This window comes from Oncorhynchus mykiss, chromosome 7 (assembly GCF_013265735.2).
Source record: "Oncorhynchus mykiss isolate Arlee chromosome 7, USDA_OmykA_1.1, whole genome shotgun sequence".
Classification (NCBI taxonomy): Eukaryota; Metazoa; Chordata; class Actinopteri; order Salmoniformes; family Salmonidae; genus Oncorhynchus; species Oncorhynchus mykiss.
The window spans coordinates 75,130,685-75,274,863 of NC_048571.1; the positions used below are offsets into that span (position 1 = coordinate 75,130,685).

The following is a 144,179-nucleotide window of genomic DNA, read 5'->3' on the forward strand; positions in this document are numbered from 1 at the left end:
TAGATATACTAGCCATGACAGACAATTCATTCTTTTGGTAACTGACTTGGCCAAAACATCCCTTCAAAATGTCAAAACATATATGTATTTTTCAGATACATTAAGTAGGCTACAATCAGCCATCTTTCTTTCCTAATATGGACACCATACTCTCCATTTGTCCCAAACTCATTTCCTTCTTAGTGGCTTTGGAGGGTTTGAGGGTTCCCTGGATGGAAAGCCTTTAAGCTTGGCACAAACACAGGCAGACAGGTGTGTCAGCAGAACCTCATAGGACACACACACTCTGGCACACACAGGCCCTCATAGAGTTGAACCTACCAGCTCTCACAGTCTGATGTCAGACTTAGACGTTTAGCCATGTTTCTCAAATGTCAGATTTCGAAGTTGTTCCAAAAGTCATTTTTTGTTTGTTTTTGAGGTCATTTTTAAGGTTAGGGTTAAGTTTAGGCATTAACTCAGAATTCTTAAGGTTAGGCATTAACTATGAATGGTTAAGGTAAGGGTTGAGAATTGTTTGTTATAGGCTTAAAACAAAAATATCAAAAACAACTTTCTAGAGCTGGATTTGTACATGCAACCTTTGGAAACAAAGGCAGATGTGCTCACTGTTGCCCCTAGTGGCTGGATTTATCATCATCACACAACCTCCTTAGACATGGATGGATGTCAAATACTGACTTGTATCACAGGTGACCTGCCTGGTTTAACAGACAACAGTAGATAGTGTTGTCGTTTTGTAGACTAAAGGTAAACACACACACAGACACACACACACGCACGCACACATGCTGTTAAATCGGAGACAACAGTTGAAAGTTGACTAATGGTAAACACACATGAACGCACACACACAGAAACACACACACACAGACAAATGCAGGCCTGGATATGGTCTTTAGAAGCCTACTGCTGCAGTAGATAATGGCTTCAAGTAATGGCAGCTATGTCATTCTATGCCTTTCAGAAATACATTGTTGCCGCTTACTGTCCAGTAGATGGTAGTTAAGAGTAAATGTGTCAAACACAGTAGGTCAAACCAACAATATACGTGACATGTTGGGGTATTTCATTGATCAACCTGTGTCATTTCTTGCAGTTATTTTCATGTAACTGAAAGATAAGCACATCCCGCTCTTGCCTGCTTCTCTCTGCAGATGTCTTGAGCTTGTTAAGAACACAATAGACCCTGGAGTGTGTTTGTGTGCGACAAGTGTGTAAACAGTCCTGCAGGCTCTTTGCTACCAGGATCCCTTTGTGGTCTCCACAGCTGCAGACGGGTCGGCCACACACACGCACGCACGCACGCACGTTGAACAGCCCTATGGGACACTTTGCAAAAGGCTTACAATAGTAGGCCTTAACTCTGTAAACACAATTTTTGTTGTTTTTTTCTTGTAGGCTGCATCACAACTATGATGGGGATTATTAATGGACATTTATAGTTAATTACCTGTATGCTAATGGCTAATTACTCCTAACTCAAAATGATCCAAAATTATGAATTGATTAAAAATATTGCTTTGAAATTACACTTCTTGTAGTCATTATTACCATGTTTTCTTTATCATGCCAGAGAATTTGTAACTGTTTTACATGTTCATTAATTGCACACATAATCACTGTTATTAATTGAAGTATATTGCTGTATTGGTTTTTATAAAGAGACAAACACAGTAATAAGAAAAGGCCATTTAGCGGGCCTATTTTTTTCTATCCATCCATTTGAGTAAATGTGACCCCAGCAGAAACCCTTACGTTGCTGGTGCCATGCTCTTACCAAGTGAGCCACACAGAATCTGGTAAATCTACGAAGGAACACAGATATAATGCACTGGGTGTCAAAACCTACCTCTTGTCTTTGGCACTCAACATGGTGCTGTGAGTACGTAGAACCTCCCAGTGAAGAACAGACAATGTCTTGGGGAAAAACTCTCTTTCCACCTCAGCATTGCAAAATAGAGATCACAGAAAGTTTAATGCAAGTCTGTTTTCCAAGGTATATGCATCTGCAATTCCAAGTCGGCCGTACAACCTGTCAGTAAACCATTGTTTCAAAGTTGTTTTTCGTAGCTTCCCAGTTGCTTTTACAGTCAGAGGGGAAGATAATGTATGAGGTTGGCGACCTGAATAAAGGTTACTTCTTCATTACAATACTTTTGTGACCCGATTGAGGAAACCAGGCGTATGTCGCAAGTCACGACTTCACAGGAAGTCGTGGAAGTTTGAACTAAAAAAATATTGATTTATCAAAATGCGCTTTTTTTGGCAGAAATGCCTTCTCGAACATGTGAACTTTCATGTGCCTTAATATCAAACTTGTATGCCATCTGGAAATATGAATAACATTGTTAATTAAATTACAAGCCTAGTTGGTTTAGCCACAGAAAAAGTAAGCAAACTTCCCGCTAGCCATGATTGCCTGAGATAATGAGTGGGCTGGACATGCCGGGAGATGAGTTTGGATTGGTCTACCATATATTGGAGCTGGTCAGTATGTCTAGGTAATCGTGTCAAACGCGGCATTTAAAAAAAATGATTAGTGTAGTAAAACTGCATAAGCCTAATGTCAAGTTAAAGTTAAAGTGTACTGTTAGCTAGCTAACGTTATGTGTATGCTCTCCACTTTCTGGAGGACTGAGTTTTGAAATCAGTGGAATTCGAGTAGGATAGCTAAGGAGAAAACACCAGTCTGGAGTACATCGTCAAACTAAGGGCAACCATGCATGCAGACAGGAGACTCGTCCAACAATATCATGGTGGTATGGCCATATCATGGTAGTATGGTAGTATGGCAGTATGACAGTATGGTAGTATGGCAATATAGCAGTATGGTAGTATACCAGTATGGTAGTATGGCAGTATGGTAGCAAGGTTGTATGGCAGTATGCTAGTATGACAGCAAGGCAGTATGTTAGCATGGTAGTGTGGCAGTATGGTAGTATGGCCGTATGGCAATATAGCAGTATGGTAGTATGTTAGTATGACAGTAAGGCAGTATGTTAGTATGGCATTATGATAGCATGCAGTATTGTAGTATGGCAGTATGGCAGTAAGTTAGGATGATAGTATGGCAGTATGGCATTATAGTAGTATGGTGGTATGGCAATATGGCAGTATTGAAGTATGGCAGTAAGGTAGGATGATAGTATAACATGGCATTATGGTAGTATGGTGGTATGGCAATATGGCAGTATGGCAGTAAGGTAGGATGATAGTATGGCAGTGGCAGTATGTTAGTATGGTAGTATGTTAGTATGGTAGTATGGCAGTATGTTAGTATGGTAATATGGCAGTATGTTTGTATGGCATTATGGTATAATGGCAGTATGACAGTATGACAGTATGTTAGTATGGGAATATGGTAGTATGTTAGTATGGCAGTATGGTAGTATGGTAGTATGTTAGTATGGGTATATGGTAGTATGTTAGTATGGCTGTATGGTAGTATGGCAGTATGTTAGTATGGGAATATGGTAGTATGGCAGTATGGTAGTATGTTTGTATGGCATTATGGTATAATGGCAGTGTGGTAGTATGGTAGTATTGTAGTATGGCAGTATGGTATACTGGTAGTATGGCAGTATGTTTGTATGGCATTATAGTATAATGGCAGTGTGGTAGTATAGTAGTATTGTAGTATGGCAGTCGAGTATCCTGGTAGTATGGCAGTATGGTATCCTGGTAGTATGGTAGTATGGCAGTATGGTAGTATGAGTGTGTCGTGTGTACAGTACTGCAGTATGTGCTGTGCCTGAGTTTACCCATGTCATGCTTGTGTGTGTGTGTGTGTGAGTGTCTAGTTGTGTGATTTATAATCTATGTTATTGCAGGATGTGTGTGTGTGGGTGGGCAGCTTTTGTATACCGAATCTGTAATCCTGTGTCTGCAGGCTACCTGGCAGTGTGAGGGGTGCTTAGTTTAGTGTGTGTGCGTGCGTGCGCGTGCGTGCGCTTGTGTGTGTGTGTGTGTGTGTGTGTGTGTGTACGTGCACGTGCACATTCAGTGTGCATCTGCCAGTGGGTGTGTGTTCAGTGTTTAGTTTGGGTGGGCCAGGGAGACTGGGCTCTCAACTGTTTTTGCAGTCAGAGGGGAAGATAATGTAAGAGGTAGGAATCTAAGGGTTCTAGTCTCTTAGGATAGGGTTTGGAATAATGCAGACAGGCGACCTGAACAAAGGGTACTTCTTATTTACAATAATATTGGTCCTCAACAGCAACTACTCTGTAGAGTAGTGCCATCAATGAACAATGACTGCAGCAAGGCTGCCATTCACAGAGTAGATCAAATCTGCCCCCTAGTGGTTTAATGGTATACGTCTTAGAGAGTTGAAACTAAACTGCTTTGAATATGTTGGTGTATAGCAGTATGGTGGTATGGCAGTATGGTAGTATGGTAGTATGGCAGTATGAAAGTATGGCAGTTTGTAGTATGGCAGTATGGGTGTGTCATGTGTGTACAGTACTGCAGTATGTGTTGCGCCTGAATTTACCAATGTCAGGCTTGTGTGAGTATGTGTGTGTCTGTGTGTGTGTTTGTGAGTGTCCAGTTGTGTGATTTATAATCTATTTTATAGTAGAATGTGTGTGTGTGTGGGTGTACAGCTTTTGTATACCGAATCTGTAATCCTGTGTCTGCAGGCTACCTGGCAGTGTGAGGGGGTCTGGTGCTTAGTTTAGTGTGTGTGTGTGCACATGCACGTGTGTATTCAGTGTGCATCTGCCAGTTGGTGTATGTTCAGTGTTTAGTGGGCCAGGGTGACTGGGCTCTCTCTTCCAGACACAAACAGTTGTGTTATTGATGTTGTTTTGAGGCCCCTGCCATGGTGGCCAGTAAATCTTGTCCATGTTTGTTGCGTCTGGACTGGACTGTTGCCTCACCCACTGAGGCTCTGGCTCTGGGTTCAGCCAAAACATCTGCTGCCTGCATCCATAGACCACAAACCACAGAGAAAGGGGGGTTGAGAGGTTGTAGAGCGAAAGAGAAAGTGTGTGTGTGTGTGTGTGTTCGTGTATATTGTGTGTGTGTGAGATAGAAAGACCGAGACAGACAGACCCAAAGAGAGTGAGAGACAGGGTAGGTGGGGGATCAAAAAGTGAGTGAATGAAAGTAATAGGGTCTGCAAGCTTTGGTTTGGCTGGCACCTAGCCGAGTCGAACGAGTGTACTTGCTTAAAAGACCATCACTTGAAAATCAAGAAAAAATAGGTAATAGTAGTTTGTTCGTATAGAGACTTAAATCAAGAAATCGGTCATACATTTTAAAGTTTTTGCCGAGGAGATCTTAGTCACGCAATTTTACATCTAAGATGTTTGGTGATATATTTCTCAAGTGAAAAAATGTACAGGAAAATGAGTCATCTCTCGTTGAATGACAACAAGCGCTTCATTGAAGAATCACTACTGTTGACCAATAACTGACGAAGGGGCGTAGACTTCGCAGCGGTCTAAGGCACTGCATCTCAGAGCTAGGGGCGTCACTACAGACCCTGCTTCGAACCCGAGCTGTATCACACCCGGCCGTGAACGGGAGTCCCATAAGGTGGCGTACAATTGGCCCAGCATCGTACGGTTAGGGTAGGGTTTGGCCGGGGTAGGCCGTCAAATAAAGGTTAAATAGGTACTGACTTGCCTAGTTAAATAAAGGTTATAGAAAAACATTTCTAAAACATGCTTTGTGAACACGAACAGCTGAAAAAAACAAACATTTTACAAGATCCATGCAGAGTGAGAGAAAATTATTGAGAGAAGAACTGAGATGGAAATGGTTGAACAAAGAGAGAGAAGAGAGGAGAGAGAGAGAAAAACAGGGAACCAGAGAGAGCAAGTACCATAGAGGAGACAAATAAAAATAATGTAACCGAGAGAGAGAGGGAGAGAGAGAAATTAAGAACTAAAGCAGGAAGTACCAGTGACTCGCTCAATAAGGAAGTGGTCAGATGATGCGGATGCTATGCTACACGACTGTTTTTCTAGCACAGACTGAAATATGTTCTGGGATTCATCAATAAGAGCATTGACGATGTAGTCCCCACAGTGACTGTACGTCCATACCCCAACCAGAAGCCATGGATTACAGGCAACATATGCACTGAGCTAAACTCTAGAGCTACTTCTTTCAAGGAGCAGGACACTAATCCGGACGCTTATAAGAAATCCTGCTATGCCCTCAGAGGAACCATCAAATTGGCAAAGCCTCAATACAGGAATAAGATTGAATCCTACTACACCGGCTCTGACGGTTGTCGGATGTGGCAGGGCTTGAAAAATATTTACGGACTACAAAGGGAAACCCAGCCGCATGCTGCCCAGTGATGCGAGCCTACCAGACGAGCTAAATGCCTTTTATGCTCCCTTTGAGGCAAGCAACGCTGAAGCATGTGTGATCATGCTCTCCAGAGCCGATGTGAGCAAGACCGTTAAACAGGTCAACATTCACAAAGCCGCGCGTCCAGATGGATTACCAGGACGTGTACTCAAAGCATACGTGGACCAACTGGCAAGTGTCTTCACTGACATTTTCAACTTGTCCCTGACTGAGTCTGTAATACCTACATGTTTCAAACAGACCACAATAGTCCCTGTTTCCAAGAAAGTGATGGTAACCTGTCTAAATGATTACCACCCGTAGCACTCACGTCAGTAGCAATGAAGTGCTTTGAAAGGCTGGTCATGGCTCACATCAACGCCATCATGCCGGAAATCCTAGACCCACTCCAATTTGCATACCGTCCCAACAGATCCACAGATGATGCAACTCCACACTTCCCTTTCCCACCTGGACAAAAGGAACAAAAAGGTTCTACAGCTGCACCATCGGGACCAGTACATCACTAATACCAAGCTTCCTGACATCCAGGACCTATATACTAGGCGGTGTCAGAGGAAGGCCCAACAAATTGTCAGACTCCAGTCACCCAAGTCATAGACAGTTCTCTCTACTACCGTACGGCAAGGGGTACCTGATTACCAAGTCTAGGACCAAAAGGCACCTTAACAGCTTCTACCCCCAAGCCGTAAGAATGCTGAACAAATAATCAAATGGCTACCGGACTATTTACATTGACCCCCCCCCCCCCCCCCCCCCCCCTCTGTTTTTACACTGCTGCTACTCGCTGTTTATTATCTATGCATAGTCACTTTACAAATTATCTCTACTAACCTGATTTGCGTGACAATGTTTTATTTTTTTTATTTGATATGAGAGAGATAGAGAGCGAGGGAGACAGAGAGCGAGAGAGAGAGAGAAAGAGCTAGAGAGAGAGAGATACAGAGCGAGAGAGAGACTTGAGAACGTCTCTCTGTCAGGGATTAGCTGCTTCTCTCAGTCCTTAGAGGTGATAAATCATCAGGAGATTAGCAACTTCTTGCCGTGCTGTGTTCCTTCCCTCCTTCCCCTTCGTTCCCCTCTCTCCTACTGTCCTTCTTCCTTCCTCCCTCTCTCCTACTGCCCTCCTACCCCTCCCTCCCCCCTTCGAACAATAGCTGGCCTGGCCATGCACAAAGCCCACAACATACTACACTGGGGGAGGGAAGGGGAGGGGGATAGGAGGGAGATAGGAGGGAGAGGGGGGAACAGGATTATGGTCGTTGTATTTAATTACCATGTTTTCTGCGCTAAACTATGTAGAATATTGGCATGTTGGAAACTACAACCCCTTACTACATCAAACATTTTGGGCTTGATCTGATTTATCTCTAGAGAAACCCACAGTGAGGTGCTGTGGGTGAAGAGTCGGGCTGCAGAGATTTGAACCATTTACAGCTTATGAAGGGAGCTTAAGTTGATGCCATAGAGTAGTGAGTTGCGTGATGAGATGAATGCATGTATGAGGTTTTCAGCAGCAGGACGAGAGATGGAGGACCTGACTTTGGCAATGTTGCAGCGGTGGAAGAATGAGGATTTGACACTCTCTCTTTTGTGGTGGTCAAAGGAGAGGGTGGAGTCCCAGGATGACGCCAAGGTTGCGTGGTTGGGGAGGGAGAGACAGTGGTGTCGTCAATGGTGAGGTTGCCAGGGGAGGATGTAGATGATGAAGATGTGACCCACCACAGAGTCCTGGGGGACACCCTATATAACTGCAGCTGAGTCTGAGCTGTGGCCATGGAAGGAGATGTAGTGGGTCCGGTTGGTGAGGTATGATCGTAGCCAGGAGAGTATGGTGCCCTCAACACCCAGACCCTCAAGCCTGGTGAGGAGGACCTGAAGGCTCCTCACTCTGTCAAAGTAGAACTCCGGTCGAGGAGAATTGTGGATGTGGAGGGCTACAGCATCTGCAGGGGTGAGGAGCTAATTTACAACTTTGAGGATTGCGGTTTCAGTACTGTGGAGGGGCGGAAACCAGACTGGAGGGGCTTAAATAGGTTGTTGATTAGCAGGTGGGTTAGTAATTGGGAGGCAACTGTCTGTTCCAGAGTCTTGGCAAGAAATGGGAGGTTGGCAATGTGGTGTAAGTTAGTGAGGATGGAGGTGTCCAGTCCTGGCTTTTTTAAGATGGGGGTGACTGCAGCTGTTTTGTAGTTCCCTGAGTGGGGGAGAGGTTGACGATGTGTGTGATATATAGACAGAAAGTAGGCAGGCAGGCGTTGATGAGAACAGTGAGGAGAGGACCCATGGAGCAAGTTGTAGTCTTGGATGACATGCTGAGTTTTGAGATATAGGGAGAGTTCATTTGGGGCAAATTCAGAAACCTGGGTTTCAGTGGTCACGTTTGGGAGGTAGACAGGGGGAGGGTACGCTGAAGGAGATTGATCATTCAGTGATGAGTTTATTATGGTGATCATGTCCAAACTTCAAAAACTGAAGGAAGGAGTTGCAGAGTTCTGTGGAGGGAGTAGAGTTATCCAGACAGACAGACAGAAAGCCAAAGTGTGAGTGATGGCGAGCGGGAGAGAGAGAGCAGTGACAAGTGTCTGATCTGCAAGATGTCTTGCATACTTGTAGTGACTCAGTGGAATTTTTATAAGGCTGCTATTGTTTGTGATTTCCCCAGTAAACAAACACTCAGATTACTCATGCATCTAAGTTTCAATGTAATGAGATGATATGGCCATAAATGAATAAATATTATGTTCTTATATCAGTCAGTTACCTCCGTTTATGCATATTCTGTATCCAATTTAATTATTGTGATGGTATCATTCACTTTGTGTGTGTGTATGTGCAGGCTTGTGTGTGCTTGAGATTAGACAATGAAGATATTTTTCTATTCTGTTTTACTCCTCCAATTCCTTAGCCATCTTCTGTCTCATAGTGATTGACCAATAAAATAAAGTCTTGGTGCATCTTCAGATTGTTTGTCCAGTAACATTATTTGTTTGGTTTGAAAAGGTTGAGGAGAAGCACTGAGGCTGCAGCCCCTACAAACCTTCACACCTGTTGCCTTCTAAATGAACTGAAAACATGTCCGTCACTGACTAAGGTCTGTGTTTGAGCCCTGACTTTCCCAGAAGAGACGTTGTAAAATGTTTTCACATGCTGCTTTCCCAAACACCATAGTGTCCCCAGCTTTGCTTATTCAACAACAGTGAAGCTAGCGCCTTCTAAGGTTAAAAGCTGACCATCCTCTTAGCTAACTTATTGGGTGTTCCAGTCTTGAAGTTTTCTTCAGTTCAGTGACTGCAGTGACTGCCCAAAAGTCATTGTATAAGGCTTGTTAATGCTGGTTAAAAAGCTGTCTGTCAAAATGAGCAGTAGCTTAGCAACCTGCTTAGGCGATGGGATGTGTAGCATCTGTCCATGGAGCGATACATGACTCAGAATTGAGCTGTTTTCCTGTGCCTCCACTACACTTCTTTTGGAGCAACGACAAAGGGTTTGCTTGTGCGTTTACAGTATACACACATGCTTTCTCTGTTTCTCTGTTCTTTTTAAGTCTTCTTGTTCACGTTTGGTGTTTTTTCACTTGTGATACAATATTGTGCAGTATGTTACTCAAGTACATTAATGTAAACATGTAAAAGGTAAGGGAATAGTGTCCACTGATTTCAACTCAGTGTATGACATTGGTTTTACAAGACTGTTGCTCTACTTAGTCCTGTGGTGTCCAAGCACCGGCCTCACAACTGGACCTCTAGACAGCTGTGTCCAAGCTGTCTATCTCTGAGAAAATACCAGGGAAAGAGCTGAACATAGCTCATATTAATATATGTAGCCTCAGAAATAAGGTTAATGAAATCAGTCATTTGCTAACATCAGGTAACATTCATACATTAGCCATTTTTGAGACTTACTTAGATAATTCCTTTGATGATATAGCAATACAAGTATATAACATCTATAGAATAGAAATTAATGCTTATGGGGGAGGTGTTGTTATATGTATTCAGAGCCATGTCCCTGTAATGCTTAGGGAAGATCTCATCTCAAGTGTTATTGAAGTAAAGTATTGTGGATGCAGGTTCACCTGCCTCATCTAAAGCCTATTATTTGGGGGAGTTGCTATAGGCTACCAAGTGCTAACAGTAAGTATGTAAATAATGTGTGTGAAATGTGTGACGCTCAAGGTCCTAAACGATATCTTAACCGCCATCGATAAGAAACAATACTGTGCAGCCGTATTCATTGACCTGGCCAAGGCTTTCAACTCTGTCAGTCGCCACATCCTCATTGGCAGACTCGATAGCCTTGGTTTCTCAAATGATTGCCTCGCCTGGTTCACCAACTACTTCTCTGATAGAGTTCAGTGTGTCAAATCGGAGGGCCTGTTGTCCGGGTCTCTGTCAGTCTCTATGGGGGTGCCGCAGGGTTCAATTATTGGACCAGACCAACTCTCTTCTCTTTATACATTAATGATGTCGCTCTTGCTGCTGGTGAGTCTCTGATCCACCTCTACGCAGACAAACTCATTATGTATTCTTCTGGCCCTTCTTTGGACACTGTGTTAACAACCCTCCAGACGAGCTTCAATGCCATACAACTCTCCTTCCGTGGCCTCCAACTGCTCTTAAATACAAGTAAAACTAAATGCATGCTCTTCAACCGATCGCTGCCCGCACCCTCCCGCCCGTCCAACATCACTATTCTGGGCGGTTCTGACTTAGAATATGTGGACAACTACAAATACCTTCATAATAGCGTGTTGTTGTTCCCTTCATACTAGTATGTTGTTGTTCCCTTCATACTAGTATGTTGTTGTTCCCTTCATAATAGTGTGTTGTTGTTCCCTTCATAATAGTATGTTGTTGTTCCTTTCATACTAGTATGTTGTTGTTCCCTTCATAATAGTGTGTTGTTGTTCCCTTCATAATAGTGTGTTGTTGTTCCTTTCATACTAGTATGTTGTTGTTCCCTTCATAATAGTGTGTTGTTGTTCCCTTCATAATAGTGTGTTGTTGTTCCTTTCATACTAGTATGTTGTTGTTCCCTTCATAATAGTGTGTTGTTGTTCCCTTCATACTAGTATGTTGTTGTTCCCTTCATAATAGTATGTTGTTGTTCCCTTCATAATAGTGTGTTGTTGTTCCCTTCATACTAGTATGTTGTTGTTCCCTTCATAATAGTATGTTGTTGTTCCCTTCATAATAGTATGTTGTTGTTCCTTTCATAATAGTATGTTGTTGTTCCCTTCATACTAGTATGTTGTTGTTCCCTTCATAATAGTGTGTTGTTGTTCCCTTCATAACAGTATGTTGTTGTTCCCTTCATAATAGTATGTTGTTGTTCCTTTCATACTAGTATGTTGTTGTTCCCTTCATACTAGTATGTTGTTGTTCCCTTCATACTAGTATGTTGTTGTTCCCTTCATAATAGTATGTTGTTGTTCCCTTCATAATAGTATGTTGTTGTTCCTTTCATAATAGTATGTTGTTGTTCCCTTCATACTAGTATGTTGTTGTTCCCTTCATAATAGTATGTTGTTGTTCCCTTCATAATAGTATGTTGTTGTTCCCTTCATAATAGTATGTTGTTGTTCCCTTCATAATAGTATGTTGTTGTTCCTTTCATAACAGTGTGTTGTTGTTCCCTTCATAATAGTGTGTTGTTGTTCCCTTCATAACAGTATGTTGTTGTTCCCTTCATAATAGTGTGTTGTTGTTCCCTTCATAGTATGTTGTTGTTCCCTTCATAATAGTATGTTGTTGTTCCCTTCATAATAGTGTGTTGTTGTTCCCTTCATAATAGTATGTTGTTGTTCCCTTCATACTAGTATGTTGTTGTTCCTTTCATAATAGTATGTTGTTGTTCCCTTCATAATAGTATGTTGTTGTTCCCTTCATAATAGTATGTTGTTGTTCCCTTCATAATAGTATGTTGTTGTTCCCTTCATAATAGTGTGTTGTTGTTCCCTTAATAATAGTATGTTGTTGTTCCCTTCATAATAGTATGTTGTTGTTCCCTTCATAATAGTATGTTGTTGTTCCCTTCATAATAGTATGTTGGTGTTCCCTTCATAATAGTATGTTGTTGTTCCCTTCATAATAGTGTGTTGCTGTTCCCTTCATAATAGTGTGTTGTTGTTCCCTTCATACTAGTATGTTGTTGTTCCCCTCATACTAGTATGTTGTTGTTCCCTTCATACTAGTATGTTGTTGTTCCCTTCATAATAGTATGTTGTTGTTCCCTTCATAACAGTGTGTTGTTGTTCCCTTCATAATAGTATGTTGTTGTTCCTTTCATAATAGTATGTTGTTGTTCCTTTCATACTAGTATGTTGTTGTTCCCTGCATAATAGTATGTTGTTGTTCCCTTCAAACTAGTATGTTGTTGTTCCCTTCATAATAGTATGTTGTTGTTCCCTTCATAATAGTGGGTTGTTGTTCCCTTCATACTAGTATGTTGTTGTTCCCTTCATACCAGTATGTTGTTGTTCCTTTCATACTAGTATGTTGTTGTTCCTTTCATAATAGTATGTTGTTGTTCCTTTCATACTAGTATGTTGTTGTTCCCTTCATACTAGTGTGTTGTTGTTCCCTTCATAATAGTATGTTGTTGTTCCTTTCATAATAGTATGTTGTTGTTCCTTTCATACTAGTATGTTGTTGTTCCCTTCATAATAGTATGTTGTTGTTCCCTTCAAACTAGTATGTTGTTGTTCCCTTCATAATAGTATGTTGTTGTTCCCTTCATAATAGTGTGTTGTTGTTCCCTTCATACTAGTATGTTGTTGTTCCCTTCATACTAGTATGTTGTTGTTCCTTTCATAATAGTATGTTGTTGTTCCTTTCATAATAGTATGTTGTTGTTCCTTTCATACTAGTATGTTGTTGTTCCCTTCATACTAGTGTGTTGTTGTTCCCTTCATAATAGTGTGTTGTTGTTCCCTTCATAATAGTATGTTGTTGTTCCCTTCATAATAGTATGTTGTTGTTCCTTTCATAATAGTATGTTGTTGCTCCTTTCATACTAGTATGTTGTTGTTCCCTTCATACTAGTGTGTTGTTGTTCCCTTCATAATAGTGTGTTGTTGTTCCCTTCATACTAGTATGTTGTTGTTCCCCTCATACTAGTATGTTGTTTTTCCCTTCATACTAGTATGTTGTTGTTCCCTTCATAATAGTATGTTGTTGTTCCCTTCATAACAGTGTGTTGTTGTTCCCTTCATAATAGTATGTTGTTGTTCCTTTCATAATAGTATGTTGTTGTTCCTTTCATACTAGTATGTTGTTGTTCCCTTCATAATAGTATGTTGTTGTTCCCTTCAAACTAGTATGTTGTTGTTCCCTTCATAATAGTATGTTGTTGTTCCCTTCATAATAGTGTGTTGTTGTTCCCTTCATACTAGTATGTTGTTGTTCCCTTCATACTAGTATGTTGTTGTTCCTTTCATACTAGTATGTTGTTGTTCCTTTCATAATAGTATGTTGTTGTTCCTTTCATACTAGTATGTTGTTGTTCCCTTCATACTAGTGTGTTGTTGTTCCCTTCATAATAGTGTGTTGTTGTTCCCTTCATAATAGTATGTTGTTGTTCCCTTCATAATAGTATGTTGTTGTTCCTTTCTTACTAGTATGTTGTTGTTCCCTTCATAATAGTATTTTGTTGTTCCTTTCATACTAGTATGTTGTTGTTCCTTTCATACTAGTATGTTGTTGTTCCTTTCATAATAGTATGTTGTTGTTCCTTTCATACTAGTATGTTGTTGTTCCTTTCATACTAGTATGTTGTTGTTCCTTTCATAATAGTATGTTGTTGTTCCTTTCATACTAGTATGTTGTTGTTCCCTTCATAATAGTGTGTTGTTGTTCCCTTCTTAATAGTGTGTTGTTGTTCCCTTCATAATAGTATGTTGTTGTTCCCTTCATAATAGTATGTTGTTGTTCCTTTCATACTAGTATGTTGTTGTTCCTTTCATAATAGTATGTTGTTGTTCCCTTCATACTAGTGTGTTGTTGTTCCCTTCATAATAGTGTGTTGTTGTTCCCTTCATAATAGTATGTTGTTGTTCCTTTCATAATAGTATGTTGTTGTTCCTTTCAAAATAGTGTGTTGTTGTTCCCTTCATAATAGTATGTTGTTGTTCCTTTCATACTAGTATGTTGTTGTTCCTTTCATAATAGTATGTTGTTGTTCCCTTCATACTAGTGTGTTGTTGTTCCCTTCATAATAGTGTGTTGTTGTTCCCTTCATAATAGTGTGTTGTTGTTCCCTTCATAATAGTATGTTGTTGTTCCCTTCATAATAGTATGTTGTTGTTCCTTTCATAATAGTATGTTGTTGCTCCTTTCATACTAGTATGTTGTTGTTCCCTTCATACTAGTGTGTTGTTGTTCCCTTCATAATAGTGTGTTGTTGTTCCCTTCATACTAGTATGTTGTTGTTCCCCTCATACTAGTATGTTGTTTTTCCCTTCATACTAGTATGTTGTTGTTCCCTTCATAATAGTATGTTGTTGTTCCCTTCATAACAGTGTGTTGTTGTTCCCTTCATAATAGTATGTTGTTGTTCCTTTCATAATAGTATGTTGTTGTTCCTTTCATACTAGTATGTTGTTGTTCCCTTCATAATAGTATGTTGTTGTTCCCTTCAAACTAGTATGTTGTTGTTCCCTTCATAATAGTATGTTGTTGTTCCCTTCATAATAGTGTGTTGTTGTTCCCTTCATACTAGTATGTTGTTGTTCCCTTCATACTAGTATGTTGTTGTTCCTTTCATACTAGTATGTTGTTGTTCCTTTCATAATAGTATGTTGTTGTTCCTTTCATACTAGTATGTTGTTGTTCCCTTCATACTAGTGTGTTGTTGTTCCCTTCATAATAGTGTGTTGTTGTTCCCTTCATAATAGTATGTTGTTGTTCCCTTCATAATAGTATGTTGTTGTTCCTTTCTTACTAGTATGTTGTTGTTCCCTTCATAATAGTATTTTGTTGTTCCTTTCATACTAGTATGTTGTTGTTCCTTTCATACTAGTATGTTGTTGTTCCTTTCATAATAGTATGTTGTTGTTCCTTTCATACTAGTATGTTGTTGTTCCTTTCATACTAGTATGTTGTTGTTCCTTTCATAATAGTATGTTGTTGTTCCTTTCATACTAGTATGTTGTTGTTCCCTTCATAATAGTGTGTTGTTGTTCCCTTCTTAATAGTGTGTTGTTGTTCCCTTCATAATAGTATGTTGTTGTTCCCTTCATAATAGTATGTTGTTGTTCCTTTCATACTAGTATGTTGTTGTTCCTTTCATAATAGTATGTTGTTGTTCCCTTCATACTAGTGTGTTGTTGTTCCCTTCATAATAGTGTGTTGTTGTTCCCTTCATAATAGTATGTTGTTGTTCCTTTCATAATAGTATGTTGTTGTTCCTTTCAAAATAGTGTGTTGTTGTTCCCTTCATACTAGTATGTTGTTGTTCCCTTCATAATAGTATGTTGTTGTTCCTTTCATACTAGTATGTTGTTGTTCCTTTCATACTAGTATGTTGTTGTTCCTTTCATAATAGTATGTTGTTGTTCCTTTCATACTAGTATGTTGTTGTTCCCTTCATAATAGTGTGTTGTTGTTCCCTTCATAATAGTGTGTTGTTGTTCCCTTCATAATAGTATGTTGTTGTTCCCTTCATAATAGTATGTTGTTGTTCCTTTCATAATAGTATGTTGTTGTTCCTTTCATACTAGTATGTTGTTGTTCCCTTCATACTAGTATGTTGTTGTTCCCTTCATAATAGTATGTTGTTGTTCCTTTCATAATAGTATGTTGTTGTTCCTTTCATAATAGTGCGTTGTTGTTCCCTTCATAATAGTATGTTGTTGTTCCTTTCATACTAGTATGTTGTTGTTCCTTTCATAATAGTATGTTGTTGTTCCCTTCATAATAGTATGTTGTTGTTCCCTTCATAATAGTATGTTGTTGTTCCCTTCATAATAGTATGTTGTTGTTCCCTTCATAATAGTGTGTTGTTGTTCCCTTAATAATAGTATGTTGTTGTTCCCTTCATAATAGTATGTTGTTGTTCCCTTCATAATAGTATGTTGTTGTTCCCTTCATAATAGTATGTTGTTGTTCCCTTCATAATAGTATGTTGTTGTTCCCTTCATAATAGTATGTTGTTGTTCCCTTCATAATAGTGTGTTGTTGTTCCCTTAATAATAGTATGTTGTTGTTCCCTTCATAATAGTATGTTGTTGTTCCCTTCATAATAGTATGTTGTTGTTCCCTTCATAATAGTATGTTGGTGTTCCCTTCATAATAGTATGTTGTTGTTCCCTTCATAATAGTGTGTTGATGTTCCCTTCATAATAGTGTGTTGTTGTTCCCTTCATACTAGTATGTTGTTGTTCCCCTCATACTAGTATGTTGTTGTTCCCTTCATACTAGTATGTTGTTGTTCCCTTCATAATAGTATGTTGTTGTTCCCTTCATAACAGTGTGTTGTTGTTCCCTTCATAATAGTATGTTGTTGTTCCTTTCATAATAGTATGTTGTTGTTCCTTTCATACTAGTATGTTGTTGTTCCCTGCATAATAGTATGTTGTTGTTCCCTTCAAACTAGTATGTTGTTGTTCCCTTCATAATAGTATGTTGTTGTTCCCTTCATAATAGTGGGTTGTTGTTCCCTTCATACTAGTATGTTGTTGTTCCCTTCATACCAGTATGTTGTTGTTCCTTTCATACTAGTATGTTGTTGTTCCTTTCATAATAGTATGTTGTTGTTCCTTTCATACTAGTATGTTGTTGTTCCTTTCATAATAGTATGTTGTTGTTCCTTTCATACTAGTATGTTGTTGTTCCTTTCATACTAGTATGTTGTTGTTCCTTTCATAATAGTATGTTGTTGTTCCTTTCATACTAGTATGTTGTTGTTCCCTTCATAATAGTGTGTTGTTGTTCCCTTCTTAATAGTGTGTTGTTGTTCCCTTCATAATAGTATGTTGTTGTTCCCTTCATACTAGTGTGTTTTTGTTCCCTTCATAATAGTGTGTTGTTGTTCCCTTCATAATAGTATGTTGTTGTTCCTTTCATAATAGTATGTTGTTGTTCCTTTCAAAATAGTGTGTTGTTGTTCCCTTCATAATAGTATGTTGTTGTTCCTTTCATACTAGTATGTTGTTGTTCCTTTCATACTAGTATGTTGTTGTTCCTTTCATAATAGTATGTTGTTGTTCCTTTCATACTAGTATGTTGTTGTTCCCTTCATAATAGTGTGTTGTTGTTCCCTTCATAATAGTGTGTTGTTGTTCCCTTCATAATAGTATGTTGTTGTTCCCTTCATAATAGTATGTTGTTGTTCCTTTCATAATAGTATGTTGTTGTTCCTTTCATACTAGTATGTTGTTGTTCCCTTCATACTAGTATGTTGTTGTTCCCTTCATAATAGTATGTTGTTGTTCCTTTCATAATAGTATGTTGTTGTTCCTTTCATAATAGTGCGTTGTTGTTCCTTTCATACTAGTATGTTGTTGTTCCTTTCATACTAGTATGTTGTTGTTCCTTTCATAATAGTATGTTGTTGTACCTTTCATACTAGTATGTTGTTGTTCCCTTCATAATAGTGTGTTGTTGTTCCCTTCATAATAGTGTGTTGTTGTTCCCTTCATACTAGTATTTTGTTGTTCCCTATATTCCTTCTTACTAGTAATTATTGGATCCTTATATGTTTTCAATTTGATATGTTGTTGTTTCCTTCATTCTAGTATGTTGTTTTTCCCTCGTAGAAGGAGGAGAACCCTACATACCTCAATTTATTTTGCCAATTGTAAAGGATGAGTAATGGTCTTTTTTTCATGGTTCTGGATAGGCCCGTTAGTCATCTTAATACTACAAAATACAATGACATCCGAGATGATTCTGTGCTTCCTACTTTGTGGCAACAGTTTGGGGAAGGCCCTTTCCTGTTTCAGCATGACGACGCCCCATTGCACAAAGCGAGGTCCATAGAGAAATGGTTTGTCGAGATCTGTTTGGAATAACTTGACTGGCCTGCACAGGGCCCTGACCTCAACCCCATCGAACATTTTTGGGATCAATTGGAACGAAGACTGTGAGCCAGGCCAAATTGCCCAATATCAGTGCCCAACCTCACTAATGCTCTTGTGACTGAATTAATTAAGTCCCCACAGCAATGTTCGAACATCTACCAGACGAGTGGAGGCTGTTGTAGCAGCAAAGTGAGGACCAACTCCATATTAATGCCCATGATTTTGGAATGAGATGTTCAATGAGCAGGTGTCCAGTGAACAAAAATAGAATACTGTGTTTCTCAAATCCAATCCCTGCAAAACCTATCCGGCCTACTTTAACACAAAATACCAATAGGGTAATGTTCTAAATCTGTCTCTTCCCAGCTGTAGGAACCCGTTTTGCAGGCTCGGGAAAAGTCTGTCATGTTTTTAGTCTTGTCCAGCCAGAGCACGCATGGTGCATTAATCTTAGTGTCGGATTCACCAAGCTCACGCATATTTCAGAAATTGTTGTATCTGTATTCTTTTCCACAGGATCGTAGATTGTCTTCGACCAGAGAATCGCTCCAAAATCAGTCTTAGGTATGTAACTGTGTGATGCTAATGTAGCCATCCTCTAAATGTTGCGTTCTCTTATACTTCCTAGCATATAATGACTTTCAGATACATTGGCATTGGAGTCTGTGTCCATAACATTACAAAAACATATTCAGGGATAAACCAGAGTTGTACATAAATGATGTGTCATTATGGAATCACAGATGGGACTGAGCAGATAAACCAGATGGAAAGCAATTTAGAGTGTTGTATAACTCTCAGTGGTCTCGTTTAGCACCTATAAAGATGTAACATAACTTCTGGAACTTGATAGATTTATGGATTTACAATTACAGACAGCATACATTTGGGAAACTTTAATGTCATGGTATATCATTCAAGTCTGGTTTTTAGATAGTTGACAGTCTACTTTACCATACTGCATAACTTAGTACATGCACACAAGAGCGAGCAGGCACACGCGCACACAGGCACACATGCGCGCACACTCAGAGGCACGCACACACAGAGGCGCGCACACCCACGCACACAGAGGGACACACACCCACACACACAGGGGTGTGCACACACAGAGGCACACAAGCAAACTGACACACACACACAGAGATACACACGGACAGTGGTGTAAAGTACTTAAGTAGAACTTAAAAGTATTTTTACTTAAGTCTTTTTTGGGGTATCTGTGCTTTACTTTACTATTTATATTTTGGACAACTTTTACTTCACTACATTCCTAAAGAAAACAATTTACTTTTTACTCCTTACATTTTCCCTGACACCCAAAAATACTCATACATTTTGAATGCTTAGCAGGACAGGAAAATCTAATTCATGCACTTATCAAGAGAACATCCCTGGTCATTCCTACTGCCTCTGATCTGGCAGACTCACTAAACACAAATGCTTCGTCTGTAAATGATGTCTGAGTGTTGGTGTGCCACTGGCTATCCAAAAAACAAGAATTGTGTTGTCTGGTTTACTTAATATAAGACATTTAAAATTATTTTTACTTTTGATACTTAAGTACATTTAAAACCAAATACTTTTAGATTTTTACTCAAGTAGTATTTTACTGGGTGACTTTTACTTGAGTCATTTTCTTTTAAGGTAGATTTACTTTTACTCAGTTATGAAAATTGGGTACTTTTTCCACCACTGCACAGGCACACAAGCACACGCACATACACAGAGACACACACAGTTGCACAGGCACACAAGCACACACACAGATGCACGCACACCCACACACAGAGACACACACACAGCTTTGTTTTCGTGACATTTCCGGACTTTTTGGAGTGTAAAAATGTTTGACCATTAAAAAACAGATTTTCCTTAACCACAAAATCCTTCAACTTAAAATAGCAGTTGACAAATTCAGGACCTGAAAAAATCCTGACTTTTCAAAAAAGTTGTTTTCTTATCTTTTCAGGACATTGGGATGAATTGTTAGGACATTAAGGTCCTGATTATGTAGGAAAAGTAGTACACACGCAGTTCCAGGATGTTTCACTCACCCTTCTGGAATGCACTTTTTAGTGTTTCCCAATACGAGCTGTATTAGCTAAAGGAACACAAGTAATGACACACTAGGAGTCAAAATTGATCATTTAGTCCCCATAAAAGAGAAATGCCCCATGTGAATATCTCACACAAACACACTCAGGGTGAGGACAGATGGTGGACGATGGTCTGCTATACTGCCTGCTGTCTGTTGAGAGAGAATGTAGGGACGTATTCATTAGGCACCAAACGGAAGATAACAGACTGAAACAGGGAGGGACTACTGGAACTTATCCAATGAGAAGCGCCTGTTTTCGTATCCGTATGGCTACAGTGTGCCCTAATAAATTTGACCGTAGAAAGTCTGTCTAAATCACCACGGCGACAACCCAGGCCAGGCAGGATATGATGTCGTAGTCTATATATCTGGAGATCTCCAGACAGAGATAACAAGGCACTCTGCCTGGTGAAGGGAGGAGAGGAAACAGATAACACGGTTGTCCTCAGTTTCCTCCTTTCATCCTCCCTGTGCCCAGATGAAACACTTCAAACATCAAGACTGGGATCGTTGTCATATAGACACATTTAATGACATCTATGTTCTATGAAATGTTATGATCATTGCTATATTTGAGATAGTGTCTATACACACGCACGCACGCGCGCACGCACACACACACACACACGCACACACACAAGGAAATGGAAAAGGGAAGTGGGAGGTTTTCATTCTTAACCCTAGGGGTCTCCCACTCATTGAGAAGGAATGACCAACAGGAGGGTTGGGGGATTAGGGGTCTCATCCTGCTGTGTATGTGTATGTGTGTGTGTGTGTGTGTGTGTGTGTGTGTGTGTGTGTGTGTGTCATCTGTATCTGGCTGCCATTATCTGTGTTCTTTTACATCTCTGTTTGTCTACATTACGTCTGTGTTTATGGTTGTATGTCTTGTCTATTTCCATGAGTGTCTGTGTGTAAAATGACTGGCCCAGATCTGCCTCATCCCTCGCTGCCATGACCATCCAACTAGCCCCCAGTCTTAGTGGAGATGGACACCACATCTGGTTTTAATGAATGGAGGGGGGTTGAGATTAATGTCAGCCGCTGTGGCCTCTATGATCCAGCACAGCCTCACCAGACAAGCATGTTTCATATGGAGCGACAGCACCAGGGATTGTCACAATAACGAATGAAACCCAAACCAGACTCCACATGCACATTGACCAGAGGAAAATGAAGGCATATTTAGCGAGTTAGGGAAGTGTAGAGGAATGTTTCTTATAGAACTAGAATATATGTAATGAAATTGAAAATTATTATCTGCCAAATGGGAGGTTATGTACAGTATGCTAAATATATAAACATTATTTTCAATATTCCCCCTGGTCCTTTTACATATGCAGAAAGCTGACAAAGAGAGAGAGGAAGAAAAGGGAGCGTGAGAGAGTATTGTCAAATGTGTGTACTTCAGAGAAAGAACCTTTTAATAGAGGTAGAGAGAGAGCTATATTGTGAAAGAGAAGAATGGGAGTCTGAGTAACTGCTGCTTCTCTTAATGCCATCCCCCTGCCAAACACATCTTCCCCCAGTGACACACATACAGTGGGGCAAAAAAGTATTTAGTCAGCCACCAATTGTGCAAGTTCTCCCACTTAAAAAGATGAGAGAGGCCTGTAATTTTCATCATAAGTACACTTCAACTATGACAGACATTAAAAATCCTACAATGTGATTTTCTGGATTTTTTTTTCTCATTTTGTCTGTCATAGTTGAAGTGTACCTATGATGAAAATTACAGGCCTCTCTCATCTTCTTAAGTAGGAGTACTTGCACAATTGGTGACTGACTAAATACTTTTTTGCCCCACTGTATGTCCATTTAAAGGCCCCCTCTCCCCGAGTGACACACATCTGTCCATTTAAAGGCCCCCTCTCCCCCAGTGACACACATCTGTCAATTTAAAGGCCCCCTCTCCCCCAGAGACAGACATATGTACATTTAAAGGCCCCCTCTCCCCCAGTGACACACATCTGTCCATTTAAAGGCCCCCTCTCCCCCAGTGACACACATCTGTCCATCTGTGGCTCTTGAGAGAGAGAGAGTATAGGGAGAAAGAGAGAGAGAGAGGTAGAGAGAGAGGGAAGGGAGAAAGAGAGAGAGAGAGAGGGTAGGGAGAGAGAGAGGGAAGGGAGAAAGAGAGAGAGAGGGTAGGGAGAAAGACAGAAAGAGAGGGTATGAAGAGAGAGAGAGAGAGAGAGAGGGTAGGGAGAGAGTGTGAGTATAGGGAGAGAGAGAGAGAGAGAGGGTATGGAGAGAGGGTATGGAGAGAGAGAGCGAGAGGGTATGGAGAGAGAGAGTGGGTATGGAGAGAGAGAGTGGGCATGGAGTGAGAGAGAGGGTTTTGAGAGAGATAGGGTTTTGAGAGAGAGAGGGTTTTGAGAGAGAGAGGGTTTTGAGAGAGAGAGGGTTTTGAGAGAGAGAGGGTAGGGAGAGAGAGAGTGGGTATGGAGTGAGAGAGAAGGTTTTGAGAGAGAGAGAGAGTGGGTATGGAGAGAGAGAGTGGGCATGGAGTGAGAGAGAGGGTTTTGAGAGAGAGAGGGTTTTGAGAGAGAGAGGGTAGGGAGAGAGAGAGTGGGTATGGAGTGAGAGAGAGGGTTTTGAGAGAGAGAGAGTGGGTATAGAGAGAGAGAGAGAGAGGGGGGGGGGGGTATGGAGAGAGAGAGGGGGTAGGGAGAGAGAAAGAGGGTATGGAGAGAGAGAGAGTGGGGGGTAGGGAGAGAGAGAGAGAGAGGGTATGGAGAGAGAGAGAGAGGGTATGGAGAGAGAGGGTATGGAGAGAGAGAAAGAGAGGGTATGGAGAGAGAGAGAGATAGATAGATAGAGGGGTATGGAGAGAGTGCTTCCCTATCAAATCTAAAAATCTCAAATTGAAAACTGAAGAAAATGAACAACAATGACAAATGGTTTGATGAAGAAAGCAAACATCTAAGAAAGAAATTGAGAAACCTAGAGACCCGGAAAACCTGAGTCTACGCCTTCACTATGGTGAATCACTAAAACAATACAGAAAACCTGAGTCTACGCCTTCACTATGGTGAATCACCAAAATAACACAGAAATACACTACGGAAAAGAAGGAACATCATGTCAGAAATCAGCTCAATGGAATTGAAGAATCCATAAACTCTAACCACTTCTGGGAAAATTGGAAAACACTAAACAAACAACAACACGAAGAATTATCTTTCCAAAATGGAGATATGGGTAAACCACTTCTCCAATCTTTTTGGCTCTATAACAAAGAATAAAGAGCAAAAACATATACATGATCAAATACAAATCTTAGAATCAACTGTTAAAGACTACCAGAACCCACTGGACAAAATAAAAAACCTCCAACCCAAAAAGGCCTGTGGTGTTGATGGTATCCTTAATGAAATGATCAAATATACAGGCAAGAAATTCCAATTGGCTATAATAAAACTCTTTAACATAATTCTTAGCTCTGGCATCTTCCCCAATATTTGGAACCAAGGACTGATCACCCCAATCCACAAAAGTGGAGACAAATTTGACCCCAATAACTACCGTGGAATATGCGTCAACAGTAACCTTGGGAAAATTCTCTGCATTATCATTAACAGCAGACTCGTATATTTCCTCAATGAAAACAATGTACTGAGCAAATGTCAAATAGGCTTTTTACCAAATTACCGTACAACAGACCATGTATTCACCCTACACACCCTAATTGACAACCAAACAAACCAAAACAAAGGCAAAGTCTTCCCATGCTTTGTTGATTTAAAAAAAAGCCTTCGACTCAATTTGGCATGAGGTCTGCTATACAAATTGATGGAAAGTGGTGTTGGGGCGTAGAACATACAACATTATAAAATCCATGTACACAAACAACAAGTGTGCGGTTAAAATTGGCAAAAAACACACATTTCTTCACACAGGGTCGTGGGGTGAGACAGGGATGCAGCTTAAGCCCCACCCTCTTCAACATATATATTAACGAATTGGCACGGGCACTAGAAAAGTCTGCAGCACCTGGCCTCACCCTACTAGAATCCGAAGTCAAATGTCTACTGTTTGCTGATGATCTGGTGCGTCTGTCACCAACCAAGGAGGGCCTACAGCAGCACCTATATCTTCTGCACAGATTCTGTCAGACCTGGGCCCTGACAGTAAATCTCAGTAAGACCAAAATAATGGTGTTCCAAAAAAGGTCCAGTTGCCAGGACCACAAATACAAATTCCATCTAGACACTGTTGCCCTAGAGCACACAAAAAACTATACATACCTTGGCCTAAACATCAGCGCCACAGGTAACTTCCACAAAGCTGTGAACGATCTGAGAGACTGTCACGAATCCCGTTTCCTGAGTCTGTTTTTTGCCTATGTTCTGTCCTGGAGAGTTTTTCCGGCGTCCTGGAACGCACCCTGTCTGGTTGCCGGGCAATGTAGCCAGTTGGGGTTTCTGATTATCTGCACCTGTATCCCATCAGCTATATGCACACCTGGTCCTGATCATCATCTCTCCTCTTCATAAGCCCGGACCTGACATCCATTCCCTGCCGGATCGTTAGCCATGAACCGTATGTTGTGCCAGAGTATCAGCCTCAAGTTGGATAGAAGTTGTTTTGTTGTTTGTTACGTATTGCTTGCCTTGAACTTACCTCTGTTTGTTCTGTCTTCAGTTACTCACCCGGATCATTTACCCCATTCCCGCCTGGTCGTCAGAAGATTCCGCTTCCCCATTGGATCCACCTATTTACTCCCATCAACTCATCACCGCTACCCGCTACACCACCTGGATATATCTACCCATTCACTTGTAAATAAATACTCACCTTTTTCCTACTCTCCTTGTCCTGGTCTGCTTCTGGGTTCGACTTTGAAGAATCGTGACAGAGACAAGGCAAGAAGGGCATTCTATGCCATCAAAAGGAACATAAATTTCAACATACCAATTAGGATCTGGCTAAAAATATTTGAATCAGTCATAGAGCCCATTGCCCTTTATGGTTGTGAGGTCTGGGGTTCGCTCACCAACCAAGACTTGACAAAATGGGACAAACACCAAATTGAGACATGCAGAATTCTGCAAAAATATCCTCCGTGTACAACGTAGAACACCAAATAATGCATGCAGAGCAGAATTAGGCCGATACCCACTAATTATCAAAATCCAGAAAAGAGCCGTTAAATTCTACAACCACCTAAAAGGAAGCGATTCCCAAACCTTCCATAACAAAGCCATCACCTACAGAGAGATGAACCTGGAGAAGAGTCACCTAAGAAAGCTGGTCCTGGGGCTCTGTTCACAAACACAAACACACCCCACAGATCCCCAGGACAACAGCACAATTAGACCCAACCAAATCATAAGAAAACAAAAAGATAATTACTTGACACATTGGAAAGAATTAACAAAAAAAACAGAGCAAACTAGAATGCAATTTGGCCTTAAACAGAGAGTACACAGTGGCAGAATACCTGACCACTGTGACTGACCCAAACTTAAGGAAAGCTTTGACTATGTACAGACTCAGTGAGCATAGCCTTGCTATTGAGAAAGGCCGCCATAGGCAGACATGGCTCTCAAGACACAGATCCACAAAGAATTCGAAAAACAAATCCAATTTTGATAAACTCCCATATTTACTGGGGGAAATTCCACAGTGTGCCATAACAGCAGCAAGTTTTGTGACCTGTTGCCACAGGAAAAGGGCAACCCGTGAAGAACAAACACAATTGTAAATACAACCCATATTTATGCTTTTTTATTTTCACTTGTGTTCTTTAACCATTTGTACATTGTTACAACACTGTGTGTGTATATATATATATGTATTATATGGCATTTGTAATGTCTTTATTGTTTTGGGCATTTTTTATTTTACCTTAATTTAACTACGCAAGTCATTTCTTATTTTCAATGACGGCCTAGGAACAGTGGGTTAACTGCCTTGTTCAGGGTTAGAACAACAGATTTTTACCTTATCAGCTCAGGGATTCAATCTTGCAACCTTTCTGTTACTAGTCCAACACTCTAACCACTAGGCTACCTGCCTCACCATGCCCCCTAAGTATGGTTACATGCACACAACAGTACGATTATTGTGAATAGTCAGATTAATATAATAGTTAGATTTAAACGTTTACATGCTTTGCAAGAAGTACGATTTCCTTAATAATAATTATAATAATAAGAGAACAGCTGAAACGCTCTCCATTCCAGTTACTTAATCTACATTATTCTTGTGCGTTTGGCTCAGAGAAGTAAAATCTTCTCTCTCCTTCTTAATGAAAATGTTTAAAGGCTAAGTGCAGTCAAAAGCGTGATTTTCCTGTGTGTCATATATACAGTGCATTTAGAAACTGTTCAGACCCTTTACTCAGTACTTTGTTGAAGCACCTTGGCAGCGATTACAACCTTGAGTCTTCTTGGGTATGACGCTACAAGCTTGGCACACCTATATTTGGGGGTTTCTCACATTCTTCTTCTATGCAGATCCTCTCAAGCTCTGTCAGGTTGGAAGGACAGCATCGCTAAACAGTGATTTTCAGGTCTTCCAGAGATATTAGATAGGGTTCAAGTCTGGGCTCTGGCTGGGCCACTCAAGGACATTCAGAGACTTGCCTGAAGCCACCCCTGCATTGTTGTGCTTAGGGTCATTGTCCTGTTGGAAGATGAACCTACACCCCAGTCTGAGAACCTGAGAGCTTTGGAGCAGGTTTTCATCAAGGATCTCTCTGTACTTTGCCACGTTCATCTTTCCCTTGATCCTGACTGGTCTCCCAGTGGTTTTCATCAATGATCTCTCTGTACTTTGCATTATTCATCTTTCCCTCGATCCTGACTAGTCTCCCAGTACCTGCCGCTGAAAAACTTCCCCAAAGCATGCTGCCACCACCACGCTTCACCATAGGGATGGTGCCAGGTTTCCTCCAGTCGTGAGACTTGGCATTCAGGCCAAATAGTTCAATCTTTTTTTTCAGACCAGAGAATCTTTTATGTCATGGTCTGAGTCCTTTAGGTGCCTTTTGGCAAAGTCCAAGCGGGCTGTCATATGACTTTTATTGAAGAGTGGATTCCGTTTCCTTCTGGAAGGTTCTCCCATCTCCACAGAGGAACTCTGGAGCTCTGTCAGAGTGAGCATCGAGTTATTGGTCACCTCCCTGACCAAGGCCCTTCTCTCCCGATTGCTCAGTTTGGCCAGGCAGCCAGATCTAAGAAGAGTCTTGATGGTTCCAAACTTCTTCCATTTAAGAATTATGGAGGCCACTGTGTTCTTGGGGACCTTCAATGCTGCAGAACATTTTTGGTACCCTTCCCCAGATCTGTGCCTCGAACACAATCCTGTCCCAGAGCTCTACATACAATTTCTTCAATCTGATTGTTTGGTTTTTGCTCTGACATGCACTGTCAACTGTGGGACCTTATATAAACAGGTGTGTGCCTTTCCAAATCATGTCCAATCAAGTTGTAGAAACATCTCCAGGATGATCAATGGAAACAGGATACACCTGAGCTCAATTTCTAGTCTCATAGCAAAGGGTCCGAATACTTACGTAAATAATGTATTTCTGTTTTAGTTTTTTTAAATAAATTTGCTAAAAATGTCTAACAACCTGTTTTTGCTTTTTCATTACATGTTATTGTGTGTGGATTGATGAGGAAGAAAGATAATTTAATCAATTTTAGAATAAGCCTGTAACGTAACAAAATGTGGAAAAAGGGAAGTGGTCTGAAAACTTTCTGAATGCACTGTATTTCCACACTTTGAGGTTGGAATAATACTTTGAAATTGGGAAAACTATCATAATGCCCTTTTAGTGTAAGAGCTGTTTGAAAAGACTACCTGACATTTTTGCCTGTTTTGCTGGAATTTAAGTTCTGGTCTGCCTGGTGACATCACTATTTTTATTGAAAACAATCACAGTGAGGTACTTCATTGTTACCCAGATTTGATTTGACATTGAGATAAAAATGGCTGCATTGGTCCATTGAGGAATGTTTAGTCAGTCCTGATGTTCATCGCTCTCGACGACTGGAGAGAGAGAGCAGCCATATTCAAAGCACTTCACTTCCATTCCTTGTAGCTTTAAGCTGCGAGAAATAAACACTATTCTCTTTCTCTGTCTGTCTCTCAACGAAAACACTCAAGGAATGTTCAAGCAACCGCCGCTCACACACTAGCTCTTGAGTTTCATTCACCATACCAGCAACCCCTCAGAAGTAGGCTACAGACCAGAGAGGGTGTAACCTTACATTCCATCATTCTGCTGTGGAAGCAGCTAGCTATAGCTAGCCAATTACTCTGCTAATGCCCTGCTGGTGCACTGGGCCATTTTCATTCGGCACTAAACATAAGAAAAAAGGTTGGAAACACGGAGGTACTACCTGGTCCATAAACGTTTTGCTAAGGTGTGTTTCATAATGAACTGGACCCTGGACGTATCCTCTATGTCTTCTCTTCCAAGTGTTGTAACACTGGACAGTCTCATAGCGCAGAGGCTCTGTGCAGAGGAAATTAAAGAGGGTGCGTCCTAAAAATCACCCTATTTAGTGCACTACTTTTGTCTCTAGCCCTATAGACCCTGGTAAAAAGTTATACATTATTTAGGGAATAGGGTGCCATTTGGCAGGCAGTTTAAGCCTGCAGCAGCCAATATCCAGTAAAAAGAGGAGACTCTAAAGGGGACTAAGCTATGAAGCTACCCTCCCAAAGCCTTAATGATTAAAATAGACAGAAGGGGGCCGCTATAGAAGGAGGCGATATCAACGGTAGTGTGTGTTGTTATTGAGTGTGGGGAAGAGTGTATGGAAGGGTTTGTGTATGTATGTGTAAGTCGATATTTGAATACTCATTTCACTTTAGATCTCAATACAGACACACACTCATTTTAATACTTTATTGAGATCCAAAATGGAAAAAAGCTTTCAAGTGTGTGTCTGAGCACCTGTGCGTGTGTGTGTGCGTGTGCGTGTGTGCGTGCGTGTGTGGGCCTGTGTTTGTGTGTAAGAAAGAGAGAGAGAGCGAGAGCGAAAGAGAATCCCACACTGGTCTGAAGCTACTGCTTCCTCTGAGAAAAAGCCTGAAAAGCCTAGAGGGATTTTCTTCTGAAAGAGAAAGCTTTTCTCCTCCCCCTTCTCAGGCATTTTCTCCTCCCCCTTCTCAGGCATTTTCTCTTGCTCCCTCTTTCTCCTGCGCTCCCACTTGCTCCAAAACACAGTGCTGCCAGAGAAGCTGAAACGTTGAGCCAGTGAAGCAATAGGCAGCTAGACACTTCACAGCTCTGAGCTCAACTCACTGAAACGGGAAAGCCACTAACGAATGGGAGTTTTCCTTCTTATTCTGGGTCGCAGACCACTAACTGTGATGTGGACCTTCCTTTATTGATGGCAGGAACTTAGCTATTGAGAAACATGGCAAGAAGACCCCTCTCTCTCTGGAGTCAAATGGAATTTATCTGGACTGGATTATAAAGAAAAATGTGAAGAAAAATTCAGCGGGATAGAAGAGATACTGTCAGAAAGATGGTAATGAAAGGCACTTTTTCTATTGGGCTGTCATGTGCTTTTGTTTCAGTTGTCTCATGTTACAGTACTTCTCCAGGTCTATGAGTTGTGGTGCTCCACTGACCTAATGAGTCAATAACATGTGGCTTTGAACGAGTCCGTGTTGTCTTTCTCATTGGCTTCTTCTCTAATGCATGAATGGAGAGTGTTCTGTATGCATTTTATTATTCAAAGCATACTGTTGGCAAACTAAGATATAGAGTACAGTATGGATTTCATAGATGAATAGCAAAGCAAGTTAGCCTACTACCGCAGCAGGTGCTATCGCCTTGATAATGTTGATTAAAATCGTATCATCTGAAAGACATAAGTGAACGCTCACTACAAGTATTTACCAATTTCGGTCTCCTAAAACAGTTACACATATTACATGTATTGTCTCAAAAGCACAATGTACTGTATGTTGTTAGGGACACTATTTCATGCAGCTAACTGAACACATCATCTCAAGCCCCTCAGGTGTCCTCCACTACTTAAGAGAGAGAAAAGAAGCTGCAGTACCGTGTCTTTGTTATGTGGCGACGGCAAAACTTAAGCCCTTTGATTCGAATTGAATTGATATGAATTGCACTCATCAACGGGATAACCAATGACAGTATAGGGGCTAAGCAGGAGTATTTCTCACACTGGGCAGTATACAAGGCAGAGTGCTTTGCATTTTGGAATAATGTGATTCTTCAGTTCAGTGAGCTGCTTCTATAAACTCTGTCAAAGTCCGGCCCAGAACTCCACAGAGTCCTTTCTGTCTGTTGGGGACTAATCCTGGTAACAATGAGGACTAATTAATGACAGCGGTTCAACCACATGAAGAAGCCGAAAGTGGTGCGACCACTGAGACATGAATGGGGTTTTGGAAGGATGTGGCCTTTTTAAACTTTTCTGGAGATGTTTTTGGCTCTATAATGTTGGAAGGAGGAAGACATAGCGGATAGCTTTAGTGGACCAGCGCTGAGATTGGAGTCAATCAAACATGTGCCAAAATCCTGGAATCTGAGTAAACAAAAGCTGCAGACGATGATTGTTTTCAACGCATTCTCAAAGCAAAAACTATGACGTCTGAATTTGTCTGATCATTTGCATAGCTTATAACGTGCATTGTTCTGCAGTGCATGTTCATTTGATCCGCCTCCAGTGTTTGGCACTGCAGGGTTGATTGTATCCCAAGCCAAGTGATACCATACATGAAATATCTGTTCCACTTTCAGTTTGCATCGTTGAATGTTACAGTAACTTCCCTGCAACCTTGAGTGGGAGGTAGCAGCTCTAGACATACCCCTGTATCTTCCTTTCCATGGTTTGTCCCTTAGTTACACATCTAATGTAGGCTTCACTCACAGGTGCTACAGCTCAAAACGTTCCTTGGGAAATTGTGTGACTGTATGGCTGCAATGTTCTTAGAACGTCCTACACTGTGACTGACGCTATCGTCACGTTCGGCCCACCTGATTTACATCTGTTATCCTATCAGTTGAAATTATTCGATTACCATCCTGTGCCTGTTCTGGTTTTCCATTTTCCATTTTTTTTAAAGCTCAATGCTGTTATACATTCACTACTTACTTGTCTGTTTGTTCAATACATGACAAATCACCATGTCAAGTAAACGATTGACTAAGAAAATATAAAAATTCCTATCAAACTTCCTTGGGTCTAGATGCCACATCAGCATGTGTGCACCAGTCAAACACAACTTGGTGTCTGATGCCGAACATATTGGATTTGGGATGCCACGCCAAAAGGGTTTGTCATGGGATTCAAACTTTATTCAAACTTCATGTAAATGATCAACCCCAGGGCCTGAGCAGCTCTTTTGGACCAATTCTCAACAGTTCAAAGTCAAAAAAATTTTATTGACAGCTGAACACGTCTCTCCACGTCTCATCCAAGATTTCCTGGGATCTCTTTTATTAAGAGGTATTGGAATTACTTCTTTAAAACTTTCACTGAATATTTCAATAAAAACACTATTAATAACACTGCTAGTTTATTTTGGATTCACTTTTTTATTTTATTTTTTTACTTCAAGCACATATAGGACACATTGAAATTCAGTTCCTTAGGCATTAATCCAGCCTGGTCAATAGAAACAGTCTTCTATTTCGGATGTTTGAAAAGGTCTTGAGGACGTCGATATATGCCTTCCTTGGTGCTCAACCCCCCCAAAAACAAACAAAAACAAGAAAACAATGACACAACACTGGGCACCAACTCTTGACACTTGGCACTAGAGCATGCTGCTTGGCACTAGAGCATGCTGCTTGGCACTAGAGCATGCTGCTTTGACCATTGCGCCACAGCAGTTCACAAGGCTCTAGGCAAGCAGGAAGAGTACATGATGATACATGATGGAGACAGCGCATTGTTTTAAATAATTTGTTTTAAGCCTTCCCCAAACCATAGCCCTAACCTTAAACTTGAAATAAATGCCTAAATTTAACCCTTTGAGTTGTTTCTATTTTAAACCTGCAACCACACGGAATTAACACTATAACCACGTGGAATTAATGCACCCAAAAATCGACTTTCATCCATAATAAAGCAAATTGCCTTGGTTTTTCTAATGACTGCCTCGCCTGGTTCACCAACTACTTTACAGACAGAGTTCATTGTGTCATATCGGAGGACGTATTGTCTGGGTGTCTGGCAGTCTCTATGGGGCTACCACAGGGTTAAATTCTCGGGCCGACTCTTTTCTCTGTATATATCAATGATGTCGCTCTTGCTGCAGGCGATTCCCTGATCCACCTCTACGCAGACGACACCATTCTGTAAACTTCTGGCCCTTCCTTGGACACTGTGCTAACTAACCACCAAATGAGCTTCAATGCCATACAACACTCCTTCCGTGGCCTCCAACTTCTCTTAAACGCTATGCATGTTTTTCAACCGTTCGCTGCCCACACCCGCCCGCCCGACTAGCATCACCACCCTGGATGGACTATCCTACCGATCCTCGACTTCGGCGATGTCATCTACAAAATAGCTTCCAATACTCTACTCAGCAAACTGGATGCAGTCTATCACAGTGCCATCCGTTTTGTTACCAAATCACCGTATTCAACCCACCACTGCGACCTGTATGCTCTAGTCGGCTGGCCCTCGCTACATATTCGTCGTCAGACCCACTGGCTCCAGGTCATCTACAAGTCCATGCTAGGTAAAGCTCCGCCTTATCTCTGTTCACTGGTCACGATGGCAACACCCACCCGTAGCACGCGCTCCAGCAGGTATATCTCACTGATCATCCCCAAAGCCAACACCTCATTTGGTCGCCTTTCCTTCCAGTTCTCTGCTGCAAGTGACTGGAACTAATTACAAAAATCACTGTTGGGACTTTTATTTCCCTCACTAACTTTACACATCAACTATCTGAGCAGCTAACCGATCGCTGCAGCTGTGCATAGTCCATCGGTAAATAGCCCACCTAATCTATCTACCTCATCCCCATACTCTTTTTATTTGATTTACTTTTCTTCTCTTTTGCACACCAGTATCTCTACCTGCACATCATCACCTGCTCATTTATCACTCCAGTGTTAATCTGCTAAATTGTAACTATTCGCTCATATGGCCTATTTATTCCCTACCTCATGCCTTTTGCACAAACTGTATATAGACTTTATTTTTTCTACTGTGTCATTGACTTGTTTATTGTGTTATTGGCTTGTTTATTGTGTACTCCATGTATAACTCTGTGTTGTTGTCTGTGTCACACTGCTTTGCTTTATCCTAGCCAGGTCGCAGTTGCAAATGAGAACTTGTTCTCAATTAGCCTACCTGGTTAATTAAAGGTGAAAAAAATTAAAAATAAATAAATCCGAAGTGAAACGATGAGACCAACACATGTATTGTGACTCAAGGTCTTCATAGATCAACTTTTCTGTTGGGTCCGGGTCATGCCCTGTTTTGAGTGTCATCTGGTCTCGGATCTTCAGTATGTAACTACAGCTAATAGACTTGAGTGGACCTAAACACGTCTCTGCATAGCCTACAGCATATTTATTTTACAATAATAAGGTGAATTTATTGGCTTTTATAAGTCCTATTCAACATACAGTACCAGTCAAAAGTTTGGACACACCTACTCATTCAAGGGTTTTTCTTTATTTGTACTATTTTCTACATTGTAGAATAATAGTGAAGACATCAAAACTATGAAATAACACATATGGAATCATTAAGTAACCATAAAAGTGATAAACAAATCAAAATATATTTTATATTTTTTGAGTCTTCAAAGTAGCCACCCTTTGCCTTGATGACAGCTTTGCACACTCTTGGCATTCTCTCAACCAGCTTCTTGAGGTAGTCACCTGGAATGCATTTAAAATAAGAGTGCCTAAATAAATGCTTTACAAGAGTTCAAGTAACAGACACATGTCAATGTCAACTGTTCAGAGGAGACTTAGTGAATCAGGCCTTCATGGTCAAATTGCTGCAAAGAAACCACTACTAAAGGACACAAATTAGAAGAAGAGACTGGATTGAGGCCAAGAAACACCAAAAATTGACATTAGACTGGTGGATATCTGTCCTTTGGTCTAATGAGTCAAAATGTATGATTTTTGGTTACAACCGCCATGTCTCTGTGAGATGCAGAGTGGGTGAACGGATGATCTCCACATGTGTGGTTCTCACTGTGAAGCATGGAGGGGAAGGTGTGATGGTGTGGGGGTGCTTTGCTGGTGGCACTGTCTGGGATTTATTTAGAATTCAAGGCACACTTAACCAACATGGCTACCACAGCATTCTGCAGCAATAAGCCGTCCCATCTGGTTTGCGCTTAGTGGTACTATAATTTGTTTTTCAATAGGACAATGACCCAACACACCTCCAGGCTGTGTAAGGGCTATTTGACCAAGAAGGAGGATGATGGAGTGCTGTATCAGATGACCTGGCCTCCACAATCACCCGACCTCAACCCAATTGAGATTGTTTGGGATGAGTTGGACCACAGAGTGAAGGGAAAGCAGCCAACTAGTGCTCAGCATATGTGGGAACTCCTTCAAGACTGTTGGAAAAGCATTCCTCGTGAATCTGTTTGAGAGAATGCCAAGAGTGTGAAAAGCTGTTATTGGTATACTTTCAGAGATTGTTGAATTATTGCTGTCTATCCCAGTTTTAAGTTAATGTGGTGTAATGGATCCCCATGAATCCTGTGCTCTCCGTCTTGTGATAATAGAACTGTTGTAGCCAGCCAAATGCACTTCACAGCTCGCCCACCTTTTAGCCGCAGAGAGATCTTGGCATTAGCAGAGAACAAGAAAAAAACACAGCAACTGTCAGTGCCGTTCACCCACATAAACATACACACATACCACCCACCAGTATCTCCACACTCAGTGTTTACTGAAGGCAAAATCATTCACTGTGATACCTGGAGTGCAAAGAGTAAATGGGATGCCTTACGGGCTAAGACTACCCCTATTAGCGCTGTGTCCAACGCTTTGGCCTATTTAACTAGGTGAAGGGTACTCTGGGAACCATTACTTACAACTCCCCAAAAACAAAAAAAACAAGTATTTTTCCTGATGTTTTTCTCAGAAAGAAAGCTCAGAGAATAGCTTGGAGATGAAAAAAATACAGCGTTTTTTTCATGATAAGTGGGTCGTCAGTATTCAGCTGTCGAAAAAATGCCCGGAAAAAAAACACATGAACAATTTCGTGGTAAAGGAATCGGAGTCTCAGAGTAATTCTGTAAGCGTGGAATTGCCCAGATATGAAAAACATATATATTTTTAAAAGCTGCCTGCTGTTCCTCTAACAATAGGATATGTTTATTTGGGTTGGGTTGCCAGAATTGGCATGTGAACCAGTTCCACAGGTGTGCAACTTCACCAGGCATTGGTGAAGGGGTTGAGGCGTAAGGATGCAGGGGCTCACTTTCAAAACTTTAAATAATCCTTCCTTCTTTCAAATTATAAATCAATATGATTCGATAGATGAAAGCTAGGTTAAACTTGAACTTTTACCTAGCAAAGCATTTCAAGATATTCAAGGAAAGGAGGAATTAACAATGCAATGTCAAACTATTAAGGATTTTTCATTTAAATCATAAGCATTGTTGCTGTTGGCCATTGTCCTCAGAGGCATGGCACAATACAGTATAGGGCTTAATGTATTTTATTCATCTGTAACTCAAGATTCAGATCATTTGTATTTTCCCTTGAATCACAGCACACCCACAGGCACCTGTTTTTAATAGTGGCCCTTCCGAGGACAAAGACAAACAAAACATCAGACACCCCTAACACTGCCGGAGAGTCTTAGAGGCTTGTTAATTAAAACTAGTGCTGTATACAGTAGGCCAAATCCATTTGCTAGCAACACAACATACAAGACTTCGGTAAAGCTAGATAGATGGATGGATGAATGGGTGGATGCATGCAGGGACTTGTCTTGTTGGGGGCCTTCTTTATTAGGCGGGTTCAGCTTTAAAATAATTTAAAATGGCTTAGTTCAATTGTGTGCCCCTTTGCCAAAGCCCTGAGCCGTGGTTTTACAACAGGGCCTCAGACAAAGACAGTACTGTCCCATCAACCAACGAGAGTAGCCCTCTCCTGAAGAAATAGAGGAAAAAGAGAAAGAGAGGAGGGGGTGGGGGAACATGCTGGGAACAGGGAGCATGCTGGGAACAGGGAAAGAGTTGTTGCACATTGAAAGCTTGAAATACAGACCTTCTTATACCTTAAAGCAGTTTGTTCTTAGTTTATTTGCAAATGTGCTGCCCACGTATTATACAGGTCTTCGCTAAAACAAGTATCTTGCCCTCTTTACAGCCTATTTACTGTATATCGTACTGTCCTAAGTTGCTCTAAATGCTGATACATGAGGGATACGGCACAAGTGACACAAAGTGCATAACTCGAAAATGAGCCATACACCCCGAGTAGGGCTCCCGAGTTGCGCAGCAGTCTAAAGCAAAGCATCTCTGTGCTAGAGGTGTCACTACAGACCCTGGTTCAATTCCAGGCTGTATCACAACTGGCTATGATTGGGAGTCCCATAGGGCAGTGCACAATTGGCCCAGCATCGGCCGGGGTAGGCCATCATTGTAAATAAGAATTTGTTTTTAACCGACTTGCCTAGTTAAAGAAATTAAATACATTGAAACTGAAATTGCGTTTCAGTTATATGATCTGTCTAACGGTTATTTTATCTATCGCTTGTTTTGGGAACAATGTGGAATTGTCCTGCCCACCACCTTGTGTCCACACAGACACAATAATGTGGTTTTGGGTAGATGTGTCATCTGGGATTTGCTGTCTACCTGTCTGTCTGGCCAGACAAGCATGTTGAGTCACTAGAGATTACAAATGGTTCACTGCTCTTTCTCTAAAACCACAAACCATCACTTCTAATCAAAAGTGACATTCCTTGGAGCATTGGAGAGTTTATAGCCTACTTTCCCTGCGTAGTGGTTAGGGTTGTGGTCTTTACCCCAGAGGGGCTATGGACTTGCCTGTCCATCCCTCACGAGGGTTTGTGGAAAAATGTTATGATTAGTTCTTGAAATCATGAGCCCATGGCATGTTGCACAAAGGGATAGGGGGTAATTTGGTTGGAGGTCAGAGATGATCTTTACACTACGGACATTTGCATTTGTTTTACATGCCTTTAAGCTTTTGACCTTGCTGCTGATTACAGGGTTAAACACTGCCAGTCTACACATGGCGTGACACACACCTTGACAGGTTGTTTACATAGCCGATGAAATCCAAGAGCAGTCCTGCCTTCGTTGACCAGTGCCCAAGGCAGTAGAAGGAGGGAGGGAGGTAGAGAGAGAGAGAGAGGTAGTCAGTGAGAGGGGGGGTATGTAGAGAGAAAGAAAGAGTAGGTAGAGTGAGGGGGGCTAGGTAGAGCAAGAGAGAGGGGCGTAGGTAGAGAGAGAAAGAAAGAGGACTATAAACGAATGTCAAAGCTGACGTGCATACCTATATAACATAATATGACGTAAAGACGCCATGAAAAATATAGCGCTACACGTGCAACACAGCATTCCTAACCTAGCCCACAATGTCTGCTGTGTGGATCGAGCAGTCAACAAGTCGAGCAGTCATTTGAAAGAGTAAGACAATTTCAGCTAGACAACTCAAAAGTGAAACCCATTAACGCCAAGATAATGGCATTCATTGCCGTTGACAATCAACCGTTCTCTGTCGTGGATGATGTTGGCTTTCACTGACTGGTCGAGCACTGGTACACACTACCAAGTAGGGAACATTTTTCAGATGTTGCCCTACCGGAGTTACACAGTATTGTTGAAACTCACATCCATGAGAGTCACTGCTATTAGCTTCACGACTGACATTTGGACCAGCGATATCAGCCCCATGAGCATTATGAGTCTGACAGCACAGTGGGTCGATGAGGATTTCACACTGAGGAAAGCCGTATTGCATGCTCAAGAATGTGCTGGTTCTCATACCACTGCTGCCATTTCAATGGCATTTGAGAACATATTTGAAACTTGGAAACATAAACAATCCTAGCTCCATTCAAACAACTGTCTCGAGAAATAAGCTCAACTGCATCTGTCATGGCTTTGAAATGCCTGCTCAACAAAAATGCCAACACAGACTATCAGGTTAACTTTGAACAAGCGATTCGGTGGCATTCTCACTGTGGCGCCACCATGCTCGATGCTAGGTACAAGGACCGCTACATAGATGCAGAGAAGAAACAGGGTTTACGTTAAATGTTATAGACATAGCTGGACAAGATGGAAACGGACACAGTGACAATGCGCACCGAGGAAGAGAGGCCACAGACAGCTAAAACGTCACTGCTTAACATGTACGATGAAATCCTGGTTGAAACTGAACAAATGAACAACGAAACAGCACAGCAAGTAAGTGAAAGAAATAGGTTTTGATTATGTTTCACTGGAAATGGGGACATACGTAAATGCAAACCAAATAACTTGGTCAGTGTGTGTGTGTTTCAACTATTTAACTGTACTAGAAAAATGTAATGGTTGCAAGAATGTTATATATCGGTTATCAGTATCAGTATTGTGTTTTTTTTGGCAAGGAAAATATTGGATCATATTGGTCATATCAGTGCATCCCTACTACATCATTTCAGTTGAGCGTACCAGAGCTTCGCCTGCCTATCGGAAGTTGATGCTGTTGCTTTGCAACCTACCAAGTAGCTTGTTAGCATAACAAATGACTAGCTAAACATTTTACGATTTCAGATGTGTTCGTAAATTCAATCTGTAGTGCCAGAGTGTGCTCTGTGCCTTCATAAATTTGGAGCATTGTCTGATTGAGTGTGTTTAGCTCTCGAAGCGTTCAGTGCGCACACTGGATGCTCTGGCTGAGGAGTAGGGTTGATCCGAGCGTTCAATGGCAATCAAGCACCCAAGCTAACTGGCTAACGTTGGCTAGCTACTTCCAGACACAAATGAGAGAACACCTCACTCTGACCATTTTACTCTCCCTAGCAGAGCATGTTAGGCTGTTTTCTTGTTATCCAGAGCATTGGACTAACTGTGCTGCTGGCAACAATTTAATTATGCTTTTTTTGCCAATGTTTACTGACACCGGCCATATTCAACGGGTGTTGTCGAGTGTTCGTAAATTCATTAGTTATTCTGCACGAGAGTGCTCTGAAATCGGAGTAGATTGATAGAATTAACAGTGTTCCTTGATACTCACAATGACAATACCACTTAGCTAAGAATGATGTGAATAATCAAGTCAAAAAAGTTGGGTAGTTAGTTAGATATCAGATAGTTAATATACTGCTAACTAAAGTTAGCTACCATGCCAGTAAAGTACATACTGTTGTAATGCTATGCGGTTCGTAATTTGTATCCGCTCTCGTCCGACATCGGTTGCCTATTTCTTTTTCTTAAAATCGGAAAAGTTATGAAGCCACGCCCATTTTCTGAAGAATTGCATTGTGGGCCCTAAAATAACGGAAATAGTGTCCACTGCATGTATACTTAGTATTTTGGCGAACTTAGTATGACATCCGGGAACTTTTGGCATACTAACCATTTCCATACTATGACCAATAAGCATACTATATACTAAATTCACATCATAAATCACACAGTTAGTGGGGTTAGTATGAGTATTCAGCTTAACTATTCAGTGCTTACCTCAGTGAAATACCCAGGGGACATCCCTCTGATAGACAGGACAAAGACCCACCCATCACGACAGATGCCACAGCAGAGAACAGACAATCCATGACAAACAATGACCTTTGATTGAAAGGCTTCAAGAGTGTGTTGAATAGGGTTAAACCTCTGGATACACAGGACAATAGATGCCAGATGGAAAACCCCAGGATGTCTCACACACACACACACACACACACACACACACACACACACACACACACACACACAGACAGACACACACAGCAGGGCTTACTTGAGTGGGCGGCAGGGTAGGCGGTACTGGAATGTTGCTGTCAGCTGGATTCAGAAGTAGTCTACTGTCTGTGTGGACCAGGGGGAATCCCAATAGTGTAATGTGCTTTCCTCTCCCGTCTCCTCTCCTTCGTTTGCACTGATCTGAAAGCATTAGATAGGTGAAAGTGATGTGGTAGATGCCCAACAAGGATTTGCTTACACCAGCTCAGTAACATCAGTGCAGGTAAAGGAGCCGAGAAGAGGAGGCTAATAATTCCTATTGAGATACATCCTCCGTTATAATGCTTGTGGATTCAAGCTTGATTAAATATTTTGCTCTGAGTCTGTGATTCAAAAGCCTTTCAGGAAGGAGAGGTAACCCTATTCATTTTAGTTTTTTTTTTACATATGGAAATAGAGCTAGATACAGCAATATACTGTAAAGCTGTTATGTGTTGTCACAAGGATGTGGGGCAGTGATAGTGCAAGGGTGTAAATGGGAGTTTCCAAATTGCTAAAAGCCAGAAGTCATGAGAAAGAGAAAGCGCTGAAATACAAAGCAATAGCATCAATAATATTGAAAACAATGCAACAAACGAATTCATCCTCACCCCCCTTTCCCCTATGCTATGGTATGGGGGTCATTGTTGTCAAACGGGTTTCCTATTTTCATAATCTGTTTTTGTTGCTGAGTTGCTTATACCATCACATTTCATTTAATCACAAATCATCAGATATTAGAGTAAGAGGGCTGACAAGTTGCTATGAGCCTGGCCAATGCTTAGCATGTAGTCGGAGGCCAATAGCCCCATCTGAGACACGGCTTCTATATGCATATACCGGACCCATCAGCCATCAAAGACAGTGTTTTCCCTGGGAAGAAGTCATGCTGAACTGCGCACGGCTCCAGCCTGTTTGGCATGTCATGCTGGCAGTTGGTCAAGTGTAATGGGATACAAAAGAACTCATAACACCAAGCTCCCTTCCTCCACTCAATGCACTTGGCTTAAAGAGGCATTCTGAACTGGATCCAGCTGCGGAGCTATGTTTACTGTAGCTCAATGGGGTCTCACTCACCAGAATATATCACCAGCCAAGCCACCCATGAGGTGGAATGAGTCAGGGTGAGAGGCGAAATGGCCAATGAGTTCAGCCTGTCTGGATTGAAAATGTACCTTTTCAGGATTTGGTCATTTTAGCCAGGTGTGAAGTTAATGAAAAGAGGTAGCCATTTAACGTTATATTTGATTTGACCTTAATTAACTAGGCAAGTCAGTTGAGAATAAATTCTTATTAATAATGGCGACCTACCACGGCCAAACCTAGACAACGCTGAGCCAATTGTGCGCCTCCCTATGGGACTCACGGCCGGATGTGATACAGCCTGGATGTGGCGGTCAATGTGCCTGCTAGCTAGCTAGCTTCATTCATTGACAACACAGAGTTGGAACTTATGTAATATTATTTTATAGGTCCGTAATAAACCATTTACAAGTTATTTAGGTAACACATTACTCGACTCCCAGTGTCATAACACATTATGACACGGTCATAACCGTGTCATAATGTCATAACAGCTGACATAACTTGTCATCACATCTCATAATATGGTCACGAGTCTCAACGTCAACAGTGAGGAGGCGACTCCGGGATTCTGGCCTTCTAGGCAGAGTTCCTCTGTCCAGTGTCTGTGTTCTTTTGCCCATCTTAATATTTTATTTTTATTCGCCAGTCTGAGATATGTATTTTTCTTTGTAACTCTGCCTAGAAGGCATCCCGGATTCGCCTCTTCACTGCTGATGTGGAGACTGGTGTTTTGTGGGTACTATTTAATGAAGCTGCCAGTTGAGGACTTGTGAGGCATCTGTTTCTCAAACTAGACACTCTAATGTATTTGTCTTCTTGCTCAGTTGTGCACCTGGGCCTCCCACTAATCTTTCTATGCTGCTTAGAGACAGTTTGCGCTTTTCTGTGAAGGGAGTAGTACACAGCGTTTTACGAGACCTTCAGTTTCTTGGAATAGCCTTCATTACTTAGAACAAGAATAGTCTGACAAGTTTCAGAAGAAAGTACTTTGTTTCTGGCCATTTTGAGCCTGTAATCGAACCCACAAATGCTGCTTCTCCAGATACTCAACTAGCCCAAAGAAGACCAGTTTTATTGCTTCTTTAAAAAGAACAACAGTTTTCAGCTGTGCTAACATAATTGAAAAAGGGTTTTCTAATGATCAATTATCCTATTTAAATTATAAACTTGGATGAGCTAACACAACATGCCATTGGAACACAGGAGTGATGGTTGCTGATAATGGGCCTCTGTACGCCTATGTAGATATTCCATTAAAACAATCTGCTGTTTCCAACTACTATATTAATTTACAACATTACAATGTCTACACTGTATTTCTGATCAATTTTATGTTATTTTAATGGACAAAAATATAGATTTTCTTTCAAAAACAAGGACATTTCAAAGTGACCCCAATCTTTTGAACAGTAGTGCATGTCATTTTTAAATCAAATTTTAAATGACTTTTAGAAAATACACTTTGACACGGTCAAGAAGCATTATGACCATCCTGTGTCACTTTACTTAGACTAAGAAAATACACTTTATTACGCTGTTAAGAAGCATTATGACCATCTTGTGTCACTTTACTTAGACTAAGAAAATACACTTTATTATGCTGTTAAGAAGCATTTTGACCATCAAATCATATAAGCCAGATAGGCCTATCACATACATGCCCTTATGCCAGTCACCAGTCAAAAAGAGGGTGCCTTGTCCTGCTCCTGAAATCTGCTCCTGCATTCATCCCAGTCATCAGCAACAGAGCATTGGGGTAAGTACATGTCTGACATCAATGTCTGCAAAAATATAAACGCAATATGTAAAGTGTTGGTCCCATGTTTCATGAGCTGAAATAAAAAATCCCAGAAATGTTCTGTACGCACAAATATCTTATTTCTCTCAAATTATGTGCAGAAATGTGTTTACATCCCTATAAGTGAGCAGTGCCAAGATAATTCATCCACCTGACAGGTGTGGCGTATCAAGAAGCTCATTAAACAGCATGATCATTACACAGGTGCACCTTGTGCTGAGGACAATTAAGGGTCACTTTAAAATGGGCCGTTTTGTCACAGATGCCACAGATGTCTCAAGTTTTGAGGGAGCATGCAATTTGCATGCTGACTGCAGGAATGTCCACCAGAACTGTTGCCAGAGAATTTAATATTAATTTCTCTACCATAAGCTGCCTCCTATGTCATTTTAGAGAATTTGGCAGTACGTCCAACCGGTCTCACAAACGCACCCCACGTGTTACCATGCCAGCACAGAACCTCCACATCCGGCTTCTTCACCTGCGGGTTCGTCTGAGTAGGGGTGCTGAGGTGTATTTTTTTAAATGTATTTTTTATTCCACTTGATATAACCAGGTAGGCTAGTTGAGAACAAGTTCTCATTTACAACTGCAACCTGGCCAAGATAAAGCATAGCAGTGTGAACAGACAACAACACAGTTACACATGAAGAAAACAATAAACAAGTCAATAACACAGTACAAAAAAATAATAAAAAGAGTCTATATACATTGTGTGCAAAAGGCATGAGGAGGTAGGCAAATAACTACAATTTAGCAGATTAACACTGGAGTGATAAATGATCAGATGGTCATGTGCAGGTAGAGATACTGGTGTGCAAAAGAGCAGAAAAGTAAATGAATAAAAACAGTATGGGGATGAGGTAGGTAAATTGGGTGGGCTATTTAACAATGGACAGCTGCAGTGATCGGTTAGCTGCTTTAGATAGCAGATATTTAAAGTTGGTGAGGGAGATAAAAGTCTCCAACTTCAGCGATTTTTGCAATTCGTTCCAGTCACAGGCAGCAGGGAACTGGAAGGAAAGGCTGCCAAATGAGGTGTTGGCTTTAAGGATGATCAGTGAGATACACCTGCTGGAGCGTGTGCTACGGGTGGGTGTTGCCATCGTGACCAGTGAACTGAGATAAGGCGGAGCTTTACCTAGCATGGACTTGTAGATGACCTGGAGCCAGTGGGTCTGGCGACTAATATGTAGCGAGGACCAACCGACTAGAGCATACAGGTCGCAGTGGTGGGTGGTATAAGGTGCTTTATTAACAAAACGGATGGCACTGTGATAAACTGCATCCAGTTTGCTGAGTAGAGAATTGGACGCTATTTTGTAGATGACATTGCCGAAGTCGAGGATCGGTAGGATACTCAGTTTTACTAGGGTAAGTTTGGCGGCGTGAGTGAAGGAGGCTTTGTTGCGGAATAGAAAGCCGACTCTAGATTTGATTTTGGATTGGAGATGTTTGATATGTATTTCTGTCTGTAATAAAGTATTTTTCTTGGGAAAAACAAATTCTGATTGGCTGGGCCTTGTTCCCCAGTGGGTGGGACTGGCTGCCAATTGGGTGGGCCTATGAGCTCACAGGCCCACCCATGGCTGCACCCCTGCCCAGTCATGTGAAATCCATAGATTAGGGCCAAAAGAATTTATGATTTCCTCATGATTTCCTTATATGAATTGTAACTCAGTAAAATCTCAGTAAAATCTTAGAAATTGTTGACTGTAAACTTCCAACTTCAACTGTATATATACTGTACACAGTACCAGTCAAAAGTTTGGACACACCTATTCATTCAAGGGTTTTTTTCCTTATTTTACTATTTTCTACTTTGTAAAACAATAGTGAAGACATCAAAACTATGAAATTACACATATGGAATCATTAACATTAGTTAGCCAAAAAAGCGATAAACAAATCAAAATATATTTTATATTTGAGATTCTTCAAAGTAGCCACCCTTGGCCTTGATGACAGCTTTGCACACTCTTGGCATTCTCTCAACCAGTTTCACCTGGAATGCTTTTCCAACAGTCTTGAAGGAGTTCCCACATATGCTGAGCCCCGGTTTGCTGCCTTTTCTTCACTCTGCGGTCCAACTCATCCCAAAACATCTCAATTGGGCTGAGGTCAGGTGATTGTGGAGGCCAGGTCATCTGATGCAGCACTCCATCACTCTCCTGCTTGGTCAAATAGCCTTTGCACAGCCTGGGGATGTTTTGTGTCATTGTCCTGTTGAAAAACAAATGATAGTCCCACTAAGCTCAAGCCAGATTGGATGGCGTATTGCTGCAGAACGCTGTGGTAGCCATGCTGGTTAAGTGTGCCTTGAATTCTAAATAAATCACAGAGAGTGTCACCAGCAAAGCACCCCCACACCATCACACCTCCTACTCCCTGCTTTATGGTGGGAACCACACATGTGGAGATCATCCGTTCACCTACTCTCCGTCTCACAAAGACACGGCAGTTGGAACCAAAAATCTCAAATTTGGACTCAAGGACAAGCAGTGTGAACAGACAACAACAGTGGGTCTGGCGACTAATATGTAGCGAGGACCAACACAATGTGTGTTTCTTGAACTATGTGAAGCATTTATTTGGGCTGCAATTTCTGAGGCTGGTAACACTAATGAACTTATCCTCTGCAGCAGAGGCAACTCTGGGTCTTCCTCTCCTGTGGCGGTCCTCATGGGAGCCAGTTTCATCATAGCGACTTGATGGTTGTTGTGACTGCACTTGAAGTGTTCCAGATTGACTGACCTTCATGTCTTAAAGTAATGATGGACTGCTGTTTCTCTTTGCTTTTTTGAGCTGTTCTTGCCATAATATGGACTTGGTATTTTACCAAATAGGGCTGTCTTCTGTATACCACCCCTATCTTGTCACAATACAACTGATTGGCTCAAACGCATTAAGAAGGAAAGAAATTCCACAAATTAACTTTTAACAAGGCACACCTGTTAATTGAAATATATTCCAGGTCATGAAGCTGGTTGAGAGAATGCCAAGAGTGTGCAAAGCTGTCATCAAGGCAAAGGGTGGCTACTTTGAAGAATATCAAATATAAAATATGTTTAGATTTGTTTAACACTTTTTTTGGTTAGTACATGATTCTATATGTGTTATTTTATAGTTTTGATGTCTTCGCTATTATCCTACAATGTAGAAAATAGTTAAATTAAATAAAAAACCCTTGAATGAGTTGGTGAGTCCAAATTTTGACTGGTACTGTATATATAACATAAATATACCATTGACACGTAGGCTATGGTGTAATGGAATGTTTTGCCTTGTGTGGTTGGTTTTGTGGGTTTCCACACTTATGTAGGTGTCATAACCAGCCACTACTACCATAGTAGGTTTTGTTGGTTTTTCCACTCTATGTACAGTAGTTGTCATTAACAGCCATAAAATAACGCAATTTATGTCACAACAGGTCTAAATATATGTGTCATGACAGTGTTTTGTCAGCTGTTCTGACATATTATGACATGGTTATGACTGTGTCATAACGTGCTATGACGCTTGATGTCTAGTAAAGTGTTGCCAGTATTTATAAAGTCTGTGTTCACCATTTATGAATCATTGCTCCCACATGTATAAACCATTTACTTATCATTAGTGTGAGCTATTAATGCTTTATAAATACTGTTTTGAGTGACCAGTGTAATTTCTCATAAAAAGATGGGCATGCCATTGGTAGACATTCCAGCAGTACCTGGTGCCCTTGTGGCACAATGGTCTAAGGTACTGCATCTCAGTGCTAGAGGTGTCGCTACAGACCCTGGATCGATTCCAGGCTGTATCACAACCGGCCGTGATTGGGAGTCCCATAGGGCGGTGCACAATTGGCCCAGTGTCGCCCAGGTTAGGGTTTGGCCGGGGTAGGCCATCATTAAAAATAAGAATTTGTTCTTAACTGACTTGCCTTGTTAAATAAAGGTTAAATAACATACACAGGATATTTAACCTCTTGGAACTACCGCTCCCGGATCCGGGAGAATTGTCATCAACTGACACTAATTAGCATAACGCAACAGATATTTATGGGAAAATACATTTTTTAATATATTTTTGAATTAACTAGCTTATTAACATTTACTAATATAAATGGTGAGCATTCTGTTTGTAAATGCCTTATTAATGGTTGTTACAGACCCTTAAAATAAATAAAGTGTTACCAGAACTTAACTAACAAGTGATTTTGGGCAGTGATAAACAGTGTGTAGCTTGTGCGTTATTTACAGTAATTTGACAGCTGCAAATGATGATGTTGTAGACATGTTATTGTTCTCAGAAATAAGCCCTGAGCGATTTCCCAACTCGATAGACTGTATGCAGACTAGTTTTTCATGCACATTTTTTAAACTTGAGAAATACTACACCAAACACCTTAGCTGGATGTAAAATTGTGCGACTAAGACCTCCTTGGCAAAAAATGTCATTTCTTGATTTATTTTAGATTATTTCTGACTATTTTAAGGAAGTGATTACTTTGAGGAAGTGGCTATATTGTTGCTACGGTGACCCAGGAGGGACCAACAACAGTACCTACCAGGGCATGATATACAAACATAACACACCCACATCAAACTACACCCCCAAGACAGCTCTCGTTTGGCTTCAGTCATGGCCGCTAGCGTTTCTTAATGAGCGAGGCCAAATCAGGAACTGCAGTGGCCATTTAAAGCCGCAGTCTATAGTTTTATTTCTGGTAAAAAAGTATTGACCTCAGCAGGGTTGAATGGGAAGGCCTTCGCAAGAGTACTGATATACCGATTTGATAATTGTTTTAAACGCACGTGTGTCTTGTTTGTGTACATTTTTGCTTAATTTTGTCCTGAACCCATAGGGGACAAATAATGGAAAGACTGTCTAGCAGCAAATATAGGACAATGTGCTGGCTCAGTCTGGTATAACTTCAGAGTACTTTTTTATTGAACATGGCGCTAAGTCTAGGTCAGTGGACATATAGTAGAAGTCATTCTTGAATGATGACTCATTCACAGCTGTTATACATTAACATCGGATGACCGGCCTCAAAGGCAGTTCTGTTCTTCAACTCCTGATGTATTGTAACAGATGTGCACAATTAGCAGAAATAAGCATTCCTTTCAGTTGAGGACGTAATCTTTCTAACAGACACAAAGATTTCATGTAATTAGTAAACTATCGATGGAGGTTCAATACAACCATAAGTGTTATTATTGTATTTTATTATCCACGTCCTGTTGGTGTAATGTACTAATAATGTGAGCACAACTGCAAAGCCAACCCTCGACCTACATTAACATAATGGTCAAAGTAGAACTGTGTTTTTTAGATGATTCCTAAGGCATGTTTGTTTGAGCCCAGCACTAACAAACCTGATCAGGAACTTGGCGCTTATTATTTGAAACAGAACAAAACATTTGAGCACTGTGCCAGAATGGATTCTGAAATGCTGTTGTATAATGCACAGTGTTGTTAATTATTAGTTATTTAACCAGGCAAGTCAGTTAAGAACAAATTCTTATTTTCAATGACAGCAGTGGGTTAACTGCCTGTTCAGGAGCAGAAGAACAGATTTGTACCTTGTCAGCTCGGGGGTTTGAACTTACAACCTTTTGGTTACTAGTCCAACGCTCTAACCACTAGGCTAGCCTGCCTCCCCAGTGTGTTTTGCTCATGAGGGAAGTGCATTAGCAGGTTATCATACATTAGCATTTAGCATATCTTTTGAGTCATCTGGCATATATTATGTTAGCGTGTCTCTCCCTCAGCCAGTGTGAGGCCTTTGAAGATGTTGGAGGCCTGTTTACCCTAGACCTCCCAGTGGCCTTGGCTAAGCCAGAGAGCTAAATCAGGTCAGGTCTAAAAACAGTCATTGCGGGATTGGAGATCAACACAGAGGGGAACTTTGAACCGACTGTGAGAGCTAGCATGCTTTTTCTGCATCTTTGTGCTGAGATATCCTATCCAATCCAATATACAGTACACTGTGCAAGTCTGAAAGGTGGACCAAAGCTGCCAACTGACTGTGCAAAACATGCGAGTTCTCTCTCAGTCCTAGACAAAGCCAATAGCATATTCAAGTCAAATACACATGACAGACCTACAGATCTAGAGCTCAGCTGCATTCAGATGAAATAGGAATCCAGTCTTGAAAATCCATGTAATTTCCAGGTAACTGTTTTCAGGTAGCATGTTCACGAATCCTCACAAAAACCAGGTTTTCCTCTAGGATTTTGCCTGTGATTAGCTCCATTCGTTTCTTTTTTATCCTGAAAAACTCTCTGGTCCTTAACGATTACAAGCGTACCCATAACATGATGCAGCCACCACTATGCTTTAAAATATGGAGGGTGGTACTCAGTAGTGTGGTGTGTTGGATTTGACCCAAACATAACACTTTGTATTCAGGACAAAAAGTTTATTGCTTTGCCACATTTTCTGCAGTATTACTTTAGTGCCTTGTCGCAAACAGAAGGAATGTTTTGGAATATTTTTTATTCTGTACAAGATTTCTTCTTTTCACTCTGTTAATTAGGTTAGTATTGTGGAGTAACTACAATGTTGTTTCTCCTATCACAGCTATTAAACTCTGTAACAGTTTTAAAGTCACCATTGGTCACCTGAGAGGTTTTCATTCCTCTCCAGCAACTGAGTTAGGAAGGATGCCTGTATATTTGTAGTGACGGTGTATTGATACACCATCCAAAGTGTAATTAATAAATTCACCAAACACTATTATTGCACAGAGTGAGTCCATCCAGCTTCTTATGTGACTCGTTAAGCAAATTTGTACTCCTGAACATATTTAGGCTCGCCATAAGAAAGGGGTTGAATACTTATCGACTCTAGATATTTCAGCTTTTCATTTATATTCATTTGAGGAGAAAACAATTCTAAACATAATTCCACTTTGATATTATGTGGTATCATGTGTAGGCCAGCGACAACAAATGTCATTCCCACAAAAAATCAAATTTTAAGTTCAAGCTGTAACACAACAAAACGTGCCTAAAGTTAAGGGGTGTGAATACCTCCTGAAGGCCCTGTATATGTGTAGAGTTAGAGAAGTCAATGTATATTTCCCTATCAGTGTCACACAACCTAAAGGGACATTACACTCCAAAATCAAATGTTTTTCCCATGTTTTTCAACATTGTGGTACTGAATTTATCTTGACATTTGACTAATAAATAAGACTGTTATACCAATTCTTGGTATACAGTCTGAAACAAAGCACTGCAAAAACTTGGTAAGTTTCCTTAAAAGCCAGAATGTTGAATAAAATTCAGCTGGTCGACCTTTGAGGCAAAATACCCAATGAAATGATTACTGGCGCAGGAGTTGAAATGTCGATTTAAAAAAAAAAAAAATATTTTACCAGGCAAGTCAGTTAAGAACAAATTCTTATTTTCAATGACGGCCTGGGAACAGTGGGTTAACTGCCTGTTCAGGGGCAGAACGACAGATTTGTACCTTGTCAGCTCGGGGGTTTGAACTCGCAACCTTCCGGTTACTAGTCCAACGCTCTAACCACTAGGCTACCCTGTCGCCCCAATCACCTGTCGCATGCACAAAACAATGTAAACACCTGCATGTGCATGTACTTCCGTCTTGTGCACGTGCCTTAGGTTATGCACAAACAGATCTTGAATGCCACACACCGAAACCTACATTTTGAAGTCAGTTTAATAATACTTTCGTCCCAAATTTCGACCAGCTGAAGGACGAACTCCACAGAATATCGTCAGAGTAAGTTCAAAGATAATGTTGTGATAGAAAAACACTTGAACGTTCCTTGTCTATCTAAATGTATATGGCTATCCTCTACACCAGTGGTTCCCAATCTTTTTGACTTAATGTACTGTACTGCAACTGAATTTTGCTCTGCCTGGAGTATCCCTGAAGTACCCCCTAGTATGCATTTTACCAGTATGCTGGTAAATTAGTCTTCTCAAGTACCGTCTGTGGATAGGCCAAGTACCCGCAGGGTTCCTAGTACCCCTGGTTGGGAACCACTGCTGTACACAATGGAAAGCATCACCACATTCGGGACTACTTGACAGTATACTACTTTCTCAGGTGGGACAATGTCTAACAAACTTTGATTTTGGCGTGCAATATCCCTTTTAAACTCCCCCATTTGCTTCTGTGTGTTTAGTTTGTACTATTCTCCACAGGTGGTCCAAGGAGCAGAAAGCAGAGCACAACCCTGGATAAATGTGGCCTAGTTCTTATTGCCGTGACTATCTAAAACAGACATATGTAGCATAGCATATACTGTATGTAGTAAAACTACCATCATGCTTGACGCTAGTGCACAATGGTGTCCGTTTACACAACTTCTTCTCTATGGGGACCTGTGATGTGAAGGAGAACATACATTTCTTTGTTCTCTCACGCAGACCATGACTCTTCCCCTGCTTGAAGAGTACCAGCTTAAATTAGGTGCATTTTGGAAGGACATGAAACACAGAGCTAAGCATATCCAGAGCATGCCAAAGGCTTTCTGATTAGTTTAGTTCCCCACTCAAACAAAACAAAATATTTCCCTGAAACTAAAAATGAAGTCAGAGAGTGAAATGATTACATTTTAGAGGAATGTTTTGGCTTTGGGGCATTGTTCCTTCTTTTCAGCGTTCCAATCATGTTTTGACGATGTTGATGATTATGCTGAATATGAAGACACAACTAGAGGCTACAATTCCCCTAAATATCCATACAGTTTACTTCAAAGTTCAACATTTTTGGGTTGCTGACTCTCAAGTGATATTGCATTCCAGAGGGCCCAGAGCAGCGGTAAAAGCCAAGAAAGATATCGGTCCTGTGGCTTTACCTTTACAGATTATCTATCTTTTTGGACGTTCTACGGTTATGTGGACTTTCTTCAAACAAACCGGCGCTGTCAACACTAGTGGAGGTCAAAATATACACTCACCTCTGAAACTATTCACATAGTTTGGGGATTTTCACTCTGGCAAACATACCTGCATTGCATTCCAATGGCTGCAATGAAAAGGGTCAGGGTACAATTGCATTATCATTCACTCTTTGGTCATGCGTTCCAATCTTATATAAATGTGAAATGAAATTAATTTGATGTTTGATCTTGTTGATGTGGAAGTTGACTTGAAACTAAAACATTCCTCTATCGCTCTCCCTCACTAGAATCCAGAATCCCTGGACTCGTCCATTCAGAGTGCCCTGTCGGCCCTGTTCCCGCCCTTCGAGGCCACAGCGCCCACTGTCCTCAGCCAGCTGTTCAGGACCATCGAGGAGCGATACCGCGGTGATGCGCTGCACTGCCTGCTGGACTTTCTCATCCCGTCCAAACACCTCCTGGAGATCGTGCAGCAGGCGGCGTGTGTGAGTACACACACACACACGCACACACACACACACACACACACACACACACACACATAGACACACAAAAACACACACACCTCTCTATCTCTCTCAGACAGACACATACACACACACGCACACACAGAGAGAGAGAATAGATGGAGGAACTTGACAGTAACAGTAAAACCGCACAGGTTTACAACTGAGGTTCTAACTGTATCTCAGCAAAAAAAGATCAACAAAAGGTTTAGTTGTCCATCAGGGGATACATCCAAGCTGTTCTTTATGCTTCATCAATTCCGAATTCTATTATTTTCTGTGGTTGCTAGCCAGATACGCAACTGAGCTGACATCGCTCAGCAAAGGATTATATTTGATTGTTTTTTTTTTTGTACAAAAGAAAACAGTCTAGAATACCAGGCATTTGTCTTATTGGAGGCTCAATAACAGTCTGGTTTAGGCCAGAATCAGTTTTCCATAACCACAGCTCAGTAGTGTACTGACATAAAGGTGAATTTGAGGTGAAATTAATGGTGAATCTATCCTTCCCTCATTGCATTCCAGTCTGTCAAATGCAATTTAAAGTAGACATAAGCCTGCTTTGTTTAGGATTCTAGTCTCCTCACATGGCACATGTTACATAGCTTAAGTGCACCCCTAGTGGGCACCCCGGGAATTTAAATGATGGATCATTTAGTATTTTTTCTTCTAGTACAGCATTAACACACCTGATTAAACTGATCAAGGGTGTTGATAATTGGTTGAGTTACGCTGTTGCTGGGCTGGAACAAAAAATGTGCAGTCCTACCGCAGGATTAATGTCGAAAAAATACTGACCTAAGAAATCGTAAATCCATGCAATTTACCTCCCTCTCCAACCTCTCCCTTCCTCTCCCCAGGCTGCGTACTCGGATGTGCTTTTCCTTTGTGAGGGCTGGCCCCTATGCCTCCGCGACAGGACCGTGATCCAGCTGGCCTCACTCAACCCTCTTTTGCTGCGCCCCGGAGACTTTTACCTGCAGGTGGAGCCCTTTGGAGAACAGGCAGCCCGCATCGTTCTCAAAAGTCTCTTGGAGGAGGGCTGCCGTGAGGTGGAGGAGACCCCCATCCCCGAGACCTCTTACCCGTGCATCTTCACCCTTGACTGGCTGAGAGAGGTGAATGACGGCCGCCATGGCACCCCACTGTCCCGCTGCCTGCTTTCCACCGACCAGGGAGTGATGAAGGTGCCCTGGGCACAAGTTGCCATTCCAGAGTTTCTGAACAAGCCCAAGACAATGACTACACCAAGTGTTATCCGTGACGTTCCGTTTGAGCCAACGCCGTTGCAGATTCCCTCCTCTTCCGACTCTACTTCTTCCGCCCTTTCCCTAGAGACCATGATCCTTCCTGCCAGGGACGGGATCTCTGTGTCTTTGAGACTCATGGATGGTACCTCGAAACTAATCAAGGGGGACCATGAAAAATCCGTTCCCAAACCGCGTGCCAAGCCACTAGTCAAGCCTGTGGGCTGGGTGTCGCCTAACACCTGGGACACCAGCCGGAACTACCGCGAGGTCGAAGGTGACTACGTGGATTTAGTGGATTTCGCAAACAAGAAAGAGTCTCTTACGGGATGCAGTAAGACTCCCAACTCTTCTACTCCCCCTTTGTTCAAACCAGTCAGGCCCCCTCCCCCTGTACCGCTCATGAACAGCACCCCCTGTGGGCGCAGCCTCAGATTTTCAGAAGAGCCTTGCATGCCATGCAGCCAGAGGAGGCTAGGTCAGGAGCCTAGTGGACAGGAACTAAAATGCAGGTACAGGGACTCCTACCTGGCAGCTCTGCGCAACCCAGTTCCCTTTGAAAAGGGGAGCATAGGTCTGCTAGCTGCTCTGGAGGAGTCTGGCCCCTGTGAAGGGGAGGAGATGGGCTTATGGGGTCACGCCAGAGGTCCGGGTCAGGACCCCGGGGAGTGCTGTAACCACTGTAAGGAGCCTATTGTAGGTCACGAGCCACACCAACATGGACACTTTGGTAAAGAACCCCCATTGGACCTAAATCACATACCACACAAATCCATTGAACCTGCCATAACTCACAAACCAGGAAAAAATACTATAGAAACTCAAATCATCCATAAACTGTGCCAAGGGAAACCCTATCTTCAGACACACCACATGGCCCATCAATCGGGACCTGACTCAAAGGTAGCGTTACCTCCGGCAATCTCTCACCCGGTCATGGTTGATGCATGCGAGTGTGACTACACCTCCAAGCCAATTTGGAACCCGGAGGCGGTGAAAACCATAGGTAAACACAAAACCAAGCCCAGGTCACTGTCCACCGTGTCTGAGAAGGCCAGAGGAAGTCCTCTGGTCCATAAACTGAACAACAGGAGCCACAGTGACATCTGCCCAGAGATGATTCCCCCCAGTTCTCAGGTGGTGCAATGTAAGAAAGGCAAGGCCTTTGGGCCGATGTCCCCCAAGCTGGACAGACAGCAGTCTGCCAAGAAAGGTAATAGTGACTATGTACAGCATCCATATTAGAACATCTCTCATTTGTCAGATGAAATTTCCTGAGTTATCAGTTTTCAGATGAAACAACTGGCAGTTTCGTCTGACAGCTGAATGACTTCAACATATGAATGCCCTATCTGTGACCGCTGTGAGAACGAACCGTTTAATAACATGTTTAAAGGGACGTTCATGTTGTTTGGGATAACAACAGATTTATAATTCAATGAGCCTATACTTGCATTGAGTTGGCAATGAATTCTAGATACAGTGTCAGTAGATTTTTACTGCTCTGCTATTGTGTGAGATTAATGTTTTGTATTTCCCGAGGGTCGAAATACCCCACAGACAGAATTGCAACATTTAGGCTATAGTATTGTTGTACCACATTCAGCGTACTGTCTTGCTTCATAAAAAGTGCATGTTTCAAATGGACATTGAAACCATCTCTGTGTACACCAACTAATTTAAACTCAACATTGACCCTTTCTACTGAAGAGAGTGTGCTGTGTCAAAGGCCAGAGGATGCCATAAAGAGGCTCCCTATGATGGGGGGGGGGGGGGGGGGGGGGGGGGGTCCAATTTCCCCTCTCCTGCTCTCTGGTCTGTTCTCCTGGGCAGAATGGCTGCAATCACTTCATTCCAAATAACAAGGGAGTAGGACAGAAATAACTCTAATAAGTCTGTACTCTGAGAAGGGGCCATTAGGCCAGTGTCCATTGGCTATGGTAGTAAACACGGCATTCCTTTAATGGAGAGAAACAGTTCCTGTTCCCTAAGCACTCACAAGGGCCCTAACAAGGACACTCAGAGGACTGTCAGTGAGCTAGGGAGGAAGGAGAGTGCACTGTCCCCATTTCTTATTACATACTTCCTCCCTACACCCTCACAGGGACACTCAGAGGACTGTCAGTGAGCTAGGGAGGAAGGAGAGTGCACTGTCCCCATTTCTTATTACATACTTCCTCCCTACACCCTCACAGGGACACTCAGAGGACTGTCAGTGAGCTAGGGAGGAAGGAGAGTGCACTGTCCCTATTTCTTATTACATACTTCCTCCCTACACCCTCACAAGGGCACTCAGAGGTCTGGAGACATGTTTGTCAGAGACTATTGGTCTGGTGAGGGAGAGGGAGCACAGACAAGCCTTTGTTGGCTCTGGAAGAAGTTAGAATGCTAGAAATCAAAGCCAGGCTTAACAGCCTCAAAGTGTTTGGCTACAGGGAGAGAGCATGTCCAATGCAAGGCTGTGAATTGCGTAAATGCATAAGGTTAAGGTTTGCATGAAAGACTCCATTGAGATTTATCTCTGAAAAAATAAATGCTCCCAGTGCTAAAAGACCAAAGGTCACTGAACAGGATATACAGTGAATACAGTACAGAATAGTGTCAGAATTGCTTTGAAAATGCTGATCTATTGTTTCTTCGAAACAACAAGGAAGACTTTACAGTAGAGCATTGTTCTTCAACCCTGTGTGTTTCACAAACCGTGACTATCTTCCTTGTTAAATTGAAATTCATATGATCTGTCATTTCTTTTCACCACAAGATCCCCAGCCTGGCAAAGTTGAAACGCGGGCTATTGCACCACCCAACAGACCTGACACCAAACCCCAGAGCCCAAAAACGAAGCCCTCAGCTCCCCCCATCCAACCCCCCTCCCTCGTATCCAGTTCTCCTCCATCTCCCTCCACCCAACACTCCATTTTCAGAAGCATCAGCGGCCTGCTTCACCTGGGCATTGTCAGTCTGCCAGGTACAGTGTTAGTTCTGCATTGCGTTTAGTGTTATCCAGAGTTGTCCAATAACAAACACTCATTTTTGTTTTCAGTTGCAAAGCGTGTTGCTACGGTCTGCCCTTATGAATACGACCCTGGTCCACACTTTTCTCCATCTAACCTCTCCATGACACCCTTGTCTCCTCAACCTCCAGGGAGCAGAGACAGGGTGGGCAGGGCCGTGCTGGAGGTCCATGGGGACAGACAGGGCTGGACATCTCCTCTGCTGTACGCCCATGAGGTGTGCAAAGTGCTACTCTACCTCCACTCCATCCCCAGGTAATACCAATCAATCCCTAATCATCTTCGGTGATAGTTCAAGGGAGTTTACTGTATGTGATTTGTATAGGGTGTAGGTGATCAACTAGTCTGGTCTGCCCTTACCTTACTATAATATCCAGTCATGCATGTGTTGTGTCCTTTTACTAGACATTGAAAACACATTGTGTGAGATGACCTATGAAATTAATGACATGGAAATTAGAATTTTACATTGTTTGTAAATATTTTAAGTGACCCTCTCAGCACTTTCTAGTTCCAGTCATGGATTTTTGGTTATATTTTTTAACCAAAGGGGGGCAGTAAAACATTACTGTACATGCCTCATACACAGGCCTTGTGCTTGAGCCCTATTTGAATACTCTATTAATGCATCCTTCCTTCTTTCCTTCCTTCCTTCCTTCCTTGAAGTAATCACTGACCTGACATGGTTTGTGGATTCTACATTTACATTTGTGTCATTTATAAGACGCTCTTATCCAGAGTGACGTACAGTGCATTCATCTTACAGTAAGATAGCTTTTTAAATTTATTTTAAATTTATTTAACCTTAAAACAAATTCTTATTTACAATGACTGCCTACCAAAAGGCAAAAGACCTCCTGCGGGGAAGGTGGCTGGGATAAAATAAATAACGAAATAAAAAAAATAACATAGAAATATAGGACAAAACACACATCACGACAAGAGAAACAAAACAACACTACATAAAGAAAGACCTAAGACAACAAGATAGCAAGGCAGCAACACATGACAAGACAGCATGGTAGCAACTATAGCTAGGTGAGACAAACACATATCACAGTCATAGTAAGTACATTTTTCCTCATTAAAGAAGCTATCAGTAATGTCGGTGCTAGTAGTGCATGTTTTTATTTTATTTTTTAAATCTTCTAGCTTTACCCCCAGCTGACATGGTCTTGGAGCTGGGACTGTTCAAAAGCCAAATGTCCTCATAATACACATTTTACAATCTAATCTGTTTAGACAGCTTTAATAATGGACACACTTTGAAGTTCAAGGTGACGGCTGCCTGGTTAAACAGATAGGCCCTTTAATGTTGTTGCCTTTATGTCCCTCATTTAAACCTTTATGATGCATGCAATCCTGACAAACCACAATGACTGCCAACTGTCTGGTATGCATGCTTTCAAAGAACATAGTGGTGGGGGCTTGAGTGGGGGGTACTCTCTCTGTGTGTGAGAGCTAGTTATCAAAATCCAGAAAAGAGACGTTCAATTCTTCAACCACCTAAAAGGAAGCAATTCCCAAACCTTCCATAACAAAACCATCAGCTACAGAGAAATAAACCTGGAGATAAACTTGCCCCCTAAACAAGCTGGTCCTGGGTCTCTGTTCACAAACATGCCCCAGGACTGCAACAAAATTAGACCCAACCAAATCATGAGAAAAGAAAAATATAATTACTTGAAACATTAGAAAGAATGTACCCAAAAAACAGAGCAAACTAGAATGCTATTTGGCCCTAAACAGAGAGTACACGGTGGCAGAATACCTGACCAATGTGACTGACCCAAAATTAAGGACATCTTTGATTATGTACAGGCTCAGTGAGCATAGCCTTGCTATTGAGAAAGGCCTCTGAAGGCAGAGCTGGCTCTCAAGAGAAGACAGGCCATGTGCACACTGCCCACAATATGAGGTGGGAACTGAGCTGCATTTCCTAACCTGCTGCCAAATGTATGACCATATTAGAGAGATAGATTTTCCTCAGATTACACAGACCCACAACGAATTTGAAAATAAATCAAATTTTGATTAACTCCCATATCTATTGGGTGAAATACCAGTGTGCAATCACAGCAGCAACATTTGTGACCTGTTGCCACAAAAAAGGGAAGCCAGTGAAGAACAAACACCATTATAAATACAACCCATATTTATGTTTATTTATTTTCCCCTTTACACTTTAACTATTTGCTAATCATTACAACACTGTAGATATACATAATATGACATTCGAAATCTATGTATTCTTTTGAATCTTTTGGAAGTGTAATGTTTACATTTATTTTTGTATTGCTTATTATCTATTTCACTTTCTTTGGCAATGTAAACATATGTTTCCCATGCCAATAAAGCCCTTAAATTGAATTGAGCGAAAGACCCTTTGAATTGAGAGGGGGGGGGGGGGGGGGGGGGGGGGCAGAGGGAGAGGAGAGGTGAAACCACTAAAACCACTGAAATGACATCTCAATCAGGTAAAGTGAGAGAATGCCAAGATAGTGTGAACAACTTTCTAACATGCCCCAACTCACTTCCCTGTATTTTCCTAGAAAAGAGGTGCGGGACCTGGGAATGACAGTGGTGATCGATGCCAGGAAGAAACCTCCTCCCTCCTTCTTCTACAAAGCCCTACTGATGGTTCAGGTTAGGAAAATAAGAGCCATTCCTTCACATTAAGAGTCAACTGTCAAACTATAATCCATCTGCCGATCTAGATTCTGAGATAAAGAGTTGATAGTGGGGTGTCATACCATGAGGTATCTAGTTACAGGGTGTTAAAGGTCAGGAACAGTCTTGTGAAGGGAACCAGATTAAAGTATGATGACCAAAGTATGAAAAATGACAGTTGCTTCTATATTGATAAAGTTTGACTGGTCCCTTCCCCCATGCCAAACACTTGGATTCATTTTAAAGAAGACAAGGTGACATCACCTTAACTGTCATTAAGGTACACCAATGGCAACATGATATTCGCTTACCTAATTTAAATAAGTACCGCCTTGTGAACAACATCAGAGAATTATTGGTTGCAGAGGGGTGTGATTTATATAGCTAGATAGCTACTCTACTGGCACAAAAATTTGACTGTAGGATGTCAGCCTTTGTGACTCGTTTCAGGAAACTAGGCGTATGTTGCGGGTCACTACTTCACAGGAGAGCCGTTTGAACGTAAACTTTTCTTTTAAATCAAAATGTGTTTTTTGGCAGAAATGCCTTCTGGAACATGTGAACTTTCATGTGCCTTAATAACAAACTTGTTTCATCTGTAAATACAAATAAAATTGTTTAATTAAGAGCCTAGTTGGTTTTGCCACAGAAAAAGTGAGAGAAACCTTCCCGCTACCCATGATTGGCTGAGATAATGAGTGGGCTGGACATGCCGAGAGATGATTTTGGATTGGTCTGCCATATAGCATGCTTCTGTCTATTTGAGCTGGTCTGTATGTCTAGGTAATCCTCTCTAGCGCAGCTTTTTTTTTGTTTTTGTATTGCATAGTAAAACTGCATAAGCCCAATGTGAAGTTAAAGTGTCCTGTTAGCGAACTAACGTTAGCTGGCTGGCTCAGTAGCTAACATTACGTGTATGGTCTCCACTTTCTGGAGGACCGAGTTTTGAAATCAGTGGAATATGAGTAATGATAGCTAAGGAGATGGAGAAAACATGTCTCCGGATTACATCTCAAACTAAGTGCAACCATAGTATCCGAAAGGAGATGCGTACATCATTGATGTATAAGGGTAAAATAGTCTAGCTAGCTACATTTTCAGATATTACACGTTTTTAATTTTGACAGAAAGTGGTTTCATTTCAAGTTAAAGTGTACTGTTAGCAAACTAACGTTAGCTGGCTGGCTCGCTAGCTAACGTTACTTGTAGGATCTTATTATTCATATCTCAGACCCATTTACTTGACTAGTTATAGCCTAATGTTAGCTAGCTAACATGGAACCTGGTTGGTTAGCTACCTGTAGATTCTTGCAGGGTTGGGATTAGGGTTCATTGTTTACCTAGCTAGCTACATGTCTTAACAAAAGACTCTCGTCTGAGTGTGCCAGAGTGTGGAATAACTGATGAATTTACAAATGTTCAACACCTGTTGAATATGGCCGGTGTCAGTAAACGTCGGCAAAAAAAGCGTAATTAAATTGTTGCAAGCAGCACAGTTACAGTCACCAGCGCTCTGGATAACATAAAAACAGCGTAACCAGCTCTGCTAGGGAGAGTAAAATGGTCAGAGTGGGGTGTTCTCTCATTAAGTGTCTGGAAGTAGCTAGCAAGCTACTATTAGCAAGTTAGCTTGGGTGCTTGACTGCCGTTGTGAGGTCAGAACGACCCTACTCCTCGGCCAGAGCGTCCAGTGTGCGCTTGAACGCTCCGAGAGCGAAACACTCTGAATTTACGAACAGAAAATCTGATAGCACATTTGCAGTCACCAATGCTCTGGATAACATAACAGCCTAACCAGCTCTGGTAGGGTGAGTAATGTTCAGTGAGCTGTTTTCTCATTTGTGTCTGGAAGTAGCTAGCAAGTTAGTTTGGTTGCCTGACTACTTTTTATATAAATGTTTTTGTATTATTATTATTATTATGAACAAAACAAATACAAACAATATACAAACATGAGATACATTTTGTTCAATTTGTTAGAAAGTGTTATGGTACATATTGCTTTTTTGTTTTTACACTTACTGATCATTACAAAACAATATTTAAATTCTGTCTTTTAAACAATGCGAAGATGACATCTTCATTTTATGGATAAAGAATCTGCCATGAAAAATAAACAAATGAACAATGAAAGTTAAATCAGGGTCCATATAATTTTGATCAAAATAAAACATAATATTAAGAGTCTTTCAAATGAACATTAACAGTAGTTTATTTTATAATAATAAAATCTTCTAACTCACTCCAAAACTTCTGACATAAGAACAGTCCCAGAATAAATGGTCAAGAGTCTCTGGGTCACAACCACAAAATACATACTTGTCATAAATAGCTGTTTTGAATTCTGTGTTTAATATAGGTTTTTACAGGGGTGCTTGACTGCTGTTGTTAGTACAGAATGCTCGGATCAACCCTTTAAGAGATGGGTGGGGCTAAAGCTTAAGAGGGTGTGAACAATGCTGAATGGGTGTAGACAAAGATGGTCTCTCCAGTAGTACCAATTTGAGCCGGTCGGTCACAAATATAATTAAAAGCTTACCCTATTCATCTATGGCAAAGATACGTATATGCAATGTTCCCTCACATGTTTTGGGGCACTGAGCTAATTTCAGATATGCTGAGTGCAAACTTGAACATTGTGAAAAATCTGTGCAACTTGTTTCCTGTGAATACTGATGCTGTAACCGCTTTAAGTTACAGTTTTAACAGTGGTCAAGTAGAATCTGTGGCTATTTGATCATTATGTAGACCTACCAGTGTGGCCTACCATCAAAGCAGTGGAGAAAATGCATTGCATAACATTTTAACATGGAAATAGCTGTTCTATCATTCAGCCTACAGTAGCAGCCAATGTGTGTTGTTCAATGTAGGCCTACATTTCATGAGACTTCTGGGAAAAAAATATGTAGGGTTTGACTTTAACCTGTTTATCCACTTGTCCTTCAGACAAGGAGGTGACTGAAAATGTTGTTGTGTTGTTTGAGAAAGGAACCACTTTGCAAAATAAAATGCATTATTATTCCCATACCATTATTACAGAGAATCAGACAAATTATGCTACCCTCTGCCTATTGGCTACTTAGCTTATTCAAGCCTGTCTCAAATTGACCCATTGAGACAAAAAAAGCTCTTTACCTGACTAGCATTTCAAAGATAGAAATGCACACTTGTGGTGCTCTCGTAGGAAGGAATCATTCCCCAATTGATGACTATAAATGATCTATAGCTGGGCTAATAACTCGCCAACTAAATCAAATCAAATCAAATTGTATTTGTCACATGCACCGAAAACAACAGTGAAATGCTAACTTACAAGCCCTTAACCAGCAATGCAGTTTTAAGAAAATACCTCAAATATGGTAAGAGATAATAATAACAAATGATTAAAGAGCAGCAGTATATAACAATAGTGGGGCTATAAACAGGACGTACCGGTACAGAGTCAATGTGCGGGGACAACGGTGTTGAGGTAATTGACGTAATATGTACATGTAGGTAGAGTTATTAAAGTGACTATGCATAGATAATAACAGAGAGTAGCAGCAGCTTTCCAGAGGGGGGGTGGCTCTTGGACCTAGACTTGGTGCTCCGGTACCGCGTACTGTGTAGAAGCAGAGAGAACAGTCTATAACTAGGGTGGCTGGAGTCTTTGACAATTTTTAGGGCCTTCCTCTGACACCGCCTGGTATAGAGATTCTGGATAGCAGGAAGCTTGACCACGGTGATGTACTGGGCCGTACGCACAACCCTCTGTAGTGCATTGCGGTCGGAGACCGAGCAGTTGCCATACCTGGCAGTGATGCAACCCGTCAGGGTGCTCTCGATGGTGCAGCTGTAAAACCTTTTGAGGATCTGAGGACCCATGCCAAATCTTTTCAGTTTCCTGAGGGGGAATAGGTTTTGTCGTGCCCTCTTAATGACTTTCTTGGTGTGCTTGGACCATGTTTGTTGGTGATGTAGACACCAAGGAACTTGGAGCTCTCAACCTGCTCCACTACAGCCCTATCAATGAGAATGGGGGCGTGCTCGGTCCGATTTCTTATAAGTTTCCGGGTTAGAGTCCCGCTCCGTGAAAGCTGCAGCTCTAACCTTTAGCTCAGTGCGAATGTTGCCTGTAATCTATGGCTCCTGGTTGGGGTATGTACGTACAGTCACTGTGGGGACGACGACATCGATGCACTTATTGATAAAGCCAGTGATTGATGTGGTGTACTCCTCAATGCCATCGGAAGAATCCCGTAACATATTCCAGTCTGTGCTAGCAAAACAGTCCTGTAGTTCATCATCTGCTTCATCTGACCACTTTTTTATAGCCCAAGTCACTGGTGCTTCCTGCTTTCATTTTTGCTTGTAAACAGGAATCAGGAGAATAGAATTGTGGTCAGATTTACCAAATGGAGGGCGAGGGAGAGCTTTGTACGCATCTCTGTGTGTGGAGTAAAGATGGTCTAGGAATTTTTTCCTTCTGGTTGCACATTTAACATGTTGATAGAAATTAGGTAGAACTGATTTAAGTTCCCTGCATTAAAGTCCCCGGCCACTAGGACTGGATGAGCGTTTTCCTGTTTGTTTATGGCGTAATACAGCTCTTTGAGTGTGGTTTTTGTGCCTAGCAAATGGTATGAACAAAATGTGCACACGTGGCTACATGCAGCTCTCGCTTTGATCTCAAAACAAGTACATCTACTCAGGACCGCTCATGCTGTCCATTTCAAAGTGAATGGCACAGATCCATATGTGGCAATGGTCAAATTGCACATAAGCCTACTGCAGCTCTGATTGTTTATGCCGCACCGTTCTGTGTGTCAATACAATAGAATACTACTCTGAAGTGTTCTGCCTACCACAAAATCTCTTGAATAGTTTGTTTTATTATGTTGCATTGAAAGTGACTATTATTGCGTTCATTCGATCACAATTGTCCCAGTAAAGAGAAATGCTGATAGTTTTAACTGAAAGGGAAAAGTCTAGAAAGAGTGAAGTTCAATCTCGTGCTTCTCACTGGTCCTGATATTTCTTCTGTGCGGCTTAGAGGGAACATTGCTCATATGTTTCCCCTTTCATCTGTGTCTGGTGTAAGCTAGTTACTGCCTAGCTTGGTCTTCATGCAGCATGGAACAAATTGGTCGTTCAAAACTTTAACGCAGTTGTTAAGTCAACACATCCATCAGTGCTGCTGTGAACAGCATTACTAGACATGCCAAACGGAAGATGTATAAAAAATCTATGTATAATTGATGCATTTCAATGTTTGAGTTGCATTGTGTATCACCAAATTTGCTTGAAATTACTTTACTGCGACAGTGCTCACTGCATCCAAGTTACTTGAAATAGTTGTTTCAAAGAGGGGGCAGTCAATATAAGCTCCCTGCCCGCTCAGCCTGTCTTTTCAAACTTCCTGGTAGTTAGCTTAGAGAGAAAAAGTACTTTTCATAATGACTGTTCAGGACCTTTAAAATGCTGCATGGAGGTATCTAGTTACTGGATGTTTAAATGCAGTATGAAGTCATCTAGTTACCGGACGCTAAATTGCTAAACAACCAATCCGTCTATACTGAAGAACAAGCTATGCAAACATTTTTCAATGGACCCTATATTCATATTGAGTACATTGTGATGATCTGCAATGATGTCTTGTCCTGACATGTTTCCTTAATGGTCGTCTCCATAGGAACAAGCCCTGCATGCAGTCCGCATTGTGCTGATGCTAGTAGATAAAGAATCAAGCCCTCGCCCTGAAAGACACCCTGGACTACAGGTCAGAGGGCATACAGACACACATGCGCACGCACACACACCCATAATTCTGTTTTGCAAGACACCATGGATTTGTCTAAAGGGGGGTCCTCCTCTTGTCTCCTCTCCTTCATATACACTAATCTGAAAGCAATAGGAGGGATACGTCCTTTCCTCATTTTCAATCCTGCAATCTGGACTATTGAGACATGTCTACACAGGCCCTCTCTCTGTAATATGACTGACCCCTCCCCACAGGCCCTCTCTCTGTAATATGACTGACCCCTCCCCACATGCCTCCTGTCAATCAGATGGACATGGTGACTTCTCTGAAGGCCCTGCACAAGCTGGTGGAGGGACAACAGCTGACCTCTGATTTGGGCGGGACCTTCCCCTACAGCCACACTGATTGGCTGCAGTTTCATCAGGTGCAGTATAATATTTATAAATGGTTTCAACATATGTCATGGCCTCTTTAAATCATTTGTATGGTCAAGATTTCTAGTAGATTTCTAGTAAATCGGATATACAAATGTCATCAAATTAATTTTAAATTGTTGTTGACAGATGTAGGATCTTATTTCGATCAACCTGTTGCAGGAGAACTGTCCTGCAATCCAGGAAATGTAAAACGTGCAGTGTAGTTGAGGTTTAAAAAGGCCTCTTAAGTTTTTTTAATTTCCACTAAGAAATTTCAGACTACGAAAATGTTTCAACCCCTACATGTCCATTAATTATAATCCACATAATAATTCAAATTTCCTGTTGTTGCAGGATTAGTCAACAAGGATCTTCTGGGGATAGTGGGCGAGTTTGGGCTTGTTTGCATAGCTGTTGTCATTGGTATTCCAAAGCATAAATCCCCCCAATCTATTGCATTGGCTTTGTTTTGAGTCTGGATCCTAAAATCTATTTTCTTAATCCGTTTCAGAAGCTAATTTCCTTTGTGACGGACTTGCAAGGGGCAGCCCATATACTACATAGAGCAATCAAGAAAATTGATGGCAATCCAAAAATGGACACCGCCCAGGTAGTTACAGTTTCATGAAGTAACTTAAATAAAACATTCTTTTTTTTTAGCTTTAGGTTGTTGTTGTTTTTTGTTCAGGACGTCCAGCTATCTATTCAAGATCAGAAGACCTCAATGAAAGAGGTACTGCAGGACATCCGATTGGTTACTTTACAGAGAGAAGGTGGGGCCATCCTGGCCAGAATGAGGAGGGAAGAGTTTCGATTTGCCAAGTCCGATGACTACAGGTATTGGTCTTCATCAAATTCATGATTTGTTGTGGATAACTGATATGTAACACCCATACAATTGTGAAAGCCCTCCATGACACTGCCCAAGCTAAAACGGGCTATGTGGCAAGTGACCACAATTCATCCATCTCTATGGTATCAACCATCTAGGTGATGCCACGACAGCCATTTTGTGCCAGAACTCCATAAACCATCTATCATTGTGAAGTGGTGAGGACAGGAGTGAATGTTTGCTAACGTCCAGCTCTTATTACAGTGACGCTTTGGAGTCAGTGACGGTCCTGTATAACCAGGTGGAGGAGAGTGTTCATACGCTGGTGATGAGGTCCAACGAGTCACTGCGGCACCTGGACTTCCTGCTCAAACTCAGGGAGGCGGAGTCAGATCTCGACACGGTAGGTCAGGAGGTTGCAACTTTACAGGACATTCAGATAGAAGTACAGTGTCTTCAGAAAGTGTTCACACCCCTTCCCTTGACTTCTTCTACATTATTTTGTGTAATAGGCTTGATTTCAAAATGGACTAAATAGAGATTTTTCTGTCACCTGCCTACACATAATACCCCATAATGTCAAAGTGGAATTATGTTTTTTTATATTTTTACAAATTAGTTAAAAATGAAAAGCTGAAATGTCTTGAGTCAATAAGTATTCAAACCCCTTTGTTATGACAAGCCTAAATAATTTCAGGAGTAACAATTTGCATATTGACATGTATTTTATTTAACCTTCATTTAACGAGGTTCTTATTTACAATGATGTCCTACCAAAAGGCAAAAGGCCTTCTGTGGGGACAAAACACATGGCAGCAACACATGACAACACAGTATATGTTGTGTTGCTACCATGCTGTGTTGTCTTGTGTTGCTACCATGCTGTGTTGTCATGTGTTGCTGCTATGCTATGTTATTGTCTTAGGTCTCTCTTTATGCCGTGTTGTGGTTTCTCTCTTGTCATGATGTGATTTTTTTTCTTATATATTTTGTTCATGTATTTTTAATCCCAGCCCTCGTCCCGAAGGAGGCCTTTTGCCTTTTGATAGACCGTCATTGTAAATACGAGTTTGTTCTTAACTGACTTGCCTAGTTAAATTAAGGTTTAAATAAAATACAAATAAAAACATGGTAACAACACCACATAACAACAACATGGTAGCAACACAACATGGCAGCAGCACATCATGGCAGCAGCACAACATGGTAGCAGAACAAAACATGGTACGAACATTATTGGCACAGACAACAGCACAAAGGCAAGCAGGTAGAGACAACAATACATCACACGAAGCAGCCACAGCAGTCAGTTCCAGTCGCTAGCTGCGGCGAACTGAAAAGAGGAGCTTATAATAGTGTTTAACATGATTCATGAATGACTACCTCATCTCTGTACCCCACACATGCAATTATCTGTAAGGTCCCTCAACATTGTAGTTACTCCACAATAGTAACCTAATTAATAGAGTAAAAAGAAGGAAGCCTGTACAGAATTAAAATATTCCAAAACATGCAATTTGACAGAGCTTGAAGAATAATTGGCAAATGTTGCACAATCCAGCTGTTAATCGCTGCCACAGGTGCTTCTACAAAGTATTGACTCAGGGGTGTGAATACTTATGTACATTTCTGTATTTTATTTTCAATAGATAGATTTTTGTATTTTATTTTCAATAGATCTATAAAAATGTCTAAAAACATGTTTTCACTTTGTCATTATGGGGTATTGTGTGTGGATTGGTGAGATTATATATATTTTTCATCCATTTTGAATTCACGCTGTAACACAACAAGATGTGGAATAAGTCAAGGGGTATGAATACTTACTGAAGGCACTGTATATTGTGTACAACAGACGTTCTTATTTGTCACTTAGAATAGGAAACTACGCCTGCCTGTTTTTAAGGATCGTACCCTTTTAAAAAAATGTTTGCCTAAAATGACATACCCAAATCTAACTGCCTATAGCTCAGGACCTGAAGCCAGGATATTCTTGATACCATTTGAAAGGAAACACTTTGAAGTTTGTGGAAATGTGAAATTAATGTAGGAGAATATAACACATTAGATTCCATCATCTTTGAAATGCAAGAGAATTTAGAGGATGGCCACCAGACAGCAGCAGTGTGTGTGCCAAGTTTCAGATTGTTTCAGTGAAGCATACATTACTACACTATATATATTGTATCAAGTCTGCCAGGAGTTTGTCCAAATGAGCCGGATTGGTCAATTTATACATTTTCAAGTACATAACTACAGAGAACATACCTTTTTTATTACCATAGCATTTTTGTAAGTTTAGACACTGTAAGGAATGTCATACATGTTGGATAATTAGCTTCCCTACAGAAAATGCACTAACCTTCACACATCTAGATGGTCGGGTGGGGTGGGTGTGGAGCCAAAGACAGCAGGGGTTCAAACTGAAGAACCCAGTTCCTACATTTGAAAATAAAAATAGATTTTTATCAAACACAACTATGCTCCCTGTTATCTCTGGGACCCTCAGGATGACCAAACAAAGATTACTGAATGTAAGTACATTATTTACCTTCAGAGGTGAATGTGTCAAACCAGTTGCCATGATAAAAGCAACTCAAACATTGAAATGCATCAATTATATATAGATTTTTTTATACATCTTCCGTTTGGCATGTCTAGTAATGCTGTTCACAGCAGCACTGATGGATGTGTTGACTTAACAACTGCGTTAGAGTTTTGAACGACTCTCCTCAAACAATAGCATGGCATTTTTTCAATGTAATAGCTACTGTAAATTGGACAAGGCAGTTAGATTAACATGTATGCTATCTGCCAATATAAGACATGTCTATGTCCTGGAAAGTTGGCTGTTACTTACAACGTCATTCTAGTCACATTAGCAACAACCTTCCCAGTTTAGGGAAACCAATCCCTTAGAGGTTAAATCAAGGGCACCTAAAATGATTGAAAGAAAACTAATACTCTATTCACGTAGGTCTGATTAGTATGCCTTATGATATATATTTTTCTATCTGAATGTGTACTTCATAGGCCAAGATGTGGTTTAATACAGAAGGAGAGCAACAGCTAAAGGTTTCCAACTCAACAGAGGACACCCTGGAGAGTGTGAGCAAAGCCCTTCAGCACTTTGGCTCCTTCCTCACTCAGGCCAAGGTACAGCTGGGTTGGGGTTAGACTGTTAATAAAGGTACAGTGCCTTGCGAAAGTATTCGACCCCCTTGAACTTTGCGACCTTTTGCCACATTTCAGGCTTCAAACATAAAGATATAAAACTGTATTTTTTTGTGAAGAATCAACAACAAGTGGGACACAATCATGAAGTGGAACGACATTTATTGGATATTTCAAACTTTTTTAATAAATCAAAAACGGAAAAATTGGGCGTGCAAAATTATTCAGCCCCCTTAAGTTAATACTTTGTAGCGCCACCTTTTGCTGCGATTACAGCTGTAAGTCACTTGGGGTATGTCTCTATCAGTTTTGCACATCGAGAGACTGAATTTTTTTCCCATTCCTCCTTGCAAAACAGCTCGAGCTCAGTGAGGTTGGATGGAGAGCATTTGTGAACAGCAGTTTTCAGTTCTTTCCACAGATTCTCGATTGGATTCAGGTCTGGACTTTGACTTGGCCATTCTAACACCTGGATATGTTTATTTTTGAACCATTCCATTGTAGATTTTGCTTTATGTTTTGGATCATTGTCTTGTTGGAAGACAAATCTCCGTACCAGTCTCAGGTCTTTTGCAGACTCCATCAGGTTTTCTTCCAGAATGGTCCTGTATTTGGCTCCATCCATCTTCCCATCAATTTTAACCATCTTCCCTGTCCCTGCTGAAGAAAAGCAGGCCCAAACCATGATGCTGCCACCACCATGTTTGACAGTGGGGATGGTGTGTTCAGCTGTGTTGCTTTTACGCCAAACATAACGTTTTGCATTGTTGCCAAAAAGTTCAATTTTGGTTTCATCTGACCAGAGCACCTTATTCCACATGTTTGGTGTGTCTCCCAGGTGGCTTGTGGCAAACTTTAAACGACACTTTTTATGGATATCTTTAAGAAATGGCTTTCTTCTTGCCACTCTTCCATAAAGGCCAGATTTGTGCAATATACGACTGATTGTTGTCCTATGGACAGAGTCTCCCACCTCAGCTGTAGATCTCTGCAGTTCATCCAGAGTGATCATGGGCCTCTTGGCTGCATCTCTGATCAGTCTTCTCCTTGTATGAGCTGAAAGTTTAGAGGGACGGCCAGGTCTTGGTAGATTTGCAGTGATCTGATACTCCTTCCATTTCAATATTATCGCTTGCACAGTGCTCCTTGGGATGTTTAAAGCTTGGGAAATCTTTTTGTATCCAAATCCGGCTTTAAACTTCTTCACAACAGTATCTCGGACCTGCCTGGTGTGTTCCTTGTTCTTCATGATGCTCTCTGCGCTTTTGACGGACCTCTGAGACTATCACAGTGCAGGTGCATTTATACGGAGACTTGATTACACACAGGTGGATTGTATTTATCATCATTAGTCATTTAGGTCAACATTGGATCATTCAGAGATCCTCACTGAACTTCTGGAGAGAGTTTGCTGCACTGAAAGTAAAGGGGCTGAATAATTTTGCACGCCCAATTTTTAAGTTTTTGATTTGTTAAAAAAGTTTGAAATATCCAATAAATGTCGTTCCACTTCATGATTGTGTCCCACTTGTTGTTGATTCTCCACAAATAAATACAGTTTTATATCTTTATGTTTGAAGCCTGAAATGTGTCAAAAGGTCGCAAAGTTCAAGGGGGCCGAATACTTTCGCAAGGCACTGTATATTCAAGTCAATGATCGAAAATGTTTGTAAAACTCACAGAGTGGGCCTTTAAGGCCTTTAAGGGCTGATTCCTTAGTTGAGATCTATAGATGTGATTCACATTTCTCTGCAGACCCCCTGTTGTCCTTAGTGGAGGCTATTCACAAAGGTCTGGTTTATATAGAAACAGTTTTACTAGTCGGAAGTTTACATACACCTTAGCCAAATACATTTAAACTCAGTTTTTCACAATTCTTGACATTTAATCCTAGTAAAAATGCCCTGTCTTAGGTCAGTTAGGTTCACCACTTTATTTTAAGAATGAGAAATGTCAGAATAATAGTAGAGAAATGTCATGTTCTGACCTTAGTTATTTTGTTATGTCTTTGTTTTAGTATGGTCAGGGCGTGAGTTGGGTGGGTTGTCTATGTTCGTTTTTCTATGATTTGGTATTTCTGTGTTTGGCCTGGTATGGATCTCAATCAGAGGCAGCTGTCAATCGTTGTCCTTGATTGAGAACCATACTTAGGCAGCCTGTTTTCACTCTTGAGTTGTGGGTGATTATTTTCTGTTGAGTGTTTCAATTCTGCACCAGACAGAACTGTTTCGGTTTCGTTCGTTCACTTTGCTGTTTTTGTAACAGTGCGAGGAGGGATACCGGCGAATGGAATTGGCACGGCGATCAAGGAAGCCCGAGAGGCAGCCCCAAAAATGTATTGGGGGGAGGCACATGGGGAGTGTGGCTAAGTCAGGTAGGAAACCTGCGCCAACTCCCCATGCTTACCGTGGAGAGAGGTGGACCGTGCAGGCACCGTGTTATGCCGTGAGGAGCACGGTGTCCCAAGTGCGCAGGCATAGCCCTGTGCGTTACATCGCAGCACCTCGTATCGGCCGGGCTAGAGTGGGCATCGAGCCAGGTGCCATGAAGCCGGCTCAGCGCATCTGGTCTCCAGTGCGTCTCCTTGGGCCGGGGTACATAGCACCAGCCCTACGCATGGAGTCCCCGGTTCGCCAGCATAGCCCAGTGCGGTCTATTCCACCTCGCCGCACTGGCCTGGCTACGGGGAGTATCCAGCCAGGTAGGATTGTGCAGGCTCGGTTGCTCGAGACCTCCAGTGCGCCTCCTCGGTCCGGTCTATCCGGTGCCTCCTCCATGCACCAGGCCTCCGGTGGCAGCCCCCCGCACCAGGCTGTCTCTCCTTCTCCTCCCTACAGAGTCTCCCGTCTGTCCTGAGCTGCCAGAGTCTCCCGTCTGTCCTGAGCTGCCGGAGCCGCCCGTCTGTCCTGAGCTGCCGGAGCCGCCCGTCTGTCCTGAGCTGCCGGAGCCGCCCGCCAGTCCTGAGCTGCCGGAGCCGCCCGCCAGTCAGGAGCTGCCAGAGCCGCCGGTCAGTCAGGAGCTGCCAGAGCCGCCTGTCAGTCAGGAGCTGCCAGAGCCATCCATTACTCCGGTGCTACCGGAATTGCCCTTCACTCCGGAGCTGCCGGAATCTCCTGTCCATTCGGGACCTGTTGCAGTCCGAGGTCGGCGGCGAGGGTCGCCGCTCGAAAGGCGTCACGGAGGCGGGTTAAGAGGCGGAGAAAGACTATGTTGGAGTGGGGTCCACGTCCCGCGCCAGAGCTGCCACCGCGGACAGACACCCAGCCAGATCCCCCCTATAGGTTCAGGTTTTGCGGCCGGAGTCCGCACCTTTGGGGGGGGGGGGGGGTACTGTCACGTTCTGACCTTAGTTCTTTGTTTTACTATGGTCAGGGTGTGAGTTGGGTGGGTTGTCTATGTTCGTTTTTCTACGATTTGGTATTTCTGTGTTTGGCCTGGTATGGTTCTCAGAGGCAGCTGTCAATCGTTGTCCCTGATTGAGAACCATACTTAGGCAGCCTGTTTTCACCCTTGAGTTGTGGGTGATTATTTTCTGTTGAGTGTTTGTATTCTGCACCAGACAGAACTGTTTCGGTTTCGTTCGTTGACTTTGTTGTTTTTGTTCAGTGTTCAATTTATTTATTAAAAATTATGGACGCTTACCACGTTGCGCATTGGTCCTCACCTTCTTCCACCAACAACGGTCATTACAAGAAAAATGATTTACTTCAGCATTGAATTATTTCATCATGTTCCCAGTTTGTCAGAGGTTTACATACACTCAATTAGTATTTTGTAGCATTGCCTTTAAATTGTTTTACTTGGGTCAAACGTTTCGGGTAGCCTTTCACAAGCTTCCCTCAATAAGTTGGGTGAATTTTGGCCCATTCGTCCTGACAGAGCTGGTGTAACTGAGTCAGGTTTATAGGCCTCCTTGCTCACACACGCTTTTTCAGTTCTGCCCACAAATTTTCTATAGGATTGAGGTCAAGGCTTTGTGATGGCCACTCCAATACCTTGACTTTGTTGTCATTAAGGTAATCAAATGGCTACCCGGACTATTTAGTCCGTATTTCTTTTGGCGGTTTTAGAGCAGTGGCTTCTTCCTTGCTGAGCGGCCTTTCAGGTTATGTCGATATAGGACTCGTTTTAATGTGGAAATACAGTGGGGAGAACAAGTATTTGATACACTGACGATTTTGCAGGTGTTCCTACTTACAAATTATGTAGAGGTCTGTCATTTTTTATCAAATGTACACTTCAACTGTGAGAGACAGAATCTAAAACAAAAATCCAGAAAATCACATTGTATGTTTTTTTAAGTAATTCATTTGCATTTTATTGCATGACATAAGTATTTGAATCATCAGAAAAGCAGAACTTAATATTTGGTACAGAAACCTTTGTTTGCAATTACAGAGATCATACATTTCCTGTAGTTCTTGACCAGGTTTGCACACACTGCAGCAGGGATTTTGGCCCACTCCTCCATGCAGACCTTCTCCAGATCCTTCAGGTTTCGGGGCTGTCTTTGGGCAATACAGACTTTTAGCTCCCTCCAAAGATTTTCTATTGGTTTCAGGTCTGGAGACTGGCTAGGCGACTTCAGGACCTTGAGATGCTTCTTAATAAGGAGCCACTCCTTAGTTGCCCTGGCTGTGTGTTTCGGGTCGTTGTCATGCTGGAAGACCCAGCCATGACCCATCTTCAGTGCTCTTACTGAGGGAAGGAGGTTGTTGGCCAAGATCTCGATATACATGGCCCCATCCATCCTCCCCTCAATACGGTGCAGTCGTCCTGTCCCCTTTGCAGAAAAGCATCCCCAAAGAATGATCTTTCCACCTCCATGCTTTACGGTTGGGATGATGTTCTTGGGGTTGTACTCATCCTTCTTCTTCCTCCAAACACTGCGAGTGGAGTTTAGACCAAATGGCTCTATTTTTGTCTCATCAGAACACATGACCTTCTCCCATTCCTCCTCTGGATCATACAGATGGTCATTGGCAAACTTCAGTCGGGCGTGGACATGCGCTGGCTTGAGCAGGGGGACCTTGTGTGCGCTGCAGGATTTTAATCCATGACAGAGTAGTGTGTTACTAATGGTTTTCTTTGAGACTGTGGTCCCTGCTCTCTTCAGGTCATTGACCAGGTCCTGCCGTGTAGTTCTGGGCTGATCCCTCACCTTCCTCATGATCATTGATGCCCCACGAGGTGAGATCTTGCATGGAGCCCCAGACCGAGGGTGATTGTCCGTCATCTTGAACTTCTTCCATTTTCTAATAATTGCGCCAACAGTTGTTGCCTTCTCACCAAGCTGCTTGCCTATTGTCCTGTAGCCCATCCCAGCCTTGTGCAGGTCTACAAATGTATCCCTGATGTCCTTACACAGCTCTCTAGTCTTGGCCATTGTGGAGAGGTTGGAGTCTGTTTGATTGAGTGTGTGGACAGGTGTCTTTTATACAGGTAACGAGTTCAAACAGGTGCAGTTAATACAGGTAATGAAAAACTAACAGAAAAACTAACAGGTCTGAGAGAGCCGGAATTCTTACTGGTTGGTAGGTAGGTGATCAAATACTTATGTCATGCAATAAAATGCACATTAATTACTTAGAAATCATACAATGTGATTTTCTGGATTTTTGTTTTAGATTCCGTCTCTCAGAGTTGAAGTTTACCTATGATAAAAATTACAGACCTCTACATGCTTTGTAAGTAGGAAACACTGCCGATTTTGCAGGTTATCAAATTCTTGTTCTCCCCACTGTAGATACCTTTGTACGTGTTTCCTCCAGCATCTTCACAAGGTCCTTTGCTGTTGTTCTGGGATTGATTTGCACTTTTCGCACCGAAATACATTAATATCTAGGAGACAGAACACATCTCCTTCCTGAGTAGTATGACGGCTGCGTGGTCCCATGGTGTTTATACTTGCGTACTATTGTTTGTACTGATGAACATGGTACCTTCAGGCGTTTGGTGGAACTCCCGCAGCATAGAAGTGTCATAGAAGGGCCAGCCACCACCGGCCTGAGGAGAGACACATGGAACGAGGGGTTAATACGGTAATCGGGGGGAAGCTGTAACCTGTAACTCACCTCGTTCAGTCTCCTCTGGACTTTAAATGGACCCACAAACCGCGGACCCAGCTTCCGGCAGGGCAGGTGGAGGGGCAGGTGGAGGGTCGAGAGCCAGACCCGGTCCCCCGGTGCAAACACCGGGGCCTCACTGCGTTGACGGTCTGCTCTGGCTTTCTGGCGCAGCACGGCGTGCTGAAGGTGAACATGAGCGTGCCGGAACCGTCGGAAGCATATCGGAGACATATGTTTACCTACCCGCCGTCTCCGCCTGTGACAGGGGATACACGTGACTCCTGGGAAGTTCAGCGTCTACCAGGAGATTTATCGCACAATCCCCCCGTCGATGGGGTGATAATTGAGTCACCTTCTTTTTGGAGAAGGCGAGAGTCAAATCGGCATATTCTGGGGGGATGCGCACGGTGGAGACCTGGTTTGGACTTTCCACCTTAGTAGCACCAACGGAAACCCCTAAACACCTCCCTGAGTACTCTCGCGACCACCCCGGGAGAGCCCTCTGTTGCCATGAAATAGTGGGGTCATGGCAACAGAAGGGCCACGAGCTAACCAGGGAAGGCCTAGTACCACGGGAAACGCAGGAGAGTCAAAGAGGAAGAGACTGATTCTCTCCTCATGACCCCCTGTGTCACCATGCCCAGGGGGATGGTAGCTTCCCTAATTACCTCGGACCCTAATGGTCGACTGTCCAGAGCGTGAACTGGGAAAGGCATAACCACTGGAACAGTAGGGATCCCTAACCTATGGGTGAATGCTCTGTTGATAAAATTCCCAGCCGCACCTGAATCGACGAGCGCCTTATGCTGGGAATGCGGGGAAAACTCAGGAAAGTAAACATGCACAAACAGGTGTACAACAGAGGGCTCTGGATGAGAGTGGTGCAGGCTCACTTGGGGCGACGCCAGAGTGCCCTGCCTGCTGCCTCGACCCCTATAGGAACGAACCCAGCACCGACCAGCAGTGTGACCTCTGCGGTCACAGATGGTACACGTGAAAGCCCCTCCTCAGGCTTCCCTTAGCGCAGCACCTCAAATAGGCACCGGAACGGTGGTGCTGGGAGAGGGAATCGACAGAGCCCTCTCTGGACGTCCGCGGGTGACCAGCAGGTTATCCAACCGAATGGACAGGTCCACCAGCTGGTTGAAGGTGAGGGTGGTATCCCTGCAGTCCAACTCCCGACAGACATCCTCGCGCAGGCTGCAGAGGTAGTGGTCGATAAGGGACCTGTCGTTCCATCCCGATCCTGCAGCCAGGGTCCGAAATTCCAGGGCGAACTCCTGGGCACTCCTCGTCCCCTGCCTCAGGTGGAAAAGACGTTCACCTGCCGCTCTACCCTTGGGCGGGTGGTCGAAGACTGCCCTGAAGCGACGGGTGAACTCCGTGAAGTCGTCCAACGCCGCATCTCCTTCTCCCCACAAGGCATTAGCCCACGCCATAGCTCTCCCTGAGAGGCACGGGACGAGGGAGGACACCCTCTCCCTTCCCGAGGGAGCCGGTTAAACGGTGCCCAGGTATAGGTCCAGCTGTAGCAGGAACCACTGGCACCGTGGCACCGTCCCATCATACTCCCCGGGAAGGGCGAGACGCATCCCACTGGGACCTGGTACAGGAGGGACGAGTAGTGGAAACCCTGTTGTGCTGGTGGGGGCACTGGAGGGACTCCCTCTCTTTCCCAGCGGTCCATGGTCTGGACGATGCGGTCCATCGCGACTCCGAGATGTTGTAGCATCGCCGCGTGTTCTCTGACGCGTTCCTCGACTCCTATAACCGGGGTACCTGCTCCTGCTGACTCCATGGTGAGGTCTGGAATTCTGTAAGGGGTGCGGAACTGGTGGCAGGGAAGTCAGACGCAGGAGAGCAGAACTAGGTAATAGCCGGAGCAGTTTAATACAAAAACCCAACAGCATAAAGGAATAACCAATATGGCACACAACCCAACGCGCACCAGTAATCATGTGCACAAGCACTTACAACAAACAATTCCACACAAAGACATGGGGGGAACAGAGGGTTAAATACACAACACTTAATGAGGGAAATGAGAACCAGATGTGTAGGAAAACAAGACAAAACAAATGGAAAATGAAAAGTGGATTATGGATGGCTAGAAGACCGGTGACGCCGACCGCTGAACGCAGCCCGAACAAGGAGAGGAACGACTATGGTGGAAGACGTGAAAAATTGACTCAAATGATGTCAATTGGCCTATCAGAAGCTTCTAAAGCATGACATCATTTTCTGGAATTTCCCAAGCTGTTTAAAGGCACAGTCAACTTAGTGTATGTAAACTTCTGACCCACTGGAATTGTGATACAGTGAATTTTAAGTGGAATAATCTGTCTGTAAACAATTGTTGGAAAGATTACTTGTGTCATGCACAAAGTAGAGTTTTAATGACTCCAACCTAAGTATATATTAACTTCCGACTTCAACTGTATGTAGGCCTTATCTCAAGTTAAGATTTGACTCTGAAGAGAGGAAAAACTACATTCAATACATCCAAATGGGCCAGGTCAATAAATTCCATCTCATTTTTCATAGATGTATGTTTCTTTGACTGGTTTATTTTGAGATATCCATTTCATAATTTATTTCCTCTTACACCACAGCTGCAAGAAAAACACAGTTGGAGCATATTTCCTCAGAATAAATAATGAAAAACCTATTTATCACAATGAATTGCGCTTATCAGATCTTACGTAATGTGCAGATGGGGAGGAAAAGCAGGAGTTGTAGGAATGAATTTAAATCTTTGTTATTCATCATAGGAGAAAAAACAGCAGACCTTGACACTGATGATGGAGGTTGAGAAGATTCTGGGTCCCAACAACTCTAACACTGAGATGGAGGTTTTTCGTACCGTGATGAACACTTTCAAATCGTATATGGCCGACTTTCTGTTACGAGCGGAGAAAAGGCACACCGAGCTTGACAACATGGTGTATGTCTATCGCTTCTGTGAACAGGTTAGTCGAGCAATACCCTGGTTCTTTCAAAACCTCTTCTTTCTCTTTTTACTCTTTTATTGCTTCCTTTCAGCCTTAATTCTGGATCAAGTCCACTTAAATTTCAGTCAGCTACAGTATATGTATTACACTTTGATGGAGGACTGACAGGAATCAAAATGGAATTGATTCTAACTCTGCGTCATTTCTCCCACGATATTACTTTTACCATCACTACCACCATGTTTCTATGTTGTAAATCATATCATGTATTAACTGAAGGAAGGACGGATAAATGCATTTATGGACATTCCCCCTCTTTAACCCCTAGCCAGTAATCAATCCCTCCCATCAATCTTTTCTGAACCCCAACTTCTCATCCAAGTCACACACAACAAAAACACTTAACTTCTAACACTTCTGAAATAACACTATGACACTAATAAATCTGCTCTCTGTATTGTTTCCTGTAGGTTGCTTCCCTAGCCAAGGAATGCAGGCAATATCTTGAGCAGGTAGAGACAGGGTGTTACCCTGCCAAAGCCAATCTAAGTACACTCAAGACCTACAAGGAGAGATTGGGTGACTGCTTCTCTGCTCGACACTTCCAGACTGTGAAAGCCAAAGCCTACAGTGCGAGGGGCTCTGGGGGGATGAGGCTGTGGAATGCAGCCTGGATCCAGTGCCAAGAAGTCAGCCAGCGGCTGGGGGAGAGATTGCAACGGCGGGGAGGAGCAGCCGACAAAGACCAGCAGCCCACAGCTGGCGGAGCTCAAGTGAAGAGCAGGGTGCTAGAAGCGGGAAAGGAGAGCGAAGAGGAGAAGGAGGAGGGGGCCACTTGCTCCGTCGCTCCGGCCTCAACTTCCCCTTCAGGGTTGGCCGATAACTCGGGGAGGGCCTCCCAGGACCAGATGGAGAGCAGAGAAAGCAATACTAGGGACAGCGCTCACATCACATGTTTTAACCTCCCTTTCAAAGCAGACTCGAAAGGGGGCAAAGGAGCCAAAGAAGTGTACCAGTCACCTAAATCCCCAGGCAAAGAGGGGAAACTGATGCCAGTGGTGCCTCAAGATGGAGGAGGTAGCCCAGGGAGGCGCCACAGCGAGGCGGACCTCAAGAGTGGGGATCCGATTGGCAAGTGTGAGGCGTTTCCATGGAAACACAGTGCCTTGGGGCGATCACTGAGTGAGGGTTCCTGTATGAGCTCTCTCCTGTCCTCAGAGTGTGGCTCTCCCCCCTTATTGGCAAGACACTCCCATAGCCGGCACGTAGTAGTGGCACTGCAGTCACCTGAAAACCCTTATGATATCTCCCGTAATGGAAGTTTCTGCTCTGGCCACTCCTGCTGTAAGTCAAATGGGGATAAGGAAGGTGTTGACCCCATACAGGTGTCTTCAGTGTCCTTGACTGACCCTAGTGGTGACAAGACACAAGAAGCCTCGTCATTAGCCGACACACAAGCTGAAGAAAATCGCAGCAATGTCCTGTGAGTGATGCACCTCCTCCTTCTCAACAGCTATCAGAAAAATGTTTTCCCAGAAATACTCAGCATAGATGCGGTACAGAGGTCAATGCAACGCAGCGGGGGATAGAAGAAGGATACCGGCTTGGCGCACGTCCAACAAATCTGCTCTTGCGCTCTTAAAATCCATCATGACGGATTTATTGTAACAGGCCCACAGTGTGGTTACTAAAGTCTGATTTGGGTGTATTTGGCTATTTTTGCTGCATAACATTTAGAAGCAGTCCCTTTTCAGGTTTAGAAGAAGTGACTGCTAAATGCTAACTCCCGTTCGTATAATCTGGTAGCATAGCTAGCATAGAGAAATCAGAGGTGTTTGTCAAAGTCATTTTTAACTGTAATGCAGTTGATTGGTAATGTGGACATGAACATGTATTGGACATGTATTCGGTTTGACATCCATACAAGCATTACACTCCGATTTGTACCTCAACATAGTGTGACATACACATTTTAACAATAGCCTAAATGTAGGCTAAATTTGCTGGGGGACAATTTTATTTTATTTTTTTTATTTCACCTTTATTTAACCAGGTAGGCAAGTTGAGAACAAGTTCTCATTTACAATTGCGACCTGGCCAAGATAAAGCAAAGCAGTTCGACACATACAACGACACAGAGTTACACATGGAGTAAAACAAACATACAGTCAATAATACAGTATAAACAAGTCTATATACGATGTGAGCAAATGAGGTGAGATAAGGGAGGTAAAGGCAAAAAAGGCCATGGTGGCAAAGTAAATACAATATAGCAAGTAAAACACTGGAATGGTAGATTTGCAATGGGAGAATGTGCAAAGTAGAAATAAAAATAATGGGGTGCAAAGGAGCAAAATAAATAAATAAATTAAATACAGTAGGGAAAGAGGTAGTTGTTTGGGCTAAATTATAGGTGGGCTATGTACAGGTGCAGTAATCTGTGAGCTGCTCTGACAGTTGGTGCTTAAAGCTAGTGAGGGAGATAAGTGTTTCCAGTTTCAGAGATTTTTGTAGTTCGTTCCAGTCATTGGCAGCAGAGAACTGGAAGGAGAGGCGGCCAAAGAAATAATTGGTTTTGGGGGTGACTAGAGAGATATACCTGCTGGAGCGTGTGCTACAGGTGGGAGATGCAATGGTGACCAGCGAGCTGAGATAAGGGGGGACTTTACCTAGCAGGGTCTTGTAGATGACATGGAGCCAGTGGGTTTGGCGACGAGTATGAAGCGAGGGCCAGCCAACGAGAGCGTACAGGTCGCAATGGTGGGTAGTTTATGGGGCTTTGGTGACAAAACGGATTGCACTGTGATAGACTGCATCCAATTTGTTGAGTAGGGTATTGGAGGCTATTTTGTAAATGACATCGCCAAAGTCGAGGATTGGTAGGATGGTCAGTTTTACAAGGGTATGTTTGGCAGCATGAGTGAAGGATGCTTTGTTGCGAAATAGGAAGCCAATTCTAAATTTAACTTTGGATTGGAGATGTTTGATATGGGTCTGGAAGGAGAGTTTACAGTCTAACTAGACACCTAAGTATTTGTAGTTGTCCACGTATTCTAAGTCAGAGCCGTCCAGAGTAGTAATGTTGGACAGGCGGGTAGGTACAGGTAGCGATCGGTTGAAGAGCATGCATTTAGTTTTACTTGTATTTAAGAGCAATTGGAGAACACGGAAGGAGAGTTGTATGGCATTGAAGCTTGCCTGGAGGGTTGTTAACACAGTGTCCAAAGAAGGGCCAGAAGTATACAGAATGGTGTCGTCTGCGTAGAGGTGGATCAGAGACTCACCAGCAGCAAGAGCGACCTCATTGATGTATACAGAGAAGAGAGTCGGTCCAAGAATTGAACCCTGTGGCACCCCCATAGAGACTGCCAGAGGTCCGGACAGCAGACCCTCCGATTTGACACACTGAACTCTATCAGAGAAGTAGTTGGTGAACCAGGCGAGGCAATCATTTGAGAAACCAAGGCTGTCGAGTCTGCCGATGAGGATGTGGTGATTGACAGAGTCGAAAGCCTTGGCCAGATCAATGAATACGGCTGCACAGTAATGTTTCTTATCGATGGCGGTTAAGATATCATTTAGGACCTTGAGCGTGGCTGAGATGCACCCATGACCAGCTCTGAAACCAGATTGCATAGCAGAGAAGGTATGGTGTGATTCAAAATGGTCGGTAATCTGTTTGTTGACTTGGCTTTCGAAGACCTTAGAAAGGCATGGTAGGATAGATATAGGTCTGTAGCAGTTTGGGTCAAGAGTGTCCCCCCCTTTGAAGAGGGGGATGACTGCAGCTGCTTTCCAATCTTTGGGAATCTCAGACGACACGAAAGAGAGGTTGAACAGGCTAGTAATAGGGGTGGCAACAATTTTGGCAGATCATTTTAGAAAAAAGGGTCCAGATTGTCTAGCCCGGCTGATTTGTAGGGGTCCAGATTTTGCAGCTCATTCAGAACATCAGCTGAGCAGATTTGGGAGAAGGAGAAATGGGGAAGGCTTGGGCGAGTTGTTGTGGGGGGTGCAGTGCTGTTGACCGGGGTAGGAGTAGCCAGGTGGAAAGCATGGCCAGCCGTAGAAAAATGCTTATTGAAATTCTCAATTATGGTGGATTTATCAGTGGTGACAGTGTTTCCTATCTTCAGTGCAGTGGGCAGCTGGGAGGAGGTGTTCTTATTCTCCATGGACTTTACAGTGTCCCAGAACTTTTTTGAGTTAGTGTTGCAGGAAGCAAATTTCTGCTTGAAAAAGCTAGCCTTGGCTTTTCTAACTGCCTGTGTATAATGGTTTCTAGCTTCCCTGAACAGCTGCATATCACGGGGGCTGTTCAATGCTAATGCAGAACGCCATATGATGTTTTTGTGTTGGTTAAGGGCAGTCAGGTCTGGGGAGAACCAAGGGCTATATCTGTTCCTGGTTCTAAATTTCTTGAATGGGGCATGTTTATTTAAGATGGTTAGGAAGGCATTTTTTTTAAATATCCAGGCATCCTCTACTGACGGGATGAGATCAATATCCTTCCAGGATACCCCGGCCAGGTCGATTAGAAAGGCCTGCTCGCTGAAGTGTTTCAGGGAGCGTTTTACAGTGATGAGTGGAGGTCGTTTGACCGCTGACCCATTACGGATGCAGGCAATGAGGCAGTGATCGCTGAGATCTCGGTTGAAAACAGCAGAGGTGTATTTAGAGGGCAAGTTGGTTAGGATGATATCTATGAGGGTGCCCGTGTTTAAGGCTTTGGGGAGGTACCTGGTAGGTTCATTGATAATTTGTGTGAGGTTGAGGGCATCAAGTTTAGATTGTAGGATGGCTGGGGTGTTAAGCATGTTCCAGTTTAGGTCGCCTAGCAGCACAAGCTCTGAAGATAGATGGGGGGCAATCAGTTCACATATGGTGTCCAGAGCACAGCTGTGGGCAGAGGGTGGTCTATAGCAGGCGGCAACGGTGAGAGACTTGTTTTTAGAGAGGTGGATTTTTAAAAGTAGAAGTTCAAATTGTTTGGGTACAGACCTGGATAGTAGGACAGAACTCTGCAGGCTATCTTTGCAGTAGATTGCAACACCGCCCCCTTTGGCAGTTCTATCTTGTCTGAAAATGTTGTAGTTTGGAATTAAAATGTCTGAATTTTTGGTGGTCTTCCTAAGCCAGGATTCAGACACAGCTAGAACATCCGGGTTGGCAGAGTGTGCTAAAGCAGTGAATAGAACAAACTTAGGGAGGAGGCTTCTAATGTTAACATGCATGAAACCAAGGCTATTACGGTTACAGAAGTCGTCAAAAGAGAGCGCCTGGGGAATAGGAGTGGAGCTAGGCACTGCAGGGCCTGGATTCACCTCTACATCGCCAGATGAACAGAGTAGGAGTAGAATAAGGGTGCGGCTAAAAGCAATACGAATTGGTCGTTTAGAACGTCTGGAACAGAGAGAAAAAGGAGGTTTCTGGGGGCGATAAAATAGCATCAAGGTATAATGTACAGACAAAGGTAAGGTAGGATGTGAGTACAGTGGAGGTAAACCTAGGTATTGAGTGATGAAGAGAGAGATATTGTCTCTAGAAACATCATTGAAACCACGAGATGTTATTGCATTTGTGGGTGGTGGAACTAATAGGTTGGATAAGGTATAATGAGCAGGACTAGAGGCTCTACAGTGAAATAAGCCAATAAACACTAACCAGAACAGCAATGGAGAAGGCATATTGACATTAAGGAGAGGCATGCTCAGTCGAGTGATCAAAAGGGTCCAGTGAGTGGAGAGGTTGGTTGGGGGTCACGGCGATTTAGACAGCTAAATCGGTAGCAAGCTAGCATAGGAGCAAGCTAGCATAGGATGGAGGTCTGTTATAAGCCAACTCTTGCGTTCCGTCAGTAGATTAGTGGGTTTCCGTGTGGTAGAGGGGATTAATCCAAATCACACAACAACAACAAAAATAAAAACAATAGATATAGTTATAGAGGCCCAAGAAGAAAAATAAATCAATAAAAATAAAAATTGTCCGATTGTCTATTCAGATAGCAGCCGATAAGATAGCCAACGGCTAGCAGGCCGCAGATGGGCGCCCAGGCAACGTTGCGCCGGAGGAGCCAGCCGGACAATTCCCTCGGGTAGACAACGTCGGCAGTCCAGCCGTGAAGGCCCGGTGGGGCTCCGCGTAGGCAGCAAAACGGGTCCGGATAGGTGACTGCAGCCCAGGAGTGATTGATGGAACTCTTCAGCTGGCTAGCTCCGGAACAATTGATGTTAGCTCCGGAATCGACGAAAGCCGATAGTCACACGGATAGCAGCTAGCTAGCTGCGAGATCCAGGCATGGACGTCCAGAGCCAGCGGCCGAAATCCAGTGACATGGAGAGAAAAATTGGTCCGATATGTTCCGCTCCGCGCTGCGCTGCACCGCGCCGTACAAAACTGGCGATAGATTCTCGAGCCAAAGGACAGCCGATGACCACAAACCGTGGTCAGCTGAGTACCAACGATTAGCCAGTAAATAAGCTAACTAGCTTCTGAACTAGCCAATGAACCAGCTTCAGAGTAGCTTCTGGACCAGCTTCTGGCTAGCTCCCGGCTAGCTTCTGGCTAATTTCTGGCTAGCCTCTCGGAGGATCACAGATCTGAGGTAAACAATACTTTTTTATATAAATATACACAAATATATAAATATAAATTGGTGAAGCGGATTGCAGGAGAGTGTTCTGAAGATTAGTTTTTGGAAAATTAAAAATGTATGTGAAAAAAAGTTGTAAATATATATATATATACGGGACACGACAGGACGAGGACAAAAATACGTCTGAACTGCTATGCCATCTTGGGAAAGAATTAAGTATTAAAAATAAATAATTTCAAATTCCTTATATTATGAAAATATATATATATATTTTTTTACGGATAGACCGTGGCACACTCCAACACTCAGACATTTAATGATGACATTTAATGACACAATGAGGAGATTCGGGATCTTTCTCTCACTGCATTTCCATGGCATTTCCATTGTTTTGGTCGAGTTCCATTGACCTCTTTACAGCAGCTATGCCATTAGTCACACAAGCTTTTATCAATCTGTAATTGTTATGGGAATGGGTTTATGGGAAATACGTCTTAAATAAACAAATGAGTGACAAAGGACATTTACAGCATGCAGTGTTAGTAGAAATGCATCATCGAGATGGTTTCTCTTTGGGTCTTTGTTAGATTTCAGATTAAGAATAGTTGCCTGTAATCTTTACAATAACTACATACTGCACAGCAAGCGGTACCGGAGTGCCAAGTCTAGGTCCAAGAGGCTTCTAAACAGTTTCTACCCCAAAGCCATAAGACTCCTGAACATCTCATCAAATGGCTACCCAAACTATTTGCATTGCCCGCCCCCCCCCCCCCTCCCTTTACACTGCTCCTACTCTCTGTTATTATCTATGCATAGGCACTTTAATAACTCTACCTACATGTACGTACTACCTCAATTACCTCGACTAACCGGTGCCCCCGCACATTGACTCTGGACCGGTACCCCCTGTATATAGCCTGTTATTTTACTGCTGTTCTTTAATTTTTTGTTACTTGTATTTCTTATTTGTTTAGGTATTTTTCTTAAAACTGCATTGGGTGAGGGTAAGGGGTAAATTAGAGAACGCATTGTCCAAATTCCTCCTCCTTAAAATTCCCAATTTCCTGTTTCCTGTGTGGACAGGAAGTTGCAGAGGATCATGGAGGAGCTGTTGTTGACTGAGAGGGAGTATGTACGATCTCTAGGCTACGTACGAGAGCACTACTTCCCTGAGCTGGAGAGGCCTGATGTGCCTCAGGACCTAAGGGGCCAGGGGGGGAACATTTTCGGCAACCTGGAGAAGCTCCATGACTTCCACCTCCATCACTTTCTGAAAGAGCTGGAGGGCTGCCTCCGAGAACCCTTCAGAGTCGGGCGCTGCTTCCTACGACATGTGGGTTCCCATGGTTACAAACCTTAACCGTGTAATAACTAAACCTAACTTGAAAGCGATATTTCAATATTTTGTTCATAAATCCACTGTTAATACAATCTCAAAAATTTTGCATGTCAGCAGTCAAGTTTTCAAAAGCGTTTTTACTACAGAGCAAAAACTGTGATGATGCGTTTTAAGTGAAGGACGGCACCCTTTCCAGGGTAGTGTCCTCATCACTTCACAGAGAAGTTCAAATAGACAGTTAGTAACACTGGTATAACAGTATTTAGTAACACTGGTATAACAGTATTTAGTAACACTGGTATAACAGTATTTAGTAACACTGGTATAACAGTATTTATTAACACTGGTATAACAGTATTTATTAACACTGGTATAACAGTATTTATTAACACTGGTATAACAGTATTTAGTAACACTGGTATAACAGTATTTAGTAACACTGGTATAACAGTATTTATTAACACTGGTATAACAGTATTTAGTAACACTGGTATAACAGTATTTAGTAACACTGGTATAACATTATTTAGTAACACTGGTATAACAGTATTTAGTAACACTGGTATAACAGTATTTAGTAACACTGGTATAACAGTATTTAGTAACACTGGTATAACAGTATTTAGTAACACTGATATAACAGTATTTAGTCATACTGATATAACAGTATTTAGTAACACTGGTATAACATTATTTAGTAACACTGGTATAACAGTATTTAGTAACACTGGTATAACAGTATTTAGTAACACTGGTATAACAGTATTTAGTAACACTGGTATAACAGTATTTAGTAACACTGATATAACAGTATTTAGTCATACTGATATAACAGTATTTAGTAACATTGGTATAACAGTATTTATTAACACTGGTATAACAGTATTTAGTAACACTGGTATAACAGTATCTAGTAACACTGTTATAACAGTATTTATGAACACTGGTATAACATTATTTAGTAACACTGGTATAACAGTATTTAGTAACACTGGTATAACAGTATTTATTATTCACTGTTATAACAGTATTTAGTAACACTGGTATAACATTATTTAGTAACACTGGTATAACAGTATTTAGTAACACTGGTATAACAGTATTTAGTAACACTGATTTAACAGTATTTAGTCATACTGATATAACAGTATTTAGTAACATTGGTATAACAGTATTTAGTAACACTGATATAACAGTATTTAGTAACACTGATATAACATTATTTAGTAACACTAATATACCAATATATTTGAATCGAACTGCTCTGAAACAAACAATCAACAAGTGTTTTACAATAACATTGCTTTACTTTTTGGGGCGAGAGACATTTCAGTCTTTTTATTATAACTTATCTTTTCATCTGTTTGGCACTCACCAACAACAAGTGATGTGGACTGCATGCCACAAGTCAGGTCAATTATAATCTTGAGAAATCAAAAGGTTCTACAGCTGTGTAAAACAGAATACAATAATAATACTTTAAATTTTATTATTTTTGTATTTTCTATTGAATTCTGTGCTTCTACCCCTATCCAGAGAGAGAGCTTTGGTCTGTACGCCCTCTTCAGCAAAAACAAACCCCAGTCAGACAGCTTACTCATCAACCACGGCCATGACTTTTTCAAGGTGAGGACATCAAATAAACTGTCAGAGTACACTGATATTACAGTATATAATGCTATACTCATCCTTATGTGAAGTATTTGTAGTGCAAGTGCCCCCGGGAACAATGCTGTTTGCAAAAAAAAAATGTGAAATACCTTTTATTAAAAGTTGACTGAGTTTAAATAGAATTTACCGCAACCCTGTTAGGACATGCAGGTTTTACAATCAAATTCCAATTTTAGAAAAAAATGCAATTGGAATTCCAGTTTTTAATTTCTGATTTGAATGAATTGATATGGAATTGTCCCGAACTCTGTTTTCCTAACACTCCAGCAAAAACAGCTGCAGCTGGGGGACAAGATGGACCTGTCTTCTTACCTGCTGAAGCCGGTGCAGCGGATCAGCAAGTACAGCCTACTGCTGCAGGACATGGTGAGGGAGTGCGGGCCCCACAGGAGCCATGAGGAGGCCGAGGTCCAGCACGCCCTGGAGGTCATCCAGTTCCAGCTAAGGCATGGCAACAACCTGCTGGCCATGGACGACATCCAGGACTGTGATGTGAGTGAAGAATGGGGAAGACGGGATTGGAGGGAGAGATATAAAAGGAGGACTGAAGAGTAACAATGTAAATAATGGCGCCGGAGGAGATGGCTGCCGTTTTACGGGCCCCGAACCAATTGTGCTATTTTGAGTGTTTTTTCACATCTTTTGTAACTTATTTTTTTCGTAATGTTTCTGCCACCGTCTCATATGATCAAAAAGAGCTTCTGGATATCAGAACAGCAATTACTCACCTCAAACTGGACAAAGATTTTTTGTTTAAATAGTCGGACACGAAGGATTTACCGGACCAGGCCCAAATCCCTGTCATTCGCATGAAGAATAGATGCCGATACAGGGGACGCAAGTCTAGGTGCCTTGTGAGAATTAGCGAGTGGGTAACCCGCCTCTACCATACTGGCCAATGTGCAATCATTGGAGAATAAACTGGATGAGCTCCGTTCAAGACCTATCCTACCAATGGGACATTCAAAACTGTAATATCTTATTTTTCACAGAGTCGTATCTGAACGACGACATGGATAATATACAGTTGGCTGGGTTTTCCGTGACAGAACAGCTGCCTCCGGTAAGACGAGGGGTGGTGGTCTTTGTTTAACTGATCAATAGAAGCTGGTGTGCAAAATCTAATATTAAGGAAATCTCAAGGTTTTGCTCGCCTGAGGTGGAGTATCTGATGATAGGCTGTAGACCACAGTGTTTACCAAGAGAATGTACATCTATATTTTTCATAGCCATCTATTTACCACCATAAACCGATGCTGGAACTAAGATCACACTCAATGAAAGGTACAAGGCCATAAGCAAACAAGAAAATGCTAATGCAGAGGTGGTGCTTCTAGTGGCTGGGGACTTTCATATAGGGAAACTTAAATCCGTTTGACCTAATTTCTACCATTATGTCACGTGCAACCAGAGGAGAAAAACTCTAGACCACCTTTACTCCACACACAGACGCATACAAAGCTCTCCATTGGGCAAATCTGACCATAACTCTATCCCCCTGATTCCTGCTTACAAGAAAAAACTAAAATAGAAAGTACCTGTGACTCTTTCAATACGGAAGTGGTCAGATGACTTGGATGCTATGCTACAGGACTGTTTTGCTAGCACAGACTGAAATATGTTCTGTGATTTATCCAATGGCATTGAGGAGTATACCACCTCAACCATCAGCTTCATCAATAAGTGCATCGACGACGTCATCCCCATAGTCACCAAACGTACATATCCCAACAAGAATCCATGGATTACAGGCAACATCCGAATCGAGCTAAAGGCTAGAGCTGCCGCTTTCAAGGAGCGAGATACTAATCCAGATGCTTATACAGTAAGAAATTCCGCTACACCCTCTGATGAACCATCAAACAGGCAAAGCGTCAATACAGAATTAAGATTGAATCCTACTATACCGGCTCTGGCGCTCGTCAGATGTGGCAGAGCTTGAAAACTGTTACGGATTACAAATGGAAATCCAGCCGCGAGCTGCCCATTGACGTGAGCCTGCCAGTCGAGCTAAATGCTTTCATGCTCACTTAGAGGAAGCAACAATGAAACATGCTTGAGAGCACCAGCTGTTCCGGACGACTGTGTGATAACGCTCTCAGTAGCCGATGTGAGCAGGTCAACATAAGCAGGTCAACATTCACAAAGCCGTGGGGCCAGACGGATAACCAGGGCGTGTACTCAAAGCATACGCGGGCCAACTGGCAAGTGTCTTCACAGACATTTTCAACCTCTCCCTGACCGATTCAGTAATACCTACATGTTTCAAGCAGACAACCATAGTCCCTGTGCCCAAGGAAGTGAAGGTAACCTGCCAAAATGATTACCGCCCCATAGCACTCACGTCGGTAGCCATGAAGTGCTTTGAAAGGCTGGTCATGGCTCACATCAACAGCATTATCCCAGATACCCTGGACCTACTCCAATTCGCATACCGCCCCAACAGATCCACATGCGCAATCTCAATCACACTCCACACTGCCCTTTCACACCTGGAAAAAAGGAACACCTATGTGAGAATGCTATTCATTCACTACAGCTCAGCGTTCAACACCACAGTGCCCACAAAGCTCATCACTAAGCTAAGGACCCTGGGAATAAACATGGATCCCGGACTTCTTGACGGGCCGTCCCCAGGTGGTGAGGGTAGGCAACAACATGTCTGCCACGCTGATCCTCAACACTGGGGCCCCACAGGGGTGCGTGCTTCGTCCCCTCATGTACTCCCTGTTCACCCACAACTGTGTGGCCAAGCACGACTCCAACACCATCATTAAGTATACTGACGACACACCAGTAGTAGGCCTGATTACCGACAACAATGAGACAGCCTATAGGGAGGAGGTCAGAGACCTGGCAGTGTGGTGCCAGGACAACAATCTCTCCCTCAATGTGAGCAAGACAAAGGAGCTCATTGTGGACTACAGAAAAAGTCCCCATTAACATCGACGGGGCTGTAGTGGAGCGGGTCGAGAATTTCAAGTTCCTTGGTGTCCACATCACCAATGAACTATCATGTTCCAAAGACACCAAGACAGTTGAGAAGAGGGCACGACAACACCTTTTCCCAACCAGGAGCGTGAAAAGATTTGGCATGGGTCCCCAGATCCTCAATAAGTTTTACAGCTACACCATGGAGAGCATCACTGGGGCCAAGCTTCCTGCCATCCAGGACCTACAGTAATATACTAGGTGGTGTTAGAGGAAAGCCCAAAACATTGTTAACGACTCCAGTCGCCCAAGTCTTAGACTGTTCTCTCTGCTACCGCACGGCAAGCGGTAACGGAGCGCCAAGTCTAGGACCAAAAGGCTCCTTAACAGCTTCTACCCCCAAGCCATAAGACTGCAGAACATTGAATCAAATGGCCACCCGGATTATTTACATTGACTTGACCCACCCCCCCATTTGTTTTTACACTGCTGCTCCTCGCTGTTTATTATCTATGCATACTTTACCCCTACCTACATGTACAAATTACCTCGACTAACCTGTACCCCCCCACACTGACTCGGTACCAGTACCCCCTTATTTGGTAAATATTTTCTTAACTCTTTCTTGAACTGCTTTGTTGGTTAATTAAGGGCTTGTAAGTAAGCATTTCAAGGTCTACACCTGTTGTATTCGCCACGTGACAAATGAAGTTTGATTTGATTTCGTTCAGCCGACCCACATTGGAAAAATTGGCTAGACCCAAATCCCCATCTGTGGCCTATACTGTAAACCACAATTGTGAGTTTGTTCGGATATTAATATTTTCTCCCTTTTTATGTTAACCTCCGTTGTCAAGTTTGTAAGATAAAGATACAAGTTTGACTCTTCCGGTCATACAGTACAGTGCAGGGGTTTTGAAACTTATTTTCGGGTGACCCACTTTGGCCAAATGATTTACCCACCTAACCCAAATAACATTGATCTACCACATTTGTGAGGTCGTTCGGAACCTATAACACTTCTTAGTTTGTTCCTATCAGGGGATGAATACAGTATAAGGTCAAATGTCAATGTACTTAAAAGGGTTGATCTTACCACAGATGCACCCGGACAGAATTCAGCCTGCCCTCAATGTAATTTTTCTTCTCCTGTAGGTCAACTTGAAGGAGCAGGGGCAGCTGATTTGTCAGGACGAGTTCCTGGTGTCCTTCAGAAAGAAAAAGTGTTTCCGCCACATCTTCCTCTTCCAGGACCTTGTCCTCTTCAGCAAGACTAAGAGGACCGACGTGGGCAACGACACTTATGTATATAAACAGTCATTCAAGGTATGCAGGTATACAAAACACAGCACAATATACCTCAATGTGAAACTTGAGCCAAAACCACCTGTCCCCTATTCCCACTGATTTGTATTTGTATATACGTGCCCTTTGGTTTCCATTGGGCGGTCAATTAATGTTACAATGTCCGTTGGTTGTGTGGGCACCTGTGCTGTGTGTTTTGGGCTTTCGTGTCATTGTGGATTGCACAGACAATTACGGGTCTCGTCCCGTGTGTTAATCATTGTGCACTTGTGTTATTTATTCGAGGTACTCCTCGCCCTTTTGTTTGGGTTTCAACCCTGTGTTTTTGTATAGTGTTTGTTTGGTCGTCATCCCTGTGCCTTTACACGGCACACCGTAACTTGGGGTAAAATAATAAAAAACTATTATGCATTCCTGTGGCTGTCTCACAAATAATTTATTCAGCGTGACACTACCTTCCTTGGAAATCATTGAAACACATGCTTACGTCATAAAAGGGTCATGTGGAGGCCTTGCATCAGATGAAAAGTATTATGTGAAATTTCCAATTTGAGCTGCTGTAGCTACCCTCCAAAAGTTTCACTTCCAGGCCCACTTCCTCTATTGAGTGGAAAACTGTATATGATTCACTGTACGTTAACACATACCCTGTTTGTAAATGGAGAAGGAAACCTGTCTGTCTAGGTTGATTACTTTTTCAAAATATACATACACTGTTACAGTGCCTTGCGAAAGTATTCGGCCCCCTTGAACTTTGCGACCTTTTGCCACATTTCAGGCTTCAAACATAAAGATATAAAACTGTATTTTTTTGTGAAGAATCAACAACAAGTGGGACACAATCATGAAGTGGAACGACATTTATTGGATATTTCAAACTTTTTTAACAAATCAAAAACTGAAAAATTGGGCGTGCAAAATTATTCAGCCCCTTTACTTTCAGTGCAGCAAGCTCTCTCCAGAAGTTCAGTGAGGATCTCTGATTGATCCAATGTTGACCTAAATGACTAATGATGATAAATACAATCCACCTGTGTGTAATCAAGTCTCCGTATCAATGCACCTGCACTGTGATAGTCTCAGAGGTCCGTTAAAAGCGCAGAGAGCATCATGAAGAACAAGGAACACACCAGGCAGGTCCGAGATACTGTTGTGAAGAAGTTTAAAGCTGGATTTGGATACAAAAAGATTTCCCAAGCTTTAAACATCCCAAGGAGCACTGTGCAAGAGATTATATTGAAATGGAAGGAGTATCAGACCACTGCAAATCTACCAAGACCTGGCCGTCCCTCTAAACTTTCAGCTCATACAAGGAGAAGACTGATCAGAGATGCAGCCAAGAGGCCCATGATCACTCTGGATGAACTGCAGAGATCTACAGCTGAGGTGGGAGACTCTGTCCATAGGACAACAATCAGTCGTATATTGCACACATCTGGCCTTTATGGAAGAGTGGCAAGAAGAAAGCCATTTCTTAAAGATATCCATAAAAAGTGTTGTTTAAAGTTTGCCACAAGCCACCTGGGAGACACACCAAACATGTGGAAGAAGGTGCTCTGGTCAGATGAAACCAAAATTGAACTTTTTGGCAACAATGCAAAACATTATGTTTGGCGTAAAAGCAACACAGCTCATCACCCTGAACACACCATCTCCACTGTCAAACATGGTGGTGGCAGCATCATGGTTTGGGCCTGCTTGTCTTCAGCAGGGACAGGGAAGATGGTTAAAATTGATGGGAAGATGGATGGAGCCAAATACAGGACCATTCTGGAAGAAAACCTGATGTAGTCTGCAAAAGACCTGAGACTGGGACGAAGATTTGTCTTCCAACAAGACAATGATCCAAAACATAAAGCAAAATCTACAATGGAATGGTTCAAAAATAAACATATCCAGGTGTTAGAATGGCCAAGTCAAAGTCCAGACCTGAATCCAATCGAGAATCTGTGGAAAGAACTGAAAACTGCTGTTCACAAATGCTCTCCATCCAACCTCACAAAGCTCGAGCTGTTTTGCAAGGAGGAATGGGAAAAAAATTCAGTCTCTCGATGTGCAAAACTGATAGAGACATACCCCAAGCGACTTACAGCTGTAATCGCAGCAAAAGGTGGCGCTACAAAGTATTAACTTAAGGGGGCTGAATAATTTTGCACGCCCAATTTTTCAGTTTTTGATTTGTTAAAAAAGTTTGAAATATCCAATAAATGTCGTTCCACTTCATGATTGTGTCCCACTTGTTGTTGATTCTTCACAAAAAAATACAGTTTTATATCTTTATGTTTGAAGCCTGAAATGTGGCAAAAGGTCGCAAAGTTCAAGGGGGCCGAATACTTCCGCAAGGCACTGTATATCCACGTATAGTCCTTTATATGCCTTATAAAGGGTTTATGAACACTTCAAAACCTTTTACAAGCTGTAGTTTGTTTAAAGACCATGTTTTCTGTTCTGACAGACCTCTGACATTGGGATGACCCACAATTCAGGGGACAGCGGGCTGTGCTTTGAGATCTGGTTCCGAAGGAGGAAGTCCCAGGACACTTACACCCTGCAGGCCGGGAACAGAGAGGTGAAGGATGCCTGGACCAAAGACCTTGAGCGCATCCTCTGGGAGCAGGCTGAACACAACAGAGGTCAGAGTTACCCCTGAGACTAACCAGCCAATCAGATCTCTCGTGTCCTAAAATGATCTGGTCTGTTTCTGAAAACATTACTAGCAGTCTAATCCTTGCTTACTCTGTTCTTATTTCCTCAATTCCTCTCAAAGGGCATTAGAGGTGACGGTCCCATGGAAAGACTATGATCATCCCCTCCAATGCACTTTGAGAGGAATGGAAAACACAAGGACTGAAGAAGAAAGGATTTGCCAGCTTGGAAAGTTTCAGATACAGCCACAGAGGTCAACCTACTATATTTTCCCACACTACCACTGATCTGAAAAGAGTTGATGGATTAAAGCAATGACTTTTAAACCAACGCTTTCAACTGTAATCATGTGGAACAGACAATGAAAATAAGCAATTTCAGGCTACTGGTATCTGGTATACAGCTCCCATCACTTTCCAATACTTGGCAAGCAACCAATCAGATTGTAGGACTAAGTGGAAGAAGGGAGGGTCTTGATGGGAAGCTCTTGCAGCAAAGATCTATATTAAGCGCTGATATAATGTCCAAGACACACTGGTGGGATTGAGACTAGCACATACCCATAGATTTGTTGGTTCTATGTTTGAGTTTTGCTATTGTGTTCCTCCCCTAGTAGGTCAATTACTTGCTTACTAAATCCTTATTTTCGTCCCCTTTGGGACATAGGTAAGGCTATAATGAACTCTCTCTACTTCAGGGCTCTCCAACCCTGTTTCTGGAGAGCTACCCTCCTGTAGTTTTTCAATCCAAACCTCAGTTGTAACTAACCTGATTCAATTGATTAACCAGCTAATTATTATAATCAGAAAGTGTAGTGAACTTGTTTGTTTGCCCATTATTAAAGACCAAAATTGGCATAGTTTTATTTTATGTAAATACAAACTTATACCAGTTTTACTTGATGACCAAAATGTCGAAATCGGCACCATACAGGTTGCAAAATAGTTAGGAAGAGATTTTTGATGTGCTGATTCTGTGGCACATGGTTTATGAATTGATACGAAAAACAACTCTTGGTTAAAGGCATAGTAGTATACATAATTCTTGCCACAAACAGAATGTTATGAATATGGGGTACAACCATCTCAGCTCTGCAGATTTTGCTACGAAGAGACATAATCCTTTGATCACTTATTTTGGTATTACCCATTTGTAGCTTGTTTCTGGTCACAGATTCAAGAATTGCTGAAAAATCACAACATTTATCTAAAATGAACCCTACATTTAGCGTTGTTGGGAGATTTGAAAAACCATAGTCAATCAATCAACAACATAACAATACTTTTACTTTTAGTAGAAATATGTATCTTTAACTTACAATCTGTAGATACTATGCAGTTAGACAGGTTCAGAATTTATGTGAAGAATCACAGCACAGTTAAAAAAATATATGTCACATGGAAATCATAAGAGGGCGGTTTACGGAGATAGGTGGGATGGACTGAGAGTAGCTGAGGGGTGGGTTTACGGAGATAGGTGGGATGGACTGAGAGTAGCTGAGGGGTGTGTTTACAGAGATAGGTGGGATGGACTGAGAGTAGCTGAGGGGTGGGTTTACAGAGATAGTTGGGATGGACTGAGAGTTGCTGAGGGGTGGGTTTACGGAGATAGGTGGGATGGACTGAGAGTTGCTGAGGAGTGGGTTTAAAATATCATGTTCTGTAATAGTTATGACTGAAAACACTATGTATAATGTATCAGTACTATCTATCTAGATGTAATGTATATCAAAGTATCAAATTACTTTATTCTTACTCTGTATCTACTGTCAAAAAAAAAGCGACAGTTAAAATGTACATAAAATAAAATAAAATAAAAGTTGGGGGGAGGTGGTGTATGGGTAAATATTAATAATAATAATATTATAATCAGGAGCGCTAGATTAGGGTTGGAATAAAACCTACAGGATGGTAGCTTTCCAGGATCAGAGTTGGCGAGCCCTGCAGTCTACTTATTTCTGTCTATGGTATCATATTGTGCCTCGCTCCAAGAATGGTTGACCTGTGACAGTTTATCTAGGTCAATGTTATTATTGTGGTTGCTTTATTCCAGAGATCCATATGCAGGAGAGGGTGTTCATGGGTATCGGGAACAAGCCCTTCATGGATATCCAGCCTAGCGACGCGGCCATCAATGACAGGGCAGTCAACTGTGCTCTGATGGGAAGAGGTACAAATCCATAGCATACTATAGAGATTACATTAGGACAAGTTTAATTCCATTGGTATTCAATTCATCCCATTATTATTATGTATTCATTCATCAAACTCATCTAATATTGTAATTAGATTCTGAATGGAATGGATTTTCAGATTAAGAAATTCACACCATCATAGATGTTTTTGCCCAATCCTAGTTGTTCCTACTTTGGCAATTCTCTTGTTGTCTAAATCCCGTCCAGTCCCATCTCATACAATTGGATCTCATCTGGCCCTCCCAGAATCCAAGGCGTTGGCCTCCTCGGGGACGTCTGGCTTGCAGGGCGGGTTTCCGGTAAGGCGGCCAAACTCCTTTGGCTCGGGGAGCTGTTTGTCAACCTCCGGCAGCCACTCCTCTTCCTCCTCGGGGAGAGGGTCCCTGTCCTCCCCTACGGGGGTGTACCTGTGCGGCCCGAAGCTGAGGGGAGTTGCTAGGGGTCAAGGGAGGTATTCGGAGCACCCTGGGGTCCTGGATGAGGATGACATGGACCAGGAGAGCGGGAGTCAGAATCTACTGAGTGAGTGGCTTTAATAAGTTTGTTTGAAATGTAAAGCATGCTACTTTGAGGGATATTGACTTGTATTGGTCTTTTGATGGAAATGCTTATCATTTTGTGACACCAACCGGGTAAAGAAAACCAAAGCATGAATGGTTGTCTTTCCTTGTCCAAATCCTGTTTAAAGAGTAAGGAAACAAATGGCATTTTGTAATTTGGGTGAACTATCACTTTAAGTCTCATGTGTCAGACTCTCTTCCTCGCATCAAGCTGAGGCATCTGATGTCAACAGCGCAATATTTCTCTTAAAACAGTGCAGAGGTGGAAGATGGCTGTAGATGCCTGGGTAACTGCTGTTTGACTTCACATGAAACTAAACTACCGTTTTTAATCCTAGTGCTAAACTTGTGTAAAGCAGCTAATGTTTGTAGAATGATAAGTCTAATATCGACTCAGGGGAATGAAGCAACAGCAGTGTCATAACTCTCCTGTGACGATCTGAAGGATCAGGTTACACTGGGTCCGCTCTACAGCCGTGCTCTATCTCGTAGAGGGGGAGAGCGGGAAGTCAGCTGTTTTTTGGTCAGTCATAAAATATGCTGCCCCTACACTCTGTAGTGTTCGAGATTGGAATGTAAACTGTGGAGCAAAGAGAGGGACATCAAAAGTTTGAATAAGTTAACAATATTTCTATGTTTGAGAATGTGGGAGTGGTCCGTGGACAATTAAAGGACAGTCATGATGAGTTTGTTTTATTTGGTGATCTTATGAAGGACGGGAAACACTCATTACTGTGTCTTTGGTTGTGTACACTTCTTAATTATGGGGTTTACATCTAAATATTGTGAAACGTATGTGATTAAACATGAAATTATTTGTGAAAAGATGTAATGTGATGTTAACCTTCTAAATGAGAAATTATGGGTTTTCATATAAGGTTAACCAAATCAGGGGCCACGCCCAAGTGAGCATAGACATTATGTCGGCGTCATGGACCGCCCTTTCCTCAGAATTCTATAAAACCCGCTCCTGATGAAATTTACATTAGACCAGAAAATATGGAGCTGACACTACATGTTGAAATGGTAAAGAGCTACATCTAGTATGAGAATACCGACAACCGCGGAAGCATCTATTCTAGGCAACGATCAACTGTCTGCCTGACGTATCCATTACAACAGACACTATCCAGAGCCGCGGAGAAAGCTACAACCACGAAATACATGGTGACTTCTGGGGAAGTTAACTAGAGACTCTGATGAACTGAATCTCCAGCAGACGTACCGGCGATTCCAACAGAGAAGACAACAACGACATACGGGTGTAAATAAATACATTTCAATTATGGTCGAGAGAGAGGCCGTTCATGTGCAAAGGATTAGCATTTCAATTCATATAATTATCAACTGTGTGTAGTGAATCAATTTTGTCTCTCCCACTCTTTCGCTGTCTCCATCCCGCTCCATTGTCTACCAAGCTTTCATTCGGTTTAGCCCACTACGGACTTATCAATGCATTGAGTTAGTAACCAATAACCATGTTTGTTTATGTATTTCTGTGGTCATTTAGTTAGTTAGCAAATAAATAATTAAGCAAATGTGTATATTAATAGAAGACTAATTGATAAGATATAAAAATATCTGAAGAGTCGATTTTGGAAATAGAGACTATATAAACATTTTTCAGTGGTGCCCAGACTTCCTAGTTTCTTGAAGTTTACATGATTAGTTTACTCACGTAATAATAATTACACAGAGAATTGTATTTGATAATACAACAGTCTTCACATTAATGAATAGTCACAGACACGACAGCAGCAAAAGGTTATCATGGCTGTAGTCAATTTTGCTTGTTTTCGCTGTTTTCAAAATAGCATTTTAGTGTTTAAATTGTGAAGAAATGCATTAAATTAGCTTTAACTTGATTAAAATGAATTGGAACGGGGTTGTGGAGGGTCTGTCTGTTTTACTGTCTGGCTACTGTGGATGCCTCAACACAGACCAGATCTGGTCAAATGGGCTTTTGCCAGACAGGCAATAAATTCCATGTGTGCTTTATTATTAACATGAGAGGGGATCTATGTTCTACTATATGACGTAACTAAAGACAGAGAACTGCCAGGCATAAAGCGGATCAGTTAATTATTTTAAATCAGAATGAATAAGCACTCCTACTCTGAGATGGTTTATGATATGGACACTGGTGTATACAGCCCCTCAATCCTTTCAGATTAGTTTCCCTTCCTTTTCCAGTGGACAGCTCCGAGTCTTCGGGAGAGAGCGTGAGCGGCTTCAGCAGCTCTGCCTCCTCTGTGTGCGCCTCCATCGTCAGCCTGAAGGAGCCTCTAGCCCGCAGACCTGAAGACAACAACCTCCACGAGGCTAAGAGTCCCACCTGGTCTACAGTAAAAACCACCTCACCCTCGCTCCCACCCAAACCACCTGGCCTGACTAAGGATCCTCCCAAGGTGTGTGTTGAGACTAACCATGAGCTGCTAATTTTCCCATGAATATCATGCTATTAGGCTAAGTCATATGTTCACTGAACCATGCATTGATGTTGTGCACCGGACACCAGGTCCACCTTTCCTCCTGTGTCTCCCCTCTTCATCTCTATCCCCAACTACATCTGTACAGTTTAAATAAAGCAATAAAAAAAGTTGACCTTTAAAAAAAAGAATCATGCTGTGATGTCAATGGGAGGCATGAACTGATGTTCTGGTAATTTTCCCCACAGGTTCAAAATGCAGTCATTGGGAAGTCAACTGAGGTTTGAGCTCTGAGTTTGGTAAGTTTGTCTGTAACGATGACATCACTCTGCACCATCTACAGTTGGCCTGTATATATGTCTGGCTATTTTCTAATATGATTTTATGTATGTTTGTGTTGCATGTAACTATTTTACACATGGATGTTATTTGTTTTCAGTCATTTTCCATAGGTTATCAAATTCAATCTTATTCGTGTATCTTTTTTCACAGATTTGGAATTATCCAGAACAGAAGGAAAGCATGAACTGTGTTACTGTATAAAGAGGAGTGTTATATGACTCTGTTATATGACAGTTACTGCACTCTACTTGTACCATTCTGTGTTTTTTGTTTTGTTTTTATTGAACCTTTATTTAACTAGGCAGGTCAGTTAAGAACAAATTCTTATTTACATTGATTTACAAGGATTTTATCATTTCCCATTAACAGGAAGTTTTGTATTTTGTAAAAAAAAAAGTTTAAAAAAATAAGCATTTCTGTCATATTCTGTTTGTTTGTGATGTCAATACTTTCACCCATGATCATGTTGTTGTGTGCCTTATTGGACCATTCAATATGTAGTAAATATTCTTAACACAGAAAACCTGTGTTGGTGTGCATTACTTGTACTTATGCTATGTTTCCATTAAAATGTATTTAAAAATCTTTGAGGACCAGAATGTCTGGATTACCAACGTGTTTTAGTATGTAAGGGTTTGGAAGTGACTCCCAAATAATCTGTCAATGTTAAGTCAACATAAACCAGTCTGTGTCTTTCATATGAAGTTCAAAAAATGTCTTTCAGATGAAGTTCAAAAATGATCTCCAAAAATAATCTCTTTCATACTGTCAGGTCTGATGACTTGCATGTGGCACAGAGAAACAGGGAGGTTGTCTTCTATGGCTGTGGCTTTTGGCATAGATATGGAAATGTAGCACACGTTCTATCCTGGCAAATGGCGTCTTCAGTTATACCATCGGGCAGCACCATCAGAGAGTAAGAAGCGAAGCGATATGGTTCTATCCATTGCCACGTTAAGCAGCTCATTCATTATTAAGCAAGTAAGGAGTTTTTGTATGGGAGGCAATGAGAGAGTGTTGAATATAGTCAAGATAATAATGTATTGCTGTTATGATATGTGACGCTTATTTGATCTAATAGAAATGTTGTAATGCTTAAGTTGTTACGAGTGTACTGATATAAGTGTGATGCACGTGACATGTTAGCAGCTTTGAGAAAAAATGCTTTATATCGAAGTTCGAAATTAGAGACGGTCTATGCATATTCATAGCATCTCACTTTCCACTGATTACAGGCGGTTGACGTCAACGCCCCTCATCGAATATTCAAAAAAGTATTCAAATTACTAAATGTGTCCACCAATCCAAAGAGAGGGATAGGCAGGAGCTTGACAGCTTGCTGTTCCGCTATGTGGACAACAAATCCCGTTGTTAGGGCGGAGACACATGCTTCTCATCATTATATCCAGCATCTCTGCCGCCATTAAGAGCTTTTCATAATTTTAAAGTAGTAAATGTTTTCTTCTTCTACTTCTACGAGTGTATTGGCATTTCGTAAATAAACTGGAAAAGTGCATACCTAGTCTGCTGGAGTGTGTATAGTCTGAACAGGTATCTAGCTAAGGTTGGTGATTTACTGCCATCTCCAGTTATGGAATGTTTGCTCAGGGTTTCATTTAATTGGATGACCCCTCCTGCTGACCTCGATGGAATTTAACCCATAGCACTTTCCACCCAGTTGATGACACTATCCATGCTAAAACGGGCTCTATCTATCCAGAGCCCTCTTTCTCTATGGTTTAGGGAGAATTTATGATAGCGTCAGAGGAGATGGCTGCCGTTTTACGAGCTCCTAACCAATTGTGCTATTGTCTGTGTTTTTTCGCGTTATTTGTAACTTATTTTGTACATAATGTTTCTGCCACCGTCTCTATCTCAGACTGGCCTTCTAGGCAGAGTTATTCGGTCCAGTGTCTGTGTTCTTTTGCCCGTCTTAATATTTTATTTTTATTGGCCAGTCAATATCAACGAAAAACTTGCATCATGGTCTACAAAGTAGACAGTGGCAGATCATTTAAAATAGCTTATCATGTTATGTTATTGCTTCCTAAAATAAATACTTCCTTGCAGGACTGAGCCATATGCCAGAATATGTATCTAAATACTTGAAGCATTTAGAGGATTTCAATATTACCTTAAAAGGCTGGTGAACAATTGATTTGTTTAGAAAAAAAATCTCAAAACTGAAGAGCAAAGTAAAACCTGATCCATCCCTTCACTATGGACCAGGGTTTTCCAAAATGGTCCGCGGGACACCCTGGGTGAACCTTTTGGTTTTTGACTCTGTTTGGGACACCCTGCTATGGACAAATGATGGCAAATAACTTAGCGGTAGCTGGTTTCTTTTACGCCTGCTACATTAGGTTAGGTTGCCATTGAAGACCTTATCCAGCGGTGTCAATCACAATTTGCCTGAGGGCCACATGTGCACAATTTTTTAAATATATTTCCTCGCCATCAACATTTACCCCAAATTGTAATTTTCCATTATTTTTGAAAAATTGTATTCTCCCTGGCTGTCTAGCTTTCATTGAGGTGATTATCAGCGAGCTGGACACAGGCTAACTATATGAATGTAGACCCATGATTCTTTCTACACAGTTTCAATTTGGTTTTAGTTATTTTAAGGTATATTGAGTTTTATTATCCCTCAAAAAAATAGTAAATAAATAAATATACTACATAGCCAAAAGTATGTGGACACCTGCTCGTCGAACATGTCATTCCAAAGTCATGGGTATTCATATGGAGTCCCCCCCCCCCCCCCCCCCCCCCTTTGCTGCTATAATAACCTCCAATCTTCTGTGAAGGCTTTCCACTAGATGTTGGAACATTGCTGTGGTGACATGCTTCCATTCAGCCACAAGAGCATTAGTGAGCTCAGGCACTGATGTTGGACGATTAGGTCTGGTTGGAAGTCTGGTTTCCAATTCATCTCAAATGTGTTTGATGGAGTTGAGGTCAGGACTCTGTGCAGGCCAGTCAAGTTCTTCAACACCAATCTCGACAAACAATTTCTGTGTGGTCCTCCCTTTTTGCATGGGGGCATTGTCGTCATGCTGAAGCAGGAAAGGGCCTTCCCCAAACTGCCACAATATTGGGAGCACAGAATCGTCTAGAATGTCCTGGCATCCGCCAAACTCAGATTCGTCCATCAGACTGCCAGATGCTGAAGTGTGAATCATCCCTCCAGAGAACGCATTTCCACTGCTCCAGAGTCCAATGGCGGCGAGCTTTACACCACTCCAGCCAAAGCTTGTCATTGCGCATGGTGATCTAAGGCTTGTGTGCGACTACTCGGCCATGGAAACCCATTTTCATGAAGCTCTCGACGAACAGTTCTTAGGCTGATGTTGCTTCCAGGGGCAGTTTGTAACTCGGTAGTGAATGTTGCAAACGAGTACAGACAATTTTTACTCACTACGCGCTTCAGCACTCGGCCGTCCCGTGCTGTGAGATTGTGTGGCCTACCACTTCACGGGTGAGTCGTTGTTGCTCCTAGATGTTTCCACTTCACAATAACAGCACTTACAGTTGACCTGGGCAGCTCTTGCAGTGCAGAAATTTGATGAACTGACTTGTTGGAAAGGTGGCATCCTATGACGGTGCCACGTTGAAAGTCACTGAGTTCTTCAGTAAGGCCATTCTGCTGCCAATGTTTGTCTATGGAGATTGCATGGCTGTGTGCTTGATTTTATACACCTGTCAGCAACGGGTGGGGCTGAAATAGCTGAATCCACTAATTGTGGTGCTTCTACCAAGTATTGACTCAGGGGTGGTAATAGTTATGTAAATGGGTCTTTCTGTATTTCATTTTCAATACATTAGCAAAAATGTATAAAAACATGTTTTCACTTTGCCAGAATTGGGTATTGTGTGTAGATGAGTGAGAAAAAAAATAATTTGAATCAATTTATAATTTTGGCTGTAACACAACAACATGTGGAATAAATCAAGGGGTATGAATACTTTCTGAAGGCAATGTATTCATTAAAACCTGCAAAACGGCTAATGTAAACCAGGGGGACAATACACACTATCCTCGCCTGTGCCCAAAAAAAATACACACCCCTCACCAAAGTAAAACAAAAAGTTAGACAACGCTCTATTTTGGATGCTATGCTGTGATGCGTAAAAACTTTGCCTAGCTGCCAACCTGATTGCACCAATCCGCTATAATTACAGTAAAATACTGAAATGCAAAACCTTCCCCTCAATGAATTTCAGGCGATGTACACTGTAATGTGACATACAGAATTTTCCTTGCCACTGAGCTGCCTGTAAGTTAAATTCACAGCAGCCTCTTTACAGTGCATGTTATAATGGTGTGAAAGTTCTAGTATCAAGTTTTAATGTCACATGCACAAATACAGTGAAATGCCTTTCTTACAAGCTCTAAATCTGACAATGCAGTAATCAATAACAATGTAGTACTACATATAACATAAGGAGGAACAAAAAACAGACAATACATTTAAATAAGAAATAAGAACACAAGAAAGTAAGTAAGCATACTATGTATAGGGTCAGTCAGTTCCCATACCAAATATACAATGTGCAGGGATACTAGCGTGATAGAGGTATATACTGTATGACTAGGTGACTAGGGATCAGGATATATGATAAACAGAGTAGCAGCAGCGTATGTGATGATTGTATGTGAGTGTGTGTGCATGTGCATGTGCATAGTCAGTATAAAGGTATGTGTGGTGTGTGTGTGTGTGTGTGTGTGTGTTGGAGTGTTAGTGTGCGTGAGTATGTAGGGTCCTGCGTGTGCATAGAGACAGTGCAAAAGTAAAGGGTCAACTCAGATAGTTCGCGTGGCCATTTTGTTAGCTATTTAGTTAGCTATTTAGCAGTCTTATGGCATGGGTATAGAAGCTTTTCTGAAGCCTGTTGGTGTCAGACTTGATGCAGCGGTTCCGCTTGCCATGCGGAAGCAGACAGAACAGTCTATGGCTCGGGTGTTTGGAGTCTAACAATTTTCTGGGCCTTTGTTACACACCGCCTGATATAGAGTTCCTGGATGGCAGGGAGCTCGGCCCCAGTGATGTATTGGGCTGTATGCACCACTCTTTGTAGTGCCATGCGATCGAGGGCGGTGCTGCTGCGATACCAGGCATTGATGCAGCCAGTTAAGATGCTCTCAGTGGTGCAGTTGTGTAACTTTTTGAGGATTTCAAGGCCCAAGCCAAATCTTTTTTGTCGCACCTTCTTCACAACTGTGTGGCCTCCCAGTCGTGTGTAAACAGGGAGTACAGAAGGGGGCTGTGCATGCACCCTTGTGGGGCCCCTGTGTTGAGGATCAGCGTAGTGAAGGTGGTAAGGGTAGGCAACAACAAGTCTGACATGCTGATCATCAACACTGGGGCCCCTCAGGGGTGTGTACTTAGTCCCCTACTGTACTCCCTGTTCACCCACGACTGCGTGGCCGAATACAACTCCAACATCATCATTAAGTTTGCTGACGACACAACAGTGGTGGGCGTGATCACCAACAACGATGAGACAGCCTATAGGGAGGAGGTCAGAGAACTGGCAGTGTGGTGCCAGGACAACAACCTCTCCCTCAATGTGAGCAAGACAAAGGAGCTGATCGTGGACTACCCCAAGCCATTAGACTGCTGAACAATTAATCAAATTACCACAGGACTATTACATTCACCTCCCCCCCACCCTCCATTTGTTTTGTACACTGCTGCTACTCACTGTTTATTATCTATGCTTAGCCACTTCACCCTTACCAACATGAACAAATTACCTCTAACCTGTACCCTCGCACACTGACTCGGTACTGGTACCCCCTGTATATAGCCATGTTATTGTTATAGCCTAGTGGTAAGAGTGTTGGACTAGTAACTGAAAGGTTGCAAGATCAAATCCCCAAGCTGACAAAGTAAAAATCTGTCATTCTGCCCCTGAACAAGGCAGCTAATCCACTGTTCCTAAAATGTAATTGAAAATAAGAATTTGTTCATAACTGACTTGCCTAGTTAAATAATGGTAAAATAAATATTATTGTGGTACTTTGAATAATTTTTAACTTTAGTTCATTTTCTTAACTCTTCTTGAACTGCCCTGTTGGTTAAGGGCTTGAATGTAGGCATTTCACGGTAAGGTCTACACTTGTATTCGGCGCATGTGACAAATAAAGTTTGATTAGATTTTATTTTATTTGTTGCCTACCTTCACCACCTGGGGGAGGCCCGTCGGGAAGTCCAAGACCCAGTTGCACAGGGCAGGGTTCAGACCCAGGGCTACAAACTTAATGATGAGTTTGTAGGGTACTGTGGTATTGAAGGCTGAGCTGTAGTCAATGAACAGCATTCTTACATAGGTATTCCTGTTGTTCAGATGGCGATTGCATCTTCCATGGATATATTGGATTGGTATGCACATTGCAGTAAGGTGTTGGGTGAGGTGGAGGTGATATGATCCTTAACTAGCCTCTCAAATCACTTCATGATGACAGAAGTGAGTGCTACTGGGCTATAGTCATTAAGTTCAATTACCCTTGCTTTCTTGGGTACAGGAACAATGGTGGACATCTTGAAGCTAATAGGAATAGCAGACTGGGATAGGGAGAGATTAAATATGTCCGTAAACACTCCAACCAGCTGGTCTGCACATGCTTAAAGGACGCTGCTAGCGATGCTGTCTGGGCCGGCAGCCTTGCGAGGATTAACACGCTTAAATGCCTCGGGAGCGGCCCGTGTCGTTGGCAATATGTTCTCCTCAAAGTAGGCGAAGAAGGTGTTTAGCTTGTCCGGGAGCAAGACGTCGGTGTCCGCGACGTGGCTGACATTTCTCCATTGCCAATGTAATCCATCCACCTGAGAAGTATGGCATATCAAGAAGCTGATTAAACAGCAAGTGTAGAAAAGGCCCATGGAGTTGGTGGAACAATCCTTTAATCCATTGCCATTTACTCAGCTGGGCCAGGGGCGCTTTAATTAGGTCAGGTGGAAATGTCCGACGATCTCAACTCCATAAAAGGAGGAAATTGCCATCGCCTGATCTCGCTGCTTTCTCTTCCTTAACTCCATCTGATCCAGAAGTTCGGTGCGTCCATGAATCCACGTAAGTCCACTAAGTCCACTCTGTTACCTTTCATGTTACCTTTCATCTGAACTATCTGTTGTGATCCGGAGATGGGCCATCAATTATTGTTAATAGTTATTACCGCGGAGCGCGGCTTGGAGCGCAGCTTCAAACATATTGTGTAATGTGAATTGTCAATGATCACGGCCCTACGGATCCTCATAGGCCAATTATGCAATCGACATGGTTCATGTGTATTGAAATTAATTATATGTACACATGAAGACAATTGAAAGAGTGAAATGAGAAACGTCATTGTTTGCTAACTGATTGACTTTGATAATGGGGATTATAGATTGAACCATTCACTGTTTGTATTATTTCATGATTTATGATAAATAGTTACGAGTCTAAATGACTCGCGGATGATTACTATTGACTTCTTAATGAACTGGACTGTTGAATTCCCTAAATTATGTTAATAATGAATGATATGATTTGATCTTTGATTATGAATTTGATTGAATACATGTTATTTGTTTCCTTTGTGACTACTCAGACTACTCAGTAAATATACCACTTTATGGTTAAAGGAATTCCTGCCTCAGTCTCATCCATTCCTCTGTCACCTGACACACCTGTTCACCTTCACTGTCAGTCATCCTACCTGTCCAGCTACCCACACAGATTCCACTAATCTTTCAATGGTCCTTCGAACCGGATGATGACTGAACCAAAGACAGGTGAAAAGGAAATGGAGGCGGAGAGGGAAGAATTGTCTCCACTGGAAGGAAGAAGGGAGGAGGAGAGAGCAGCTGAGGGAAAGATCTTGGAACAAAGGAAATATCCAGGAGCTAAGCCTAAAGCAACAAAGGCTTCATCCTCAACCACCAGCAGCACCAGAAGAACCAGGCAAGCACCTGGTTATCTTAAGGATTATGTGGTCGAGTTTCCAACATCAAAGGGCAAGTCCACCAGAGCTCAAAGTGTTGATGGATCAACTATACGTTTCAGCCATCAACCATCCCCTCTGAGCCAAGGACCGGAAACTGCTTTGGAGCAGGAAAGGGGTCTACATGAAGGACCTATGGAGGAGGTAACTCCCACCGCACAGGTCGACCAGCTTCCTGAGGCAGGCTCCGCTCACTCCTTAACTAATGGGAAATCGTTGAAGCACTGTAGACGGAGTGGGAGTTCGACCAGTGGATACCCCTTTGGAAGTGGCCATGGCAGCCGCCATTCACTAGCCCTCAGCGATTCACAGACCGCTGTCCTACAAGAGAGGATGAAACTATTAGCTTTGGAGGAAATTGAGCGTCAGATTGAGGAGGAACGACAGGCTGACGAACGATGTCACCAATTGGATGTGCAGGCCCGTAGAGCTCTACAGGAAAGGGAATTCATTGCCAAGGACCTGACACAGCAGCGACGGCACCGTCAAGCCAGAAGGGAATTGGAGGAGGTACGGATGGTCTCATCCTTCCTGGAGAGGAACGAACAGGGAGTTGACCTGACCACCCCTCCACATGGACCTGACCTGTCTGCCTTTCTTTCCCAATCTGCCCCTCTGGTACAGCATGGCACACAGTCCCCGGAGGCTCCGGGGTCAACAGGCAACACGGAGCACGGGAGACAGGCCGCTACACCAACGCCCTCTATGCCAGTGACACAAGTTGCATTCCTCCATCTGGACAAAGCATCACTCCTTCGCCTTTCCGCCAATTACCAACCAAGGCAAATCTTTCCTTTCGTCCAGGGCCAGGCCAGTCCTCAAACAACAGGTTGGAGGGCTCTCGCCCAATTCCGGCTGCCACAAATGGAGGGTCTGGGACAGTAGGGGACCGGCCCAATGAGGCCACAGTGGGCTCATCAGAAGTCCCGGGTTTATCCTTCACGCAACCAGAAGAGGGAGCCAACATTATGAAACTTCTAGTAGCCTCACCCTATGGAATTCCCAGACCCAAACTGCCATACTTTGAAAACGGAAAAGAGAGTGAATTTGTCCTTTTGGAAATGGCATTGGAAAGCCTACTGGGTATTCACAGTCATCTGTCAGAACGCTACAAATACCAAGTACTAATGGATCATTTGCGGTTTCCCAGTGCATACAGGCTGGCCCAATCCTTTATGCACTCCGCAACACCATACACTGCAGCTCTCCAGGCCCTGAAGGCGAGATATGGTGAGCCACGTCAGCTAGTCCAGAATGAACTAAACAACATCCTGAACACGTCTCCAATTAAAATGGGAGACCATGCTGCCTTCCAAGAATTCTCCCTGGCTGTCCAATCCCTGACCTCGATGCTCCAATCCGTTGAAGGAGAAGACGGGAACGAGCTGAAATGTGGTTCCCACGTGGACAGGCTTCTTAGCAAACTTCCAGTGTACCTCAGAGACAGTTTCATTGAACATTGTTTGAATAAGGGCATCCTGAAAGAGGGCTCGAGAAGCACCTATGCTCTTAGAGACCTGGCCGCATGGTTTGAGGTGAAGGCAAAGGTGAAGAGCATCACTCACCAGGCCACAATCTCAGCCATAGCCACCGGGGGAAGGAAGGAGTTTGAACGCCAGGAGGGACAGAAAATGCCAAATCCCACTACCGTGTACTTAAATAGTGAGGTCGGGGAGGAACCCGGGAAGAAGACCCCTCTCAAGAGCAAGAACATCAAATTCCATCCTTACTGCCCATATTGCAATAGTAAGGGGCACTTCCTTGGCTCATGCCCCAGGGTAAAAAATCTCACTCAAACTCAATTGAAGGCCTGGATCACTTCAGGCGAGCGATGCTACAAGTGTGCCCATAGCCATAAGGAAACTGCACATTGAGGAAACCCTGCAACCGCTGTAAAGAAATCCATCTCACCGTGTTGCATGATCTAATTCCCCAAGCACAGAAGGAGCAGAGTATGCTCATGGTAGGAGCTGCAAAGGAGCTGTACCTCGACCAGCAGAACCGGTCTCCAAGGGTCAAGGTTAATCTGCAAAGTGAAGGGAGAAGCATTGATACATTCACCATTCTAGATGATGGGTCAGAAAGAACAATCATTCTCACGGCGGCCACCCGTCAGCTTAACCTGGAGGGGACCCCCGAGACCCTTAATCTCAGAACGGTGCGACATGATGTTATCCAAATGAAAGGCTCTGCTGTAACCTTTAGCATTTCACCTTCAGGAAACAGGGACGTGGCCTATAACATCACCAATGCCTTCACGGCAGATGGCTTGAATCTCGCAGAGCACTCCTACGAGCACTAAGTGTTCTACAGAAACAATATCCTCATTTACGAGGATTGCCTCTTCCTAACCTGGCCAGAGTAGCACCACTTATCCTGATTGGGTCAGACCACCCATATCTTGTCACCCCGACTGAGCCTATACGAGCTGGACCAGAAGGAGGGCCCATTGCTGTCCATACATCCTTGGGTTGGGCTGTGCAAGGTCCATCCCATCTACTTCTCTCCACCCAAGCTGTACAGTCACAGCAAGTCCTCTTCACCAGAAGCAATCCAGATGCAGCCACTGACCTCCTTCGGAATGTTGAGATGCTCTGGAAGATGGACACATTCTCCAACCGGAAGCTACAGGAGGTCACTCGCTCGAAACATGACTCCTATGCATTAGACCTCGTGGAGAAGAGCACCACCACCACTGAAATGGATGGCGTTCGCAGGTATGCAACCCCATTGCTACGGGTGCCCAACCATCCTCCTCTGGCAACCACGACACGGGCTGTACTCCCACTACTGTGTGGAACGGAGCGACGCCTGGTGAAGAATCCTGAGCTTGCAGAAGTTCATAACCGAGAGATAACCTTGTGAAGGCAGGCTACGTCACTGAAGTGACAGCTCATGAAGAGGGAAACGCACTCCGTGAATCCTGGTATCTCCCTCACCATGTTATCCAGCAACATGGTGGGAAGTATAGACTTGTCTTCAACTGTTCATTCCAAGCTGCTGGTCAAAGCCTGAATGACTGTCTACTCCCCGGACCAACCTTAGGTCCTTCCTTGCTCAGTGTCCTTCTCCGGTTCTGGCAGCACTCTACAGCCATCAGTGGAGACATCAAAGCCATGTTTCATCAGATTTGTTTACTGCCTTCCGACACCACACTGCTCCGGTTCATATGGAGAGATATGGAACGAGATGCAGAGCCCACAATCTATGAATGGCAGGTACTCCCATTTGGCACCACCTGCAGTCCTTGCTGTGCCATATACGCTCTGCAGAGACACGCACGGGAGCATCCAGACAGTGACCCAGAAGTATTGGATTCAGTGGAAAATGCCTTCTATGTGGATAACTGCTTACAGAGCATCCCATCCACGGCTGAAGCGAAAGCATAAAGTACATTCCGTACATTGTTTGTCATTGAATCTCCTGTCCAAAGGGGGATTTGAGGTCCGACAGTGGGCTAGTAACAGAGCGGAGGTTATCCAGCACCTCCCGCCACAAGCTAGGTCCAGTAGCAGTGAACTATGGCTAACACAGTCTGGTGCTAACCCAGAAGAGCCCACTCTAGGACTGAGGTGAAGCTGCATACCGGATACCCTGGGGTATAAGCACCGCTCATCCCCGAGTACCGAAACCCCCACTCTGCGCACCATCTATCGGACCCTGGCCAGTCAATACGATCCCCTTGGGTATATCCTGCCATACACAACACGGGCCAAAGTCTTAGTCCAGGATCTGTGGCAGACCAAGAGGGACTGGGATGAACCAATCCACCCGGCTGACCTAGTGGAACGATGGATCTGTTGGGAGACGGAGTTAACGGAGCTCTCTGATGTCCAAATGCCAAGATGTTATGTACCATCATGTGCTGACCAACCGGGATCATGCCTGGAACTGCATGTGTTCTGTGACGCTTCGAAGCGAGCTTATGGGGCGGTTTCCTATCTTAGAGTGGAGGATAAGGCAGGCCACACCCATGTCTCCTTTGTCATGGCCAGGTCCAGGGTCGCACCCAAGAAACAGTTGTCAATGCCTAGGCTGGAACTCAGTGCTGCCCTTTCCGGAGCCCAGTTGGCCTCTACCTTGCGAGCCGAGCTCACCTTGTCAATCCAAAGGGTCATCTACTGGAGTGATTCGACCACTGTATTGACCTGGCTCAAGTCGGAGTCCTGCAGGTATAAGGTGTTCGTCGGAACTCGCATTGCGGAAATCCAAGACCTAACAGAAGTCCAGGACTGAAGGTATGTTGATAGCATAAACAATCCTGCTGATGACATTACTAGAGGTAAAACCCTTCAGGAACTGGCTCAACCCCATCGCTGGAGCTTGGGACCATCATTCTTGTCCCAACCAGAGAACGAGTGGCCGACAGCCCCCAGGCGTACTGCCCCTCCGCAACCAACTGATGAGTTAAGGAGGTCCGCCCAATGCTACAGCATTTCTACGGAACCAACAACGGCTCTCCCTGACCTAACACAATCCCAAACACTGCCGGATCTGATCACCGCCACAAACCAGACCTCAGATGGGGTGGCTTCTATACCTACCTCCCTCGCGGCAGAGACACTACTCCTCCAGCAAGCACAAGCAGTTAGCTTCCCTGAGGAGTTAAAAGCTCTGAAAGCCGGTAGGGAGGTGGCTAAGGACAGCCGTCTTATCTCTCGGAGGGAGGCTGCGCCAAGCAGAGGTTTTGGACCCAGATGCTATCCACCCAATTATCCTTGACTCCAGACACCCTCTTACCAGGCTCCTCATCAAGAGTTATGATGAGAGGCTTCTCCACCCAGGGCCAGAGAGGGTCTATGGGGAGATGAGGCGGAAGTACTGGATAATTTCAGGACGAGGAGCCATTTGTAAGCACCAATACGCCTGCGTAGAATGTCAGAAATGGCGGGCCGGAGCTACGGTGCCCAAAATGGCAGATTTACCCCCTGCTCGCTTGTGCCTCCTTAAACCACCCTTCTGGTCAACAGGAGTAGATTGCTTTGGCCCCTTGATGATCAAGTTAGGTTGTCGTGTGGAAAAGCGCTGGGGCATTCTATTCAAGTGTTTGACAACCAGATGTGTCCACCTGGACCTACTGGAGAGTTTGGATACGGAAGCCTTCCTCATGGCCCTACGGTGGTTTATCTCCCGACGGGGAAACCCTACGAGATCCTGGCTGACAGAGGTACGAACTTCAAGGCAGGAGAAGCCAGGTTGGAGGAAGCCTTCCAAGCCATGGAACCCAGCCTCCAGGATCAGCTGATGGACCAACAAATCTCATTCAAATGTAACCCTCCAGGCGCTCCTCATTTTGGAGGAACATGGGAGCGAGAGATCAAATCTGTAAAGACGGCCTTACGAGTCGTCCTGGGGGACCAAACTGTCACTGAAACTGTCTTGAGGACCGTCCTGATAGAGGTGGAAGGGATTCTGAACTCCAAACCCTTGGGATATCTCTCTGCAGACATCGCTGACCCCGATCCGGTTACACCGAATATGCTCTTGATGGGACGCCGAGATGCGTCCCTTCGTCAAGCCATGTATGCTGATACCAACCTCGTAGGCAGACGCCGGTGGCGACACAGCCAAATCTTAGCTAACCATTTTTGGGCCCGATTCATTCGGGATTACCTACCAAGTCTACAGCACAGAGGGAAATGGCGGAGAGAAATGGCCAGCCTGGAAACTGGCCAAGTAGTAATGATGGTGGACTCTCAGCTGCCTCGAGCCTCCTGGCCGGTGGGCCGTATAACTAAGACCATGCCTGGGACCGATGGTCGTGTTAGATCAGTGGAGATCCAGGTGAAGAACCGGACATATATCCGGCCAGTTGCCCGACTAATTCCTCTCCCTGAGATGACAGAGGACGGGGAGCAATGAGCTTTTTTTGAGGAGTGTGGAATTTAACAAATTTCTGGGGTGGCTGTAGAAAAGGCCCATGGAGTTGGTGGAATAATCCTTTAATTCATTGCCATTTACTCAGCTTGGCCAGGGGCGCTTTAATTAGGTCAGGTTGAAATGTCCGACAGATCTCAACTCCATAAAAGGAGGAAATTGCCATCGCCTGATCTCGCTGCTTTCTCTTCCTTAACTCCATCTGATCCAGAAGTTCTGTGCGTCCATGAATCCACGTAAGTCCACCGACTCTGTTACCTTTCATGTTACCTTTCATCTGAACTATCTGTTGCGATCCGGAGATGGGCCATCAATTATTGTTAATAGTTATTACCGCGGAGCGCGGCTTGGAGCGCAGCTTCAAACATATTGTGTAATGTGAATTGTCAATGATCACGGCCCTACGGATCCTCATAGGCCAATTATGCAATCGACATGGTTCATGTGTATTGAAATTAATTATATGTACACATGAAGACAATTGAAAGAGTGAAATGAGAAACGTCATTGTTTGCTAACTGATTGACTTTGATAATGGGGATTATAGATTGAACCATTCACTGTTTGTATTATTTCATGATTTATGATAAATAGTTACGAGCCTAAATGACTCGCGGATGATTACTATTGACTTCTTAATGAACTGGACTGTTGAATTCCCTAAATTATGTTAATAATGAATGATATGATTTGATCTTTGATTATGAATTTGATTGAATACATGTTATTTGTTTCCTTTGTGATGCAGCACAGACTACTCAGTAAATATACCACTTTATGGTTAAAGGAATTCCTGCCTCAGTCTCATCCATTCCTCTGTCACCTGACACATGACCACCTGTTCACCTTCACTGTCAGTCATCCTACCTGTCCAGCTACCCACACAGATTCCACTAATCTTCCAGCAAGATTATTACACAGGTACACCTTGTGCTGGGTACAATTAAAGGCAACTCTTAAATGTGCAGTTTTGTCACACAGTGCCAAAGATGTCTACATTTTGAAAGAGCACACAATTGGTATGCTGACTGCATTAATGTCCACCAGAGCTCTTGCCAGAGAATTGAATGTTAATTTCTCTACCTCCAAAGTCGTTTTAGAGAATTTGACAGTACGTCCAACCAGCATCACAACCGCAGACCACGTGTAACCTCGCCAGCCCTGGACATCCACATACGGCTTCTCACCTGTGGGATCATCTGAGTTTAGCCACCCGGACAACTGATGAAACGGAGGAGTATTTCTGTCTCTAATAAGTCCTTTTGTGGGGAAAAACTTATTCTGATTGGCTGGGCCTGGCTCCCAAGTGAGTGGGCCTATGCCCTTCCAGGCCCAGCCATGGCTGCACCCCTGCCCTGTCATGTGAAATCCATAGATTAGGGCCTAATTAATGTATTTCCATTGACTGATTTCCTTATATGTACTGGAACTCAGAAAAATTGTTGAAATTGTTGCATGTTGAATTTAGAATTTTGTTCAGTATATTTCCTATAAGTAAATTGTATTGAGTTTAGAATTTTGTTCAGTATATTTCCTATAAGTAAATTGTATTTTGACATTGATGTACATTTTATTCCTAACATGATGACTAAATGAAAATGTCTTCCCCATTCCCTATTGTCACACATATGTATGCAGGAAATTGTGCAACTATTGTATATTACGAGGTCGCTACAAGGTCAATAGAGTGAATGTGGATGTTTCTGTGTGAGTGCGTGCGTGCTTGCTCATGCATGTGAGCACGCGCACGTGGGCGTTCGACGGAAGAAAACCAACACGCCTCGGGTTGACTTCCCAGCGCACGTTATGCATTATATCGTCAGCTTGCGCAAAATTGTGAAAGGAGTCGACTTCCAATGGATTTTGGTGACGCGCATGACCACTACAAATATGACTTTCGTTCACAGTCAGAGTAGCTGCGCAGAGTAGAGAATACTTTCAACAGCCTAATACAGACTATTACCCAGCAGTACGTCAACGCGATAATGGCTCACGGTAAGAATTTAATAACTGTTTGAAATTGTTTTTTTTCAATGTTTTATTGAATGTGTTGTATCTCTGTAAATCTTCTCTCTAGTACGTGCATAGCATTATTGAACATTTGAACATAACTGTGAATTACATTTTTGAGTTTCATCAGCAGTATAACAACTATTGCATTTTTTTTTCAATATCAACGATAAACTTGCATCATGGTCTACAAAGTAGACAGTGGCAGATCATTTAAAATAGCTTATCATGTTATGTTATTGTTTCCTAAAATAAATATTTCCTTGCAGGACTGAGCCATATGCCAGAATATGTATCTAAATATTTGAAGCATTTAGAGGATTTCAATATTACCTTAAAAGGCTGGTGAACAATTGATTTGTTTAGAAAAAAATCTCAAAACTGAAGACCTAAGTAAAACCTGATCCATCCCTTCACTATGGACCAGGGTTTTCCAAAATGGTCCGCGGGACACCCTGGGTGAACCTTTTGGTTTTTGACTCTGTTTGGGACACCCTGCTATGGACAAATGATGGCAAATAACTTAGCGGTAGCTGGTTTCTTTTACGCCTGCTACATTAGGTTAGGTTGCCATTGAAGACCTTATCCAGCGGAGTCAATCACAATTTGCCTGAGGGCCACATGTGCACAATTTTTAAAACATATTTCCTCGCCATCAAAATTTACCCAAAATTGTAATTTTCCATTATTTTTGAAAAATTGTTTTCTCCCTGGCTGTCTAGCTTTCATTGAGGTGATTATCAGTGAGCTGGACACAGGCAAGAAACTGTATGAATGTAGACCCATGATTCTTTCTACACAGTTTCAATTTGGTTTTAGTTATTTTAAGGTATATTGAGTTTTATTTTATCCCTCAAAGAAATAATACAAAAATAAATATACTACATAGCCAAAAGTATGTGGACACCTGCTCGTCGAACATTTCATTCCAAAGTCGTGGGCATTCATATGGAGTTTTTGCTGCTATAATAATCTCCAATCTTCTGTGAAGGCTTTCCACTAGACGTATGAACAGATCATTTGGCCCAAGCCAAACCTTTTTAACCTTTTGAGAGGGCAGAGGTGCTGTCGCACTTTCTTCACAACTGTGTGTATGTGTGAACCATTTTAAGTCCTTAGTGATTTGGACACAGAGGAACTTGAAGCTCCACTGCATCCCTGTCGATGTGGATGGGGGCAATCAGTTCCTTGGTCTTACTGACGTTGAAAGAGAGGTTGTTGTTCCGGCACCACACTGCCAGGTCACGGACCTCTTCCCTATAGGCTGTCTCATCGTCGCCGGTGATCAAGCCTACCACCGTCTTGTCGTCAGCAAACTTGATGATAGTGTTTGAGTCATGCGTGGCTACGTAGTCGTGGGTGAACAGGGAGCACAAGACGAGACTAAGCACACACCCCTGTAGGGCCCCCATGTTGAGGGTCAGTGTGGCGGAGGTGATGTTGCCTACCCTCACCACCTGGGGTCGACCTTAAGGAAGTCCATGATCCAGGTACAGAGGGAGGTGTTCAGTCCCAGGGTTCTCAGCTTGGTGAAAAGCTTAGAGGGGACAATGGTGTTGAACGCTGAGCTGTAGTCAATGAACAGCATTCTGACAACTGCACCAACCAAAACTGTCATCCAACATCTAAAAGCTGGATGGGGTGAGAACTTCTTTTCACATTGCCAATGCTGAAACCATAACCACTAAATGACAGCTTAACTTAACATGCTGTCTATAGGCCACATGTCTTAACAGAACCAAATGTAATTTCTATATATATAAAGGCAGCCTTTTATTTTTCTGGCTCATTTTTCTGGCTCACTGATGACACAAGTGTTGTCTCCCAGCTTGTCAGCTAACCATAAGCTTTAGCCTAGTCGTATGCATCTTTAATGCATCTGAGGAATGTGTTTCAGAGGGAGTTAAGTGTTGCTAAGGGAACTTTGGGCTTTTAATAGCAGACAGCAGCTGTAACTGCAACCAGAAACTGTGGCTAACTTAATTTGTCCTTGGAATGATTTTGCGAAGCCCCTATGAACCCTTTCAAACCTTTTACACCTTACACCTTACACACACACACACACACACACACACACACACACACACACACAAACCTTGCACACACACACACACACACACACACACACACACACACTCACACACACACACACACACACACACACACACACACACACACACACACACACACACACACACACACACACACACAAGCACGCAGACACATACAGACAACGCTGAGAAGCACGCACACACATACAGACAGAGAAAGAGATGTTTATTTTTGTTTTGTTTATTATCTATTTCACTTGCTTTGGCAATGTAAACATGTGTTTCCCATGCCAATAAAGCCCCTTAAATTGAATTGAATTGAGAGAGAGAGTGAGCTCTTGCCGCTTCATTCGTGACTAGGCTGGATAGGTTGCTGTTAATAGCTGAGAGAACATATCTATTTTTCCTGGGATTTACTGTACCTGCTTCTGTGCATTTTTCCCTGACTAGGATCTTTCATTGCCCCCACCTTATTGGGTTTATTCTGGCCCAGTAATTCTGCTTGGCCTATAACAGGACACTTGATGTGGTGTTGTTCAAGTTTAGTAGACTGGAAGCAAAACAAGGGAGTGTAAGTCAAGAGTGATGGCATGGTGGAGATGGTGACCTCATGGTAGTAGCCTGCTCTACACACATAGCTCACTTTGCTCTCTGTCCGTAAATTTATTTTTGCACTATTCATGTTTGTGACAGACTGTAATACATTGCTGTCTTCCCAGTGCAATAGAACAAAGAAAAACAACAATAACTACACCTTAATTACAGAAACCGTTCCGTTTAAATTCAGACTGCACATTATCTTACATCAGCTTTCATTCCGCAATGCGAGAGTGTCTAATAAAAATGCATTTTATTTGATACCAACTGTGTAGTTCAAGAATGAAACGCAGCAATAACTACACTTTACCATTACATTGATTGAGCCTGCATTGTTTGGACTGTGTTGTCGAAAACAACATTTTAGTTGTTTATCTGCTATCAATCTGCCTAATGGTCTCCAGATTCTAGGTTTGTAGTCCTGTTGCCTCTAGCTGTGGAAAAGCACAAGTTCCCAGATGCTTTATGACTGAGTAAAATAGGCTTATTGACAACTTAATTTCTCTTTAGGATGAAAGAGCTGGACTGGAGACTTAAGTTTGTCTCCTTTGAAATACCACTTTTCTTCAACTACAAGGTGTAAAACACATGGTTGGTCAAATGTAGAAGATACACTATCCAGATGTTCCTACAGAAATGGATTTGTGATACATGTAGTCAGGGTTGGGTAGGTTACTTTTTAAATGTAATATGTTACAGTTACTAGTTACCTGTTAAATTATAATCAGTAATGTAACTTTTGGATTACCCAAGCTCAGTAACATAATCTGATTACTTTCATGTACTTTCCATTTACTTTTCCCTTAAGAGGCATTAGAAGAAGACAATAAAGAATCTTTTGGTGTGTCATCATAGAGGTCTCTGACTTGTGGTCAGACTCACTCAGATGGAACAAATTTAAACACCTTTTTTTCAATTCTGATTGGAATGTCATTGAGAAAACAGAACTGTGGCATAATGTATGTTTTTCTCTCGCAAACATTTTTCTCTCGCAAACACATTATGAAATTAAAGTAATCCATTAAATAAAAATCTAGTTTTTAAAAAGTATATGTAATCAGATTTTTGTTGTTATAGTAACTGATTTGTTTGCATGTAAGTGATTACATGTAATCAGGTACTCCGCAACCCTGCATGCAGTTCAAAGTAGCACTCTAACATTATTCAAGAAGTAGTACACTGGAAATAGGGTATATAAGCACCCTAGGGCAAGCAACCTTTTAAAGCTTGAGCAATATTCCTTTGATTGCGTAATATGGCAATCAGAGGTAACATAATTACATATAAGCCGTTTGATGTTAAATTCTTTCTGAAATATATGTCATTTTGTCCTATAAGAAATTGGGATAAGTGAGTGTTGACAATGCAGCTCTAAAGTGATTGGTGAAACAAGATGGTGTACTACTTCTTGAATAATGTTAGAGTGCTACTTTTAACAACAACCAGTCGTGTCCTAAAGAAGCCAGATGACTGTAAATAGGAAATCAGAGGGTGGGATCTTATTCACACACCGAGCCCTGGGGACAAGGAGGTGTACAGTATTTGCTTGCACATTCACTGCTCATTCATTTTTTCTTGTTTTCTCTCTTGTGAAATACTTCCCTTTTTTTTTAATGAATCAATGAAAGAGTTCAAGTCTGTGTCTCAATGGGTTGGTGTAGTATTTACCCACTAGTGGTACTTGAGTAAATATAGTTCCCAAGATAGTTATTTGCTAAGCAGCATTTCCTGTCTGAAGGATTCCTATGATTTTTACGGCAATACAAGTCTTTCTGTTACACAACAGGTGAGATTTTTTCTCTTTCCACTCAACAACAGGAAGTGAACTCTTATGGTAAGTTTAAATAACAATGAATGTCCTTGGATTCATGCCTGCTGCCAGAGATAAGATGGCAGAAGGTCTGGAAACAATTTGCAGCAGTCCTTTAACCATTTGTCTAAGGCCTATGTACCACAAGTTAATTCGACACCCTTAATGATTTAGCCATGCATACGTTTTATTCTATAGGCTATACACTTATTAATATGATTAAGTATACCATAGCTTATGTACATTTTCTTTCAAACTAAAACCGCTCAAGCAGTCAATTTGACAGCTCATGTATAAGAAAAAGGTAAAGTCATGTCCCCTCCGTCCTTGACACTTGGCACTTATAATGATGTTTAGGCTTTACTGATGTTTTCATAATTTGACCGCACGTCTTGCTGACCATGCGTCTTTGTGGTTGGGGTATTTTATTTATTTTGTTGTTATAAAAATAAACTGTTGCCGTGTTCCAACATATATGCTTATTTTCTCCAGTGATAGGGAGATAGCAATACAAAAAGCTAATGTTGAGGAAACAGGTGGGCCGGCTGACTAATAAAGCCCAACTAATTACAACAAACTAAAACAGGTGATACCAATAAACACATAAGAAGGGGGAGGAAAGAAATCAGTGGCAGCTAGTAGGCCGGCGACGACGACCGCCGAGCGCCACCCGAACGGGAACGGGAGCCACCTTCGGTCGGACTCGTGACAAATGTTGTGTTTTTACATACAGTATATCCTATAGTAAAATAAACTAATGGAAATGCTATGGTGTTCTAATTTAAAAAAATTATATTCCAATGTTACCTACGACCTTCATAAACACAACCAAATTATTGTTTTTGCAATAGCATATATGAAATGTTCTCAATTACACTGTTAGAATGTTGGAGTCAGAATGACTGCTCGTTAGCTTGAGGCCCAGTGGTTCTAGTGTTAACAGACATTTAGAAGACGCTCTTTCTGTAAAAACACGTAGTCAAAGAGCTGGACAGCTAGCATAAAAACAAGCAACTCTCCAGAGGTCAGTAGAACACTTCATTGTAGTGCTAAAAATAGAATTAAGCGCAACAATACAATGTAAAGCAACTTTTATAGACATTTCCAGAGTAGTAGTGCCATTGGCGGTGAGACGAAGGGGTGATCTACTTGGAAGGAACCAGCGTTGAGAGTTGGGGAGACAGTTTGAAGAGGAAGGTCATCAGTCTATCTAAAAACAGGTATAGACACAATTGTCTTAAAAGCAATAGGGGAGTTTGGTCCACCACTGAGGCACCATGAAAGAGAAGACAATCAATCGCTAAAATAATATTTGTATAGCACTTTTGACGAACACATTTGTCAGAAAGTGTTAAGCCTTATTATACTGAAGACTGGACTGACACCCCCAAAGAGCAAACAGAGGAACTGTGGAGCAGGATTGTATTCCCTTGTAACTGGCTGGGTAGATAGTCAATCCTGAGGTAATTCTACTCACTGTTTCCTTTCTCTCTCTCTCATCCATCTCCCAGCACTGGACATTGCCCGATGGGACCTGGAGTGTGAGTTTAACAACACAGACCACCGCACGGAGCTCAACGGGGTGGAGCGCCTCATCGTGAGAAGGGGCCAGTCGTTCACCATCAACCTGCACCTCCGCTCGGGCGTCTACCAGCCTGGAGGCAGCGCCCTCGACCTCACCGTAGAGACAGGTACTGTGTTATCCCTGGGTTGTCGACTAATCAATTCCATGTGAAAAGCACTAGATAAATGTTGTTGAATTTTTATTAAATCCTAAAGGTTAATCTTTATTAAAACATAAGATCATTTCAGTGTTTCCCCTAGATATTTCCAAAAGCATGACACAAAGGGTCCCAAAACAAACATCTATGGTTCCTGACAACATAAACTGAAGCCTGGGCAGGGTGAGTAATGGTAAACGAGGCAGGGTAGAGTGTCAGCTAGCTAACTGTTCTGTAAGAGTCAATAGTCTTCTCACTGATAATTGGAGCAGGATCAAACAGTTTCCCTATCCTGTAAACAACATTAGACCTCAACATTAGCTTTTTTAGCTATCTCCCTATCACTGGAGAAAATAAACAAGTTCCCTGTGCCAATAGAAACACACAATTAGGCGTTGCCGTGGTACTTTTAACATTTCCTAACAGACACGACCCAGTAAAATAGTGCTTTCCACTCTCTACTCAAAATCTAAACAGAAACCCAGTTCCAAAATCTTTGCCATGAGCTCCAGTGAATGCTTACTTCAATTCTTCCTTGATTGAATGAAGACAGTCTATTGGGCTGTAACCGATAAATCTCAAGTCTAAATCTTAACTTCCCTGCAAGTTTGAAAATACCTCATGCATGTGCTGCTGCATAGTGTGTAACACTATAACAACATACTCTATGCTATATTTTGCTATTGTTTTAACCGCTTAAAGTCTAAGGCCTTTTTTCACGACCTGTACATTTTTGGCTTCTACAAGCATTTCTGTAATAGGAAACATCCACATGTATTCACTAGAGCTATCCAATAAGTCGATTTTGGAACTGGCTTGCTGTTTAGATTTTGACCAGAGACCCAGTCTGTAATACCTTCATGTTTCAAGCAGACCACCATAGTCCCTGTGCCCAAGGACGGCAATGTAACCTGTCTAAATGACTATCGCACCGTAGCACTCACATCTGTAACCAGGAAATGCTTTGAAAGGCTGATCATGGCTCACATCAACACCATCATCCCAGACAACCTGGACCCACTCCAATTCGCATACCGTCCCAACAGATCCATAGATGACGCAATCTCTATTGCACCCCACACTGTCCTCTCCCACCCGTACAAGAGGAACACCTATGTGAGAATGCTGTTCCTCGACTTCAGCTCAGTGCTCAACACCATAATGCCCTCCAAGCGCATCACTAAGCTGAACACCTCCCACTGCAACTGGATTCTGGACTTACTGACGGGCTGCCTCGAGGTGGTGAGGATAGGCAACAACACATCCACCACGCTAACTCTGAACACGGGGGCCCCTCAGGGGTGTAGTGGAGCAGGTCAAGACCTTCAAGTTCCTCTGTGTCCACATCACTAAGTAATTAACGTGGACCAAACACACCAACACAGGCATAAAGAAGGCACGACAATGCCTCTTCCTCCTCAGAAGGCTGAAAAGATTTGGCATGGGCCCTCAGATCCTCAAAGTTCTACAACTGCACCATTGAGAGCATCTTGACTGGCTGCATCAATGCTCGGTATGGCAACTGCTTGGCATCCAACCACAAGGCGATACACAGGGTAGTGTGTACGGCCCATTACATCACTGGGGCTGAGCTCCCTGCCATCCAGGACCTCTATACCAGACGGTGTCAGAGGAAGGCCATGAAAATTGTCAAAGACTCCAGACACCCAAGTTATAGACTGTTGTCTCTGCTACCGCACAGCAAGCAGTACCGATGCACCAAGCCTGGAACTAACAAGACCCCGAACAGCTTTTACCCCCAAGCAATAAGACTGCAAAATAGTTACATGGAATATCTGTATTGGCACTTTTTGCACTGACTATTTTGACTCATCACATACGCCAGTGTTTCCTACCTCCGGTTCTCCAACAGCCCAAACACACCTCATTCAACTCATCGAGGGCTTGATGATTAGTTGGCAAGTTTAATCAAGTGTGCTTGTCCAGGGTTACAACAAAAATGTGTACTGTTGGGGTATACTGGAGGACCAGGGTTGGGAACCACTGACATACGCTGCTGCTGCGGTTTATTAAAAATCCTGATGTCTAGGCACTTTACCCCTACCTATATGTACATGCAGTGCATTCGGAAAGGACCCCTTCCCCTTTTCCACATTTTGTTATATTACATCCTTTTTCTAAAAGGTATTACATTGTCATTCTAAACACAATACCCCATAATGACAAAGCAAAAACAGTTTTTATTTTTTATTTCAATTGGGCCAATTTATACTGTATATATATATAAATGAAATATCACATTTACATAAGTATTCAGACCATTCACTCAGTACATTGTTGAAGCACCTTTAGCAGCGATTACAGACTCAAATCTTCTTGGGTATGACGCTACAAGGTTGGCACACTTGTATTTGGGGTAGGTATTATGGCAACGCCTACTTGAGTGTTTCTATTGGCATTGGGAACTTGTTTATTTTCCCCAATGGTCATTGTGAGTAAGAAAAGGAGTAAGAAGTAAGAAAAGGAAAAGCTAATGGTGAGGTCGAATGTTGTTTCAAGGAAAGGGAAACCGTTTAAGCATGTTCAAATTTTCAGTGATAACGCTATTGACTCTTAGGGGTATACTGGAGGACCAATAGTTAGCTGACACTCTACCCTGTCTCCTTTACCATTACTCACCCTGCCCAGGCTTTGGGCTTTGGTTCTGTTGTCAGGAACCATAGATGTTGTGTTGGGGACACTCTCTGTCCCGCCTTTGGAAATATCTAGGGGAAAACACTGAAATGATCAGATGTTTTAATCAAGATGAATGTGTCAGATGTAAGTAACAGTCATAAGAGGGGTGTAGTGGCCATTGTACAGACCACAGCCGTTTCTACAGTATCCACCAGTTTGAGAACAGGAAGAGGATCACTCCACAGGAAAGCATGTGTCCTATCAAAGATAAGGCTATCACAGTGAAAGTTAAACTATTTTTTCATGGGCTGTAATATAAACTTTAATACACAGAACAGCCAAGGAAGGAATCTAAGTTGTTTCAGCATGCTGCAGAAAGCAAAGGGGTTAAAAGGGGTGATTATTTGGCCTCATGCCCAGTCTGAACACAATGGAATTTCAGTTCAGGCAGTTTATTTTAACGGAGGTCACTTGAAGGAGGCTGAGTTTCCATCGTCTTTGATCCCTGTGGAATTGTCCACCATTTTCCAATGTTCTCGCTGAAGGGTTTGGGAATAGTATGTCAATTGTACAGTCTGGATTATGAAAATGTTTCATGTGTGACCTGAAAGCATCTGTGTGCTTCATATTTTTCATAAAACAGTGAAGAACGTAATTCTTATAAAGGACAGCAACTTCTGTCGAGGTCGTGACTTTTGTCAAGGCCTATTTAAAACCCCACTTTAGACTATTGAGATCCATTGACACATCTCATGACAAAGAATGACAGAATAGCTATGGCCAATATTACTTTCCCTCCAATGGTAAAATAAGTAGGTAAGCTCTAGTGTTTTGGCATTGAAGTGCTTTACATCATCCCTAGTCAAGTGTTCCATTTTTAACCCTTTCTCTTCTTCATGTCCTCTACTAGGTCCCCAGCCCTCTGAGCAGTATGGTACACAGGCCTCCTTTGGGCTGACAGACCAAATCAATACCTCCTGCTGGAGCGCCGCCATCACCAGTCCCCCCGGGAACATGGTGTCCCTGTCCATCTGTTCCCCCCCGGACGCGCCCATCGGACGCTGGCGCCTGACTCTGGGTCAGGGGGGCAGTGTGGACTTTGTGCTGCTCTATAACCCCTGGTGCACCGGTAGGTAAACATTCCATACATCATTCTGTCTGCGAGTATAGTAGGGGCTATGCATAGTTGAGTGGAATGCCTTAAGAGTAATTCACAGACGCAGAGACAAGACATAGCTCTGCGGAATGTGTTGACAGTTGGAAAAATAGCTTGAGCCGTGCTGAGAATTCGAAAAGTAGGAGAGCCAAAAGTCCAATATTTTAGAACATGTATGCGTACATGTTTTGGACTCTGATAGGCGCTTTAGATGTCTCTGTTACAAAGACAGCATAACCAATGGAGGGATGCAGGCTTACAGGAAGGATCCCATAGTGGGGAGAACAGGATGGCATGGATGGATGGTAGTTTTGGAAAGAATATGATGATCATGCAATGGAGAATGGGATAGATAAGTATTTTTCAGTATCTCTAAATGTTTAGCCCTATCATGTGCTGTATCTACAATACATCTTACCTTAGACATTTTGTTACCTTAGACATTTTGTTACCTTAGACATTTTGTTACCTTAGACATCAAAGTAAATAGACAGCAGATAGTCTCATTAAAGAGTACTCTCAAACTTTTGTATCATTTCAGCCAGTAGATTTGAAAGTGGTGCTCACGAGCCAAAAGTGGTCCCCATTTTATGTGTACTAATTCATCCAATTGCTTACTACATCCACTCCGTATGATATGTAACATCCTGAAAAAACAATATGTTTTATTTTTTGGCAATTCGTATTATATGTTACAAATCCAATTCGTATTAGAATGTTATGAATTTGTTGTACTGTGGTAGAAAAACAACAAAGAAAAAACGAAACAACTAACCGTAACTAACTCAAAACAATATCCCATAAAACCTGAAACAAATGGGAGCTCTGGACTGGGGACCGTCGCCTGAAGCTCTGGACTGGGGACCGTCGCCTGAAGCTCTGGACTGGGGACTGTCGCCTGAAGCTCTGAACTGGGGAATCACACTGGAGGCCTGATTGCGTGTGGCCGGCACAGGTGGCACCGGACTGGTGACACGCACCTCAGGGCGAGTGCGAGGAGCAGGCACAGGACGTACCTGACTGGGAAGGCGCACTTGAGGGAGAGTGCGAGGAGCAGGCACAGGACGTACCGGACTGGGGACACGCACTTCAGGGAGAGTGCGAGGAGCAGGCACAGGACGTACCGGAGTGGGGACACGCACTTCAGGAAGAGTGCGAGGAGGAGACACATGACGTACCGGACTGGAGAGGCGCACTTGAGACCAGAAGCGTGGAACCGGCACAGGTTGCACCAGGCTGCTAACCGGATCCTCTGGTCTGATGTTGAGCAGAACACACTTGCACAACATCTCTCTCATCTCACTCTCTCCCAACTTCGCCATTGCCTCCCCGCCAGCTCCTTGGGCTTTCTGTAGCCGCGAACCCTGTCATCATCGCTGTCCTCCATCATCTCCTTCTGTCTGTCGCCAAGGAAGGGTTTCGCATCTCCCCATCACTTCTTCCCATGTCCAGAAATCCTTTCCTCTTTGGGCACGCTGCTTGGTCCTGGTTTGATGGGATATTCTGTCACGATCGTCGTAATAGTTATCGGACCAAGCTGCAGCGCGATATGGTTTCCACATCTAATTTATTAGAAACGCACAAAACAACAAAGAAAGAATGAAACAAACAACGAACTGTAACTAAGAGGTGCAACATACACTAACTCAAAACAATATCCCATAAAACACAAGTGGAAAAAATGCTACTTAAATATGATCCCCAATTTTTATTTATTTTTATTTTATTTGACTAGGCAAGTCAGTTGCGCACTTGAGGCCAGAAAAGTCTTATTTTCAATGACGGCCTAGGAACAGTGGGTTAACTGCCTGTTCAGGGGCAGAACAACAGATTTTTACCTTGTCAGCTCAGGGGTTTGAACTTGTCCACCGCTCTAACCACTAGGCTACCCTGCCGCCCCAATTAGAGACAACGATAACCAGTTATATTGAAAAGAAGTTGTAATTTAATAAGCCCAATGCATTTTGAAATACTGTTGCCTACTGCAAGCAGATAATGAGGCACCCTTTATTCCATTCAGCCTTTTGAGACCTTGTCTTTTTCTATGGAGGACGATACTTTATCCCTGTATTATTTACGTCTCTCGTCAACAGGTGATGCGGTGTACATGGACAGTGAGGAGAAGCTGAGGGAGTACATCTTGGCTCAAGATGGTATCATCTACCGAGGCGGCTGGAAATACCCCATCCCTACACCTTGGAACTATGGCCAGGTACCAACAACAGCACAGCTCTGATTGTTGTATAAACAGCCTCCTTGAGGAGAGACAAACCAGAATTTGGCGGTGGCAGTGATAAAGGCTTGGCTTTTGAATTTGGTTTACGCTTACCCTGACATCAAGAGATGTATGTTGAACTGCTTTCCATTGTAACTACTGTACTGTGCACTTTCAAAGGTGAGATCATGCTGCCACATAGTACTGTATATTTAGAGATGTAGGATCTTAATTGATCACCTTGTTGCAGGAGAACTTTCCTGCAATGCAGAACATTAAAAACTTGTAGTGTATTTGAGGTTTAAAAGGCTTCTGAAGTTTATAATTTCCATTTCATTCTTATGAAAGAAATGATCAACCCCTACAAAAATGTCCAATAATTATAATCCACATAATAATTCACATTTCCTGTTGCTGCAGGATTATTTTCCTTCTGTAGGATACCGGCTCAAATTAAGATCCTACATTTGCATGAGTGGCCTGACAAGTTTAATAAAGTGAGAAGATAAATTATGGTTAAGAAGAACTTGTGATGAGTGAACTTGTCACGTCCTGACCTTAGTTCCTTTTGTATGTTTCTATTTTAGGTTGGTCAGGGTGTGAGTTGGGGTGGGCATTCTATGTATTGTGTTCTATGTTTGGTATTTTTTTGTTTGGTCTGGTATGGTTCCCAATCAGAGGCAGCTGTCAATCATTGTCTCTGATTGAGAACCATACTTAGGTAGCCTGTTTTCCCACTCTTGTTTTTGGGTGATTATTTTCTGTGTCTGTGTTTTCCACACGGAATTGTTTTGTTTTCATTTTGTGTAGTGTTCAGTTTTAATGAAAAATATGACTAAAACTTACCACGCTGCGTATTGGTCCGATGGGGGGCACACGGGGAGTGTGGCTAAGTCAGGTAGGAGACCTGAGCCAACTCCCCGTGCTTACCGTGGCAAAAGGTGGACCGGGAAGGCACCGTGTTATGCTGTGAGGCGCAAGGTGTCCCCAGTGCGCAGGCATAGCCTGGTGTGCTACATCACAGCGCCTCGTATCGGCTGGGCTAGAGTTTGCATCGAGCCAGAAGAAATGAAGCCGGCTCAGCGCATCTGGTCTCCAGTGCGTCTACTCGGCCCGTGGTACATGACACCAGCCCTAAGCACGGTGTCCCCAGTTCGCCAGCACAGCCCAGTGCGGTCTGTTCCACCCCGCCGCACTTGCCGGGCTACGGGGAGTATCCAGCCAGGACAGGTTGTGCTGGCTCGGTGCTCGAGACCTCCAGTGCACCTCCACGGTCCGGTCCATCCGATGCCTCCTCCACGCACCAGGCCTCCTGTGGTAGCAGGATGTCTCTCCGTCTCCTCCCTCCAGGTGCTCCCGCCTGTCCAGCGCTGCCGGAGTCTCCCTCCTGTCCAGCGCTGCCGGAGTCTCCCTCCTGTCCGGAGCTGCCGGAGTCTCCCTCCTGTCCGGAGCTGCCGGAGTCTCCCTCCTGTCCGGAGCTGCCGGAGTCTCCCTCCTGTCCGGAGCTGCCGGAGTCTCCCTCCTGTCCGGAGCTGCCGGAGTCTCCCTCCTGTCCGGAGCTGCCGGAGTCTCCCTCCTGTCCGGAGCTGCCGGAGTCTCCCTCCTGTCAGGAGCTGCCGGAGTCTCCCTCCAGTCCAGCGCTGCCGGAGTCTCCCTCCAGTCTCCCTCCAGTCAGGAGCTGCCGGAGCCGCCCTGCCGGAGCCGCCCGTCAGTCAGGAGCTGCCGGAGCCGCCCCTCAGTCAGGAGCTGCCGGAGCCGCCTGTCAGTCAGGAGATGCCGGGGTCGCCCTTCACTCCGGCGCTGCCGGAGTTTCCCGCCTGTCCAGTGCTGCCGGAATCTCCCGTCTATTCGGGGCCCGCTGTAAGGGTTGCCAGTCCGAGGTCGGCGGCGAGGGTCGCCCCTCCAAAGGCGCCACTTAAGTAGGCCAAGACTATGGTGGAGTGGGGTCCACGTCCCGCGGACAGATGCCCACCCAGACCCTCCCCTATGGGGTTAGGTTTTGCGGCCGGAGTCCGCACCTTTGGGGGGGGGGGGGGGGGGGGGGTACTGTCACGTCCTGACCTTAGTTCCTTTTGTATGTTTCTATTTCAGGTTGGTCAGGGCGTGAGTTGGGGTGGGCATTCACTGTTTTTGTTCTATGTTTGGTATTTCTATGTGTTTGGCCTGGTATGGTTCCCAATCAAAGGCAGCTGTCAATCGAACCATACTTAGGTAGCCTGTTTTCCCACTCTTGTTTGTGGGTGGTTGTTTTCTGTTTAGTGTATGTCAGCTTGTAGAACTGTTTTATTTCTTCCATTCACTTCATTATTTTGTTTTGTGTGTTCAGTTAATAAATTAACATGGACACTTACCACGCTGCGCATTGGTCCAATATTTCATACTTGTCGTCAGATGACGAAGAGATCCGTTACAGAACTGTTGACTGGTAAAATCCAATTGAGGCTATTTTCTTTCCACATCAAGATGCTTCCATTGGTTCAATCTGTGTGTAATTGACAGATCATGATAATCCTACTGAGATGGTGAGACCAAGGTTCAATTGTTGATACAGCTCATTATCTACTTGGTGTGTGTCATAGTTGCATATCGTGCACACTGTTTATGCATATGACTGGCGTTCAGCTTTACTAAACATTTGCACATGATATTTTCAGGAAAGAATCAAAGACGAGAAGCAAACTTCTAATCCTTTGATCTTTATTCGATCTTTTGCTCACCTTTGCATGCTTAGTTCCCGTTTGAAAATAAATAGCAGGTTGATTTGACCTTGTGTGGTTTTCTCTGTGTGATGTAGTTTGAGGATGGGATCCTGAATGCCTGTCTGAGAATCCTGGATATGAACCCGAAGTGCCTGCGTAACCCTGGGAAAGACGCTTCAGGGAGGAGAAACCCAATCTATGTGTCCAGAGTTCTCAGTGCCATGGTGAGATCACATCAATCGGTTTCACATCCTGTCATGCACTGGATTACACACTGCAGTTCATACAGTAGAATAGAATATAAAATATACACTTGAACATATAGTAGATGGCAAATAGCAAGTCTCAATATAACAACAAAGCTGAATGTGAAATGAAGAGCCTGACCATTGTTGTCCATGTCCCTCAGGTGAACTGCAATGACGACAAGGGAGTCTTGCTGGGCAGGTGGACTGATGACTATGACGGCGGGGTGAGCCCTCTGTCATGGAAGGGTAGTGTGGAGATCCTCCGGAACTGGGACACAAATGCCTGTCAGCCTGTGCGCTTTGGCCAATGCTGGGTGTTTGCAGCAGTGGCCTGCTCAGGTTAGACATGAATGCATAGACGTTAAGACTGAGTTTTTTACACACTGTATCGTTATATTATGTAAGAGACATTCTGTCCCCTTTTTGTATTGCACAAGACACCTTTAGTAACACATTCATCACTAAGACTCCGAGATACTCAAAAGGTTCTAAAGCTGCACCATCGAGAGCATCCTGACCGGTTGCATCACCGCCTGGTATGGCAACTGCTCTGCATCTGACCGTAAGGCGCTACAGAGGGTAGTGCGAACGGCCCAGTACATTGGGGCCAAGCTTCCTGCCATCCAGGACCTATATAAATTAATAGGTGGTGTCTATTAATAGGCGAAAGTCCATAAAATTGTCAGAGACTCCAGTCACCCAAGTTATGGACTGTTTTCCCTGCTATCGCATGGCAAGTGGGACCGGACCGCCAAGTCTAGGACCAAAAGGCTCCTCAACAGCTTCTACCCCCAAGCCATGAGACTGTTGAACAATTCACAAAAATCGGCATTGGATAATTTCCATTGATCCCCTCCCCCCCCTGTACACTGCTGCTACTCGCTGTTTGTTTGTTACCTATGCATAGTCACTTTGCCCCCACCTACATGTACAGATTACCTCAACTAGCCTGTACCCCTGCACACTGACTCGGTACCGATGCCCCCTGTATATAGCATCGTTATTCTTATTCTTTTAGCCTACTTGGTAAATATTTGATTATTCTTGAACTGCGCTGTTGGTTAAGGGCTAAGGGCTTGTAAGTAAGCATTTCACAGTAAAGTCTACACTTGTTGTATTTGGCGCATGTGGAAAATAAAGTTTGATTTGTTTTGATTCTATGAATAGGGGGACAGGTAGCCTAGCAGTTAAGAGCCTTGGGCCAGTAACCAAAAGGTTGCTGGTTCGATCCCCAAGCCAACTAGGTGTCCCCTTGAGCAACTTTACCCAAATTGTTTCTGTACATCACTGGATAAGACTGTCTGCCAAATGACCTAACTGTAAAATATTTATAATGCCATATGTTAGACCTGTAGTAGAATAGTTGATGAGTAGTATTGGCTAACTGTACATGATTTATGTGCCCTCTCAGTTTCACGAGCCCTGGGCATTCCTTGTCGACTGGTCACCAACTACAATTCAGCCCACGACACCAACAGTAACCTGGTGATAGAGCGCTACGTGGATGAGAACGGACAACTTGTTCAGAAGTCCAGAGACATGATATGGTGAGACCTCAGGAGGACTATCAAATTGGTGGATTTCCACTCAGACAAATTCAATACAGAGCTAGCCATGTATTCATGCTTTTTGCCAACAATCTGGAAATAGTCAAGGCATTCCGGAGGTTGGGTATATGAGCAAATGTCCTTCTCTTGTAGCAGACCGTCTGGAAATGGTTAAGGGGTTACTATGGTTGTATGTCTTTGTAGGAACTACCACTGCTGGGTCGAGAACTGGATGACTAGACCTGACCTCAAACCAGGTTTTGACGGCTGGCAGGTCATGGACCCCACACCACAGGAGAAGAGTGAAGGTGAGGCCTAGATGGTATTGACAATAACCCCAACTACAATAACCCCAACTACAATAACCCCAACTACAATAACCCCAACTACAATAATCTCAACTAAAATAACCCCAACTACAATAACCCCAACTACAATGATCTCAACTACAATAACCCCAACTACAATAATCCCAACAATTTCAGAATAGCCCATAAAATGGCATGACCCCAATTCATATGTGTATTGATTCTAGAAAACTCCTGAATTGCTTGGATTTTACTAGAAGTGATAAGGATATTGCTTCAGATATGTCATAAAAACATGTCATTTTCAGTTCGCTCACAGATTGTCCTTCTTTCAGGGGTTTACTGCTGTGGCCCTATCCCACTGAAAGCCATCAAGGAGGGCGAGCTCACCGATAAATATGATGCCCCATTTGTGTTTGCGGAGGTCAATGCTGACGTGCACACCTTTATGAAGCGCAAAGATGGCAGCACGAAGAAGATCATCAGCTCCGTCCATGTGGGGCTGAAGATCAGCACTAAGAGCGTGGGCAGTGATAGGAGAGAGGACATCACACACCTGTACAAGTACCCTGAGGGTAGGGAGATTCACTATGACACCACTGTAACATGCCACCGGGACACACCAATGTCACATTACACCACAATATGCCACCAAGAGAGCAGATAGGAAAGTCACATATTCTTTCTTAAGTATTTGAAGTAGTCTGTTCATCATATGTACAATCAGATAAAGTATGGAGCTTCAAAATAAGAAATATATGGTGAAGTTCACTAAAGACTACTTTGGAAACAAGTTCTTATTCTTCCCTAAATGTGTCAGAAGGTATCAGAGTTCATTTACAGTATATGAAAGCATGTATAACTTTTGCTTTCTGTGCCCCCAGGTTCTGACGAGGAAAGGGAGGCCTTTACAAAAGCCAACCACCAGAACAAACTACTGCAGCAGCAAGACAATGCTGGCCTGCTTATCGTCATCAAGGTTTCCACGGAGATGAGAAAGGGCTGTGACTTTGACGTGTTTGCCGTGATTACAAACAACACGCCCAATGAGAAGAAGTGCCGTCTGGTGTTCGGCTCCAGAGCTGTGTCCTACAACGGTATTCTGGGAGAGAACTGTGGGTTCAAAGACCTGCTCAATGTACAGTTGGCACCTGGAGAAGGTCAGTTGGCTTTATATAATGGAAAGTTTTGTGTATATATACGCTGCCTTCGGAAAGTATTCAGACCCCTTGACTTTTTCCACATTTTGTTAGTTTACAGCCTTATTCTAAAATTGATAAAATTGATAGTTTTTCCCCCTCATCAATCTACACACAATACCCCATAATGACAAAGCAAAAACAGGTTTTTAGAAATGTTGGCTAATTAAAAAACTTAAACATCACATTTACACAAGTATTCAGACCCTTTACTCAGTACTTTGCTGAAGCACCTTTGGCAGTGATTACAGCTTAGAGTCTTCTTTGGTATGACCCTACAAGCTTGGCACACCTGTATTTGGGGAGTTTCTCCCATTCTTCTCTGCAGATCCACTCAAACTCTGTCAGGTTGGATGGGGAGCGTTGCTGCACAGCTATTTTCAGGTCTCTCCAGAGATGTTCGATCGGGTTCAAGTCCGGGATTTGGCTGGGGACATTCAAGGACATTCAGAGACTTGTCCCGAAGCCACTCGTGCATTGTCTTGGCTGTGTGCTTAGGGTTGTTGTCCTGTTGGAAAGTGAACCTTTGCCCCAGTCTGAGGTCTAAAGCGCTCTGGATTAAGTTTTCATGAAGGATATACTTTGCTCCGTTAATCTTTACTTCTATCCTGACTAGTCTCCCAGGCCCTGCCGCTGAAAAACACAGCATGATGCTGTCACCACCATGCTTCACCGTGAGGATGGTGCCAGGTTTCCTCCAGATGTGACGCTTGGCATTCAGGCCAAAGTGTTCAATCTTGGTTTTATCAGACCGGAGAATCTTGTTTCGCATGGTCTGAGAGTCTTTAGATTCATTTTGGGAAACTCCAAGCGCACTGTCATGCTCCTTTTACTCAGGAGTGACGTCCGTCAGGCCACTCTACCATAAAGGCCTGATTGGTGGAGTGCTGCAGAGATGGTTGTCCTTCTGGAAGATTTTCCCATCTCCACAGAGGAACTCTAGAACTCTAGTCAGAGTGACCATCGGGTTCTTGGTCACCTCCCTGACCAAGGCCCTTCTCCCCCAATTGCTCAGTTTGATCGGGCGGCCAGCTCTAGGAAGAGTCTTGGTGGTTCCAAACTTCTTCCATTTAAGAATGATGGAGGCCACTGTGTTCTTGGGGACCTTCAATGCTGCAGAAATGTTTTGGTACCCTTCCCCAGATCTGTGCCTCGATACAATCCTGTCTCAGAGCTCTACGGACAATTTCTTCAGCCATTCTGACATGCACTGTCAGCTGTGGGACCTCATATAGACAGGTATGTGCCTTTCCAAATCATGTCCAATCAATTGAATTTACCACAGGTGGCCTCCAGTCAAGTTGTGGAAACATCTCAAAGATGATCAATGGAAACAGGATGCACCTGAGCTCAATTTCGAGTCTCATAGCAAAAGGTCTGAATACTTTTGTAAATAAATTTTTGTTTTTAATAACATTTGCAAAAAATTCTAAAAACCTGTTTTTGCTTCGTCATTATGGGGTATTGTGTGTAGATTGATAAGGAAATTGTTTTATTTAATCCATTTGAGAATAAGGTTGTAACGTAACAAAATGTGTAAAAAGTCAAGGGGTCTGAATACTTTCCAAAGGCACTGTATATGTGAGAGGGATATACTGTAGCTCATTTAGAGTTTAAGACCGTGTATGGAGTTATCTTTTCATGTTGTTTTATGTCTAATGCTAATTCGTGAATGTGTGTCTGTGTGCATTGAAATCATACTGTCCAGTGTTCTATGTATCTGCTTATGTCAACGTGTCAACATCCTGAGGAATTGGATGGTGTCTCACTTTCTCTGCTTTATGTCTCACTCCAGAAAAGAGGGTTGCTCTTAGGATGAACTACTCCAAGTATGCAGAGAATCTCACTGAGGACAACCTGATCCGTCTGGCGGCTCTGCTCCTAGACTACGGTACCCAAGAGGCTTACCTCGCTGTGAGGAACGTCGTACTGGTTAACCCTGAGATCAAAGTCAGGGTATGCCCACTGCTCTCACTACTTTAACACTTTACAAAACACAAGAATACAGTGATTAACATGAGTAATAAGTATACTTATTGCAGCAACCTCAGTGGAGTACTCTGACTAGGGAATCAAAAACGTTCAAGCATTTGGTCCCAAGCCAAGGACGCTAACCACAGCTCCAAGAGAACTAAGTTGCTTGGAAGTACTCATGCCAGGACAGAGTTCACAATGTGAACGAACGGTACCAGCTGGCATTGCAAGCTTGAGTGTGATTATCAGAGATATCAAATTAAAATCCTACATCTGTAGCTAAAGACATCCATAGATAGTCAAGATATTTATCTAAACTTTCATAAAAAAATTATCAACTGTCTTATGTCAACATGTGTCAACATCTGATAAATTGTTTGAAAGAACCGTTCCAGCTGGCATTGCAAGCTTGAGTGTGATTATCAGAGATGGAGCGTTCTCCGTGTTCGCCTAGCCGATGAAATGCAATATGTCAAAGCATTAAGAGAATTTATGTTCCCTGATATATAGATCCTTGGGGAACCCAAAGAGAACCGTAAGCTGGCGGCTGAGATCACCCTGCAGAACCCTCTCCCAGTACCGCTGCAGAACTGCTGCTTCACCGTGGAGGGGTCCAATCTCACTGGAGGACAGGTCGTCACTGAGAGGTAGGAGGGAACCATGACAATGTGACGTTTATTTTCAAACGGGACTGTTTACAGATCAAGTGCATTGACCGCTAAAAGTAACAACAGGAGTGTAAATAGGACCTATTAGTGAGGATCAAAGCAACAATTACATGTAATGTTTGCCAGGGATGTCTTAAAGAATATGTATAATTCATAGACAAATAATCAATCATGTTTTAGTCACCAAGTGGTGCATGTCCATGCCTTGGTGGAGTTGGAGGTGTTCATGCATGACAAAGGAAATGTATGTTTTCTAGCAGACTCACAATAGTGCTTACATGTCAAAAGCAGACTAAAAGTCTTACTAGTGTTAAGTGGGATACTGAATTCCCAGCCGTGTACAATTCAAGCACACTTGACCACAATTTCATGAATCTTCTCAAAAAATGTTTTGGATTTGGAAATTAACACTTTCACATCAAAGACTAGGAAGTTCGCTGGACGGAAGTTGACTGTTTTACCAGGTCGTGATCGTTTGCCTGGATTTATTCAGTATTTATAATAATAATTTGACTGTGAGAGTATCGTTTTGTCAGAGTTGGTTTTCCAAGCATTCAGATGGTATAAGGGCACACACGGGAGGCAGATGGCTTGAGTCTTTGATATTTATTATAATCCAAGAGGGTAGGCAAGAGAATGGTCGTGGACAGGCAAAAGGTCCAAACCAGTTCAGAGTCCAGGAGGTACAGTGTGGTAGGCAGGCTCGAGGTCAAGGCAGCCAGAATGGTCAGGCAGGTGGGTACAGAGTCCAGAAACAGGCCAGGGTCAAAACCAGGAGGACTAGCAAAAAGAGAATAGAAAAAGCAGGCGCACGGGAAAAACACGCTGGTTGACTTGAACAAACTGGCACAGAGAGACAGGAAACACAGGGATAAATACACCGGGGAAAATAAGCAACACCTGGAGGGGGTGGAGACAATCACAAGGATAGGTGAAACAGATCAGGGCGTGACAGATGATTGTGATGAGTTGTGGGTTTGGTTGGCATGTGATTCCTAGATGTTTGGCTCAATGTGGTGTTAAACAATCGAGACGAGAATATGAATGGATTTGTTCATAAAACAGTTTTGAATGAGTTTGTCGAGCTTCTAAAACATAATTAAATATCCTATACTATAATATGGTTATTTAGCACATGCTTTAATCCAAATAGTTTTCTAGTTCAGACATATATCTATGTAGAGAACTATGGCTGATGCAATGCATACACAGTCCTTGCTGGTCAGCTCAGCAAAATCATTACAATCACACTATCACACTAGGATCTAAATTTGAGCCAGTTTACTACAGAGGGAAAATAATCCTGCACCAACAGGAAATGTGAATTATTATGTGGATTATAATTCATGGATATTTTTTGTAGGGGTTGATCCATTTTTCATTAGGGCAAATCAAGTCAGAAATTACAAAATGGACATTACAAACTTTATAAGCCTTTTTAAAACTAAAATACACTACAGGTTTGCATTTCAAGGCTCAGAAACAAAAGAGTGATCAAATGAAGATCCTACATCTGTAGCTAAAGACATCCATAGATAGTCAAGTTATTTAACTAAACTTTCATGAAAAATAATCAACTGTCTAAATATGTATGCTGGGAATGTAGTGTGATAGTGTTACAGTAAATGTAGATAGAGTAACTTCTAAATATTTACCCTTCTTAGACTTAACTCCACGGTGGAACCTGGGCAGGATGCCAAGGTCAAAATCTACTTCACGCCCACCCACTCGGGCCTAAGGAAACTGGTGGTCGACTTCGATAGCAATAAGTTGTGTCATGTCAAGGGCTACAGGAACGTCATCATCGGAAAATAGAGGACCCACCCTGAGCCTACACTCCAGAAAACCTGATAAGAAAGAAGCCTTGTTACGAAATCTTTGCAAAGCAACATATTGCTGTTCTCATAGATATATCTCACTTATCACCTATAGTTTTATGCATTTATACATTTTATAGGATGTTTAAATATTTTGCATGGAAAGCTTTGAGTTGTAATACTTTCACATTTTTGCATATTGGTGTCAGCAAATGTATATTGTAAATGTACAATATAGTGCTACAGACCTTTTTAATAAATACATGGAAAATAACGTATTTCTATTTTTCAGTCTCTCTTTTTTTGTCAAGAAAATCCACAATTTGTTGGGATTAGAAATCTGTTCAAGTAAAGCTTAATAATGTAAGATTTGTGTTATGGTTATTGAAACAGTAAGTGGCCTATGTTCTAAATGATGTATTGACAATGCATACATTTTCCATTAGGGCAAATCAAGTCTGACATTTTGTAGTAGAAACTACACATTTTAAAAGCCCAATTAAATCTTGAATACACTATCAATTTGCATGTTCTAATGTGCAGGAAAATGATCAGTAACAAAATAATGATCATTTAAGACACATCTGTATGAAATGGCATCATGGTTACTATTTGTATACTTAGTTTGCGGTAACTGCAATCATTAACAGCTATTGGATTATACTATATACAAATACATTTAGATACCATAAAAGGTATCTGATATGCCCCATTTATTATTTAGACAGACACAACTTTACAGAAGTTGCCAGCTCTAAGTTGCCTGCCAGCTCTAAGTTGCCTGCCAGCTCTAAGCCTATGAACCCTGTGTCAACAATTGTGCAAGGAGAAAAGTATTAAGCAACATGACCAAATAGGACTGATAAGTAATCTTTTGGCAAATACTTAGCTATTTCCTTGAGGACAAAAAGTTCACCTTCATCTTCTTGCCAGCTCTGAAATAGGAAGACAGTGTTCTGTATTAAGGAGGTAAATAGTTGGCAGTAGCTAGAGATACAAATTGGAACTTCCAAGATGCGAACGCATTGCAGCGTAAAGAGTAAAAACAAAGAGATTGCCAACACCCTTTATCTGGAAAATAGTCAAGTCTATCATGAATGGACAAGCCACAGGTACATCTTATCCAGCTTGCACATTTGGTTCCTTGGAAGTTGTGGGAACATTTGTTTTTGGTTTCACATTCATTGTGGGAACGAAGCCATGTGTTTCCGAACCGGTAAAACATAACATTTTTTAAATGTTCTGAGAACAGAAGTAAAAAGGTTGCCTGTTCTGGGAATGTTCATTTGTAGGTTTCAGGGAGGTTCTGAGTTGTTTTACTCTGTTTTACTCTTGTTCCTTGAAAGTTTGACTGGGAGGATTTATTAACACTCTGAAAATGATTTTTGAATAACTTAAAACTTTCACTGAATGTTTCAATAAGACTTTTCATAGCACTGCTGACTTATTTGGGGTTAACTTTTTTGAACTCCAAGCACAGATTTCAAGATGGCGTAGCAGTCGGACGTGTGTTTTGTCTTGTCCCATCCTGTCCTGTCCCGTGTAAATATTGTTTTTCCTTGGGTTTTTTCGTATATATTTTAATATCACTTTCCCTCTACGGACTGAATATACTCTCCTGCAACCCGTCTCACCCAATGTGGTATGGATCTGCTATTTTTTAAAGAACCCGAACCCCCATCAAAAGCTACCAGCTAGTAGTCAGTAAGCCACTGCTTGCGGTCATCAGCTACCTTTAGCCCGGACAACTCTCGCCAGTCTGCACAGCGCGACTCAAACCAGAGCAAATCTGACATATTGTTCTCCATATCTCCGGATTCCTAACGCAAGCTCTGAACCTTTTTTCACCTGGATCATCACAGCTAGCTAGCTGCTATCCGAGTGGCCACTCCTGGCTAACATGTCTGTCCTGAAGCAAGAACCAATTAGCCTTGAGCTAGCCTTGCTAGGCCCATCTGCTCGGCCCATTTCCCGGCTAGCCGAAGAGGTCCATCCGCCAGTCCTTGGGCTACAATACCTATTTTGCCAATTGGCCTGGACCCCCACCGACCCATCACGACTGGACTAACGACGTAATTCGCCCAAGGGGGTTTCTCAACTGGCTCCTTCGTTGCGACGTCCCCTGAATGCCCATCGGCTATCCTGCTAGCCACGGCCCGCTAGCTGTCTAGAGCACATCAGACTGTTAGCTTAAGAGGCCCATTGGACAAATTCTTTGGCCACTATACCTATTTTGCCAATTGGCTTGGTTTTTCAGACGGAGCCCTGCGTATCCGTCTGCCGACGTGAAAGCACGAGGGGGCCACAACAGAATTTCTTCCGTTGCAACGTTCCTCTAAGGCCCTAATGCTAGCTTGCTAGCCCCGGCCCGCTAGCTGCCTGAAGCATTTCACTGGACTCCTATGATCACTCTCCCTAACGTCAATATGCCTTGTCCATTGCTGTTTTGGTTAGTAAGTATTGCCTTATTTCACTGTAGAGCCTCTAGCCCTGCTCAATACGCCTTAGTTAACACTTTAGTTCCCCCTCCCACACATGCGGTGACATCACCTGGTATAAATTATATTTCTAGAGACAATATCTCTTTCATCGTCACTATGCACAGGTTTACCCCCACTGTATTCATATCCTACCATACCTTTGTCTGTACATTATGCCTCGAATCTATTCTACCATGCCCAGAAATCTGCTCCTTTTACTCTCTGTTCTGAATGTACTAGACGACCAGTTCTTTTAGATTTTGGCCGTACCCTTATCCTACTCCTCCTCTGTTCCTCTGGTGATGTGGAGGTTAATCCAGGCCCTGCAGTGCCCAGCTCCACTCCCATTCCACCGGCGCTCTCATTTGTTGACTTCTGTAACCGTAAGAGCCTTGGTTTCATGCATGTTAACATTGGAAGCCTCCTCCCTAAGTGTGTTTTATTCACTGCCCTAGCACACTCTGCCAACCCGGAAGTCCTAGCCGTGTCTGAATCCTGGCTTAGGAAGACCATCAAACACCCTGAAAATTCCATCCATAACTATAACATTTTCCGATAAGATAGAACTGCCAAAGGGGGCGGAGTTGCAATCTACTGAAGAGATAGCCTGAAGAGTTCTGTCTTACTATCCAGGTCTGTGCCCAAACAATTTGAGCTTCTACTTTTAAAAATCCACCTCTCCAGAAACAAGTCTATTACCGATGCCGCATGCTATAGACCACCTTCTGCCCCCAGCTGTGCCCTGGACACCATTTGCGAATTGATTTCCCCCCATCTATCTTTAGAGCTCGTGCTGTTAGGTGACCTAAACTGGGACATGCTTAACACCCCGGCCATCCTACAATCTAAGCTTGATGCTCTCAATCTCACACAAATTATCAAAGAACCCACCAGGTACAACCCCAAATCCATAAACACGGGCACCCTCATAGATATCATCCTAACCAACCTACCCTCCAAATAGACCTCTGCTGTCTTCAACCAGGATCTCAGCGATCACTGCCTCACTGCCTGCGTGCGTAATGGGTCTGCGGTCAAGCGATCACCCCTTATCACTGTCAAACGCTCCCTAAAACACTTCAGCGAGCAGGCCTTTCTAGTCAACCTGGCCCGGGTATCCTGGAAGGATATTGACCTCATTCCATCAGTAAAGTATGCCTGGTTATTCTATAAAAGAGCTTTCCTCTCCATCTTAAATAAGCATGCCCCCTTTCAACAAATTTAGAACCAGGAACAGATATGGCCCTTGGTTCACTCCAGACCTGACTGCCCTTGACCAGCACAAAAACAATCTGTGGCGTACTGCATTAGCATTGAATAGCCCAAACTATACAAACTATACCAAACTGACTTGCCAAAACTATAGTTTGTTAACAAGAAATTTGTGGAGTGTTTTTAAAACAAGTTTTAATGACTCCAACCTAAGTGTATGTAAACTTATGACTTCAACTGTATGTAGGACCTTATTTTGATCACCCTGTTGCTGGAGACCTTTCCTGCTAAAATGTGTATTTGTGGTTTAAAAAGGCTTCTGATGTTCGTATTTCCACTTTGACATTTTAGACTTGATTTTCCCTTATGAAAAATGTATCCATCAAATACATTTGGGTTTCAGTTTGTGGTGGCACTGTGGTAACACTCAACCCACACACAATATCATAAAAAATATCCCCATGCTTCTGAAATTCTGTTCTACCAGACATCTCTAAGAAGAATTCGGGGAATTTTATCCCGGGAATATGCCATGTTGGGAAGGTTTGGTGATACTACCTGTTAAATACTACCACTAAACCTTTGCACTGGGTATAATCCATTCACTTCCATTGATTCTACACCACCAATCTCCTACAGGACTTCAGCTAAAGAAACATTAAGAGCAGGTTAGAAGGCATAAGCAGGCTATGATGGGAAGTGTTGGTGAGGGGACCAAGGTGCTGTCAGAAGAAACAGGTCTCCAGTCTTGGCTGTAAAGCTCAGTTGACCTCAGTGAGAGGAGCTAGTAATCCATCAGTTTACATATAGTACCATGTAAAAAGCTGAGGGAAATCAAATCCATGGGGGAAATGCACAAACAAATTCCAAAATGTTGATGTAACGGTCTGGTTCTGGTTAGGTTCAGCTCTATGGTTTTTACGAGTGGACCTCCATTTTGTGGTGCACAGCCAAGTTAGCCACAAGGAAGATTCTACGCACTGATTGTTCATTTTATTGTTAACTTTGACAAAACATTACGTTGTATTTATGAAATGTCAGATACCATAAAATCTACTGCTACCAAGAGATGGTGACAGGTTTACAAAACCACTCTCCCAAGAAATTCTGAATTATTTATCTCTTACATTATGATTTCCTGTTAAATAATTTGATTGTTTGAAAACAAGCTAAACATGTACAAGTATAAGTTGTAAAGCAAATGTGCAAACACAAACATCCTATT

General features: G+C 42.7%; 2 protein-coding genes across 4 annotated transcripts; both read left to right on the forward strand.

Moving 5' to 3' along the window:
* Positions 1-29,611: 29,611 nt before the first annotated feature.
* LOC110528484 (pleckstrin homology domain-containing family G member 4B) lies at positions 29,612-101,320 on the forward strand. Of its 3 annotated transcripts, none has more exons than XM_021610585.2 (24): positions 29,612-29,947; positions 52,393-52,590; positions 53,472-55,071; positions 56,620-56,826; positions 57,004-57,127; positions 59,425-59,518; positions 65,214-65,300; positions 65,590-65,706; positions 66,210-66,308; positions 66,387-66,535; positions 66,795-66,933; positions 69,564-69,686; positions 78,544-78,741; positions 79,194-80,206; positions 86,402-86,651; positions 88,194-88,283; positions 88,596-88,820; positions 92,415-92,585; positions 95,020-95,197; positions 97,263-97,379; positions 97,612-97,926; positions 100,158-100,372; positions 100,642-100,692; positions 100,886-101,320. In XM_021610585.2, exons 1-23 carry the CDS (start codon positions 29,945-29,947, stop codon positions 100,678-100,680), a joined length of 5,751 nt encoding a protein of 1,916 aa, XP_021466260.2. In that variant the 5' UTR covers positions 29,612-29,944; the 3' UTR covers positions 100,681-100,692; positions 100,886-101,320. The 3 variants fall into 3 exon arrangements, with proteins under 3 accessions (XP_021466260.2, XP_021466261.2, XP_036839960.1); XM_021610586.2 differs by having other exon boundaries at positions 97,651-97,926; XM_036984065.1 differs by having other exon boundaries at positions 66,213-66,308.
* A 15,062-nt stretch (positions 101,321-116,382) lies between these two features.
* LOC110528485 (protein-glutamine gamma-glutamyltransferase 2) lies at positions 116,383-139,540 on the forward strand. The gene is made up of 13 exons (XM_021610588.2): positions 116,383-116,600; positions 122,585-122,764; positions 126,342-126,560; positions 128,681-128,799; positions 131,597-131,725; positions 131,911-132,088; positions 133,161-133,296; positions 133,501-133,604; positions 133,940-134,179; positions 134,489-134,764; positions 136,599-136,759; positions 137,288-137,424; positions 139,110-139,540. Exons 1-13 carry the CDS (start codon positions 116,591-116,593, stop codon positions 139,258-139,260), a joined length of 2,040 nt encoding a protein of 679 aa, XP_021466263.2. The 5' UTR covers positions 116,383-116,590; the 3' UTR covers positions 139,261-139,540.
* The last annotated feature ends 4,639 nt before the right edge of the window (positions 139,541-144,179 follow it).

What these genes read in the sequence shown, in the direction of transcription:
- LOC110528485 (XM_021610588.2), top strand. An exon ending in ACCACAGGAGAAGAGTGAAG is followed by an intron (nt 133,605 to 133,939) that starts GTGAGGCCTAGA and finishes TCCTTCTTTCAG; the next exon opens with GGGTTTACTGCTGTGGCCCT. An exon ending in ACCCTGAGATCAAAGTCAGG is followed by an intron (nt 136,760 to 137,287) that starts GTATGCCCACTG and finishes CCTGATATATAG; the next exon opens with ATCCTTGGGGAACCCAAAGA.
- LOC110528484 (XM_021610585.2), top strand. An exon ending in TACCTCCACTCCATCCCCAG is followed by an intron (nt 57,128 to 59,424) that starts GTAATACCAATC and finishes GTATTTTCCTAG; the next exon opens with AAAAGAGGTGCGGGACCTGG. An exon ending in GCAGGCTGAACACAACAGAG is followed by an intron (nt 95,198 to 97,262) that starts GTCAGAGTTACC and finishes GCTTTATTCCAG; the next exon opens with AGATCCATATGCAGGAGAGG.